We start from the raw sequence: 115,616 nt of genomic DNA on the forward strand, positions 1-115,616 counted from the left end.
AGCATCGAGCCTGGGCTCTCTGAAGCTGGGCTCTCTGCGGGGCGGGGGCGGGGGCGGGGGGGAGAGACAGGCAATAGCGGGGAACAGCCCTGGGGATCATGAAACAGAGAGGCTGGGGGTGCTCATGGGTCAGTGGCCCAGGGCTGGAGCTGGGGAGTCGAGGGAGGGCCTGTGTGGCAAGACCAAGCAGTGGTGAGGGAAGGAAGTGTGTAGCTGTGGGGAGGGCCAGGGGCCTGTGATGGGGGTGTCCCCCACACAGGCCTGAAGGGGTTAACGTGGGCATGAGAGGCCAGCTAAGGTACCTGGCAGCACCTGGGAGAGAGAGAAAGCCAGGCCTGATGGACACCAGCTGGGGTGGGGGCAGGGGGTGACCGTAAAGCCAGGAAGTTTGCAGCAGAAAGAGGATGTTGGCAGCCAGGCTCTGGGGCTAGACGAGGTAGGAAGCGGCCCAGAGCAACAGGAGCAGACCCTGGCTGCCTGCTAAGGTTCCCTGGGATGGGTGGGCCGGAGGGCCAAAGCCTCAAACTGCCCTGCTAGCCTGAGGGAGACGGCTGACATGCGAGGGGGAACTGAGGCATGGATAACGTGATGCCAGGCTGGCTAAGTGACCACGTTACAGGCTAGGCTCTCCGCTGCTTGGAGCTGGCGTTGCACCTGAACGGAGTGGGTGTAAAAATGCCACCAAACTGGAATCCTCCCGTCGCTCCCATCCGCTGTGGTGACTTCCACGCCCCTCATGCGTGCCAAGTGCCACCACTCCCCCGCAGAGCAAGACACGCACCTGCGAGAGGAAGGATGGGTGGGCGGCGGGTTCAAGTCCTGGTTCTATCACCAGCTCCTTGGGTGACCTTGGGCAAGTCACCTGGGCCTAAGCGTTGTGAAGGATGCAGCCCCCACAATGGAGGCCAGGTGGGCCGGGCTCTTCCACAGACCTAGCCCCCTTGCAGATGCCGAGTGTTAGAAAACCTTGTTGGGGGGGAGCCCTGGCCCTGGTCCTCCAGCTGTCAAGGGAATCTTGCTAGTGACTTCAGCGGAGTTAAGATTTCCCCTCCGTGCCCCGTTGGCACACGTGGGGTAAAGAAACACCCTTTGTCTGTCGTGCCTGTGCAGAGGGGGGGTTCTTTGGGCGGCGCCCCCATCGCTACCCTCCTCCTAACAAATAACTGGGGCTGCCACTTCCTGAAGCTCACGGAGCTGCTGCTTTGTTACCACGGCTCGTTGCCCTTGGTAGGAAGCCAAGCCTGGCGGGCTGGCGACACTCTCAAGGCAAAGGAGCACATGGAAATTCTGCCTGCCTGTTTCCAGCGAGCCCCAGGTACCAGCAGCTCGTGTTCCCGGGCGTGCTTCAAAGAGCCCACTGTGTGCTTAGCTTGAGCCCTTATCAACACCCAGGCCTGGCCGGGGCATGACCAGAACCTGGCACTTCTTGGGCTATGACAGGGCAGGAGAGTCTCAGCTCTTCCCTTTCTAATTCCAGGCAAACCAACAGCCGTGGGAAGCCGCTGCCCCCAAAGGAGACGTCTAGGGGGCATTTCACCAACGGAACTCAGAGCATTTCACGAGCACTGTCACTAACCCTTCACATGCTCCCCCTGGAAGGGGGTGGGGCTCAGTTATTAACCCTTTTCTACAGATAGAGACGGTGAGGCACAGAAGTGAAGGGACTGGGCACGGCTGCCAGCTGAGGCAGGAACCCAGGTGTCCTGATTAGGTGCCTAAACAAATGAGTGTTTGTACACTTTGTACAGTGCACTGGCCCCTCCAGCCCACTGCCGTCTGCTAACCAGGGCTTTGCTTTATGCAGGAAGGCGACAGAAACGGTTTGTTAAAAGCCCCACTCTGGGTCCCTGGAGATGCTGCTTCCTTGGGATCCTTCGCCCGGCATCCACGTGCGACCCGGTTCCCAGAGGCTCCCTGGTAACTAACAGTTGCTCCCCCCTGGGGGTATGTGTGGAGCTAAATCCACTGGCACTAAATCCCGTCCCAGCCTCTCTACATCACAAGGTCTGCAACAGCTGCGGTGCTCGGATTTCTGCAGCCATCTTGAAATGCTCTGAGCTGCACAGACCAGCCTCTTCCAACCTCATTTGCACTTGCTCACTTTCCTGGGTGAGGTGCTTGTCACTCACTTGCCGCTCACTAATTAGGGCTGCATGGCGATTGCTGGGGGGGGCTCTGCCAGGGCCCTGCACCTTGTGCAGCCACTCACCCCTGGGCAAAGGGTGCGAATTGCTGCCAAAGCCGGAGGGGAGCGCTCTGCGGTACGGGGCTGTGACCTGTGCGAGGGGCAGCTCTGCACCTCCCCGGAGGTAGTGACTCGAGGTGCTCTGCCCACAGAGGAAACAAGCATCCAAAGGCCCCGGGGGGGCGGGGGGGGGGGGGGGCTGCAGGTGCGGGAGACCTGGATTCTCTTCCTGACGCGGAGCGGCTGGCTGACCTCAGACAGGTCACTTAGGGTCAGACTTTTAAAGGTTTTTAGGCCCCGGCCCCCACTGAAATCAGCATTTCCACCCTTCCTTTAAACTAGGGATGTCAGCCCTTCCTGCCCTGTGGCCCCAGGAGCGCCTGCATTCTGGGTCTGTCCAGCGCCTTGCGCCCCGGGTCCTACGATAATTCATGGGGACCTACAGCAAGGAGCCCCTGCTCCTGGTGGAGGCTCTCGGTGCTGCTGCGATACTGTCTCCCAGGCAGGGGGACCTCTCTGGAGTCCCGCAGCTGGCGGGGGGGTGCTGGGCAGACGCCCCGAGACACGATGGGGTTCGAGGGCAGCAGCGACCGGTGCTGACTAAGCGGGAGTGACTGGATGCCAGAGCCACCGGTGAACTGTAGGGGGCACTCAGGAGAAGGCGCGTGGGAAGCAGCAACGTTCCCGCGAGCTCACGCCCGGCCTCCTTTGCCTATTTCAGGGACAAGCGCTAAACAGCCACAGGCCGGAGCCGGGGGCCAGAGGAGTGTGAATTCAATTACCCTCCAACAGCCATGCACCAGGCTGGGGCTGGCACTGCCCCGGAGCCAGCACGTTCCAAGCAGGGCTACTCAGCAATGCCCTGGTTGCTGCTGACGATATATTTAGCCTTGACCTGGCTATAAATTAATTTGTATACGGCAACTTTAACAAATAAAGCAGCTGCAGGGCAGAGCGAGGGAGAGGAGTCAGGGAGCCCGCTGCTCCTGGCATAAGAGGGGGACGAGTGTCCTTTTCCCGTACATGCTGTGCTGGAACAAAGACCTGCTCCCACCCTGAGCCAGAAAGGCTGGCAATACAGGGCTATGCATGGAGATTTGCTCAATCTCACATAAATCAGGAGCGGCTTGGATCCTCTTGCACCAAAAAAGCACAGGCCTCGAGCTTAAGGAGAATCCCTATGTGCTGGTAGCAGTATAGGCCTTATGACACACAGCAGGGTAGCCTAACTCCATCCAGCAGACAGTGGTTGCCAGTTCATTGCACTGTTACCTCCGAAATGGGCTCTACATGGGGAACTGACCCAGTAGTGAATTGCTCACTTGCAATAGAAGCCCACGAGCAGCCCATGCAGTGACCTAGAGCAGGGAGACAGTCCACCTTATCCAGCACTCGATTTGTACTGAAAGAGGTCCCGGGGCTCAGCCCTGGCCTGGTCATGCCACTTGGCTCGCTGAGGGGTACCAGAGCGACCCTGCAGGAGCTCGCTGGTGCTGGGTCTCGGGTGGCCCCCGGGGAATGACAGAGCCTGAATCTTGCTGACCTCACCCTGCAGTAAAAATAGCCCCATGCTGGCGAGACACTGCTCAAGGAGAGCCAGGTCCAGGTTGGAAATAGACCAGAGCGGCCTGGTGTGAAGGGAGGCTGCGGGGGTCGCAGGGGCCAAAACCGGCTTCCTTAGGCGAGTTCAAAATAGGGGGTGCCGGAAAATGTTTTCTGCATGTAACGAAAATCATGTCTGCCCCCACACATACCCTGCATCTGTCTGTCTGTCTGTCCCCGACTCCCCACACATACCCTGTGTCCATATGTCTGTCTGTCCCCACACATACCCTGTGTCTGTCCCCACACATATCCTGCGTCTGTCTGTCCCTGACCCCTGCGACAGGGTCAGGGCCAGATTCTGATCTCAGCTCCCTGGGGCTGAATCCGGAGTCACCCCTGATCACGACTCGGTCAGGGCCAGATTCTGATCTCAGCTATACCCAGAGCAATCCATGTGTCTGTCCGGAATAACTGCACTGAATCCAGTGCAGCTGGGAGCAGGCTCTTGCCTGCAGCCTGATCTCCTGCAACCGCTGCTCTTGCAAAACCCATTGCTCAGTCACCCCTGCCATGGTCCCTGCACGGCAGCTGCTGTTTACCCTCAGCTCTGCTGTCTGCCTCTGGGGCTGGGTTCATGACCCATCTCTCCCCTCACTGCCCAGCTCAGGCCTTGGCATGCTCTGCCCTGTACACCTGAATCCGAGCACCGCTTTTCCCTGGTGTGACGAAGTGGGACTGTTCTTAATGTGTTCTCTGAATATTGTGGGGGTGCCTCAGTTTCCCCTATGCAGTTCTTAAGTATCTAGGGGGTGGGGTAAGGGTGTATGATTGTTGTAGAGCCCTAGAGGGCAGGTGTGTGCAGGGGTCTGGACACAGAGAATGGCCGACACCCTGTTTCCTGGCACCTGATGGCCTGGGCCTTCCCCCCTGCAAGGTGAGAGCTAAAGGGTTGGAGAACAAAGGAATCAGGTGACCTCCCGGCCCGGGAAAGGGACAAAGCCCAGAGGAGGAGGGGCTGGAGGGAGTTTCAGTTTGGGCTAGCTGGGGATGTGGAGTGAAGGGCAGACGTGGTTGTCTGGCTCACTGCCCCCCAAAATGGACCCGGCTGAGGGTCCTGTTCTCTGCACCTACAAGCTCTGTGTTAGACCATGTTCCTGTCGTGTAATAAACCTCTGTTTTACTGGCTGGCTGAGAGTCATGTCTGCCTGCGGAGTTGGGGGGCAGGACCCTCTGGCCCCCCCAGGACCCCGCCTGGGCGGACTCGCTGTGGGAAGCGCACGGAGGGGCAGAGGAGGCTGAATGCTCCGAGGTCAGACCCAGGAAGGTGGAAGCTGGGTGAGCTTCGTGTCCTGAAGACAGTCTGCTCCTAGAGAGGAGACCTCACCAGAGTCCTGCCTGGCTTCGTAGGGAGCAGATCCAGAGCATCGCCTGGGGACTCCGTGACACCTGGACAGGCTGGGAGAGCTGCTGCGGCTCCCCTGAAATCAGCGGGGTTTGCATGCCAGATCAGCCCTTGCTGGCGTCTCACTCACGCCAGCTCACTGCCCGCCTCTGGCTGGGCCCTTTAACATCAGTGTCTGGGGCCTGCCTCCAGCAGGAGCTGGGCAGGGCCAGGGGACTGTGGCCCGGCTGCAGGGCTGCTGGCTGCAAGGTGCAGGGTGGGCAGGGCAGTGTCTATCACCATGCCGCGTTTGCAAGGCCTCACGTCCAAGCCTGGCAGCATCTGGCCAGTGGCTGCGCAGCCCCCAGTCCCTGGCCCCAAGGCAGCAAAGAGATTCGGCCCCACTGATGTCCAGGGGTTTAGGTACCGATTGGGCTAGAGGGGAACTGAGGGGGTCACAACATTGGGGCCCCAGTACAGGCCGTGGGGTGGGGTCTCAGCACTGTGCAAGGCCGGCTGCTCACTGCGGGCTATCGGCCCTCGCCCCTCTGTTTCTCCAGGATTCGATTTGTAGGGGAGGGAGCCTGGGAAATTGGCCCTTGTTACCCCCACGTGATCTGAAATACCAGCTCTCCGCGTACGCGTCTGCACACCGGCGCTCACTGGCGTCGTGCTTCCTCCGTCCACGCTCTGCGTTGCAAAGGGCTATTCACCACGGGCTGTCCCCAGTCGGCCAGGGCTTATGACTCACCCTGTGCTCCCAAGGGCCTGATCCTGCACCTGCAGCTCACGGCCATTGCGGCAGGGCTGGGCCCTTGGCTTGCAGCCCAGGGTCAGTGGTAGCCAGGGACTGGCTGCGCCTCAAGTGTCCGGACAGAGGCAGGTCATGTTTAACTGATGCAATCAACAGTTCGGTATTTTGGTCCGTGCTCCTGACACTATAATCAATCACTGCTGCCCCGGGGACCAGGGCTCCAGGCTGTGGCAGGCATGCGTGAGGCCAGGACAGCTGTAGCCCGGGTTGGTACCTTTGGAAAAAGCTTTCAGAAGTAAATCTGAGCCGCTCTTATCCGGCCCTGCTGCAACCTGCCGAACGTCTCAATGCTGCATGAGAGACGTTTTCCTCCGCTCTGCGGCTTGGTAGCTGTATTGCGTCTCCTGAGAGCAGGGCTGCGCCTTGCAGAACTGCGGCCACAGCAGGACTGGCACAGGGTAACGATGCACCTGGACAGAGCCCCGCTGGGCAAGGTGCTGCCCAGACCATGCTGAGAGCTGCTGGGCCCCGCGGAGCTCGCGAGCCACAGGGCTGGAGAAAAGGACTCAGACCCATTTTACAAACCCAGGGCACACAGGGAGTCTGTGGTAGAGGTGGGAAGTGAATTGAGACCTCCAGGGCTTTTGCCCACAAGTGAAAAAGCTGCCAGACCTTCTCCAGCATGTGTGACTGTCGCCCCCCAGTGGTGGCCGCCCAGGGAGGGTGGGAGCTCTGGCACTGGGTGGTGCTAGACAAGGATCAGGGCCTGTTGTGCTCGGGACTGTGCCAATCAGTAACACAAACAGGAAGCTTGGGATGTCGGTAATGGGCTATGCCCAGGGAGCTGGCATCAGGGGATCTGCGTTCCAGGCCCAGCTCTGACAACGTCTCATTCTGTGACCTTAGCCGACTCTTTTAAAGTCGCCATGTGCCTTGGTATCCCCGTCTCTGAAATGGGGCTAATACTGATCCACTTCAGGGGGAATAACCCGCTACCCACTTGTGACGGGGGCGTGCAAGATGGGGGGGCTGTGAAACTGTTCAGTATTTTTGTCGTGGCAGGGAGGGTGGCGGAAAAATAGCAAATAGGGGGGTCTGGAAAATTGCCCAAGGGAGATGGGTAGGTGAATGCACTAAACCTGCTCTGGTGGTGATGGGGGCGAGCGAGTCCAGTTCTCTGCCTTCAGTGAGCCAGCAGCAAAGCCTCCCTCGGGGCTAGCAGCCGGCACGTCGGCCCACTCGCTGGCAGCTCCACGCTGGGGGGCCTGTCCTGGACTTTCCTTCAGCCCAGCGCAGGGCCTGTCCCCTTCCCAGCCGGGGCAGTGCTCCCTGCTGCGATGGCACCCGAATTCCTTTGGCCTTGGCAGCGCCCCAGTGAAATCCATCCCCTGGCACGCTTGTTAAACCCGGGCTCTCCTCACCCCAGGGCTATTTATACAGGCCAGCATTCTTCCTGGGGCTCTCAGTCCCTCCTGGCAGGCCCAACGTCGGCATTTCTAACGAAAAGAATCCAACAGCCCAGCTTCCAACGCCCATCCCTGCCTCTGCACCGCCCCAGGCCTGGGCAGCCACGGACACTGGCCCCCTCTGAAGGCCTGTGGCTGGGTGAGGGGGGGGAACCGGGCCGTAGGGCTGCACGGTCGTCCCAGCTACGAGATGAGCGCACCCGGCCTCTCCATTGGACAACCCCCCACCCACCCAGCCACCAGCGTCAAAGCGCCGGGTGCTGAGCTCATGGCGTTGAGCTCTTGCACCTGCCAGGGGCTGGCGGAGCTGGATGCCTGGTCGTTGTCAGTGTCTCTGCTCGGGGTGGAGGAAACGGCTCAGCTGTAGTGAACGCAAAGAGAGCCTGATGCTGGCCACAGCCAGACCCCATGGCTCTTCTAGGTCCCCAGCACACTGAGCCCCACTTTTCCATTGCCCTGCATCAGGTGCCGTTATCTGGGCCCGTGCAAACTGGCAGCAGCTCACACCCACCCTGCACTAGTGTAAATGATCCAAGGGGCGCAGCAGGGCAACCGAGAATCAGACTCCGGGTCCCCTAACGCCTGGTGTGGACTGTGCCGCATTGGAAAGGCCAGCTGGCTACACTGCCCCTGCAGGGGCCCCATCTCCGATCTTACAGGCATCCCATCCTGTGGGCCCAGGCTGCTCTCTGACCCCTTGGGAGCTGTGTCCAAAGCTCGCTCATATATACTCCAGCCAAGTTCTTCCTCTCTGCAACAGCGCCCTCGGCAGCTTGCAGGAGGTGCTCGTGCTCTAAGAACATAACTCTGCAAGCAACCGCCCTTTGAAACTGGCTCCTTCCACTGAATGATCTTAACGCTCTTGAGAAATACCATCCAGTTATTCCTGGTCCTGTGGGGAAACTGAGGCACACAGCGTGGCAAATCGATTTGCCATAGGTCCTACAAGTCCCTGGGCAAGGCAGAAGGAGAATGCTCCTGGCTCCAGTTCTCCCTGTGCTAATGAGTGGGCCCCACTCCCAGTCCTGGGCCTAGAACCCAGGTCTGACTCCCAGGCTGCGGTTTATCCACAGGCTCAACCTTCTTCCTCAGTGTAAAAAATAAAAATAAAAAGTGACCCCAGTGTAAGGACACGGTAGCAGGGGAGGAAGGGCGAGTCTGGAGCCCGCACCCAACCATGACGTCCCTTCCCCGGATCACACCCTCAGACAGAGCTTCACCGCGGGATGGGAGGGCTCCCGTCGGAATGACCGCTCTGACGGGCAGCCCGGAGCTCAGCGCCAGGAATAGCACCACGTATAAACAGCCCAGCAGGACAGCGATAGCATACGCTCTTGCCGGTCCTATTTGCCCAACAGAGCAAGTGAGAGATGACACCCAGTTTGAGGCGGACCGGGGAGAATATTTGACACGATACCAGGGCTGTCCCGGCTCAGACACACAGCGCCTCTCTCCCCCTGCACTGTGCTCGGGGGAGAGAGAATAGACTCAGCAAAGGCCTGACCCCAGGCAAAGCTCCCACTGGTTTCAGTAGGACTCTTGCTTGAGTGAGGCCTGCACAATCCAGCCCCAGGTAGAAAGAAACTTGAGTCCCTCCTCCTCCTAAGGGCAGCTTTGTAAAAGCCTGGTTTGGATGCAAATGTAGGAGTTTGCACCGCAAGTAAGAACCCCTTCTGTAGTGTTTAAATCATGTGTAAGCCTGCTAGGGGTGCTCTCTGTGTTGTTGAAGCCCCAGAGCAGCAGCGTGTGGGGTTGGGTGTGACAGGTTTAGTGAGCCTGGTGGCTTGGGATCGACTGTGGCAGTGGGCTTTCTTCACGGCGTTGTTTAAAGAGCAAAAGACAGAACATCTCCCTCTAAAAATTAAGCTACCTTGTATTTTTGCAAACAGTTTGTGCTTTATTTCCTTGGAGCGGGTGGGTCGTCTGAGGCCCTGTATAAATAATGTTCAGGGTTGCTAATGCTGGCAATATTTGGTGTATTTCCTACAGCCCCAGGTCCTGGACTCATGGGATTCTCAGCTAGGGTTGCCAAATTTCTAATTGCACAAAACCAAACACCCTAGACCCTCCCCTTCTCCGAGACCCCAACCCCTTCCCCAGGTTTGCAGAGAAAAAGCAGGGCATGTGACCCAGGTAGAGTTGCCAACCCTCCAGGATTGTCTCGGGGTCTCCAGGAATTCATGCATCCGATGACGTGAGCTGTATCTCATGAAAGCTTATGCTCAGATAAATGTGTTAGTCTCTGAGGTGCCACAAGTCCTCCTGTTCTTTTTGCGGATATAGACTAACACGGCTGCGACTCTGAAACCGGGAATGAAAGATTATGTCATGTGAGGAAACCTCCAGGAACACACAGCTCGAGTCCCCAGTGCGGATACCGGGAGCCAAAGGAGCAGAAACCCAGCATTGTTCTCAAAACCTCCTGCTCTCCAGACCAAACTGGGGAATGTCTGAGTCTGACCCAGGCCTGTGAGGGAGGCTGCAGCGCTAGCCCGGTGCAAACCATGTTGACACCCCCCAGCTCACGCAGGGCTGGGGGAGAAACCCACGTGGAGGGGCTGGGCTCTGCACACCTTTGCAGCTGCAGTAACGCCGCCCTGGGAGTCCGCCAAGCCAGGGGGAAGCCGAGAGCCAACGCTGCCTCCCGCCCGAGGAAGTGGGGCGCTCTTTGGTGGGGCTTTCTTTCGGAACGAACCAAGTCAGAGTTGGAGAGGGGGGGATTCTTTAACACGTTTGTTTTGTTTGGGGCGTTCGAAAACAAAAAAGAAACAAAAACAAATGCTGTATTCCCACTCTTTCAAGTGATTGTGCGTAGAAAAGAGGGGGCTTGGTGGGGATTCAGAGAAAGACCGATGGTTTGCCCCCCCTATGGCAGATGGTCTGTTCCACGCTCCCCGTTCCCTGGGATGGGACGTTCCAAGGTCTCGCCTCCCCCCTGTGCCGGGCGGGGATGGTTCATTCCGGGCGAAGGCGGGGCCGCGGCCAGCTTTGGAGGCAGGTGAGTCGGGGGGAGGCAGGTCCCCCCCCCCCGGTCCCCCAGCTGCCCCCCCGCTGCGGCCGGGCCCCCCCGTCTACCCCCCCGGACCGGCCGCTCCCCTCCCCCCGTCTCCCGCCCCCCCACTCTGGCCCCCCTTTGCCCCCCCGCTGCGGCCGGCCCCCCCCCCATCTCCCGCCCCCCCCCCGCTCCGGCCGGGCCCCCCCCCAATCTCCCGCCCCCCCCCGCTGCGGCCGGGCCCCCCCGTCTCCCGCCCCCCACTCTGGCCCCCCCTTGCCCCCCCCCGCTGCGGCCGGGCCCCCCCCAAACTCCCACCCCCCCCGCTGCGGCCGGGCCCCCCCCCCGCTCCGGCCGGGCCCCCCCCATCTCCCGCCCCCCCCCCGCTCCGGCCGGGCCCCCCCCTTTTCCCGCCCCCCCCGCTCCGGCCGGGCCCCCCCCTTTTCCCGCCCCCCCCGCTCCGGCCGGGGCCCTGTGATATAGTCGCCTCCTGGGGGAAGCCAGGGCCCGGACGCCTGGGTTCGCGGGGCTCCCCCTCCTGAGCAGGAGTCGGCGTCCGTGCGTTGCTCCGGCTGGCCTGCAGCGGGGGGGAGGGTCCCGTGGCGACACTGGGAGGAGATGGGGGGGGTGTTTCCCCCCGTGACGTGGGAGCGCCCCGAAGTGGTCACGCTGCCCGTCTCAGCCCCGCCCGGCCGCCCCAGGATCTCCGAGCGCTGGGTAGACGCCGCTGGACTCATCCTCCCGGTCTGTACCAGCCTGTCGTGGGGTGGGGAAACTGAGGCACGCACGGGCGAAGGGCCGTCTCCCTGGTGTCATAAGCCAGGGAGCAAACCTAGCAATATTCCGGTGTGGATCCCTGACCTGTAGCAGAGGAGCGAGCCGGGGGGGAGGGGTTTTCTTCGCGGCTCCTGGCCCAGTTCTCTCTCCTCCTTCCCGGGTCAACACACTCCTGACCTGCTCTGCATTACAGCTGTGCCTGAGACCTCGCCAGGGCCTAACTCGCCATTCCTGTCCGCACCCATCCCAGCGGAGTCCGCTGGACACCCGCGGGCCGCCCCGTCTGTCTAGCGCACCTCGCTTGGCTCTCCCCCAGCTAGCGGATTGCTCATCAGCTGTCACCGCTGCTGGAGAGGGGACGCAGCGTCCTGTAACCCTGACGTAAAGACTCCTTCTCTTGCTAATGCAGGCACGGGGCGTTTTTTTAAAAGGCTTCGGTCTGGCTCTGCGTGTCGTCGCCAGTCTGTGGACACCTCATCAGCTGGTTGTTAAAACCGACTTTCCTGGTACTAGCTGAGCCCTCACGAAAGCTCATGCTCAAATAAATTGGTTAGTCTCTAAGGTGCCACAAGTCCTCCTTTTCTTTTTGCGGATACAGACTAACACGGCTGCTACTCTGAAACCTGTTAATGAAATCGTCTTTCTGGGAGGGGCGGTAACACGGAATATTGTTTGATCTGGAGTACCCAGGGCCTCTCAAATCTCCTCCCCCCATTTTTTAAATAAGAGAAGGGTGTTTGTGTCACCTTAAATCAGAATCGCTAGAGGGCAGTCTCTGCTGTCATTACAGACAGACTTCTTTTACATGCATGGTTGTGAGCCTGATTGCTTTGGCTTTCCACAGCAGAAATAGCCTCCCAATCCCCAGGTCCCCCGGAGGTTTAACGTCAAGCTGACACATGGCCGTCTGCAGACACATCTCTGTAGATCTCCGCAATGTTTTGCAAGACTTGGAAGATCCCCAGGTTGTTTCGGGTGGCACCCTGGGCATGTGAGACCAAAGGACGGGAACGGTTATTCGTTATCACGGTCCGTTGCCATTCATTTAGCCCCCTGACCTGCGGGGTTATAATACTTTCTACAAAAAAGAAGTATTCCCCCACGGTAAAAATATTCTTTACGAGAATAACCGCAAAAATACGTGTTCAAGCAGCCATCCCGAGGCAGTGTGTTGTAGTGGTTAGAGCAAGGGCTCAATTTATTCAGAGCTTTTCTCCTTTCTTGCTATGTGAGCCTGAGTACGTCACATCCCTGTGCCTCAGTTACCCTCATCCCCATTTCACACGTGGGGACATTGCCTAGCACACAGTGGGGTTGGGAGGCTTAGTTCATGGTTGCAGAGCGTGCCGAGATCCTCTGATGAAAGGTGCAAGTTCCAACGAAAGGGGAAAATGTAGTATTCCCTCTCTCAAGTGTCAGCCTGTGCTGTGCACTGTCTGGCTGGGGGCAAGGAAGGGTGAGGGTTACCCGCACATTGCAGAGCAGTGAGCTGAGGAACAGGGAGGCCGGGCCTTGCCCCTGGCCACCAAGCAAGTCTGTGGCTGAGTCCGGAATGGAACTCAGATCACGTGATTCCTGGGGCCCTGCTTGCACCAACAATTGACACACCCTGCTTGTGAGCAAATGACTGCCCCGGCTGTTCTGCTCTGGTGACAGTCAGTGGCACGGCTTTGCCTGGACGCCTGGACATCTCGACAGAGCCCTGCCGTGCTGGGGCAGCACGCTGAGAACTGTTCCTGCCCAGAAGAGTTCGCTCTCTCCATATGGGCAGGAGAACAGGAGGGTTCTTCTCTCCATTCACAGCCGGGGAAGTGGGGCACGGGGAGGCAAAGTGACTTGACCAAGGTCCCACAGTCGGTGGCAGAGCTGAGAACTTGATCCCAGATTTCCCAAGTCCCAGGCCAATGCCATAACCCCAGTCCCACCCTCCTCTCTGCTTCTGTGGTCTGTCCCACAGTCACACCGTGCTGGCTTGTTGCTTGGTTACAGGGAGAGTTCTGCTTTGCCGTCCCCAGCTGGAAACACCGTGCCCGCGGGCGCAGACTGCCATGAACTGTCGCGCTGAGGTGCTGGAGGTGTCGGTGGAAGGCCGCCAGATCGAGGAGGCCATGCTTGCCGTGCTCCACACCATCCTCCTCCACCGCAGCACCGGCAAGTTCCACTACAAGAAGGAGGGGACCTACTCCATCGGGACGGTGGGGACGCAGGACGTCGACTGCGACTTCATTGACTTCACCTACGCCAGGGTCTCCTCCGAGGAGCTGGACCGAGCGCTGAGAAAGGCCGTTGGGGAATTCAAGGTAAAGAGCTTGGAGCCAGTCACCTTGGCTGACTTCTCAGAGGATGTGTGGACCAGAAATCCCAGCAGGGGTTGGTGGAGCTGCAAGCCCTTAGCCCCGCTATGAAGCGGGCCCAGGGCATTGAAAGCAAGGTACTCCGCATAAGAGGTCTTGACCTTAACCTCCCAGGATGCGTCTTCACTGCACGGTTAACCTAGGCTCTCCCCCAGGGTTTTAACCCAGCCGTCTGCTATCCACCCAGAAGAGCCTCTGCCACAGGTCTGGAGATGTTTTAAGCCTGGGCCAGCTGACCCAGCTGGGAGCGTGGGTGAGAGCCCTAGCTGGAACCTGCTTATTCTGCAGTAAGGATGCAGGCTGAATAGTTCGAGTGCTGATAGTCCTCCAGCGCCCTTCCCACATTTCCACCCCAAAGGACAGACAAGGTCTCCCTCACTTGGCCTGGGAAGGAATCCTAGAGTCTCAGCACAGGGAACCCTGGGATATGTCCCCGGGCCCCCTGGGCGAGTGCAGAACCAGTGAGGACACAGAAACGGAAAAAGGGATTGCAGTGGGGCCACTCGCTCCTCGACTAGGCTAACTCTCAGGTGCCAATCACGCAGGTGAACTCTGTAATGAAAACACGTCCTCAGTGCATTGCATTCTTCCTCTGTAAATCAGCTAACCCCAGCAATGAGTGGGTGTGACGGGTGTGGTGAGGCTAAGTGCTTGGAAATTCTCCAGGGAAAAGACACTTAAGTGCAAAGTCATCTGGGGTAGGAAAATACTCCATTGCAAGGGGCTGGGAATGAACCCAGCATCCTGCACTTTGGGGCTACACAGCCTCCTTCATAGAGAGCATCATAGGCGTCATCAGAGTGGAAAGGAGAATTTTGTAGTTACATGTAAAGAGAGGCAATGGCTCTGTGGATGGAGATCTGGATAAATTGACTCCTCCAAGCCATAGAGAGTTAATGGCAGGAGACCTGAGGCCCCGGCAGTTCAGCATCCTGTGGTCCTAGTACCATTTGGAGAGGCACATCTCTGCATGGTGTTAAGGCTCTCTCTGTGTGTCGCCTTGCCCGACACACTCAATGCTTACTGCGAATAATGCACCCAGCTCAAAGCTCGTGGTGTGTAATGCAACGGGGCCTAGATACTGTCCATCTCCTAATGCCTATTCAGTGTGATTTGTGCCCCAGCTAATTTAGAGGCTATATTGGGGATGGTCAGATTGTGACAGGGTTTCTGTGGAATTAAATCCAAGACATATGTTGCGGTGAATTTTAACGAGGGAGATTTAGGGAACAAATCATCCCTTGAGTTTTCTGCGTTATGAACCACAGTGTCCTAAATCCTGCTGAAAAGGTCATGGGAAGCAGTAATATCTGGGTTGTGGAGAGACTGGATGTCAACTCAAACCATCACTGTTCAAATACTTTATCATCTATAGAGTGTCCGGTATGACAGCCCCATCCTAGATTTCCAGCCCTAGGAACTTACAATCCTCCTTAATAATCAAGGGAAAGTGATGAAGGTTGCAAAGCACAAAATTTAAACTTCCCTTTATGTTTTCTGCTCCTGGACTGCCCCGGCTTAGCAATTCTGGAGTCATTGCCATAGGCAGCTGGCAGCTGGGATGAGCCGGGGGTTTGGGAATTCGCAAACTGCAGGGTGCCCATCCAACAAGGAGCTGTGTTCCTTTTCCCAGGCGTGTCTAGTCCACGGGAGCGACTGCACCTCTCAAACCCCCTTTAAAAGTGTTTCCACATTTTGTTTCTTGTGCCCTGGTTGATTTGGCCTGGTTTTATGATGGACGTGCCACCAGCAGCCACTTGTTTCCAGTGCTTTGCTTGCCGTAATTTGCAGTGATGAGGTCAGTCATCAGCTTTGCAGTTCGATTTCATGTTCTATAAAATCACGTTAGCTCTGGACAAGGCTGCTAACGGTTAGACTGCTCAGCGTAATGACTTTATGTGGCTGGGCTTCCGAGAGAGAAATCTCAGACTGCTGAAAATGGACGGTGTCTCCAGACCCTGAAGAGCAGCACTCCAATAAATGGGAACGGCTTCTGGACAGCAGCAGTTTCAGGTGCTGAGCTCTGTTCTGCCAGGCGAAGGAGTGGAGGGCGCGTGGCTCAGCCCGCAGCTCTGAACATTTGACTAAGACAAAAGATATTTGGCTTATGTCCATGATCTGGGATCATGTCACGTGGTTTAATGGACCCTCACGGAAGGTTAGTTACTCTGTTTTACAGCTGGGGGATCTGAGGACCAGGAGAGGATGTGACCTGTCAAAGTCACATAATTAGCGATACAGCCAGGAATGAAATCCAGCGGTTCTGCTGCCCAGTCCCCTGCTCTAGCCAGGAAGTTTCCTTACTGGGGAAAGTTACGGACATTTTACCAGATACTTCCTTAGCTTTCTCCACCAGACAGTTCCAGGGGGTTTCATGTTTGTAAGATGTAGCGGCTGCTTTTGGCACTGCTGTGCTGGCCTCGTGAGTTTTACCTGCTTTTATTGTCTGTGGAAGAGCCCTCCTGCTTTTTAGGATTGGCATCTTTTTGAGGTACTGCTATTCTGGGTTCTCCAGACCAAATGTACACCTGGCAGAATTGAGTCAAGTGGAGCTGCCGCGAGGGTGAAACTAGCTCTGGGTCTGAACTTCCTCCTCTGTGATGACAGGGAGGAATGGCCTAGGCCTAGTGGTCAGGAGCTGGCCTGCAACTTGGGAGACCTGGGCTCAGATCCCTGCTCTGCCACAGAGCATGTGTGACCATGGGCAAGTCACTTAGCCTCGCTGTGCCTCAGTTTCCCATCTGGACTGTCCTGCCATAGATGGCTGTTGGGAGGGGGGTACATGAGGTGTTCAGACACAGGTGACGTGGCCAACTGAGTAGCAGAAATAGCTAGAGCTGATACTTGCATATCACTGGTGTTTGCCGGGGCTCTGTCCGTGCTAAGCGGGGTCCGTCACAGCTCAGGGCAACTGCAGCTGTATTTCCATTGTCAGTCTTGGATGGAGGCCCTTCTGAGCCGGGTATTTCCAGGCTGCCTTCACTGTATTATTCCCAGCAGAGAGACTGCCCACACCTGCTGACTTTCTTTGCAGAGATGGTTAACGGTGTGACTGCTACAGGGTAAGGAAAAAGGCACTACAAAGAAATCACATTCTACACACACGCTGACAAGCTTACCAGACATCACCCCAACTCTCACATGGGCTCTGGCAGGGGCAGTCCTTCCACACCCCACCAAGGAGTTTCCTTTGTAGTCATGAGTTCATCACAGCTTCAGCTGAGAACAGGCCCCCTCTGCCCTTTATACATTGCATCCTCCTCACCCCCCAGGTTTTTCCTAGGAAATCCACTTTACACGCATTGTCTCAAAGTCCTTAGAAGTTCCCAACATCTCCATTAACCAAGTCCCTAGGAAAGTTACACTCAACCCTATAACAACACACAAACCATTGCATTTTGAATACAGTGGGCCCCAAAGGATTAAACCTAATTCCGTATGATTTAACTTAAACTGTATTGAATTATCTTAATTCCATAGGGGTTTGTCCAGGACAGAGCCGGGGACTGTCTGTCGCGCCTTGGCCAGATGGCCGTTGCCCCAGTGTCCCTAAGCCCCTTGACCTTGGCTGTGCCTGGTGCTCTCTCCGCAGGACGCCCTCCGATACTCAGGCAGCGACGGCATCGGGCAGATCTCCCTGGAGTTCTACCAGAAGAAGAAGTCACGCTGGCCCTTCTCGGACGAGTGTATCCCCTGGGAGGTGTGGACCATCAAGGTCAACGTGGTGAACCTGGCCAACGAGCAGGAGCGGCAGATCTGCCGGGAGAAGGTGGGGGAGAAACTGTGCGAGAAGATTATCAACATTGTGGAGGTGATGAACAGGCACGAGTACCTGCCCAAAATGCCCACCCAGTCGGAGGTGGACAACGTCTTCGACACAGGCCTGAAGGACGTGCAACCCTACCTCTACAAGATCTCCTACCAGATCACTGACTCCCTCGGTTCCTCCGTCACCACCACCATGCGGCGGCTCATCAAAGACACGCTGGCACTGTAGGGCCTGGGGGCAGGGGGCTTGCACCTTTCTGCTCCCTGTCACACAGGATGACCCAGGGTGTCCTGGCAAGTAGAATCGTCTCAGAGCACAGTCCCAGCGGGTGTTTGCCCGGGCAGGCCTCTCTGCTTAGACCCCTCCCATCCATCTGTACATTTCCGACGGAAGCTTTCTGCAGGCTGGACTTGGGCTGGCCCTTAATTGTGAATCTCCCTATGTGGGGGTCACCTGGGGCTGCGAACTGAAATGACAGCAAAACTGCTCCTTGTGCCAGGTGGCCTATATTGCAGCTGGCCTGTCAGCTCCCCTCCCCCGGTCTCCCTTTCCTCCCTCAGATCCCTCCTGAAGCCCCAGTTCCCTTATGGACCCTCGTCCCTGCACTGCCTGGCACTGGGACTGCTGCTGCCTTGTTTCATCTGAGTGGGATTGTGAATTCCTGGACAGGGCCCCTCCTCTTTCTCCCCCATCTGTTTGGAGAGGGGCTTTGCACAGGCTCAAGCAATAGAGCAGTAACCTCTGGCTGTTGGGCGAGTCAGGGATTGTATTTCTCTGCCTTTAACACTGTCTTGTTGTAACAGTGGGGAAAGAATTGCCCTCAGCAGAGCAGCTGTGACCCCCCACAGCCATGGTTAGAACAGCAGTCAGGAGTCTCTGTGGGTGCCCATGAGGCAAGGCCCATCTCTGCCTCTCCCTCCGTCTGGGAAAGGGGGAGAATGCTGCCGGTGGTCGAAGAGTGCACAGGGTAAGCAGATGGTCTTTGCTAAGCTTCATAAAGCCCCTTCCCGAAAATACAGGGGCGCAGCTGGGCACTTGCCCAGCCACTAAAACCCATATTCTCTAGTCAGTCACCTTAAACCAAGTCCACGTCTGACGTGCGGCCACTGTGGTGAGAGTGGCTGCTGTGGAGAGAGGCTGGGCTGGCCGGAGACGTGAGTGCCGCGAAAGAGTGGCAGTTGCTTCCTGTTCCTGCCGGCTCTGTCCCCACACAACGCGTCGTCAGAGGGGCCGGTAGCTACGTCTACTTGGGCACACAGGAGCTAGTGCTTGTGTGTGTTGTCCAGCGACCTCACTGCACTGCCGTCACCTTGAAAACACCCCCTTCGTTCTTCCTGGCTGCTAAAAGAAAACTGAGCAGCCAGGAGCTCTGTGCAAAGCGGGGTGAGATCTCCAAACCCCGTCTCTTCAACACACTTACACCCCCGTCCCCACTTCCTCTCTCCTGGAGACTGACGCCCACATGTTTGTTACAGACACCCTGTGTTTAGAAACTGACCTGTCTGTGTTCCGTGGATCTCGTACTCTGGGCGTAATAAACACTGGCCTGGGCCTTCTCTTTGTTCCTTCTCTTGGATTGTCGAGAGTGTCTCCCCCCCGCTCAAGTAGCGTCACCTCGATCAGATCCAGGCTTTGCTGACTGCCTGGGTGCATCCCAGCAGTAAAGCCCAGTCCTTGGTGCGCGAGCGCTTCTGCTCCAGAGGCGGAGATGAGCGTGTGGGTTTCTCTGAGTCTACTAATAAACTGGTTTCACATCAGAGCTCTCTGTGTGCTCCCGTGTTCTTACCAAGGGGCTGCGTGAGTCGTATGGGGCCCGGTGAAGTGAGAACAGTTGCCGGGTGAAGGGCAGAGGAATGGGGAAAACCCGATGCTGATGGGAGGGCTCAGGGCCACGGTCCCCTCCAGAACGCTCAGGTCCCATGGGGACATCGACAGCCAGATTCTTCAAAGAGCCCTGGGCCCAATCCTTGAGAATTCTGGCCTGCGTGTGGGCCCCTTCCCTGGGCCAGATCATTCCTGAGGGGGAAACAGGTTTCCCAAGTTCCTCTGCTTGACCAGCCGGGCTAACAGGATGCGGTGTCTCTTGCAGCCGTACCGCAGGTTGGGATCCAGCCTGGGCTGGTCGTCCCCAGGTGGTAGCCAGCCACGATGGCTCCTCAGCCTGCTCTCAGACGATTGCGGCAGGTCTCGGGTCAGCTCCTGGAGGATGTTTAAATCCCACTCCCACAGCCCTAGCAATGGGACTCAATGGACCCAGAGTCTGGCAGTCGCTCGTGTTTGGCTGCCTTAGGAGCCCCACCTGGGGCCTGGTTTTCTGGCTTGCTGAGCACCCACCAGGGAGGCCAATGGGAGCTGTGGGTGCTCAGCACCTGTGGGAGAAGTTGGACAAAAAGGTGAAATCTCCCTTATCGGGGGCTGCTGTTGAGAATTCTGGCTTTAAATTCTTCTCTGCTGCCACAGCAGGGACACAAGAGGTGGCTCTGGGCCAGTCTGTGCCCAAGAGCTCTGGTCTCCAGAGGGGCCATGTAACCCGAGACCCCACGTTCAGACAGCCTGCCGGTTAGGGGGGATGCACAGTGTGCACTAAAAGCAGCAGGTCTCCATGAGGGGGCCACTGACCTGTAGGTTCGTGCTTCTCCACGGCACAGGGTAAAGGGAGACCAAAGGGCAAGGAAGCTAATACCGCAGTACTGGCGGCTGGACTTCAGCGAGCCAGCAGTGGGCTAGTCAAACGCCACACGGGGTTGAGAAGCGATTTCTTAGCCTGGTAAGCAATTGCTTCTTGGAAAGCACCTGGTGCAGCTATTTGTGAGGGTTTGAAGTCACCTGCAGGTGGGTCACAAAGTCGTGGTGTGGAAGCAAGATCCGGGAGCCCAGCGATGCTGGGGAGGAAGTGGGCCGAGCCCAGGACCTGTGGCACTTCGGGAATTTCAGCTCAGGATCTGCCCTTTAGGATCAACATGGAGGCTACTGCAGCCCGCAGCAGCGGCCCGAACAGAAAAATGCAGCCGTGCGGGGCCTGGCCACAGCAGCTGTTGGACGAGCCCAGCCCTGCTAGCTAATCCTTCGGGGTGGGAAGTGATGGGTACTTGGTCCAGCTGATGCTGCGGCAGGGAGAGGGATTTACTCTGTTGGGATTGGGTCAGGGTAGGAGGATTAACAAGCTGCCTGATGAAAAACGCTCTGGCTCCTTAATTACCGTGGGGCGCGGGGGGTGAGTCCAAGCTGCACAAGGATGTCTCCAACTTCGCCAGCGCTGCTGACAGCTGCGGCCCTGGGGCACGTCACATCAGAGCCAAACTTAAATAAGGGCTGAAAAGTTTTCTCTTCCAACATTTCTGCTTGAAGCTCAGTGCTTGGCCAAGTTCCACGCACTCCGGTTCAGCCACGTTTCGGCTACCTGTGTGCAAAAAGAAACAACCGTAATCGCTTCCTGGTAATGGGGAAAGGGACCCCCCTCCCTCCCTCCTCTGGCTCCACTCACCGGCCTCCCAAAGGAGTGAAACTTCCCGTCTCTGGTCAGAGGGGGACGCATGGACCAGAACAGGACAACGGTTGGCGCAAAGGTGGCACTGGGGGGTTGATCAGGCCCTGCTCCAGGATGCACCTGCGGAGTATTTACCTGGTTTGTTCAGATGGTGCCTGGCTGAGCAGGGGGCCCGTTGGGGTAGGGGCGGTATAAACAGACTAGGAGCCTATGTCATGATCTTTAGGAGCAGGAGGAGCTGCTGAGGGTGAAATCTGGGCCTCTTTGAAGGTGGGGAGCTTTGCTGTCGACTCATGGGAGCCAGGATTTCATCTCCTGCGGCTGCACCCCATGTGGTGAACCCTCGGCTCTGGTGTCACCAAAGGACCAGCTCGAGGGCCCAGCGAGGAGCCGGCTCTCCAGCTCAGCCCAGATTCCCCGGGGTTTCCCCAGGAATGTGGAGGTGCACTGCCCCTGGGGTGCAGGGTGTCTGGTTCCCAGAAGGAGCACTGGGGGGCTGTTCCCCCAGAGTGGAGGGGTTTCCCCAGGGATATGGGGGGTGCAGGGTCTCTGGTTCCCTGGAGGAGCATGGGGTGGGGGCTGTCTCCCCGGGGGGGGGGAGGGGTTTCCCCAGGGATATGGGGGGAGCAGGGTCTCTGGTTCCCTGGAGGAGCATGGGGGGGGCTGTCTCCCGGGGGGAGGGGTTTCCCCGGGGATATGGGGGGAGCAGGGTCTCTGGTTCCCTGGAGGAGCATGGGGGTGGGGGCTGTCTCCCCGGGGGGGGAGGGGTTTCCCCGGGGATATCCAGGGAGCAGGGTGTCTGGTTCCCTGGAGGAGCATGGGGTGGGGGCTGTCTCCCCGGGGGGGGAGGGGTTTCCCCGGGGATATGGGGGGAGCAGGGTGTCTGGTTCCCTGGAGGAGCATGGGATGGGGGCTGTCTCCCCGGGGGGAGGGGTTTCCCCGGGGATATCCAGGGAGCAGGGTCTCTGGCTCCCTGGAGGAGCATGGGGTGGGGGCTGTCCCCCCGGCGGGGGAGGGGTTTCCCCGGGGATATGGGGGGAGCAGAGTCTCTGGCTCCCGCTGCAGGGAGATGCGTTGTTCCGAGCCGTGGGGCTGGAGAAACAATCCTTTCCTGACATCACTTAAACCCTCCCCGCCCGTCACTGCCCTGCAGCCACAGCCCTGCTCCGGCGCGGGCAGCGCGGCGAGCTCCTGGCCGGGAGGCGCAGACGGGGCAGCTGCGGGGATTTGCCCCGGGTGCGGCGGGCACCGGGTGCGCTTTGCCAGAGCCCCCCCCACGCTGCGGGGCCCTCGCCTCTCCCGGGCGGAGACATGAACAGCAGCGCCCCGAGCCCCAGCCGCGCCCCGCGGGCCGCCGCCCCGACGCTGGACGCGCTCCTGGGCGCCTGCTGCGCCGCGGGGAGCGGGGGCGCGGGGGGCGAGCCGCGGGGCCGCTCCATGGCGCAGGTCGCGGTGCTCTGCGTCCTCTGCCTCACCGTCCTCTTCGGCGTCTTCTTCCTGGGCTGCAACCTGCTGCTCAAGTCGGGGAGTCTGGTCAGCCAGGCGGGGAGGGACCGGAGCCCCGCCAAGGAGCTGGAAGCGGGGCTGGGCACCTAGGGGGCCCGCCCCGGCCCCTTCCGCAGCCGCCAGCGGAGCTGGAGCCTGGAGCCTCGGCGGCAGGTGCCGGGGGTGTCTGGAGGGTACCGGGACACATTTGAGGGGAGGGCTGGAAATCCAGGCCCCCCCTTTTCTCCTCTCCCTGCTCGGCCGGGCCCCCGGCCCTAGCAGGGGCGAGCGCCCTCGCCCGAAGCTGGCCCTTCCCCTCCCTGGACGTCGGTCTGCGAAGCTCGCCGGGCGCTTTCCGAGCCGCGCCCGGGAGGACAAACGAGCTCCCGGAGGCTCCAGGCAGCCCTCGCTGGGTGATGGTGTCACCGGGACCGTTCAACGCGCCGCGGACCGAACCGGCTCCGGCTCCTGCCCCGCGAGACTCCTTCTGCCCCAGCCGCAGACCAAGACAAACCGCAGCCGGAGCCTGGAAACCCGCCGCGCCTGCCGAGGGCCGCGCTGCTGCCGGGGGCCGCACATCGCGGCTCGTTCCTCGCCTAAAATGGACAGAGCCAGGTGGCTGCGGCTCCCAGGCCGGCGGCGGCGGCTCGCGGGGAACTGAGTGTGAACGGCTTGGGCTCCAGGCCCGGGGTCCTTGTCCCTCCCTCCGCTGGTCCGTTCAAAATCGGTATTAAACTACATGGAAACTCGCTTCAGTCCCGAATTCATTTCCCGCGGAGCCACCCGCGGCGAGGCCGGCTCAGACCTGCCCCGACGAGCTCGGTGCGTGGGTTAGGCCAAGCTGCGGAGCGCGGCGGAGACAGGCCGGGGGAAGGGGGCAGGTTTCCCCATATGCCCCGGGGTAACCGCGGAGCGAGGGGGCTCCTGGGGACAGGCCAGCTGGGTCAGTTCACTCGCGTTCAGCGGCGGGTCCTCGCCCGTCTGGCCGCTGTGAGTCTGGGGCCGCGTCCCTCCGCCGCGTGCGGGGTTCGGGTCCCAGAAGCGCCGAGAGAAGCTTCCAGTCTCCCCCTTTCCTTGTGAGCGCCCGGGGCTGTTTCTGTCCCGCGGCAAGAACAGGCGGGCTTGCGGCACCTTGGAGACTAAGCCGTGTATCTGGGCCCAGGCTTCCCCGGCTGCAGCCCGCGGCACCGGCTGCTGCAGCTCCCGCAGGCTTAGTCTCGAGGGCGGCTCCTCTGGTCCCTGCGTTCCTCCTCCTGTTCACCCTGGGAACGCCAGGCCCCTGCCCCGGGACAGCCCAGGAGTGGAGCCGATGCCTCCGCTGGGGGGAGTTGCCCTGAGCTCTGCAGGTGGCGCCGGAGCGACACCAGATTGACACCACTTGAGGCTCTGACCCTCAAAGGTTGGGCCTAAACTCGTGTCCCTCTCGTCAGATCTGTCTGGCGCTGCACAGTGCGTCTCAGCCCCTGTGCGAGGTGCGGCCGGGCCGGGCAGGTTGTAAAGGTCCCTGTGACCGGCTGGCGGGACAGGCACTGCTGGGGAGCAGCCAAGGAGCCTGCCCCAGGCTGGCACTGGCTTGGCACTGGGATCGGACGCCCTCTCCTGTGTGTGTGTGGGGGGGGGAGAGACCTTTACAAATCCCCCCTTCTCCCGCGCTCCGCGGGTCTCCTCGGAACTCAGGGCGGGAGACTTCGGCTGGAGGTTTCCCCAGACTTACGGTTTCGCCAAGAGTGAGAGCTGATTTGGGCATTATAAGGTGCAATCAGCAAAAAGTCCAGACCAGTCATAAACATAGGTGGTGCTTTCCAAGGGCCCTTTCACAAAGCTGGAAACAATTATGAGCCAAATCAGCTGGGAGGAAGAATTTTTAATCAGAAAAAACTGAAAGATAATTGGGAATCATTTAAGAACACCTTACCGACTCCCCGAAAGCCACAACTGAGGAAGAAGGCTGTGCTGGTTAAAAAACCAATGTGGTTTGGAGGGGAAGTGGAGGCAGATATATATATATATCAAATGGAAGAAAGGGGAAGTTGATAGTAATTATTAAAAATCACAAATTAGGAACTGTAGAAAATTTAAAAATTGATAAGGGAAGCTAAAGGACAGAAGGTGAACTCTATGGCCAGCAGCGTTAAGGACAATAAGGAGTTTTTAAAATAAATTAGGAACAAAAAGAATCCTGACAATGGGATTGGTTCATTACTAGATGGAAATGGTAAAATTATACATCTAGGAGCAAAGAACACAGGCCAGATTTGCTGGATGAGGAACTATCCTAGGAAGCAGAGACTCTGAAAAAGATAGGTTTCAGAGTAGCAGCTGTGCTAGTCTGTATTCACAAAAAGAAAAGGAGTACTTGTGGCACCTTAGAGACTAACCAATTTATCTGAGCATAAGCTTTCACGAGCTACAGCTCACTTCATCAGATCCAGTGATCTCGCGAAATCTTATGCTCCAATAAATTGGTTAGTCTCTAAGGTGCCACAAGTCCTCCTGTTCTTTCTGAAAAAGATGTGGGGGTCGTGGTGGATAATCCACTGGACATGAGCTCCCAGTGCAGCGCTGTGGCCAAACGAGTTAATGCCACCCTGGGACGCCTAAACAGGGGACTCGCAAGTAGGAGCAGGGAAATTATTTTACCTCTGTATGTGGCACTGGTTCAACTACTGCTGGAGTCCTGTGTCCAGTTCTGGGGCCCCCAGTTCAAGAAGGACGTTGATAAAGGGCTCAGAGAAGAGTCACAAGATTGATTCAAGGATTTGAAAACGTGCTTTATAGTGATGGACTCAAATAGCTGCGTCTGTTTCGCTTAACAAAGAGTTCAGAGGTGACTTGATCACAGTCTGTAAGTATTTGCCTGGGGAACAAATATTTAATCAGGGGCTCTTCAGTCTAGCAGAGGAAGGTTGAACCCGATCCAGTGGCTGGAAGCGGAAGCTAGGCACATTCAGACTGGACATAAGGTGGACATTTTTCACATTGAGAGTAATTTACCACTGATGTCATTTCCCAGGGCTCGTGGCAGATTCTCCATCACTGGCCATTTCAAAACCAGGGTATGATTTTTTTTACAAGCTCTGCTCTAGGGATTATTGTGGGGCAGGTTTCGGGCTGTGCTTTGCGGGAGGTCCTCCTGGATGATCACAATGGTCTCCTCTGGTGTGGAATCTGTGAATTAGCAGCTGGAAATTAAAGGATTCAGGATCCATTTTCACCTCCCCCACCCTCCAAGATGTTCGGGGGTCTCAAGGTGCTGCATAGATGTGGGGCAGCTCAGTGCCAATAGCCTTATACTCCAGGAGGGGAACTAAGGCACAGCTTGGCCTAAAACTCTGAGCTAGTGTGAAAGGCAGGAGCCCTGACTCCCAGCCCTGCGCTCTGACTGCTACCCTACATTGTCACTGGCGGTTAGGATTTATCTGTGGCTGTGCTCTTAAGAGGGATGGTCCCTGCCCCATGGACCTGGCGCTGTAAGGACAGACGAGTGGCAGAGGTCAGGAGAATAACAAGCAGTGAAATCAGCTCCCTGATTCCTCCAGAAAGCAGCTGATGCTTCAAGCAGGAGCTGGGAGCTAATCCCAGTAATTCTGATTTCAAAGGGTGCTTCCCCTCTCGTTTCAAGGGATTAGTCTGGGGGGATGATCCCTGAGTGAAAAGTGACCGAGTTATGACTGGCTTCTGCTGGGAGCCAGAATGAAGCGCCATCCACAGGGAAGCCTGGATCTCCTTGTGCAGAAAGCCCAGAGCCATGAGCCTATTTCTGGGCTGACCACGGTCATGTCACTTAATCCTCCTGTACATCTGCCTCATCCCTGTCTACAGAACAAAGCTAACAGCCCTGACCTGCCTGCCAGGTGACTGTGAGGGTTGGGTTTGTTAACACGCCCGTGTGAAGGCTGGGCTGGGCTTGCCAGGACACTTGTTGAAATATCCACTGTATTAGTGTGTTACTTTCTACTTAGCAGAAATCCTACCTCTAACAGGGCAGATAACTCGCTTTAATGCATCTCTCGGCTACAGCCAATAACAGTGCTGGAGTCTGTAATGAGTTTTATAATACGCGTGGTCCCGGGTATTGCAAAGATGCTGGACAGGGCTTTCCTTTTATTGCGTACATAAGAAGCAAAGATAAAGAGGCCCCCTGCCCCGTCAATCCCCGAGGATATTTCTCTGGCTGTTAGCTCCTGGGTGTAGCAGATGCTTAAATCTCTGCCCGTTAAACATGGGGGACTCAACGTGCCGATGTGACGCAGCAGGGAGGGGGGAGCGTTGACCTGGGAATGTGGCAGGGGAGTTTCACTGGGGATGGGAGACCTGAGAGCCTGTCACCTGAGCCGGGAGGGGGAGGTGACACCTCTGCCCGGGAATGTGGACAGAGGCTGCAGGAGGGAGCCGGCTGGGGGGGTTTAGTTTCAGTTTGGGGCTGGGTGGTGGAACGCCGGGAACCCCAGGGCTGGGGTCTAAGCTCCCTGCTCCCCAGAAGGACTTGACTGAGGGGTCCTGGTGGTACCCACAAGCTCTGGTTTAGACTGTGTTCCTATTGTCCAATAAACCTTCCGCTTTACTGTCTGGCTGAGAGTCTCAGTGAATCCCAGGAAGAGGGGTGCAGGGCCTGGACTCCCCCACATTCGGTGACAGCCTGCCAGACAAATCCTGTCCCTTTTAAAGGCCTGATTCTGGAAGGGCAGGAGCCAAGTGCTTGTCACCTAGTGGGATTGGGCCCCAATGGCCGAGGCACTGTCCTGTTAGGGAAGATATGTGTCTAGTAGTTAAAGCAGCAAACTCGGGGCCAGGACTCCTGGGTTCTATTCCTCTCAGGTAGGGGAGAGGGGTCTAGTGGTTAGAGCAGGGGGGGCTGGGAGCCAGGACTCCTGGGTTCTATTTCTGGATCTGTGCGACCTTGGTAAGTGGCTTCCCCTCTGTCTCTCTGTTTACCATCCCTGTGAAATGGGTGTAATACTGGCTCTCCCAGAGGTGCTGCAGGGGCTGACTCCCGGCTGTTTGCAGTGTGCGCTGAGAGTGTTATACCAACAAAATAAAAACCAGCAGGATCTTACTAAAAGGGGAAAAGGCAAAATGCCACATTTATTGTGAATACAGAACGAATCCTAGTAAGCAGTTAGTTATAGCGATAATATTCCATTCAATTTCGTATTTATTCTCACATTTATTCACACACACACACACACACACACACACACACACACACACGGGTTCTGCAGGGTTGTTATCATAGTTACAAGCCTTAGAGTTGCTCATGCCAAGCCACTGGCCAGGTGGCCTGAACATGAGGAGGGAGCAGGGCCTTGTCAGATGCTCATCTGATGCTCCTGGAAGTTGGTTTACAGAATCAGACCCCAAAGTTCTCACTTTCTAGAAAGAAAAGGAGTACTTGTGGCACCTTAGAGACTAACTAGAGTCCATTTTTATAGGAATTTCTTCCTAGGCCAGTCTATGGAATTGCTTCATCATGCTGTTGCTGAATCAATCAGCGGATGGCACATTCCTGACGGCTCCGTGCTGCCAGATGTGATCTTGTCCTTTGGGTCTCCCATCCTTGAGGCTGTTGGGTGGATTCCAGTCTGCCCTCCGGGGGTCCTCTGGTTATTTCCACTTGACGCCTTCTTCAGCTGATGGACACTGGATTCTTAGGCTGGCACCTCCCTGATCATTCAGTTATTATCCACACCAAGCATCCATCCACATACATCCTCTCTCTATTTGAATCACAATTGTTAACAAAGCAAGATGAATACAACAAAAGGGCGGGGAGTCTCTGGGAGCTGTTTCTATTGTTACAGAGTATTGCTTTGAGTCTCTCTCTGTGTGAATTGCTTTGAGAACAGACTCTGTCTTAGAATGTACTAACGCAATTAGCAGCTTGCAAGTTTCACACATAGAGGGAGAGAAACAGTACCAAAAACCAAGAGACCTCTTCATTAGTAATACCCTGGAATTTAAACTATGGGGAATCAAACTCATTTGTGATTTTAACACAGAACTTCTTTAATATGATCCAACATAATCCTTGAAGGGGCAGAGCTGTGGGAGCGCCAGGGGTCGTCAAGCACAGCACCAGCTGCTGCTCATGGCTCCTGCTCTCTCTCCCTCCGCACTGGGATTGCGCTCTGTGGAGAAGGTACGTTCTGTGCTGGGCAATCAGCAGCCCCAGCCATTAGCAGGTGACCTTGACCACGGCCTGCCGCACTTTCCCTTGCAGGGCATCAGACAGGGCCCTGCCCAGCACTGAGCGCCACACACATCCCCGGCTCGGGCGTTAAGCCCTGCAGAGCCAGGGAGGGACAGTCCTTTGGCCAGCGCAGACCAGATGCTTCTGGAGCAAGTTGTGGGGTGGATTGTTCCAGCATGCAGCAGGGAGGGCTGTGTGTCAACAACACAGGGGGCCTGAGCCGGTGGCCTGGCTGAGCTCAATGGAGCCGTGCCAGTTTACACCAGCAGGGATCTGTCTGATACATTTTTCTCACCTCCTGCACCACACGGGCCAGAGCACCTCAGCCAGCAGCTCCTGTGTCCAGCCCTTGCTGCTAAGCTGCCCACTCCGCTGGCGCCAGCCTGGGCTGTGCCCCAAAGGGAGACCGAAGAGCAGAGAGACTCAAGTCCCTCTCCAGGCCATGCCCCAGCTGTATCCAGGCGGCACCGTCCCTACTAACCTGCCATGGAGCCAGCAGGGGTAAATCCTGCCCTGCCCCGTGGCTCTGCTCTGGCCATGCTCCCTGGTCTGGGGAGGGACACTGGGTCCCCTGGAGCCGTGGCCAGCAGCAGCGTGGAAGGGTCCTGGGGAGCTGAGCTCTGCCCATGTGGGAAGGGGGGTGTGCAGCCTGGCCGCGCTGGTCACTCTCTGGGGGGCGCCGCTCAGACAAGGAATTAGAGGGACCTGACTGTGGGGGCTCCACGGGGCTCTTGGGGAGCCCAGGGCAATACTGCTCCCCTTCTCCCCCATGCATCCCATCCCCACAGCTGCGGCTCCCCCTCGGGGCTAGTGGGGTTAGTTTGCTGATGGTTGTGAGCCGTTCTGAGGAGGAAGGGCCACGTGTGAAGCGAGTTTGCTGGGTCTCAGCCCAGTTCTCACACTACGTTGCCCTCACACCTCGCTGCTGGTCTCGGCAGACAGGCCAGGACTCTCGGGCTCCCCTCTCCCAGTGTGGGGCGAGGGGAAAGCCTTCTGCTGCATTTGAGGGGACCAGGATTGGGCCCCCTAGTGACTGCTCAGCATAGGGGGCCCGGCGATGGCCCCATGGCCCAGCAGCCCTCGTGGCTGGGGAGTTTCGTCCCCCCATACACAGCCAGCCCGGGAGCAGACACCCATTTCCTCGCCTGTTTTATCTGCTCCTTGTGTTAAATCCTGCGATGGTGGCAGCGTTAGGGAGGGAACAAGCCCTTGCTGTAGCCGCCTCCTGACGGCACAGGGAGAGCAGAGGGCCCTCCCTGGACGCAGGCTTGGGCCTAGGTGCAGCCGTCAGCTGTTCCTGGGCACCGTGGTTCTGCTGCTGACCCCCCCCATAACCTGGTAGGTGCACATGTGGGGGGGCCAGACCCCCAGCCGGCGGCAATCGGCTGTAGCTTCATTGGAGTCAATGGGGCCAGACCCCTGGCTGTGTCAGTCGGCTGTCATTCCATGAACACCCACAGCACTGCACTGATTTACAGCAGCTGAGGCGGCGAGCCTGGGCTGTTGGTTCCCACTCCCTGCACGGCTCCGGATGGGGCTGACTAAAGTCCAGTTGCAGGGTCTCAGCAGGCTCTGGCCCCATCTGCCTTGTTCGGTCATTCTGTAGCCACCTGCTCATAGCCCCTCGCATCCTGGTGGCTTCCACAGCCTCCTGGGGCCAGGGCCGGGGCTGTCCTTGGATGGAGGGACCTGCAGGGAGCAGCGGGGAATGAGCTGATGGATCATTAGGCCACACTCTCCTGTAGGGGGCGCTGTGCACCTGTCTCTCAGGTGACGCCTAATCAGACTCAAAGCCAGGACAGGTCCCAAGGCAGGAGGTTGTGGGTGTCTTGGCCCAGCTCCGGCTCGAGCCAGTTACAGTCTGTTCCTGAGGCTCCGTCTGTGACGAAGTGGGACTGTTCTTAATGGTTCCTCTGAATAGTGTGGGGGTGCCTCAGTTTCCCCTGTGCAGTTCTTAAGTCTCTAGGAGGTGGGATAAGGATGTATGATCGTTGCAGAGCCCTAGAGGGCAGGTGTGTGCAGGGGTCTGGACGCAGAGAATGGCCGACACCCTGTTTCCTGGCCACTGATGGCCTGGGCCCTTCCCCCCTGCAAGGTGAGAGCTAAAGGGTTGGAGAACAAAGGAATCCGGTGACCTCCTGGCCGGGGAAAGGGACAAAGCCCAGAGGAGGAGGGGCTGGAGGGAGTTTCAGTTTGGGGCTGGCTGGGACATGGAGTGAAGTGCAGACGTGGTTGTCTGGCTCACTGCCCCCCAAAATGGACCCAGCTGAGGGGTCCGGTTCTCTGCACCTACAAGCTCTGTGCTAGGTCATGTCCCTGTCGTCTAATAAACCTTCTGTTTTACTGGCTGGCTGAGAGTCCCGTCTGACTGCGGAGTTGGGGGGCAGGACCCTCTGGCTTCCCCAGGACCCTGCCTGGGCGGACTCGCTGTGAGAAGCGCACGGAGGGGCAGAGGAGGCTGAATGCTCCGAGGTCAGACCCAGGAAGGTGGCAGCCGGGGGAGCTGTGTGTCCTGCAGACAGGCTGCTCCCGGAGAGGAGACTCCCCAGAGTCCTGCCTGGCTTCATGGGGAGCAGTTCCCGAGCATCGCCCGGGGACCCCGTGACACTGTCCGCTTCCTGTCCCAAACTGCGCAGGGTGTTGCTCTGCAGGTGTTAACCAGCCGCCACACCTGCCCCAGAGCCACCGGCAGGCCCGGGCCGGCAGAGCAATCCTGGTGCAGTGCAGCGGGCAGCGCCACGCCCCGCCGACGCCATGGTTCCATGTCACTGCGGGGTGATCGCTTTACTCCCGGCTGACTCTGACGAAAGGCAGGTCAGGATCGGGCCCAGTAGGTCTGATTTGGAAATGTAGCTTCCTGCACTGGACGGTCACAGCCGGCTGGTCCCCTCACTGGGTTTGAAACCAGCAACAAGAAGCCAGCACCGCAGGGGGAACCAAGGTCACAATCTGCCCCAGTCCCATTCCTAAATGCCTGATGGCGAAGTCTGAAAGCAGAGGCTGAGAGAGGCTCTAAATGTGATCACATGGAAAGGCAAGTGGTCCTGCTGGAAAATAATCCTCTGCCGTTTTAATGCCTGCCTGTCAAAACCCGTCTTAGGGGCTGTGACCCACAAAGCCAGTGCCTGGAAGGGGGCTGCGGAGAAGCTGGATTCTGATGCATGCAGGGAGCTTTCTCTGCATGTGCGTCAGGGCTCCTGTGCGCTGCTCCCGGCTCTGAAACCCACCAGACACCGAGTGCAGGGCGGCCAGCCAGGACGTGCATCTGCATTGGCTGGATCCAGCCCAGGTGAGGAGAGAAAGAGACAGATTCTGCTCTCAGCTCCCCTGGGGGAAATCCAGAGTCACCCCACTGCAGTGGGGTCAGGACCAGATTGTCTCAAGAGATGCCAGTGTAATACTGGAGTAACTCCACTGACGCCAAAGGACTTGCTGTGGATCGATGCCATCGCTGCAGAGACAGACTCTGGCCCCAGTTGAGCCCCACGGTTAGGCCTTTCCCAGAGGAGAAGGCGTTCGTGTGAGTGTGCCCCCTTCTGGCCACGCCCCTCCCACCAGGATTCTGTCCCAGCGACTCCAGCGGGCCAGTCATAGGAGCAGGAGCAGGCCTGACGTATTTCTTTGCACGCAGCGACATGTCGATATTGGCCCCTCTTGGCCTCAGTACCACTAAATCACCAGACCTGATTGGTGCCAGGGGGCAGTGCCCAGGGTTAGAACTCGGTGCGTGGTGGGCTGTGCGGGACGCTCCAGCTCTGTGCCCTGAGGGAGCCGGGCAGCCCCGCTGGGTCACAGTGACCTGGGTGCGCGTGAGTGCGCTGGAGGGCAGGGCCCTTCATTTCTGCACAGACTGCAATAATCCCCCCCGCCGCCTCCTCCCCGTATCCACACGCACCACAGGGGCGAAGCCACGGCCACCCTGGCAGGCAGCATCTCTTAATGTTGATAAATGCAAAGTAACGCACCTTGGAAAACATCATCCCAACTACACATACACAACGATGGGGTCTAAATGAGCTGTTACCACTCAAGAAAGAGATCTTGGAGTCACTGTGGATAGTTCTCTGAAAACATCCCCTCAGTGAGCAGTGGCAGTCAAAAAAGCGATAGATAATAAGACAGAAAATTTTGTATTGCCTCTATATAAATCCATGTACGCCCACATCTTGAATACTGCGTGCAAATGTTGTCGCCCCATCTCAAAGAAGATATACTGGAATTGGAAAAGGTTCAGAAAAGGGCAACAAAAATGATGAGGGGTATAGAACGGCTTCCGTATGAGGAGAGATTGATAAGAGTGGGACCTTTCAGCGTGAAAAAGAGATGACTAAGGGGTATATGATAGAGGTCAATAAAACCATGAGTGGTATAGAGAAAGTAAATAAGGAAGTGTTATTTACTCCTTCTCATAATACAAGAACAAGGGGCCACCAAATGAAATTAATAGGCAGCAGGTTTTAAACAAAGTATTATTTATTATTATTTAAAAGAAAGTATTTTTTCACGCAATGCACTGTTAACTTCTGGAACTCCTTGCCAGAGGGTGTTGTGAAGGCCAATACTATAATGGGGTTCAAAAGGGAGCTAGATGGATTCATGGAGGCTAGGTCCATCAATGGCTATTAGCCAGGATGGGCAGAAATGGTGGCCCTAGCCTCTGTTTGCCAGAAGCTGGGATTGGGTGACAGGGCATGGACCACTTGATGATAATTTGTCTGTTCATTCCCTTTGGGGCAGCTGGCATTGGCCACTTTCGGTAGACAGGATACTGGCTTGATGGACCTTTGGTCTGACCCAGTATGGCCGCTCTTATAGTCTTATGGGCCAGTTCCTCAGCTGGTGTGCCACCAGCATAGCGCCATGATGCTAGCCCCGGCTTGCTGGGGGAAGGTCGCAGTGTCTCTCTGTTCCCCACCAAGCTGGGAGTGGCTATAAAGTGCTTGGCGAGCCTGCGAAGGGCGGGGCAGGATGCAAGCCATGGTGCTGGTCTAGGGCACCCAGGGCTAGTGCCTACCCCCCACGGAAGTCGGGAGGCTCAGTGGCCAGTCTGGTTGTGGGGTGTCACGAAGTCCCCGGGCGATGCTCTGGAACTGCTCCCCATGAAACCAGGCAGGACTCTGGGGGAGTCTCCTCTTTGGGAGCAGCCTGTCTGCAGGACACACAGCTCCCCCGGCTCCACCTTCCTGGGTCTGACCTCGGAGCATTCAGCATCCTCTGCCCCTCCGGGGGCTTCCCACAGCGAGTCCACCCAGGCAGGGTCCTGGGGAAGCCAGAGGGTCCTGCCCCCCAACTCCGCAGTCAGACGGGACTCTCAGCCAGCCAGTAAAACAGAAGGTTTATTAGACGACAGGAACATGGTCTAACACAGAGCTTGTAGATGCAGAGAACGGGACCCCTCAGCTGGGTCCATTTTGGGGGGCAGTGAGCCAGACAACCACATCTGCCCTTCACTCCATGTCCCCAGCCAGCCCCAAACTCCCTCCCCCTCCAGCCCCTCCTCCTCTGGGCTTTGTCTCTGTCCCGGGCCAAGAGGTCACTGGATTCCTTTGTTCTCCAACCCTTTAGCTCTCACCTGGCAGGGGGGAAGGGCCCAGGCCACCAGTTACCAGGAGACAGAGGGTCGGCCATTTATGTACCCTGGCCCTTTGCTCTGCAACAATTACACCCCCTTATCCCACCACCTAGAGACTTAAGAAATGCCTAGGGAAAACTGAGGCACCCCTCCAGTATTCAGAGGAAACATTAAGAACAGTCCCGCTTCGTCACACGGGGATGGAGCACAAGGCCTCAGACCAGGTAATGGTGGGGAAGTTCTGCTAGCCCCATTTCCCAGATGGGGGAGTGGAGATGCAGACACTTGCCTAAGGTCAGGCAGCCACTTAGTGGCAGAGAAAGGAAGAGAACCCAGGAGTCCTGACTCCCAGACCTCTGCTCTAGCACTACCAATGCTGTGAAGGCTTTCATGACAGTGAGCTAGCTGCCCCCTAATTTACACACTCATAGAGTGGGGAGAATCTGTCCATCCTCATATACCCCTGGCTGGCTCTCTCTCCTACACCCCAGCTCTCTCTCTCATACACATCATCTATCTATCCATCCATCCATCCCCACACACCCCCTCTGTCTGTCTGTCCCCTACACCCCCTATCTATCCATCCATCCATCCTCATACATCCCGTTTCTGTCTGTCCCCTACACCCCCTATCTATCTATCCATCCATCCCCATACACCCCCTCTATCTATCTATCTATCCATCCCCACACATCCCCTCTGTCTGTCTCCTACACCCCCTATCTATCCACTCATCCATCACCACACATCCCCTCTGTCTGTCTGTCCCCTACACCCCCATCTATCCATCCATCCATCCTCATACATCCCCTCTGTCTGTCTGTCCCCTACACCCTCTATCTACCCATCCCCAGACACCCCCTCTTTCTGTCTATCTATCTTCACACAGGGACTACTCTGAATAGTTGCACTGAATCAGCTGTAGGATCGGGTCCTGAGCTGGCTATCTGGGGCCTTCGCTGTTCTAGGGATTTGGGGCTGAGGAGGGTGGGCTTGGGGCTAGTCTCCTAAACGTGGTGGGAAGTAGCTGGCCACGGGCCGTACGCTGGTCTCACTGGAGTGGAGGCTGAGGGGTAGGAATGGGAGGAGAATCGGGTGCTGGGTGTCTATTTTAGAACCTTAATTTGGGCCAGAGGAAGCGCTGAGGGGAGGTTTGGCCCCGGTGCCACCCAGAAGCTTTATAGTCCTGGGGGTGGATTCGTTCCCTTTTCTGTGACTTTCACAAGCGTGGCCCGTTCTGTGCCCACTGCAGGGCCTGGGAGCCGAGCCTGCGCTTCATCAAGTGGCCCCTCATCGTGTGTCTTCAGTGCTCGGCAGCCGTGGGGGCAGCAGGTTGGGTCAGAGGCACAGAGCTCCGGGGGGAGACGGGCTGGGGGGCACTGGCTGTGCCAAGCGGGCAGAGTCCGATGGGCATCGGATCCACGGGGGCAGCTAAAGGGCCTGCAAGGGTGGATGGGAGCACTGGGGAAGGAGCTGAGGGGCGGGGAAGGTCCAGGGGCTTTTGTCTGCAAGAGGCGACCCCTCTCGCCCCATCTGCTGCTCGGCCCTGCCCGGGGTGCCAGGCCCAACCCAGCCTGCCCGGTCCCTGGCCCCCCGGGAACTGCTCCCCCCCCCGCCCGGCCCGAGCCCCCCCCCCCCCCCCGGTCCCTGGTCCCCCCGGGAACTGCTCCCCTCCCCCGGTCCCTGGCCCTGGCTCTGTCTGAAGGGGATTCAGGTGCCACCTTTTTTGCTGGCAGTTTGGGGCCCTAAACGAGCTGGGTTTCTCGGCTGCCCCCACGGAGGGGGCGTGAAGGGCTCTGCAGCTCGGGGGGCTCTGAAAAGCCCTGGTGGCCCCAGGGCGGTGGAGGGGCCCGTGGAGTCCCAGCGCTGCGGGGCCAGGAGCCGGCGGGATCCAGCTGGCACAGGCCTGGGGGGCGCTGGAGACAGTGAGGCGCGCAGGAGGGACGGAGGGGAATCTGCCCAAGGACACGCACCGGGTCAGGGCCACAACAGGGAACAGAACCCAGGAGTCCGGGCTCCCAGCGCTAACCACTAGCCCCCACTGCCCCCCTCCCCAGCTGGGAACAGAACCCAGGAGTCCGGGCTCCCAGCCCCCCCCCGCTCTAACCACCAGCCCCCACTGCCCCCCCCAGCCGGGCACCGAACCCAGGAGTCCGGGCTCCCAGCCCCCCCCCCCACTCTAACCACCAGCCCCCACTGCCCCCCCCCCCCAAGCTGGGAACAGAACCCAGGAGTCCAGGCTCCCAGCCCCCCCCGCTCTAACCACTAGCCCCCCCCCCAGCCGGGAACAGAACCCAGGAGTCCGGGCTCCCAGCCCCCCCCGCTCTAACCACCAGCCCCCACTGCCCCCCCCCCGCCGGGAACAGAACCCAGGAGTCCGGGCTCCCAGCCCCCCCCCCGCTCTAACCACCAGCCCCCACTGCCCCCCCCCGCCGGGAACAGAACCCAGGAGTCCGGGCTCCCAGCCCCCCCCCGCTCTAACCACCAGCCCCCACTGCCCCCCCCCGCCGGGCACCGAACCCAGGAGTCCGGGCCGGGGCCCGCAGGCCGGCCCGGCAGCGAAGGGGTGCCGCCCTGGCCCCGCCCCCCGCCCGGCCCGCCAATGGCAGCGCCGCTTACTGCCGGGTGGGCGCGCGGGCCCAGCTGACCGCGGCTCCGGCATGGTAACGTCCCGCTTTGTGCCCCGGCCCCCCCCGGGAACTGCCCCCCCCGCCCGGCCCCAGCCCCGGGAACTGCCCCCCCCCGAGCCCCCCCCCGGCACTGCCTCCCCCCGCCCGAGCCCCCCTCCGGCACTGCCCCGCCCCCCCGAGCCCCCCCCCGGCACTGCCCCGCCCGCCCGGCCCCAGCCCCGGGAACTGCCCCCCCGGCACTGCCCCGCCCCCCCGAGCCCCCCCCGGCACTGCCCCCCCCGCCCGGCCCCAGCCCCGGGAACTGCCCCCCCGGCACTGCCCCCCCCCGCCCGAGCCCCCCCCGCCCGGCCCCAGCCCCGGGAACTGCCCCCCCCGGCACTGCCCCGCCCCCCCGAGCCGCCCCCCCCCCGCCCGGCCCCAGCCCCGGGAACTGCCCCCCACCGACCCCCCCCCCGGCACTGCCCCCCCGCATGGGCTCAGCTCCTCTCCAGCCCAGCCCCCCCCCCACGCACGGGCTGAGCCCCCCGGGGCTGGCAGCTGGGGGTGCCCCGGGACTGGGGCTTCTCCCTGCGCAGGAGCAGTGGGCCCCACACGCTGCCCCTGGGTCTGTGCCTGCCAGGCTGGGGGGCGGGGAGGTAAAAGGGGGGGCAGGGTTGTCCCCCTGCCTTGATACAGACCCCCCCGCCCCCTCCACACACACGCCTCCAGACCCCCTCCCCCACCCAGCCAGTGACCCCTGCCGGGGGCATATGTGATACGGGGCCGGCAGCTCGGGGCCGTGCCCGGCGCTGGGCAAAGGGCAGCCAATGTCCTCCAAATGAATCATGGACAGCCAGCCCCACCCGCCAGGCCCCGCCCCACCGGGCCTCAGCCTGCCCCGGGGTCCCCCGCCCCACCGGGCCTCAGCCTGCCCCGGGGTCCCCCGCCCCACCGGGCCTCAGCCTGCCCCGGGGTCCCCCGCCCCACCGGGCCTCAGCCTGCCCCGGGGTCCCGCGCCCCACCGGGCCTCAGCCTGCCCCGGGGTCCCGCGCCCCACCGGGCCTCAGCCTGCCCCGGGGTCCCCCGCCCCACCGGGCCTCAGCCTGCCCCGGGGTCCCCCGCCCCACCGGGCCTCAGCCTGCCCTGGGGTCCTGCGCCAGGCCCCATCCAACAGCCCTCAGCCTGGCCCCAGGCTCCCCCACCCATGCCCAGAAGGAGCATCCCTGGGCCTCTCCAGTGGGGCAGCCCCCAGCAGGTGGGTGAGCAGCCATTTGTGGCCAAGGGGAGAGGGGTCATGATATGACACCTGTCCAGTGAGAGCTGAGACACCCAACTCGTTACACACAGGGTCCGTCAGCAATTACGCGCCATTGCTACCGGCCTGGATCAACCTCAGCCCAGGGAGCCGCGGACCAGGCTCTGCATTCTGCCGGGGAGCGCGGTGTTCTGAAAATAAAGATTGATCCGTCCCCATATGCACCCTCCATATATCTATCCCATACACACCTTCTGTCCATCTATTCCATACACCCCCTCTATCCATCCAGCCCCATACGCACCCTCCATCCAGCCCCATACACACTATCTGTTCCATATGCACCCTCTATCCATCCGCATACGCACCTTGTATCCATCCCCATACGCACACTCTATCCAGCCATCTACCTATCCCCATACGCTTCTTCCCTCCATCCAGCTAGCCAGCCATCCCCATACACACTATCCATCTATCCCATACGTACACTGCATCCATCCATCCCCGTACACATACGCCATCAATCCATCTACTAATCCCCATACACACCCCCATCCATCCATCCATCCATCCCCATACACACTGTCTATTCCATATGCAGCCTCTATCCATCCATCCCCATTCGCACTCTCTATGCATCTATCCCCATACACATTATCTACCCATCTATCACATATGCACCCTCCATCCATCCATCCCCTATGCAACCTTTATCCATCTATCCATCCCCATACTCATCTCCTGTCTGTCTATCCGTCCATCCCCATACATAGCTTCTGTCCATCCATCTCAGGGAAGATGCCGCTTCTCTTTAGTCTCTGCTTCCCTGTCCTTTGCTTCACTTGTTTTCTGGTGTCTATTTTAATTAAAATAAGATACAATTTAGTGTCTGCATGAGGACCCCCATGTAAGATACTGCACAGCACTCCAGGCAGGGCTGGGCATGGAACCCAGGAGTCCTGACTCCCAGCCCCTCCTGCTCTCACCACAAGACCATCCTTTCTTACCAGCTGTTTCCTACATTTACTTTTCTCTCTTGCTGTTGACAGTCGGCTCCGGACTCCAGCAGCGGCCCTGCAGGGCAGCCGGCCCCGTATCCCACTGCCCCTCCGATGATGCCTCCACCCTTTGTAAGTTACCTGTTCCTGGCGCCGCTTAGTAACCAAACCAGCATGACCCACCCGTCCCAGAGCGCAGCGCAAAGGGGGAAGGAATTGCTGGCCTGGCCGTGTGGGATGACTGTGCAAAGTGCAGTACACTGGCTGTGTGTGCGTGTGTGTGCGTGTGCATATGAGCATGTCTGCGTGTATGTGTATACATGTGCGCACATGTGTGTGTTGGTGTATGTGTGTGCACGAACATGGGCGTGTGCATGTGGGTGTGTGTGGGTGCGGGTGCGCGGGTGGGTGTGGGTGTGCACATGTGTGTGTGGGTGTGCGTGCGCACTCATTGCTCTGCGTTAGCTCAGACGGGGCAGTCTGTGCCGCATTCGCGGGTGAGGGGAGCTGCCGTGGTGCGAAGCCCCCGTGCGGACGTGCTGCGGCGGCGACAAGGAGGCACCCTGAGTGAGCTGCGCCAGTGGCTGCAGTGGGGAGCGGGGGGGGGGTGTCCCTGGCTGGCCAGGGCCAGTCCCTTCAGCAGGGGGCTGCCGTGGGGCCGGGCTGAGCAGCAACATGCAGCCTGTGTCTCTTCTTGTTCCTAGATGCCTCCTCCTGGAATCCCCCCTCCTTTCCCGCCCCTGGGACTCCCTCCTATCGGGCAGAGACCGCCAGCGATGCCCCCCATGCCCCCCGGCATGATGCCGCCTCTGCTCCCACCCATGGCAGGGCCCCCACCCATAGGACAGGTAAAGGCACTCCCTTCGTCTCTTTGTCTGAGCCCAGGGCCCCCCTGGAGCCTCCGCTCCAGGTGGAATGTCAGTGCAGGACCATGGCGTCGCACACGTGGGACCCATCGTCTGGGAAGCAGGGGCCAGTTGGTTGCGGGGAGGGGGGATTGGGAGCCAGGACTCCTAGGTTCTGTTCCCAGCTCTGGGAGGGAAACGGTGTCTGCTGGGGTAGAGCGGGGGAGGCTGGGAGCCAGGACTCCTGGGTTCTATCCCAGCACTGGTCTCATGGGCCTACGGCTGCAGGTCAGTCCCTCTCCCAGGCTGGGGGAAGTGGGGAAAGTGGCTGAGCAGTGTAACTCGGGGGAGGGGGCCGGGCTCTGGTGAGGCTGGATGGGCCAGGGGCTCTCTGCAGCCAAAAGTTTCCTGTTAAACCTCGATGATAAAGATGTTGGGAAAAGCCCCATGTGGATGTAGGTTCTGTGGCCCCATGTCCCTGTGGCCCCGATCCTGTGATTGGAGCCACGCTGTCGGTGTTCCATGGACACTGGTGGGGATCACAGGGTGGGGTTCTGAGCCAGAGGGTCCAGCCATTTCCCCAGCTCCATTGGCCCCGTGCCTGCCGGCTGATGTGCCAGGCTGCCATGTCACTTTTCTGTCCCCTAGATGCCACCCATGGTGCCTCCCATGATGCCAGGGATGCTGATGCCGGGGGTGCCAGCTGGTCCTGTTCCTGGAGTGGTGAGCATCCCTGGAACCTTCCGCTTTTCCAGCCAGCCATGCCCAGGCTCTCCAGACAGGCCCAGCGGCAGAGGCTGCCCGGGCTGACATGAGGGTGGAACGTAGAGGGGTCTCAATGCCCAGATCCTGCCCCTCTCCACGGGGGCCCCACTGCCCAATACTTGTTTCCAGAACAGAGCTCAGCATTAAAATGAAATGCCACCCTCGGGTGAGGGCGGGGGGGCCAGGACTCCTGGGTTCTTTTTCCAGTTCTGCTACTGACTTGCTCACTGCAGCATTGGATCACTCAGTGGCTGGCCTCATGACTCAGTTTCCCCGTCGCAGGAGGGGCTGGCTCTGAGCTCCCTGGGGTCGTTTGCAGAGGGATTCAGGGGGCCCTGGGTGGGGGAGTCTGGTGATGGGTTGGGTCCGAGCCGCAGCCCCCAGGCTCACGGCCCCATTTCTCTTTTGGCAGGCGGCTCCTGGGACAGACCCAATTGGCGGTGAGTCCCAGGGTCCATCGCAGGGGGGTGGTCCATGGGGGAGCTGATGGCCGGTCCATCCTATCAGGGGAGGGGGGAGCTGTCTGGAGGCTTAGGGAGGAGGGTGAAATATTTCTGCATCCCAGGGGAGCACCTGGGAGTCATGCCCGATCCTGAGGGGGCCTGATCCTGTGCATGATGCAGGGTGCCCAGCCCTGCCAGTCTCTCTTAGGGATCTGTAACCCCCACTCTGACAGCAGCACCTGACAGCCCCCCCACCCCCAACCATCCCAGTAACATACAGTTCTTGTTTTCCAGCTACTCCAGCCCAGCCAGCTCCCACGGTGAGTAGCCTCCCCCGCATCAATGCTCAGCAACGCTGCCGTACAGGCTCCCCCCATCCCTAAGGAGCGTTCATACCAGCCTCTTAACCCCCGTGAATAGCAGGGGGCTGCGGGTCGGGATTCAGGGGCACTGGCAGAGCTAGGGGGAGCCCAGGGCTGGGCTAGCAGGGGGCTGTGGTCGGGATTGAGGGGCACTCGCAGAGCTCAGGAGTTGATTCTTGTCACTCTTGTGACCATTAGCTCCCGAATCCCATGGTGCCCCCCATCCAGCAGAGCCTGATGGGCAGCGGCTCCCCCGCGCAGGATGTCCCCCGCAAGGTACTGTGTCCCGTCCCTTCCCGGTGGCTCTGGGGGGGGTCGCTGGCCAGTGACGCGGCCCTCGCGGCTGGGGTGTGTGTCAAAAGCGGCAGAAGCACCCTAACAGTGGGGGCCCTGGCCGCCTGCCCTCCTCCCCCCCGTTCCGGTGCCCCTGGTGTGTGTGCTCCCAGCCAGATCCCAGTTTAACCCCTGCGGGAGGAGCTGGAGACAACAGCCAGGGAAAGCCAAACAAGCCCCGTCCATCTGCTAAGGGCCTGATCCTGCCACCAGGGGGCGCCGCAGGTCGCGGCGTGTCGCCCCCCCGCCCCTTGCTCCAGTGGGGTGAGTGGGGAAACTCCAGCATTTCCACCACCCCGGAGCGTGGCTCGGCGGGCCCAATCCTGACCCGACTGGCCTCATCTGGAGTTTTGCTGCTGGTTGCGGTGGGAGCAGGATCAGGCCCAGTGCTGTGCAGGGAGGAGGCCGGGGCAGGGGCCCTGGTGGGCTGCATGGCCCTGGGGGGCAGGGTCCCTGCTGAGCTGTGTGGCCTTGGGAGGGCAGCTGGGAGGAGGACGGGGGGTCGGGGCTGGGTGGACCTGATCCTGCTCTTGCTTGCGGTGCCCAGAAGCCCCCATGGAGTGAGCACAGGGCCCCTGACGGGCGCGTTTACTACTACAACTGCCACTCCAAGCAGTCCACCTGGGAGAAGCCAGACGCGCTGAAGTCCAAGGCAGAGGTGAGTTCCTTCAGAGCCCTTCACCCAGCCCTGAGATGCAGCCACCTCTGGGGTGGGGCGCAGCAGCTGAGTGACAGCTGCACAGCCATGCTAGAGAGCAGCTGGAAATGTGCGTGTGTGGCCAGGAGTAGATTAGGGGGACAGAATATAACATGAGGATTTAGACCTCAGCTCTTGTGAGCCAGTGGCCTGCTCCCCTCCCCGGGCTGGCATAGAACCCAGGAGTCCTGCATCCATTAGAACCACTGGTCAGTTTCCTCCCCATAGCCCTCCATTGGCATCGGCCCCGTGGCTCAAGGTGCCCTGCTCTCTCCCTCCGCAGCTGCTGCTGTCCCAGTGTCCCTGGAGGGAGTACAAGTCGGACACGGGCAAGTCTTACTACTACAACTCCCAGAGCAAGGAGTCGCGCTGGACCAAGCCCCGGGACCTGGACGAGCTGGAGGGTAAAGGGGGCGGGAGCCCAGGGAGCTGGGGACCAGGGCAACCACACCCTTGGGAGCATAGGCAGACTCCCCCGTGCCCCAGGCTGATGCTCCTGTCTGGGCTGCAGAGTAACCCCCATGTGGGCCGGGCTGGGGGTGCAGCCAGTGCCCCCTGGGTCTCTGTGCCCCAGCCTGTGAGTGGTCCCAGAGCCCCCAGTGATCACCCCTGCCACGAGGGCAGGCCTCTGCGCCTGGGCTTCCGGACTCCAGCCCTCCCGCGCCTCCCCTGAGCTCTGCCCAGGAGTCCCATCTCACTAGACTGCTGCTCTGAGATCTCGGGGACCCGTTCAGAACAGGGGGTTGTTAGCCAGCAGGGCACAGCCCCCGTGTCCTGGGCGTGGCACGGGGAGGCAGAGGAGAAGCTGAAGTTGAGGCTGGCCAGTGCCAGGCTCCACCAGCTGGCTGCTGTGGATCTGCCATTCTCACTCTGCTCCTATCTCTTGGTCCTGGGGGAGCCTGTGTCTCGGAGCCCAGCGCTTGGCCCAGCCTCTGGCACCTCTCAGGCGCTCGCCCTGCTGAGCCCTCGCGGCCCTGCCCAGCTCCTGGCATTAGGCTCAGCCCCTGGGGCTCCCGGTGCCTGGACAGATCCTGTGTCGAGGCAGGTCGGTTGCAACTAATCCTTCGCTGGCCAGTCGGACCAGCCACGTGCCCCAGACCTCAGGCCTGCTTTGTCCCGGGAGCACCTTTAACCCTCTGCACCCGCCGGGCACAGAGGCAGAGCTCCTCGCAGTGACACGTCCCCATGTTGGCCACCGGGCGCCACCCACCGGGCACCGAGTAACGGCCGGGCTCTTTGTTTCCCTCCTTGCAGCGCTCATCGAGGAGGAGGAGGCTGGGTGAGTGGCTGGCGTCTGCCCCTGGGGCTTGGACCCATTAGCTCTGACCCAGGGCGGTAAGAGCAGGGCGCCGGCACCCCCGGGGGCCAGAGGGGGCCAGGGCCCTCAGGAACGGGGACCCTTGGGGGCAAGAGCCCTCAGGAACACCCCCTAGGGGCCAGAGGAGCAGGGCCCTCAGGAACGGGGGCTGGGGGGGGTGCACTCAGAAACGGGGCCCCCTAGGGCCAGAGAGGGGGGTACCCTCCAGAAGGCCATGGGTTTTGAGGGCAGGTACCTCCCTTGCTGGGGTGATGTGGGGACGGCAGAGCAGAGACCTCCCCCCTGGCATGGGGCCTACAGGGGCCACCCTGCCCCTCATGGGTGATGGGCCCCACTGAGCCATGAGCCCAGGGGACTGGCCCTCAGGACCCTGCGTGGGCCTCTGTGTCTCGCTAGACCCAGGCTCCGGCCTTCTCTGCTCTTCCAGGAAACATCAGGAGACGCCGTCAGGCGCCTCTAGCCCCAGCCTGTCCTCAGCCGCCACGACGGACACGGAGGCCCCGGGTGGGGAGGAGCAGGAGACGTCTGTGCTGGGGAGTGTGGCCGAAGGCCCAGAGGAAGTGGCCCTGCAGCAGGAGGAAGTGACCAGCAGGTGACGGCGACCTCGGCTGGGAGGCTACAAGCAGGGACCCCCCCCACATATCGGGGGCGTTTGCTCTCCTCGGAGACTGCGCGCAGGAGCCAGTTAGCACCAGCAGGGCTGGCAACCGTGCGCCCGCCCACCTGGGCGCCGGGCACACCCAGCTCGCAGGGGATACCCTGGGCAGGAGCTGGGCCCCGTGGTGTCAGGCTCTGCTCCAGAGTGTGGAACGGAGACAACAGACGCAGGCTGGGAGAGATGATCCTGTCGGGGAGCGACGGGGCCCCCGGGCCTTCCCCCGGGATCCCCCCTGTCGGGGAGCGACGGGGCCCCCGGGATCCCCCGTGTCGGGGAGCGACGGGGCCCCCGGGCCTTCCCCCGGGATCCCCCCTGTCGGGGAGCGACGGGGCCCCCGGGCCTTCCCCCAGGATCCCCCCTGTCGGGGAGCGACGGGGCCCCCGGCCCTTCCCCTGAGGGAATTCTGCCTAGATCCACACCCCCCCACCAGGACCCTGTTTCTCTATCCTGACCTCATGCCCCATAGCCCTCCCTCCTCCACCCCCTGAGTGTTGCTGAGCCAAGCGGGATGCCCCCCTCCAGCCCAGCCTGTGCCCCTCTTCCACTCTGCCTGCGGCTCCCTGGTGTATGGCCCCTGGCATTTCATGCCGTGACCCCAGTGTGTTTGTGTCCCTGGCGCAGTGGTGACCCCGGCCGGCGGGAGGAGGAGGACGGGGGGGCCGGGGAGAGGTGCGCCTGCAGCTGGAGCACTAAGGATGAGGCCAAGCTGGCCTTTAAGGAGCTGCTGAAGGACAAGGTACCAGAGCAGGGAGCCAGGGCGGGGGGCTGGCCAGGGCAGGGGGCCTGTTTGTGGGGGGCTGGGGCTGGCCAGGAGGCTGGGGCTGGCCAGGGCCGGAGGCCTGTTTGTGGGGGGCTGGGGCTGGCCAGGAGGCTGGGGCTGGCCAGGGCCAGGGGCCTGTTTGTGGGGAGCTGGGGCTGGCCAGGGCCGGAGGCCTGTTTGTGGGGGGCTGGGGCTGGCCAGGAGGCTGGGGCTGGCCAGGGCCAGGGGCCTGTTTGTGGGGGGCTGGGGCTGGCCAGGGCCGGGGGCCTGTTTGCGGGGGGTTGGGGCTGGCCAGGGCCGGAGGCCTGTTTGTGGGGAGCTGGGGCTGGCCAGGGCCGGAGGCCTGTTTGTGGGGGGCTGGGGCTGGCCAGGAGGCTGGGGCTGGCCAGGGCCAGGGGCCTGTTTGCGGGGGGCTGGGGCTGGCCAGGGCCGGGGGCCTGTTTGCGGGGGGTTGGGGCTGGCCAGGGCCGGAGGCCTGTTTGTGGGGAGCTGGGGCTGGCCAGGGCCGGAGGCCTGTTTGTGGGGGGCTGGGGCTGGCCAGGAGGCTGGGGCTGGCCAGGGCCAGGGGCCTGTTTGCGGGGGGCTGGGGCTGGCCAGGGCCGGAGGCCTGTTTGTGGGGGGCTGGGGCTGGCACGGTCCCAGCTGAGTCCCAGCGTTTGGTGTCAGGGCGTCCCCTCCAACACGTCGTGGGAGCTGGCCATGAAGATGATTGTGGACGATCCACGGTACAGGTAGGGACCAGCCCCACCACCGGCACCACCCCCCTTCCACGCTGGGTGCTTAGAGAAATGCAGTCCCCTGCAGGGAGTACCCGCCCCAACCAGCGCTCCCACCCCGCTCCCCACAGCGCCCCCTGGGAGAGGCCGGGACTGTAGTACCCGGGAGCCCCCTCCCCAGCCAGCGCCCACTCCCCACAGCACCCCCGTTTCTGCCCTCGTTGCTGGCCCGTCCACAGCAGCCAGTGAGGGCCTCTAACCCAGCCCAGCCCGTCCGGTGTGTGCCCAGTGCCCTGCCCAAGCTGAGCGAGAAGAAGCAGGCCTTCAATGCCTACAAGGCCCAGCGGGAGAAGGAGGAGAAGGAGGAGGCTCGGCTGAGGGCCAAGGAGGCCAAGGAGGAGCTGCAGCGTTTCCTGGAGCAGCACGAGCGGATGAGCTCCATTACCCGCTACAGGTGTGGGCGGGCGCCGGGGGGAGAGGGGCCGGGCAGGGCGGCTGGGAGGCTGTGCGGGGAGAACGGCCTGTTGAGGGGGAACCCTGTGTTTATGGGACCTGGCCTTGGGATGCTGGATGGAGGATCCCAGAGCAGGTGGAAGGTTAGGGGAGCACGCACACAGACAGCTATTAATATTCACGATCCAACCAACCCCTGCGTGCCTCCCCTCGCCAAGCCAGGGAAAGAACCCAGGAGTCCTGGTTCCCAGCCCCCCTGCTCTAACCCACTAGACCCCACTCCCCTCGTGCCGCCGGGGAGAGAATCCAGGAGTCCTGGCGCCCCTTGCTTTAGCCACAGACCACCCTTCCCTGGCAGTTGACATGTGCGAGTCCGCTGTGGGCTGTTCTGCAGGGTCTGTGGCTGGCACGCGGGTGGGGAGGGAGGGAGTGGGGCTGAGAGCAGGTTCCGGGGTCCCCAGTTAGAAGGCATGGGGGAGGTGAGTGTCACTGGCGGGGGGGCCCAGCAGGGCTGGGCTCTCGCCAGGGAGGCTGTTCCAGAGATGACTGAGGGAAGCAATCTTCGGGGTGGTGGGGAAGCCCTGGGGCATCTCCCCAGCCCAGAGGGGCAGTTTCAAAGCAGCTGGAGGAGCCCCTGCTAACGTCAGAAATCACCAACTGCGTCAGTCCTTCCAGGCATCTCCGTCACCTCTGCCCCTGAGGCTGCAGGAGCTGGGCCACGCCCTGCCCCGCTGGTTGTGCTCTGGCTCCGTCCCCATGGGGAGAAGCGTTTCACTGCGTGTCCTCACCGAGCCTGGGTGCGCAGTGAGAGCCAGGCCCAGTAACTGCCCACCCCGGCCGTTCCCTTCCCAGGAAAGCTGAGCAGATGTTCGGGGAGCAGGAGGTTTGGGCTGTGGTCCCTGAGCGCGACCGCAAGGAGATCTACGATGACGTGCTCTTCTTCCTGGCCAAGAAGGAGAAGGTAACGGCGGGTCCCAGCTATGGCACAGGGCAGTGATGGGCCGGTGTGACCCTGCCCGGTGTCAGTGCAGAGCACTTGGCTGTCACGCTCCAGAACGGTGACGGGCCGGTGTGACCCTGCCTGGCGTCAGCATGGAGCCCAGGCTGTCCCAGGCCGGTGTCAGGGCCGGTGTGACCCTGCCCGGTGTCAGTGCAGAGCACGTGGGTGTCACGCTCCAGAACGGTGATGGGCCAGTGTGATCCTGCCTGGTGTCAGTGCAGAGCACGTGGCTGTCACGCTCCAGAACGGTGACAGGCCAGTGTGACCCTGCCCGGTGTCAGTGCAGAGCACGTGGCTGTCACGCTCCAGAACGGTGACGGGCCGGTGTGACCCTGCCTGGCGTCAGCATGGAGCCCACGCTGTCCCAGGCCGGTGTCAGGGCCGGTGTGACCCTGCCCGGTGTCAGTGCAGAGCACATGGGTGTCACGCTCCAGAACGGTGATGGGCCGGTGTGATCCTGCCTGGTGTCAGTGCAGAGCACGTGGCTGTCACGCTCCAGAACGGTGACGGGCCGGTGTGACCCTGCCCGGCGTCAGCATGGAGCCCACACTGTCCCAGGCCGGTGTCAGGGCCGGTGTGACCCTGCCCGGTGTCAGTGCAGAGCACTTGGCTGTCACGCTCCAGAACGGTGACGGGCCGGTGTGACCCTGCCTGGTGTTGGCACGGAGCCCAGGCTGTCCCAGAATGGTGTCAGGGCCAGTGTGATCCTGCCTGGTGTCAGCATGGAGCCCAGGCTGTCCCAGGCCGGTGTCAGGGCCGGTGTGACCCTGCCCGGTGTCAGTGCAGAGCACTTGGCTGTCACGCTCCAGAACGGTGACGGGCCGGTGTGATCCTGCCTGGTGTTGGCACGGAGCCCAGGCTGTCCCAGAATGGTGTCAGGGCCAGTGTGATCCCTGCCTGGCGTCAGCACAGAGCCCAGACTGTCTCATAACAGTGTCGGGGCCCATGTGACCCTGCCTGGCATTGGTGCTGCGCACCCGGCCATCACGCTCCATCCTGATTAAAAACGAATGCTGCACAAAACCCATGTGGCACATACTGATTGGCGTCTAAACTGGCTTGCGACTCGATCCCCGGGCACCAGTGTAAACGGAATCCTCGTCATGCCCCCACGGGGCCCAGGGCTTTGCAGTGGCTTTGTCAGCCATCTGGGAGAGTGTATAAAATCTGTAAAGGAAACGTTCACAGCTGACAGCCGAGTGGGCGGAGAAGGACATAGTGGTTCAACTGAGTAATTGGCTGCATCGTAACCTGGGCACGTCCAGTGGTTTGGCACAGCCAAAGGTCACATCTCTAGGAGCCGGGAGGGAGGACAGGGCACTGCCTCCTGGCAAGCCGTGACTCCCAAAGGGACAGGGTCCGTATGGGCAGCAGCTGAGCAGGAGCATGCTGTGGCTGAGAGGGCGAAGCGATGGGTGGATGTCTGAGCAAGAAGACGAAGGGAGATGGTGTCACCTCTGTATGCAGCACTGGTGAGACTGGATACTGTGTCCGCGCTTCCCAGTGGGGGCTGACAAATGGGGAAGGGCTCAGAGAAGAGTCACAAGAAGAGATGTGGAAAACCTGCCTGACAGTGAGAGAGCCAAGACCCTCAGTCAGCTTAGTGTATCCCAGAGACGGCTAAGCAGTGACTTGCTCTCTGTAGGAACGTACGTGGGGAGCTGTCTGAGAGCTCTGGGCTCCTACGAAGGCAGAACAAGACCCAGGGGCTGGGGCAGACTGGAAACAGGGCACAATTTTTTGACAGGCTGGGGGATTAACCATGGAACAACTCACCCAGGCGTGGGGGGTCACTCGGGAGTCTGTAAATGGAATATTGTGGCTCAGCCCCTAGCTCTGGGCTGGATGAGGGGCCTAGGGCGTGATTCTCTGGCCCGGCTTATGCAGCTGGCCAGCGTTTCTCAGTCTCTTCAGGTCAAGAACCCCTTATTCAACGTCAAAATGTTCCCCACCCCCTTACATTTACTATGGAGGCATGGGTGCTGCTGGCGCTCAGCCTGTGCGATGGATGGGGTGGGGCGGGTCCTGCTTCGAAGGGGACAGAGCACTGGAGGGGGAGCGAGATTTCCTTTGCTTTCGGCTGTAATCGCATTTTCAGCACCTTGTGGCCCCCCAGGGCCCGGCCTGCCGCTGGCCTGGATGATGAGAGCAGTGCTGCTGGCTGACCCAGCCCGGCTCAGGGGGAGTGTCACCCACTGGGGAGGGGGCCATGGCCACCGGCGCTATTGGCTTGCACTGCTGTAGCTGCTGCGGGGGAGGCCGTGCGGGGCCGTTGCAGCGGGCGGGAGGGAGGCCGTGCGGGGCCCTTGCAGCGGGCGGGTGGGCAGGCGGCCATGCGGGGCCCTTGCAGTGGGCGGGCGGGAGGCCGTGCGGGGCCCTTGCAGCGGGCGGGGAGGCCGTGCGGGGCCCTTGCAGTGGGTGGGAGGGAGGCCGTGCGGGGCCCTTGCAGCGGGCGGGTGGGCAGGCGGCCATGCGGGGCCCTTGCAGCGGGCGGGCGGGAGGCCGTGCGGGGCCCTTGCAGCGGGCGGGCGGGAGGCCGTGCGGGGCCCTTGCAGCGGGCGGGTGGGCAGGCGGCCATGCGGGGCCCTTGCAGTGGGCGGGCGGGAGGCCGTGCGGGGCCCTTGCAGCGGGCGGGAGGCCGGCCGTGCGGGGCCCTTGCAGCGGGCGGGCGGGAGGCCGTGCGGGGCCGTTGCAGCGGGCGGGAGGGAGGCCGTGCGGGGCCCTTGCAGCGGGCGGGTGGGCAGGCGGCCATGCGGGGCCCTTGCAGTGGGCGGGCGGGAGGCCGTGCGGGGCCCTTGCAGCGGGCGGGAGGCCGTGCGGGGCCCTTGCAGTGGGTGGGAGGGAGGCCGTGCGGGGCCCTTGCAGCGGGCGGGTGGGCAGGCGGCCATGCGGGGCCCTTGCAGCGGCGGGCGGGAGGCCGTGCGGGGCCCTTGCAGCGGGCGGGAGGCCGGCCGTGCGGGGCCCTTGCAGCGGGCGGGCGGGAGGCCGTGCGGGGCCCTTGCAGCGGGCGGGCGGGAGGCCGTGCGGGGCCCTTGCAGCGGGCGGGCGGGCGGGAGGCCGTGCGGGGCCCTTGCAGCGGGCGGGGCGGGCGGGAGGCCGTGCGGGGCCCTTGCAGCGGGCGGGCGGGCGGGAGGCCGTGCGGGGCCCTTGCAGCGGGCGGGCGGGCGGGAGGCCGGTGGGGCCCTTGCAGCGGGCGGGCGGGCTGGCGGCCGTGCGGGGCCCTTGCAGCGGGCGGGAGGCTGGTGGGGCCCTTGCAGCGGGCGGGAGGCCGGTGGGGCCCTTGCAGCGGGCGGGCGGCCGTGCGGGCGGGGCCCTTGCAGTGGGCGGGCGGGCTGGCGGCCGTGCGGGGCCCTTGCAGTGGGCGGGCGGCCGTGCGGGCGGGGCCCTTGCAGCGGGCGGGCGGCCGTGCGGGCGGAGCCCTTGCAGTGGGCGGGCGGGCGGCCGCGTGTCCCAGGCTGGGTCCCTGCGACGGGGGCGTCTGACGCGGCCCGTCTCCTCCGCGCAGGAACACGCCAAGCAGCTGCGCAAGCGGAACGTCCAGGCCCTGAAGAACATCCTGGACAGCATGAGCAACGTCAGCTTCCAGACCACCTGGTCCGAGGCCCAGCAGTACCTGATGGACAACCCCACCTTCGCCGAGGACCAGGACCTGCAGAGTGAGGGCAGCCCCGTGCCTCCCCCCGCCCCAGGTTAAATGGTACAGGCCAGCCATGCCCCCACCCCACCCCACCCCACCCTAAGATAAATGGTACAGGCCAGCCATTGACCCCCCCCCACCTCAAGATAAATGGTACAGGCCAGCCATTGACCCCCCTACCTCAAGATAAATGGTACAGGCCAGCCATTGACCCCCCCCCCCCCCACCTCAAGATAAATGGTATAGGCCAGCCATGCCCCCACCCCACCCCACCCCAAGATAAATGGTACAGGCCAGCCGATGACCCCCCCCCCGCCTCAAGATAAATGGTACAGGCCAGCCACACCCTTTTGCCCAGGAAGGTGCCATCTGGTTGCACACATCTCCCTAGTCTCAGGGGCCCCTTTCAATAGATGTGCTCGAAGGACCAGTCCTGTCTCCCCAAGATGGTACATTCCAAGGGGATTGAGAGTCAGGACTTCTGCACCCCATTGTCTAACCATTACACCATCTGCCCCCCTCTCAGCAACACTGATAGAACCCAGGAGTCCTGGTGCCCAGCCTCCCCCGCTCTTTGCTCTAACCCACCAGACCTCACTGCCCACCCAGAGCCTGGGTAGGACTCAGGTGTCCTGGGTCTCTCCTACTCTAACCCACTGGACCCCCTCCCCTTCCAAAGCCAGCAGTAGAACCCAGGAGTCCTGGTGCCCAGCCCTCCCGCTCTAACCCACCGGACTTCATTGCCCACCAGAGCTGGGGTAGACCCCAGGAGTCTTGGCCACCAGACCTGCCTGTTGTAACTCACTGGGCCCCTCTCCTTCTTGGGCCAGGGGTAGAACCCAGGAATCCTGGCCCCAGCACCCCACCCTAACCCACTGGGTCCCCCTCCCCTTCCAGAGCCAGGGGTAGAAACCTGCCCCCCCTGCTCTAACCCACTGAACCTCCCGTCCCTCCCAGAGCCAGGGCTAGAGCCAGAGGCCTTGCTCCCAGCCCCTGCTCTGTAACCATGGGACATCCGTCAAGACGAGGGACAAAGGGTTGTTATTGTATCCCACCAGCTCCCCCTCCATGGTCCCATGCTAGCCCAGCTCCTTCCTGCCCTACCCGACCTGGTGCCATCTCTCCCCCCTCAACCCCCCTGCGCCTCTTGCAGACATGGACAAGGAGGATGCCCTGATCTGCTTCGAGGAGCACATCCGCACGCTGGAGAAGGAGGAGGAGGAGGAAAAGGAGAAGACGAGGCTGCGTGAGAGACGCCAGCAGCGTAAGAACAGAGAAGCCTTCCAGGTATCTGTGCCCTGAGGTCTGGAAGAGGTGGGGGTGCCCTAGCGGCGGGTGAGGGCTCTGGGCCTGGGCTCAGCAGAGCAAGGCGGCCTGTAGGTGTAGCTGGAGGCTACCTGCCACTTTGGGGGACATCAAGGACTCGGCAGAAGCATGGATGGCCTGGGAGGGGGACAGGGTGCTGGGCTGGGAGGAGGGTGTATCTGGAGAGAGCTCGGTGTCTGGTCACTATTAGCCGAACCCCTCCCATGCCCAGGGCAGGACAGGTCATTGCACATCAGCAGGGTTTAAAGAGCTCAGTGGTTGACCCCTGGTTACTGGAATGCCTGCTCCTGTAGTTGTTCCAGCCGTTCTGGTTTGGGCAGCGTCTCCCCTTCCCGTCCTCCTTCCCCGCCACCTGGCTCTGTCCGCGAGGGCCACGGGGTCAGGAGCCTGGACAGGAGAGCAGAATGCGACTGTTCTGTGCTGCAGGGAGCCAGGACGCCTGGGTTCTATTCCTGGCTCCACCCCAGGCTGGGTGGGTCGCTCAGGGCTCAGTGCTGAAGCTTGGAAGTCAGAGGGAGTTTGGGATTGTGGCTGCAGCTGGAGGTGGATCAGTCCCTTCCCCTCCCTGTGCCCGAGTGAACAACATTGACCCAGCTCCCGGGGCGCTAAGGGAGGGACTAAGGGGCCCTTAGAGCTCGTTCCCCAGGTGGCCGCCAGGGGGCGCCCTGCAGTGCGCAGAGCACCTGGCCGCCTGCGTGCGGGCAGCAGGGTCAGAGCAGGGGCCCAGGGAGGGGCTCCGGGACCTTTGTAGCCCAGACCCATCTACCCTTCAGGTCTGTACGTACAGTGTAGGCCGACCTAGCCGCATGGCTCAGGGCAGTGGAAAATGCCTGCCCTGAGAGACGTAGTAAGGCCGACTGACCCCCTGGGGCAGGCAGTGCTAGGCCAGCTGGAGAACTCGTCCCTTGACCTAGTTACCGCCTCGTGAGGGGGCAGATTTACGGTAGCGCCAGCCCCCTCTGCCCTGGCTGTAGCAAGTGTCTGCTCGGCAGCACGACAGGGGCCCGGCTGCAGCGCTTGGAGCCCACCCAGCGCCTCGCCCAAGGTCCCCAAGGCAGCCGGAGGCAGAGCAGGACTAGAACCCAGGTCTCCTGAGTCCCAGCCTCCCTCTCGACTCCTGTCCTCGTTCGCCACATTCCTGCCGTGACCCAGCCCCGCTGCCCGCAGATAACCATCCGCCAGTGACCCCCTGCCGCGGGCAGCTGAACCCCCCTTCGGGCAGAGCGACCTTCTCTGCAGGAGAGCGTCTGGGAGGATCCAGCTGGTACCCCAGCCTGGGTGCCCTGGACTGGCCATCCAGGGAGTGGCCAGCAGGGGGCAGCAGCTACTTAAGACCCTTTCCTAAGGCAAAGCCACCCAGGTTGTCACCAGCTGATGCTGCGGTTGGCTCTGCGTTTGGGTCACGATCACGGGTGACGACGCTGCTGGGCCGTGGCCCGGTGCTCGTTCTCTCTCCATGGCGGGGCAGACGGGCCGTGGCCCGGTGCTCGTTCTCTCTCCAGTGGCGGGGCAGACGGGCCGTGGCCCGGTGCTCGTTCTCTCTGTGGCTGTGCAGACAGGCCATGTCCCGGTGCTCTCTCTCTCCGTGGCCTGGCTCTCTGCAGAGAGAATTGGAATTGGAAAAGGTTCCGAAAAGGGCAGCAAAAATGATTAGAGGTATGAGTAGGGCTGCCATATGAGGAGAGATTAATAAGACTGTGACTTTTCAGCTTGGAAAAGAGACAACTAAGTGGGGATATGCTAGAGGTCTATAAAACCATGACTAGGGGGGAGTAAAGTGGTATTTACTCCTTCTCATTACACAAGAACTGGGGGTAACCATATGACATTAATAGGCAGCAGGTTTAAAACGAACCAAAGGAAGTATTTCTTCACAAAACGCAGTCAACAGGGTTCTAAAAAGACCTAGATAAGTTCATGGAGTCTAGGTCCATCAATGGCTATTAGCCAGGCTGGGCAGGGATGGTGGCCCTAGCCTCCGTCTGCCAGAGCTGGGAATGGGCGACGGGGATGGATCACTTGGTGATTCCCTGTTCTGTTCATTCCCTCGGGGGCCCCTGGCACTGGCCGCTGTCTGCACACAGGAGACTGGGCTAGATGGACCTTGGGTCTGACCCAGTCTGACAGTCCTGATGTTCTGTTTCACAGTGCAGAGGGGTCGTGTGATCCATGCCGCTCCCCCTGCTGTTTGGAGGGGCCACGGGGGGCGGGGCTCAGGTGTGCTCGGGGGAGGGGCTGATCTCCAAGTTCTCTCTCGCTCTATCGTAGAATAACAGGCTGCTTCTTGCCCAGGCCTTTCTGGATGAGCTGCACGACAAGGGGCAGCTGCACTCCATGTCCACCTGGATGGAGCTGTACCCGGCGCTCAGCGCCGACACCCGCTTCGCCAACATGCTGGGCCAGCCCGGTAAGGAGCGGCGTGGCCGCGGGGGGCGGGGGGCGAGGGACCATGGGGGAGAGCCGGAGCCTGGCGCGGAGCCCCAGGGGGGGTGCGTGTTAAAGGACCAGCCGTGACTGCAACAGGAGCCCAAAAGAGGTGGAGCTCCTGTTCCCGGGTAGAGCCGGGGGGGCCCAGCGGGGTGGGTTCCTGGGGGATGGGTGGCGTTGCCCCTCCCCCCCATTACAGCCGGGAAAGCGCAGAGCAGAGAAGGGACTCACCCGAGGGGCAGAGGCTGTGATGCCGAAGCAGAGCTGAGGGGTCTGAGCACCAGGCGTCCCTGGGTTCCAATCCCTCCCCCGGCCGGGTCCCCTTCCTGCACCGCCCCGCTGGGGCTTAATGAGCTGCCCGGGCCTCATCTGACAGTGTTCAGTGAGGCGCATCAAGTGCTTAGTGAGGGGACTGGAGAATAGACTAGGTGTAAGAGGGGGGGCTGGGAGCCAGGACTCCTGGGTTCTGTGCCCTGCTCTGGGAGGGGAGTCGTGTCTAGTGGTTAGAGCAGGGGCTGGGAACCAGGAGTCCTGGGTTCTGTTGCCCACTCGTGATGTGACTGCCCTGTGCAATGACCTGCCTGCCTGAGGCGGGATGTTAATTAAGGAGCATAGTGTGCTGGGGGCTTCTCTGGAGCCCGGCGGCCCCCCCATCCTGGTGCCATGCTGGGTGTCCTGGCAGGGCCTGTAATGCCGCCCCCTCTGCTCAGGCTCCACCCCCCTGGACTTGTTTAAATTCTACGTGGAGGATCTCAAGGCTCGTTTCCATGACGAGAAGAAGATCATCAAGGACATCTTAAAGGTGAGGGCATGCAGCTGCCTCTGCCCGTGGGGTGTGGGGTCCTGTCTGACCAGCTTCCCCAGCCCCTGATTGTCCTGCTGTGTGGAGGGGGCCTTGGCCTGGCACGGCCCCTCTGCCCGGCCTCACGTGCCCAGCTTGCCAGGCTCCTGTCCTCTCTGCAGGTGCGTTACACCTTGCGGCTGAAGTGTGAAGCCAGTGCCCCCAGCCGTAGGTTGGGGAGAGCTAACCCAGGCATCCGGGCCGCAGTCCAGCTCTGCTCATTTCATCGTCTCTCTAAAACTCCCATGCTTTGCAGTGGATGTGGGCCTGTTCTTTGCATCCCGTCCTAAACAGCTGCCATGCCCCACCCCAGAGATGGCTGCATTTCAGGGCTAGGGAGAAGCAAACTCTCTCTGTGTACCACACTGTATGTGCAGGGGGACGGGGACTCCCCCGTGACCTCCTGCCCTCGCCCTGTTCTGGGCACAGCCACTGCTGGCCCTGGGGACGGGGATGGGACATGGGTGACACTGCCTCTGTCCTGGCAGGATCGCGGCTTCGGCGTGGAGGTGAACACGACCTTCGAGGACTTCGCCCACGTGATCAGCTTTGACAAGAGGGCAGCCACGCTGGACGCAGGCAACATCAAGCTCACCTTTAACAGCGTATGTGGGGCGGGACGGGGCGGGGCGGGGCTGAGCTGGGCCTGGCCCCCACCCTGTGGCGTTAACCCCTTGGTGTCTGCCCCACAGCTGCTGGAGAAGGCTGAGGCGCGGGAGCGGGAGCGGGAGAAGGAGGAAGTGCGCAAGCTGCGCCGCCGGGAAGCAGCCTTCAAGAGCATGCTGAAGCAGGCGGCCCCGCCCCTGGAGCCTGGCTCCTCCTGGGACGAGGTATGGGGGGGACCCGATCCCCTCCATCACCTGGACCCCGGGCAACATCACTCGCCAGGCCGGCCCCTCACCCCGGCGTCGCCCCCTGGCTCCAGCCCCTCCTCACCCCGGCGTCACTCCCTGGCTCCAGTCCCTCCCCCCACCGTCACTCACCAGGCCGGCCCCTCACCCCAGCGTCACTCCCTAGCTCCAGCCCCTCACCCCGGCGTCATTCGCCAGGCTGGCCCCTCACCCCAGCGTCACTCCCTGGCTCTAGCCCCTCCTCACCCCGGCGTCACCCCCCCAGGCAGAGCCCCTCACCCTGGCGTCACCCCCCCAGGCTGTCCTGCAGGGCAGTGCTGGTGTGAGCTGTCCCCATCTACTGTGCATGGCTCCTCCTCCCTCCTCCCCTCCCAGTGGACACAGGGAACTTCGTGCCAATTCTTTGGCTCCATGGCTGAGGTTAGAGATTGAAGGAGTCACCAAAGAGCCCGGTGACAGCCTGGAGCCCCCGCCATGCTGTGTGGTCTGGCCCCCAGGGCAGGGGGTGGCCGTGCCTTGAGGCTGTGCCGTGGGCGGAGGGGTGGCCGTGCCGTGCCGTGCCGTGGGGCAGAGGGTGGCCGTGCCGTGCCGTGGGGCAGAGGGTGGCCGTGCCGTGCCGTGGGCAGAGGGGTGGCCGTGCCGTGGGGCAGGGGATGGCCGTGCCATGCCGTGGGGCAGGGGGTGGCCGTGCCGTGGGCAGAGAGGTGGCCGTGCCGTGGGGCAGAGGGTGGCCGTGCCATGCCGTGGGGCAGAGGGTGACCGTGCCGTGCCGTGGGCAGAGAAGTGGCCGTGCCGTGGGGCAGGGGGTGGCCGTGCCATGTGCTTTGCCACAGGGGAGGGCCCGGGCTGTCCCCCAGCTCCCTGTCTCGGCAGGTGCGGGAGCGTTTCGTCAGTGACCTGGCCTTCGAGCAGATCACGCTGGAGTCAGAGCGGATCCGGCTCTTCAGGGAGTTCCTCCAGGTGGTGGAGGTGAGGAGGGGGCAGGGCCTGGCCCCAGCCGGGTGCGGGGACCACAGGGCCATGCTCTGGCTGGCAAAAGGGTCCGGGGCCGTGTGGAGGGGGTGGGGCTGTGGCCCGGGACAGGGGGAGGGGCTCTGGGGCCCTGGGTGGAGGGGGTGGGGCTGTGCCCCAGGGGGCTCTGGGTCCCATGTGGAAGGGATGGCAGCTCTTGGGCTACCTGCTGTCTCCTTTCCACCTCACTGTGCCCTGAGTGACCCCTGCCCCATGGGGCCATGCCGGGCGGGGCCTGTGGGGCTGGGAGCTGACGGGCTGTGGGTCTGTGCCCCACAGAACGAGTGCCAGCACTACCATGCCAAGGCCAAGAAACACACCAAGAGAGGCAGGAAGCACCATCGGAAGCGCTCGCAGTCGGTGAGACCTGGGGCCAGGACCGGGGGGCCGGGCAGCTGGAAGCAGGGCAAGGCCTGGGCTTGTGTGTGCTGGGGTCACCCAGAGACAGGCCTGAGGGTGGGGTGCCAGGGCTGCAGCCCAGATATCCCCAGGGAGGAGCTGGGCCTGGAGTCCTGAGAGGTGTGGATGCCCATTGGTGCTGGTGGATGGGTGGGGGCAGGGGGTTTAGGGCCTGGGGGGCCTTGGAGCCCTGCTCAGAGGGGTTGGTTGGGGTGAGGAGGGCCAGCCTGGGTCATGTTAACCCCCCTCCCCTCCCCACCAGGGCTCAGAGTCGGAGCTGGAGCCCCATCACCAGCGAGCCCAGAAGAGGAAGAAGCGGAATCACTCGGAGTCCGGCTCGGAGCTCTCCTCCTCACCCGACTCAGGTGGGAGATGGGGCTGCCCTCGGCAGGGGGAGGGACTGAGCCCGTGCCCTGCCCCATGGCACCCGGGCACGGCTGGGCCCCGCGCTCTGGTGCCCCTTGGCCGCGCCTGCCTGACGCCCCCTCTGCCCGCAGATCTCAGCTCCCGCAAGTCCAGAAAGCAGAAGAAGAAAAGCAAGAAGAAGAGGCACAAATCGGTGAGTGCAGCGCGGGCGGGGAGGGCGCTGGTGGAATCCCCCTGCCTCCCACGGCCCAGTCAGTCGCTGCTTCGCCCCCCACCCTGAGCCCCTGCCCTGTGTTACAGAACAGCCCCCAGAGCGAGAGCGAGCGAGGGAAGGAGAAAGGCGGGAAGGGGAAGGGGAAGGAGCCGGAGGGGCGACGGCGCTCCCCCCAGCGCAGCTTCAAAAGGGAGAAGGTAAGTGGGGGGCAGGGGAGGTGGAAGTGCTGGCTTTGGGGGGCAGGGGACAGCGTCAGATGACGGGTCGGGGTAGGAGGGTCTAGAGGCAGATGGGGGCCAGGATGGCGGTTGCAGGGCAGGTTGTGGGGCAGGTAGGGGGAAGGGACACCGGCTGTAGGGCAGGTTGTGGGGCAGGATGCTGGCTGTGGGGCAGGTAGGGGGAAGGGACACCGGCTGTAGGGCAGGTTGTGGGGCAGGATGGTGGCTGTGGGGCAGGTTGCGGGGCAGGCAGGGACGGGACGCCGGCTGTGGGGCAGGCAGGGGGGCGGGATGCCAGCTGTGGGGCAGGCAGGGGGGCGGGATGCCAGCTGTGGGGCAGGCAGGGGGGCGGGATGCCGGCTGTGGGGCAGGCAGGGGGGCGGGATGCCAGCTGTGGGGCAGGCAGGGAGGCAGGATGCCGGCTGTGGGGCAGGTTGTGGGGCAGGCAGGGGGGCAGCATGCCGGCTGTGGGGCAGGTAGGGGGAAGGGACACTGGCTGTAGGGCAGGTTGTGGGGCAGGATGCTGGCTGTGGGGCAGGTTGCGGGGCAGGCAGGGACGGGACGCCGGCTGTGGGGCGGGATGCCAGCTGTGGGGCAGGCAGGGGGGCAGGATGCCAGCTGTGGGGCAGGGACGCCGGCTGCGGGGCAGGTTGCGGGGCAGGCAGGGACGGGACGCCCGCTGTGGGGCAGGCAGGCTGCCCCCTGATCTCTCCCCGCCCCCACGCAGAGCGTCTGGGACACGTCGGACAGCGAGCCGAGCGAGGGCGAGCTGGAGAAGCGGCGTCGGACGCTGCTGCAGCAGCTGGACAATGATCCGTAGCCAGGTCTGCGGGACTCGCTGAGCTGGGGCCCCCGGGGCCCCCGCCGCCCCCTGCCCAGCCTGGGGCGAGGCTCTGGACAGTTTGGGGCGGGCGAGGGGCTGCCGCTCTTCCCCAGGACTGGGGGCGTCTGAGAGAGCGGGGGGGCCCCGCTCCGCCCAGGACTCCTTCCCCCCGTCCCTGTGGATCCCCCCGCGCCCGAGGACCCGGGGCTGCTGTGACCCCCTCCGCTTGGCCAGCCCCTCGGCGCTCAGAGGACCGGCCCCGGGACAGCTGCGCTTCGGAGGGCGGGGCCCTGGGCTGCGGAGGGGGAATGCGGCTCGGAGCTGGCTCTCGCGCGTCGGCCGGGGTTCCATGGATGCCCCTGGCGCCGAGGATGGTGGGCGCCCGGGACTCCCCACGGGGGCGCGTGCTGCTGTGTGGCCGGGACCCCGGGCCAGCAGCCGGTTCAGTGGTGTTGCTGGGGGGCGTAGCCCCTTTGGGCCGCTCGTACTCTGGGAATTAAAGGGTTTTTTAAATAATATTTATAAACGTGGCCTGGCCGCTGCCGTCTCCTGGTGCATTGCGCTTGGCCAGCCCGGCGTGGCCCAGCCCGAGGAGCTGACGGGGGTGGGCTCTGTCATGTGCCGGGGAACCGGCTGCAGCTCCCTGCCCCCGCGCCCCAGGGCCTCTGCTGAGCGCAGGCCCCATCACAAGGTGCTGAGCCCCCTCTGCTCTGTCAGCCCCTGGCGCCAGCTTGCCCCATTGCGGAGCTCCCTGGGGTTGGGGGCTGACACGGAGCCTCCCCCGGCGGAGAGCAGCTGGCAGGCTCGGCCTGTCGGTGCTGGGGTGGGCATGCAGGTGCCCACAGGATCGCTGCGAGCCCAGAGCTGTAGGGGCTGCCTGCTCGGCCCCAGGCCGTCGGGAGCCCAAGGAGCTGGGAAATGAGGCCCACGCTGGGAGATCAAACCTCCTTGCAGGGAGCAGACACCCGAGAGGAGGCAGGAGGCAGGCTCCAGTGGGCTCCAGCCCTGGGGCTTGTGCCAGCCCCGCGTGGGGCCCACACCGAGCGCAGAGGAGGGCACTTGGTACAGAAAACCCCAAACACGCCCTTGCTCTTGCCCCAAACAGGGAGGGCAGCTGGGCCACAGCAGCAATGGACGCCTCCCAGCTAGCCTTGGCTGCCCCTGCGTGTGCACAGGGCTTGGCTCATGGGGTGACTCACGGCTCGGCCTTGGGCCCCACCTGTGCACTGGGGGGACCAGCCTGCCCTGCTTCCCTCCTGGCTGGTTTCACCCACGAGTGTGGGGGAGCTGGGCCAGTCCTGGCGGCTGCAGCACCCGGCCTCCCAGCTGCACCCCCACACGGCGCGAGGGGAGGGTGGGGGTGCTGGGTAAGCTTCCCCAGCATCAATGCAGGCTGAGCGCATCTAGGTATAACCCGCATGGGCCCCGAGCCTGGGGCCGGGCGGATCCGTGGTCTCTCCAGGAGTTAGGAATGGGGCACAGCGGGCTGCATAAACAGTCAGTATATTTCACATGTACAAAAAGTCACAGCTAGCTACAGAGCGACAACGGCGACACTGTAAACAATCGGGCAGCCACGTGGGTGCCGTGGGGCGGGCAGCGGCCCCGCTGCAGCCACCGCCTGGGCCTTGGTCCCTTTCGTTCCAATAGTGTTCGTGCAGCCCCGGGCCTCGGGGCAGGAGCTGAATGCCCAGGGAGGGCGGGGGGTAAAGTGCTGGTCTGCTCTGAAAAATAACCGGGCCCAGGGTGGGAAGGGGCTGATTCCCCGGGCAGCTCCCTTAGGGGCTTCGGGACGGCCTCCCATCTCCTGGCGGCAGAGGAGGGCTAACACGCGGATTGGGCGCTCTTCCAGGCCGGGCACGGCTGTGACAGCGGGGGGAGCGTCTTTGGTTTAGTGGCTGCCGCAGCACGTGCTCCAAGGCCCACTACCACTGTTGCCAGCTTGTTTACACGCCCCCCCAAGCTGGAGCTGAACCTGGTTTGCCACTGCAGGGACATGTTCCCCTCCCAAAATCACTGACACCCCGAATGCTCAACTGATAGTGTTTGGTCAAGTGGCTGGACCGGGGCCCACTGGGGCATTTCGCTGACGTGACCCACCAAAGTGCAAGGGGCCCTGAGCCAGCCCTCCCCCTGCACTGGCTGTGGGCCGGGGTGTGGCAGTTCCCCCCACGAGACTCTCCTGGGGGTGGGGGGTCAGCGTTTGCCCAGGTCAGAGCAGAGAGGCACCAGGCGCGGCAGACCCCAGCGAGTGGAGCGGAGAAGGCCGATTGCAGCCGTTGCTTTGACAAGGAGACAGGCGCGAAGGCCGCGTGCAGGGCACGTCAGGGCCCACTGCACTTAGTATTTGGTCTGGAGAACACCACTGTTCGTCAGGGCAGGTCACACCAGGCCCCATCCCACCTTTAAGGACAGGCCTTGGGGCGCGGCAAGGAGGAGGCATCACGGCCGTCACCAGGGAGGCCGGGTTGGGGGAACCTCTGGGGCCGCTGGAGGCTCAGGCCCTAGCTTGGATGGTGTTACGCCGGCAGCGGGGGTGAGGCTCATTCAGGCCCCAATGGCAGTGGAAGGTGGTACCCAACCCCCTGCAGGATCCTGGCCTCCACCCCAGCTGGGACACGTCTGCCCTTGGAGGACACGGCCGGCCGGGCTGGCCGGCTTTTGGGTTTAGGAAAGGCCCCGTCTCCCAGTGGTTCCTGGCCCCGGACACAGCACATGGCCCGGGTCAGCCCTGGTGCCCTCCATGTGTTGCACAGGGCCAGCGATGGGAAATCGCCCCAGGGGAGGTGCAAGGGGCCCCGAGCCCGGTTCTGGTGTAGCCCCAGGTGAGGCTGGCGGTCAGGCCTTGGCTTTCCAGAGGGCGTTGTGCCTGGAGAAGGCCGGGGCAGCCACGCGGGGCCAGCAGCCGCCTACGCTGCCATGGGCTGGAGCGTTTCCAAGCGGCTGGGAACAAGGCAGGGAGGGGGCTGGTTGGTACCTGGGCCACAGCCTCCCTGCAGCGGCTGCGCTGGCTCGAGACCCGGTGGGGGTCGGTCTAACCCTGCCCCCCCCAGACTCGGGCCACAGGGGGGCCCACACCCAGGGTCACGGCCGCTGGAACCCGAGCGCCAGGGGTTGCTGCATCTGCCAGTGTCCTTCCAACGGTGCCGGTGCGGACGCCGGCCCCGACCGTGCCGAAGTGGAGCTTCCTTGCCCCAGAGGTGCAGGCCCTCGGCCCTCGCTAATACTGTCGCTCTAAGGCACTTCCCAAGGCACAGAGCCAGCCTCGCCCAAGGTCCCTTTGGTCCTTCAGTGCGGAGTTGGGGCAGGGGGCGGGAGGGGCAGGACAGAGGCCCCTGGGGTCCAGGCTCCGGCTGGCGGCGTTGGCCCGTCTGAGCGGCTGGGAGTGAAGGTCTGGTCGGGGGAGAGAGCGGGTGTTAGGAGGGGGGAATAGGGGCCATGGGCAGGCCAGGGCACCCATGCAGAAGCTACTCCTGAGAGGCGCCCAGCTCTGGGGAGTGACACTGCAGCCACCCACCCCTTCCATCTGGCAGCAGCGGCTGTTTGCTCCTGGCTGGTGGGACCAGTGACCCCCCAGCAGAGGCCCCAAACCTGCTTTGCGTGCCTGTGGAAAACCAGCCCCCTGGCTCACGCGCAGAGCCCCGGCTGGGCAGCTGCAGGCAGCACCCTGGGGTGGGACACCGAGCCAGGCCGCAGCCAGGGACCTTCGCCCGGCAGCCCTGGCCAAGCGGGGGGCGGGGGGGTCCCTTACCCTCTGCCCTGGCTGGGGTGCTAGAGGCAGATTGTTCTTGCTGCTATGGGGGGGGATAGAAACAAGGGGGCATCAGAGCCAAGCCACTGGCAGGGTGGAGTCCCCCCTCCGCACGGGCAGGACCATGCCTTGTTCCAGAGCGGGGATGCCCCGAAGGCCAGGGGAGGGAGAGGCCGTTTCCTGGGGGGCTGGCTTAGGGGTTTGGTCTCCTTGCTTTGGCATGTTAAGGGCTGCAATCCCATTTCACCCCCAACACAGAGCACGACTCCACCCCCCTCCCCAGAATGGCCTCACCCAGGCTGCCAGGTGCTGAGACTCGGCAAACTCACTCCACATGGAGGCAGCGGCAGGTGGGAGCAGACACTGAGCTGGATTCTGCAGCCCATCCCCCTGCCCCCAAACCCCGCCAGACCCCACAGCCAGCGTCGGTATCAGCACCGTCCTCCCAGAGCACAGCCGGTCCCCCCGGCGCCGCCGACCCTGCTCCATGCACTGGGGCAACGAGCTAGCGCATCACCGACCAGCAGAGACCGCTGCCTCGACCCCACGCACCCCCCATGCAGGCACCAAGCCCCCTTGGGGGCGGATTTAGTAAACTATTCTACTGCGTTAGCATGGAGGGCACATGCTCTGGGAGGGGACGGCATGCAGTGCCAGGGTGGGTGCCCCTCAGCAGGGGGTGGGCAGGCGGGCGAGGGGGGGGGAATGCAGGATGGGGTGCTCTGGCCGGGGCCGGGGCGTGGAAATGCAGTGCCAGGGTGGGTGCCCCTCAGCGGGGGGGTGGGCGGGCGAGGGGGGGGAATGCAGGATGGGGTGCTCTGGCCGGGGCTGGGGCGTGGAAATGCAGTGCCAGGGTGGGTGCCCCTCAGCAGGGGGTGTGGCGGGCGAGGGGGGGGAATGCAGGATGGGGTGCTCTGGCCGGGGCTGGGGCGTGGAAATGCAGCGCCAGGGCGGGCGCCCCTCAGCAGGGGGTGTGGCGGGCGAGGGGGGGATGTAGGATGGGGTGCTCTGGCCGGGTCCGGGGCGTGGAAATGCAGCGCCAGGGCGGGCGCCCCTCAGCAGGGGGTGTGGCGGGCGAGGGGGGGGAATGTAGGATGGGGTGCTCTGGCCGGGGCCGGGGCGTGGAAATGCAGCGCCAGGGCGGGCGCCCCTGAGCAGGGGGTGTGGCGGGTGAGGGCGGGGATGTAGGATGGGGTGCTCTGGCCGGGGCCGGGGCTGGGGCGTGGAGGTCCATGCAGCGCCAGGGTGGGTGCCCGTCAGCACAGGACGGGGACAGTGCATGCGGGACGGGGCGCTCCGTCCGGGGCCATGCACGGGGGCGATACCTTTGCAGGGCATTACAGCGCCCGGGGCTAACAGCTAGACTCGTCGTGGTGGGACGGGTCGCAGAAGAACCTAGAGCCCCGTTTGGCGGATCGGGCCGTGAAGGGGACGCTCTTCAGCACTGCAGACGTTTGACAGAGACACGCGTCAAAGCCCGCACGGCCGACCCCCCCGGCCCCCCCGCCCCCAGGGAGCAGCCAGCCGGGGCCGAGGCTCAGCGAGCCCCTGGCAGCGCCACGGGCCACCCTGGCTGGCGTTGAGCAGAGACGGCTTCTGCCCCAAGCCAGCTTCCAGCCCACCAGACAGACGTGGCGCCGCGAGGGGCACCCAGCAGGGCAGGGGCAGGACCCAGGCGTCCTGAGTCCGGGCCCGGCGCCCCGTCCACTTGGCCACGCTGCCTCGGGGGCTCCCCCAGCCCCCGGGGGGGGACAGAGGGGGGGAGCGGGCACCTACCCGTGATGATGTCCTCGATGGTCCCGTCCTTGCCCTCGTAGACGGGCCGGTGCTCCTTGGCCTGGCGCCGGCGCAGCTCCGCGATCAGCTCCTGCTCCTGCCACTTGTTCCTCTGCAACGGACACTGGGTGGGGGCAGGGCTGGGGAGAGCCCCCCCTGCCCCCCCCCAGGCAGACCCCACCCGGCCCGTACCCCCCACACCGCCTTCCCCCGGGGGCAGACCCCCGCCCGGCCTGTACCCACCCCCAGGGCAGATCCCGCCTGGCTTGTACCCCCTGCCCCCGGGGGCAGACCCCGCCTGTAATCCCCCCACTGCTTCAGGCAGATCCATCCCGCCCCCCCCCCTCCCCCCATCACCTCCTCAGGCAGGGCAGATCCTGCCCCGCCCAACCCCCACCCTTCCAGGAGTGCAGGATGGGAGCAGTGCTGAGAGGGACAGAGCAGCGTCACCCGGGGGTGCATGTGTCCCGTCCCTGCATCCCCCCCATGGAAGAGAGCACGATTCATGGATTTTCCCCCACCCCCCCTGCAGCTATGTCCCCCCTTCCTGGGAGCGGCCTTTGGCTTTGTCCCTATGCCGCCGGGCTCGGCGACAGGTGAAGTGCCATAGGGATTGGGGGGGGGGAAGCTCCGGGCCGCCCCCGCCGTACCAGCACCCCCCTCCCTACCTTCTCCAGCTTCTTGGCCTCCTGGGCCAGCATCTTCTCCCGCAACACCTCCTCCTGCTTCTTCCGCTGCTCGTTCTCCTGCTCCGCGTCCTGCCGGCACAACGGGGGCGGGGGGTGTGAACGGCACCGACCGGGTCGGCACGCCAGACCGCGGCCCGGCTGATGCCAGGTCCGTCAGGGCGGGAGGGCTCGCGGCGTGGGGGGGAAGAGGCGGAGGGAAGGGTCAGCAGGGAAGGCAGGAATCGCTCAGCCGCAGCCCAGCGGGACAGGCGGGGGTCTTCGGGATGCCGCAGGGCGGGGCAGCCGGGCTGGGGTCCAGGAGCAGCAGGGGTGGCCGGGGAGGTGCCAAGATCCAAGCCGCCCGAGAGCTCACAGGAAGTGCCGGGACCGCGCCCCTAGCGGACGGGGCAGCCGTTTCCCGTGCGGGACAATGGCAGGAAGGGGCCTGCTCCTGCGGGCTGAACCCAGCCCCAGGACACAGAGCGGGGGGGGCCTCCTGCGGTGGGGGGGGCGCCGGCTCTGCAGGGGTTTGACGAAGCGGGACTGTTCTTAATGTTTCCTCTGAATAGTGTGGGAGTGCCTCAGTTTCCCCTAGGCAGTTCTTAAGTATCTAGGTGGTGGGATGAGGGTGTATGATCATTGCAGAGCCCTAGAGGGCAGGTGTGTGCAGGGGTTTTTGGACACAGAGAATGGCCAACACCCTGTTTCCTGGCCACTGATGGCCTGGGCCCTTCCCCCCTGCCAGGTGAGAGCTAAAGGGCTGGAGAACAAAGGAATCCAGTGACCTCCTGGCCCGGGACAGGGACAAAGCCCAGAGGAGGAGGGGCTGGAGGGAGTTTCAGTTTGGGCTGGCTGGGACATGGAGTGAAGGGCAGACGTGGTTGTCTGGCTCACTGCCCCCCCTAATGGACCCGGCTGCGGGGTCCTGTTCTCTGCACCTACAAGCTCTGGTTTAGACCATGTTCCTGTCGTCTAATAAACCTTCTGTGTTACTGACTGGCTGAGAGTCATGTCTGACTGCGGAGTTGGGGGGCAGGACCCTCTGGCTTCCCCAGGACCCCGCCTGGGCGGACTCGCTGTGGGAAGCGCACGGAGGGGCAGAGGATGCTGAATGCTCCGAGGTCAGGCCCAGGAAGGTGGAAGCCGGGTGAGCTGTGTGTCCTGCAGACAGGCTGCTCCCAGAGAGGAGACTTCCCCAGAGTCCTGCCTGGCCTCGTAGGGAGCAGTTCCCGAGCATCGCCCGGGGACGCCGTTACAGGGGGGCTCCTCTCACCTTGTAGGAGCGGATGAAGCGGACGAAGACGGGGAAGAACACGGAGGGGGGCATCGTCTTGGGGCTCTCGCCAAAGTAGCGCACGACCATGTTGTAGGCGTCCTGCCAAACAGGAAGCGGATGATGCTGGATCGTAGCAAACTCCACGCGCCCCCCCAGCCCCCCAGGTGCATCGCTACGCAGCCAGATGGCGGGAATGTCAAATGCTGTGGCGTGCAAAATACTACCCGGCCCCATGCGGACATGCACGCAGTTCTGGTGCACAGCGTGTGTGCACAGCGCACACCCGGCCACACGCTGGACGTGAGCGCAGTACCGGTGCACAGCGCGTGTGCACAGCGCACACCCAGCCACACGCTGGACGTGAGCGCAGTACCGGTGCACAGCGCGTGTGCACAGCGCACACCCGGCCACACGCTGGACGTGAGCGCAGTACCGGTGCACAGCGCGTGTGCACAGCGCACACCCAGCCACACGCTGGACGTGAGCGCAGTACCGGTGCACAGCGTGTGTGCATAGCGCACACCCGGCCACACGCTGGCACGCAGGTCTGCACCAAGAGATTTCTTAGCGCCTGGTTTTTAGTCACCGCAAGTCCCACGACTCAAGCGACAGGCCCAAGGCGCGAGACGCTGCTCGCCCTGGGCCCTACTTCAGCCTGGGGCCCTCAGCTCGCAGGGTGCTTGTGGGGGCCAGAGGAGGCGTCGGAGGGGGAACCCCATGGCTGGGCTGCCCCGCTACAATCCCAGCCCTGCAAGGGAAAGGAGACTGGGACCCTGGCAGGATGCTCGGCCCTGCCGCGTTGGGCCAGCCGCCGGCGAGCGCACCGAAGGCTTGGTGCCCCCGGTGCCCCGGCCCTCACCTCCGCCGTCCTGGCGTCCTTCTGCAGCTTCTCCAGCCGGCCCTCGCTGGCGCCCAGGAAGTTGCGCAGGACGCTGTTGTCGTGAATGCTGCACTCGCGCCGGATCAGGTCCATGCCGCGCCCCAGCTCCTTCACGTCCAGCAGCACGTTCTCCAGGGACACTGCGGGGAGGCGGGGGTCAGCTGAGGGAACCCCCGACGGGCGAGACCCAGGCCAAGGGACCATCCCCCCTCTCGGGGACATGCTGCTGACCCGGGCCGGGCGTCCAGCTAACGGGGCCAGGATCCATAGCAGGGTGGGGTGCAGCCCCCCAGGTGGACGAAGGTCCCAGCTCTGACGGGGCCTCAGACAGGGCCGAGAAGGGCTCGGCGGCCGGGGAAGGGAGCGATTTAGCCCTCGGGAAAGCCACACGTCCCCCTTGATCGGGCCGTGGCAGCTGCAGCCGCTGGAGCATTCCGGGCCCGGTGGGGGCGGCCAGGGCTGGGCCAGGCCGGCGGGAAGCGGGGCAAGCGGGAGAGAGCCATGGGGGGCTGGCTCCAGGGTCCAGGGATGGAGCCCCGAGGCTCCACAGCCATTGTGGGGGGCAGGGGCCGCTGCTCTACCTGCTGCTGCCTTCTCCACGAAGTGCAGCTCCTGCCAGAAGGTGGCCAAGTCCGGGTACTTCTCCCGCACGGTCAGCGCGATGAAGTGCAGCAGTGTCAGCTTCCGGTCGGTCGACTTGGTGTCCAGCAGCTTCGGGGAGGGGAGCAGAGCGAGAGGGGGGGTCAGGGCTGCGGCGGGGGGGGCACCAGGCCTCGTATACGCACGTGGAAGTAGCTGCACGAATGGGCACCTTGTGTACAAAGCGTGAGCGCACGAGGGCGCGTGCGCAAATTAGCGTGCCCCGGCGTGCGTGCGTGGGCTTGCAAGCGGGTGTGCAAGCGGGTGTGCACGGCCCAGCCACCTCGCCACACGGGTGGCCCGAAGGCTCCTTACCAGGTCCAGACTCTGCAGCCGGAAGCCGTAGACACAGCCGCGCCTGCTGCTGTTCATGTAATTGCCGAGGGCCAGGACGATCTGCAGAGGGGCCCGCGGAGCAGGGTCAGAGACACAAAACCAGCCGCCGGCCGGAGCCTGCAGGCAGCCCACGCCCCCCCGCCTAGGCCCCCAACAGAGCCCCGCGTCCCTTCCCACCTCCCAGCCCGAGCGGCCTCCTGCCTCAGGCGTCACAGCTGCGAACGGGAAGCCAGGACTCGGGTTCTCTTCCCAACATGCCACGTGAGTCGCCCCCTGTGCCTCAGTCTCCCCATCTGTAAAATGGGGCTAAGCCCCCGGCTTCCTTCCCTGCTGCAGTCACCCAGCCGGGCTCCCACCTAGTGCCAGTGGCTCCTAGCCCAGCTCACTGCCCACGTTCTAGCCCCAGCGCCTGCTTGGGGCTCCCACCAGCCATCCCCCCAGACGAGGAGCAGCTGGGGGGCCGGGCAGCGCCAGGCTGCAGAGAGATGCCTAAATCCCCAGGGACCCCCCTCCCCGGCAGCCACACCTCTGTTTCCTGTTCTACCCGCTGAGCAGCCCTGGGACAGCGCCAGGAACACCCCGGTGCCCCCCGCTGCACAGAGCAGGGCCGGCCAGGCGCCAGGAAAACCCCCGAGCCCCCCCCTCCCCCCCCCCCAGCCACACAGAGCAGGGCCGGCCACGCACCACGAAAACCCCCGAGCCCCGAGCCCCCCCCCCCCACACACACACACAGAGCAGGGCCAGCCACGCGCCAGGAAAACCCCCGAGCCCCGAGACCCCCCCCCCACACACACACACAGAGCAGGGCTGGCCACGCACCACGAAAACCCCCGAGCCTCCCCCCTCCCCCCCCCACAGAGCAGGGCCGGCCAGGCGCCAGGAAAACCCCCGAGCGCCCCCCCTCCCCCCCCCACACACAGAGCAGGGCCGGCCAGGCGCCAGGAAAACCCCCGAGCGCCCCCCCCCTCCCCCCAGCCGCACAGAGCAGGGCTGGCCACGCGCCAGGAAAACCCCTGAGCCCCGAGCCCCCCCCCCCCCACACACACACAGAGCAGGGCTGGCCACGCGCCAGGAAAACCCCTGAGCCCCGAGCCCCCCCACACACACACACAGAGCGGGGCCGGCCAGGCGCACACTCACCTCCAGCACGTGCTTCAGCTTCTGAGACGCCTTGACGGAGGCCGAGGCAGCGATGACGGCGTTGAGTTGCTGGTGGGGGCAGGAGAGGGACCAAATCACCGAACGCCGTGTCCCCTACAGCCGAGCCGGCAACATCCCCCCCCCGCCCCCGCCCGGGGTGCGTGCGTCGGTCCCCCCCCGCCCCCGCCCGGGGTGCGTGCGTCCGTCCCCCCCCCCGCCCCCGCCCGGGGCGAGACAGGACACGGGGATCTGTGCAGGGGGCGGGGGGTGGGTGTCCCCCTCCTGCCCCCCCCGGGGTGAGATCTGTGCGGAGGGGGCTGGAAGGCCTCAGCCCAGCTGCACCCCCCACCCCAGGTCTTTGGGGCCGGGCCGGGGGGGGGAGCACTTGCCCTTAGCTGCATCCCAGGGGGCTGGAGCGAGCGGAGGGTTAACCGGCCCCCAGGACGAAGGGGCGTCACTGATGAGCCCAGCCCCTGGCCCTCCCATCCCTCGCCGTGGCGGGGCGAGGCCTCGGACCCCCCAGCCAGGTGCCCGGGCTCGGGGCTGGGGCCGCGCGGGGGCGGGGCGGGGCCCGTACCGGCGTCAGCATCTGCAGGTTCTCGTGGAAGTTGCCCAGGAAGGCCATGATGGCCATGCGCTGCGCCAGGCGCTCCACCTTGCTGAAGTGCAGCATGAACCGGTCCTCGTCCGCCAGCTCCTCCAGCGGCTTGCGCTCCTTCTCGTACTGCCGCAGCAGCTTCACCTCCGCCTCGGTCGGCAGCACCCGCGCCAGGCACTCCACGAAGTCCACCGGCAGCGTCTGCAGGTCGAACCTGCCGGCCCGGCGGGACCCGTCACAGCGTGCGGGGGCAGCCCCCGCTGGGCCTCGGCCTGGGGCCGCGGCTCCGAGGCCGGCAGGGGAGCCGGCTGCGGGCGGCCATTTACCCTCCCAGTACCCGCGGCAAGGCGGCCTGCTCGCCCCCGCCGCCGGGGTCTGACTGGGCCCCTCCCTCCCCCGGGCTGAGGGGGGGCAGTGGGTCGCCTTGTGCACGGACGTGCGAGGCTCCTGCAAAGCACTGGAGCCAGGGGAGGGGACTCCAGCCCCCCGTGTTCCCAGAGGCCGAGCTCCGGCTGGGGGCACAAAGCAGGGGCTCCCCCGCCCCGCCCCGCCCGGGGGCACCTACATGTGGATGGCTCTGCAGATCTCCTCGGCGCTGCGGCCCGCCTTGCGCAGCGTGATGGCCAGGTTCTTGGCCCGGTTGGCCTCCAGCAGCGTCACCTTGCTGGCCGCCTTGTGCGAGGCCTTGCTCTTGGCGCAGACCAGCTCCACGGCGGGGCCCTGAGCTTTGGTTTTGAAGAGCTCCTCGAACTTGTCCAGGTCCAGGTCCTGGCGGGGAGAGGAGAGCGCGTCCCCCGGTGCCAGGCTGGGCACCCGAACCGGGAACAGCACTGCCGCACCGGCCGCGCGAGCTGCCAACTCGGCTGGGGGACCCCGCCCAGGAGCTCCCTGGGGGTCCCTGCAGAATGGGGGGCAGCACCCCAGTTAGGGACCGCCCGCCGCCATCCCCGGGGGCTCCAAGGACGGGACCCCCTGCCGCCATTGCCGGGGGCCCCACGGACGGGACCCCCACTAGGGACCGCCCGCCGCCATCCCCAGGGGCCCCACAGATGGGACCCCCTGCTGCCATTGCCAGAGGCCCCACGGACGGGACCCCCACTAGGGACCACCTGCCGCCATCGCCAGGGGCTCCACGGACAGGACCCCCTGACACCACTGCCGGGGGCCCCACGGACGGGACCCCCTCTAGGGACCCCCTGCCGCCATCCCCAAGGGCCCCACGGACGGGACCTCCTGCCACCACTGCCGGGGGCCCCACGGACAGGATCCCCGCTAGGGACCACCTGCTGCCATCCCCAGGGGCCCCACGGACGGGACCCCCTGCTGCCATTGTTGGGGGCCCCACAGATGGGACCCCCACTAAGGACCGCCCACCGCCATCCCCGGGTGCCCCATGGATGGGACCCCCACTAGGGACTGCCCACCACAATTGCCTGGGGCCCCACGGACGGGACCCCCGCTAGGTTGCCTAGGAAGGACAGGAGGGGCGGGGGGATGGACCCCATTGGGAATCCCACATCGCACTGGGAATGAGCCAGCCGCAGCCCCAGTGCACCGCTGCCCCCAGGCCGGCAGCTGCCCCTGCGCCGTGAGCTCCGCTCCCCCTCCCAGCGGGACGAGGCCCCCGGACCTGCCCCCACCTGCAGGATCCTCTCGTCGTCCAGCTCACTGAAGACGGTGCCGCTGATCTGGTTGGGTTTCAGGGCCGTCCAGTTAAAGACGGGCAGGCGGAACTTGGTCTTGATGGGCTTCTTTATCCGGATGGCTGGGGACAGGGAGGGCGTGAAACCGCCTCGCTCGCAGCGAGCCCCCAGGGAGCCCCCCAGCCTGGGCAGGGAGGGCCGGAGAGAGGGGCACGGCCCCGGGCGATGCCCCCAGCCGCCCCGTGCAGCCGGCCACAGACCTGGGCTGGAAGGACCTGCCCACAATCGACGAATCCCAGGACACCGGGGCCCCTTAGCCCCCCGCCCCAAGGGTCAGCGCCCCCAGGCCAAGCCGCTTCTCGCCGAGCTGGGCACCCGCCGGCTGAATGGGGCAACGGGGGGGACCCAGACGCAGGGGGCGCCTCAAGAGCAGGCAGCAGCAGGGGCAGCCCCGGGGGTCCTCGAGGTCCCTCTGCCCCGGGCGGGCACCCCAAGGCCCTCACCGGTTCCAAGCCTGCAAACCCAGCGGCTGGGCGGGGCGGCGGGAATTTGGAGGGAAATTTTCCCGCAACCACAGCCCAGGCCTTGGACATGAGGGGCAGTTCCAGGGAGACCCCCCCCCCCCCGCCTGCCCCACGGGAAACACCCACACACACCCTACGGGGGATTCTCCCCCCCGCCCCACGGGAGACACCCCCACACCCCCTATGGGGGATTCTCCCCACCTGCCCCACGAGAGACCCCCTCCCTGGCCTGCCCCACAGGAGACACCCCCATACACCCTACGGGGGATTCTCCCCCCCTGCCTGCCCCATGGGAGACACCCCCACACACCCCACGGGAGATTCTCCCCACCTGCCCCACGAGAGACCCCCTCCCTGGCCTGCCCCACGGGAGACACCCCCACACACCCCAAGGGGGATTCTCCCCCCCTGGCCCACGAGAGACCCCCTCCCTGCCTGTACCACGGGAACCCCCCCCCCACAGAGGATCCTCCCACCTGCCCCATGGGACACCCCCCCCCACTGGCCCCAGGGCCAGCACTCCTCAGGCGCCATGCCCTAACAGGGACGCTTCCTACCTGACAACCCCACGGTGAGGATGACGGAGGGCGAGGACCCAGGCAGTGGGGGCGCAGGGGGGCACCTGTCTGTGGGGAGAGAGGGAGAGTCTGAGGCGCTGGCTCCTGGGGGGACACCTGGCCCCAATCCCCAGGCATGGGCCGAGCTTACCTGGCAGTGGCGGGGCCGGCGGGGGCACAGGGGGCGGGGGCGGCGGGGGCGGGGGGGCTGCCTCCACAGGAGGCAAGACCGGGAGGCGGAGGTCGCAGTCGGGGATGTCCCCTTCGCCCCCCAGGGGCGGCAGCGGGTCACCCCCCGGCTCCCCGGGCTGGCGGGAGCCGCAATGGCGCCGGAAAGCCTCCTCCTTCTCCTTGACGATCCTGCGCAGCGTGTGCACCTGGTGAGTCGCGCTCTCGAAGGTCTCCTGTCCCGGCAGACGGGGGCGGTTAGGGCTGCGTCCCCCCCCACGAGCCAGATCCCGGCCCCCACGTCCGGAGCGGGCCTGAGCCGCTGGCCCACGGGCTGCACCCAGCGGACGGAGCCCGGGGCCCCGGCTCCCAGAGCTCGGCACACGGCCGGGAACGCGGCCCTCGGCTATGGAAAGGGGCCGCGCCGAGGGATATTCCCGCAGAGCACGCTCAGTAGCAACCAGGCTCCCGCCAGCCCCCCAGGCAGGGAGACCCCCGGCTCCCCAGCCCACAGGCGGACAGGGGCATGCTGGGAACGGGGCGGGGACGGGAGCACCCTTGGCTCATGGCAGACGAAAGGCTCACGGCCCCATTGCTGAGCTGCTCAGCCGGGGGGCAGGCGGGTTCCCTGGCCCGATCCCTGCCCCACACCTTGACCAGCTCCAGCTCTTTCTCTCGCTGTAACAGCTGCTTCTCCAGTTCCGCCACGCGCATCACGTTCTCGTTCTCCAGGTCCAGCAGCTTCTCCGTCAACTGCCGAGAGAGCAGGAGGCTGCTGTTACCGGGGGCCCAGGGCGCCGTACTCCCCGGCTGCCGGCTCTGCAGCAGGTTCGGACGCAGCCCCCACCCCCAGCACAATCAGAAGCGAGGCCCCCTCGCCCCCTCCCGCCCCACGGCAGGAGAACTCCTGGGAATCTGCCCCCCCGCGCCCGGGACACTCCTGGGGGAAGTCTGACGTTCCCAGACCCCCAGGGAAGAACCTCTGCAGAATCCCCTCAAGGGTGAGGGCCAAGAGCACCTCACAGCCCGGCCCCGACCCCCGGTGCCGGTTCCAGCCAGACCCATCCGCCCAGGCAGTCCGCAGATGTGAACGCCGCTCCGGTGGCTCGTGGGAGTTGGAGCCCCCGGTGCAGCCAGCACCCTGCTGGGAGACGGCACGGAGGCCTGGTGGGGTGCAGAGCCCCGGGTGGGGCCGGACCCCGCGTGGCCTGGTGGGGACCCAGCCCCTGGTGCAGACGGGCCGAGACGCCTACGTGGGATACGTGCTCCTCCAGCTCCTCCACTTTCTCCAGCGCCACGTTCTTGGTCTCCGCATCCTCCAGCAGCCCCCCCACGTCGAAGACGTTGTCCAGGTAGGCCTGGATCTGCACCTGCAGCTTCTCGCTCTCCGTGTGCCGCGACTTCTGCAGAGGAGGGGAACCCAGCGTCAGGGCAACAGGACACCGTCTGCCCACCCGCCTCCCCTTCCCAGGGGGCACCGGCCCCCCGTAGCGCACCCACTTCTCCCCAGCGGCATGATCCCCTGCCGCAGCTTTCCTCCCGCACCACCCCTGGTGCTGTCGCCCACCCCCGTGTCACAGAGAGGGAAACTGAGGCGCGGTGAGGCTGGAGAGGGAGGGCGGCTGCCCTGCATGAACCTCGGGGAGTCACTTCCCCTCTCTCCGGGCCTAAGGACCCTTCCTCTCCGCATTTGCCTGGAGATTAAAACCCATCTTAACCCATCTTAACCCATCTTAACCCATCCCTGACTACTGGGGGCAGGGGCAGGCTTGGGGCACAGATCCCCCCCCACCTCTGCCTATTGTGCCTCGCTCTAAAGCGGCCGGTGCTGGGCCCCAGAGGGGCTGATGCAGCCTGGCCACGTGTCCGTCTCCTCCCCTGACACTGAGCTGCAGCCCCTGAGGCGACCGCGATGCACCTGACGGAGGAGAATCTGGGGTCTCGGTGCTCCCCGGCTCTACCTGCAGGAACTCCTCCAGGCCCAGCTTGGTGAATTCGTACTGCAGGTGCACCCGGAAATTCATGTCCTCCACCGAGTGCACCACGATGTTGATGAACTGCATGCAGGCCACCTGCAAGGGAGAGGGGGCGTCACCGCAGGGAACGCGGGGGCAAGACACCCACACCAGCCGGCCGGCCTTTGGTGGGGGGAGGTCACGGGGTCTGGGATCCAGGCACCAGCCGGCCGGCCTTCGGGGCAGGAGTCATGGGGCCGGGAGCCAGGCCTGCCTGACATGGGCAGCTGTTCTCCAGTGACTCGGCTGCCAGGCACTTCCTAGAGGCCCCCTGGGAGGGCAGCGCCGGCCCCGCTCTCCCCAGGTCGGGGACTGCTCACCATGAAATCGATGCTGCTGTCCTCGTTCCGGAAGTAGTCCATGAGCTTCTCAAAGCGGTGCGTCTCTTTGCAGACCTGCAAGGCGCCCACAGAGGGGTTATCGCCTGGCCCACCCTGATGGCACCCCCGCATGCGCACAGCTCTCCCTAGGCCCTTGTGCCCATCCCCCCGGCATCGGGGCATGGTCTGCTCTTCTGTCTGATTAACCCTGGGATCCCTCCGTCCTGCAGCTCCCGGGGCAGCTGCTGTTTGCTGGAACGGGCTGGACAGAGCATCCCTGGGCGCCCCTAGAGATGGGGCTGCCCATCCCCGACAGCCAGGCTGGGTCACCCAGGCCAAGAGCTGGCCCCAGTCTCTGCCCCCACAATGCCCATCCCAGCCCCTGGAGCTCATGGGGCGTGTGCGGGGAACGGCGCCCCCCTGTGGCAGGGCCGGGCTCACCTCTTTGAAGTTGTCGAAGGCAGCGAGAATGATTTCGTGGCCTCCCCTCACCAGGCAGACAGCCGCCAGCAGCTCCAGCACCAGGGCCTTGGTCCTAGGGGACGACCAACGGGCTGAGTGACTCACCCACCACCCAGAAGCCCTGCCCTGCCAGGGCAGAGCCCAGCCACGATCCTGCCGGCCTGACAGCAGCAGAGTCTGCGCCGGGGACGCCTCTGTCTGCCTGGGCTGACCCTCGGGCTGGGGACAGGGGCTGGGGGACGGTCCCAAAGAGCCCAGGCAGGTGCCAGGTTCCCTGCCACCCTGACCTGGCAGGGGTCAGGGAGTCCAGTGTCTGCCAGCTGCTGTGGGCACCGTCCCCCAGGACCTGGACTGAGACCCATCAAACTCATTTCACACTCCGGCCACCCAGCTGCTGCTAAGGGCCTGTCGCTACCAGCCGGGGCTGGATTGGAGCCCAGGAGCTTTCGGCTACGGTCTGTAATCCCCGCGCTCCCCCCCGGCCCAGCCCTGCACAGCTCCTCGCTGAGACAGGCCCAGGAAGGGGACCCAGCGGAGATCCAGGGAGGGGACCCCGATCTGCTGCCTCTCTGCCTCACCTGGGGTTCTTGTTATGCAGGCTGAGCGCGATCTCATTGACGGCGTGGGGATGGGACATCACCAGGTTGAATCCGTACTGGGGAGGGAGGGAAAGGCAGAGAGCGGGGTGTTAGCAACAGCAGGATGGCCAGGAACGGGGGTCGGGGGCAGGCAGGGTACACAGCCCCGACACACAAACACAGCCCCTTTGCTTCCCAGCAGCTCGGGACAGGGTTTCGTCCGGAGCAGCCCGTGGGCCCTCACCAGCTGTCTGTGCCCGCCCCGCTTGCTTGGAGATGGGGAATTTTATAGGAGAGAAAAAAATCAACAAGTTCACATTTTTTGCACCAGGGGAATCTCAAATCCAGGTGCTACCTGCTGCCCAGTCCCAAATTCGGTCACAGCCAGGCCGGGCAGGAGAGGGTGCCGGAGTCTGGGAGGGCTACGCACCCTCCTGCTTCAGGACCGCAGCGGTGACTGGGGGTCAGGAGGGGAGGTGATCCCACTGCCCCCCTGCAGGGATTCCTGCCCCTCGTCTTGGGGGCAGGTCCAAGGGCTCGACACAGCCCGAGGGCAGGGGCAGTAGCCACTGAGGTGGAAGCACCATGTCCCCCCATCGCCCCCGAGCCTGTGGTAAGTGTCGGGCGCCGGGTACCTGGTAGTTCATGATGGCCCGCAGGCACATGATGCAGACGTGGACGTCGTCCTTCTGGCTCACCAGCCGCGAGTTCTTCAACGCCTTCCTGCTGGGCAAGGTGCTGCAGCTGGCAGAGACAGGGCAGGCTGCGGTCAGCGAGCCCTGGCATGGGCTGCCTTGCGACCTCCGAGCCGGACGCCCCCAGAGCACGCTAGCTCACGAGACCGGACGCCGGGGCTGAAACCCGACCGAGCGTCTCTGAGCCACTGCCCCGCCTCCCCCAGCCCCGGAGCTGCACCTCGGGCCAGCCTCGGCCCTGCACGCTTTGCACGCTCCTCGGAGCGCACGGGGAGGGGCCTGCCCAGGCCTGGCCCCGGCGGAGTAACAGGCCCCGGCCCCTTCCCCAGCTGCGGGCACTGCAGCACCAGCTGTGTCAACCCCACTGGTTCTAACCCCCGGCCGGGTGGGGCCCACGTGGCCAGCGAGCCTGAGCCCCACGGGCCACGCCGGGCAGGGAGGAGTCTGTGTCCTTCAGCTCCCTCCCCAGATCCCGGCCACACCCACCCTGCCTTGCTGCCCGGCAGGGCAGCCCCCCTCAGACGCAGTCCCAGAGGAGCCAATCCTACCAGCCCGAGGGGAGGGCGCCTCACCCGTCCCGTCCCACGGCAGCACCTGCAGCCTCCTGCCGAGACCCAGGGAGCTCACCGTCTCGACAGGGGGCGGAGGGGAAACTGAGCCACAGAGCCGGGAAGGGACCGGCCCAAGTCACGCAGCAGGTCGGTGGCTGGGCTGGGAACAGAACCCAGGTGTCCTGTGTCCCAGCCCAATGTCCTGTCCACTAGGCCACACCCTCGCCTGTCCCGTTCCCCCACCGCTGCACCACAGAGACGCCCCCTGCCAACAGGCCCCAGCCCCTGGCTCTGAGCGGTAACGGGGCCATCTCCAGGCTCCGGGGGCAGCAGGGCCAAGGGAAGCTCCCGGAGCCCCATGGGAGGCGCCCAGCCCGCGGGGACGATGTGGGGTGCCACACGGAGCAGGCAGGGCAAGGCACACAGAGGGGGAGGGACAGGGCAGCAGGAAGGGCACTTGCTGGTCACACGGGTAGTGCAGGGTCCATGGAGGGGCAGGACACACTGGGGGGCCGCAGGGCAGATTGGGGGGCGGGGGTGAGCACAGAGGTCTGCCGGTGCCAGAGGGGCTGGGAGCGAGGCAGAGACGCGCCGAGCAGGGGGGATCCCGCAGGAAATATGGATGAGGGCGCAGAGCAAGAGGGAGGCAGTCGGGGGGCCGGTAGGTGGAAAAACGAAAGGGGGAGAAGAGAAAGAGACGCGCATGCCCACATGTGCAAACACCCAGATGCACACGCATGCACACATCGACACACGTGAATGAACACCCAGGATGCACACTCCACTTACACACACACACACACACACACACACCCCCATCTGTGCAATGTCCACACCCACGCGCGTGCACCCCCACCCACGTCCATGCAGCTGAGCAGAGCGGAAAGGCAGAGCGTGGGGGCAGCCCAGGGGGGTCGTGCCCTGCAGGCCGTGGGGCCTGGAGCCGGCGGGTACTTACCCAGCGAGAGGTGGGGCAGGCACAGCCAGAGGACAGAGAGAGAGAGCACAGGCCAGAGAGACGGGCAGGCAGAGCGAGAGGGAGACGGGCCCTGGAAGCAGAGAGAGGAGGGTGCGTTACTGACCCCCCGGGGCAGGACACGGGGCTGGCAGCAGAGAAGGGGACAGGCCGGCCCCGGGGAAGCAAGAAGGGGGCGCATGTCTTGGAGGGTGGCGGGGGGGGGCACAGATGGTGCGTAGCGTAGAGCAGAGCAGGCAGATGCAGAGTGCGGGGGCAGCGTGGACCCGGGGGGAGGGGGGGGGAGTCACGTGCAATAGGGCAGAGCAGAGGGGGGTGTATCAGGCAGGCGGGTACATTCCATGGGGAGGGGGGTATCATAGTGCAGAGTCGGGGGAGGGGGTGATATACCGCAGGGCGCAGAGGGTATGTGTGTAGGTACCATAGGGCAGAGGGGGAGGGGAGTATACGTACCAAAGGGCAGAGGTGGGGGTACATACTGTAGGGCGGGGAGGGGCGTATACGTACCATAGGGCAGGGGAGGGGTACATACCATAGGGCAGAGGGGGGTACATACTGTAGGGTGGGGGAGGGTTACACACCATAGGCTGCATACCGTAGGGCACGGGGGAGGGGCCATAGGGCAGAGGTGGGGGTACATACTGTTGGATGGGGGAGGGTACATACCATAGGGCAGGGGAGGGGTGTGACGAAGCGGGACTGTTCTTAATGTTTCCTCTGAATAGTGTGGGGGTGACTCAGTTTCCCCTGTGCAGTTCTTAAGTCTCTAGGGGGTGGGATAAGGGTGTATGATCATTGCAGAGCCCTAGAGGGCAGGTGTGTGCAGGGGTCTGGACACAGAGAATGGCCGACACCCTGTTTCCTGGCCACTGGTGGCCTGGGCCCTTCCACCCTGCAAGGTGAGAGCTAAAGGGTTGGAGAACAAAGGAATCCGGTGACCTCCTGGCCCAGGAAAGGGACAAAGCCCAGAGGAGGAGGGGCTGGAGGGGGAGTCAGTTTGGGGCTGGCTGGGGACATGGAGTGAAGGGCAGACGTGGTTGTCTGACTTACTGTCCCCCAAAATGGACCCGGCTGAGGGGTCCTGTTCTCTGCACCTGCAAGCTCTGTGTTAGACCATGTTCCTGTCGTCTAATAAACCTTCTGTTTTACTGGCTGGCTGAGAGTCCCGTCTGACTGCGGAGTTGGGGGGCAGGACCCTCTGGCTTCCCCAGGACCCCGCCTGGGCGGACTCGCTGGGGGAAGTGCACGGAGGGGCAGAGGATGCTGAATGCTCCGAGGTCAGACCCAGGAAGGTGGAAGCTGGGTGAGCTGTGTGTCCTGCAGACAGGCTGCTCCCAGAGAGGAGACTTCCCCAGAGTCCTGACTGGCTTCATAGGGAGCAGTTCCAGAGCATCGCCCAGGGACTCCGTGACAGCTGGTGGCAGCGGTGGGATGTAGTGCACCCCGCAGATGGTGTTTCCTGCAATAAGTGACTGGGGAGCAGTAAAACGAAGGGGGATTGACGAGGACCAGGCGTGCTGAAGGCTCAGAGAGGAGCGGTTTTGGGGGGCAATTAACCCCTGGGAGTGTGTGACCAGCGAGAAGGACTGTGCAGTAATGGGGTCCACCTGGGGACTGCGGTGAGCAGTCTCAGGGCGGAGGAGCCTGCGGCTTGGCCCTGGGAGAGAGAAGGGCTTTTGCAGCAACAGGGTTCCCCTGGGGATTGCAGCGAGCAGTCCAAGGGGCAGAGGAGTCTGCAGCTCGACCCTGGCAAAGAGGTGGTGACCTCGAGAAGGGCTGGCACACTAGGGGTTCTCCCTGGAAACCGTGGGGAGCTGAGAGCACACAGGCCTGTGAGTCCACAACAACTTGGGAAGAGCGGAGTGACGGCCTGTCACCGTCTCCTGAAGAAGGACATTGTAACCCTGTGCAAAAAGAGAGGGTTGAGCATTGGAAAGTTCACCAAAGCACAGTTAATCGTGCAGCTGGAGGAGGATGACCGCTCTAAGGGACAGATTCCTGACCCAAATGGGGCTATAGCAGGATCTGGGAGCAGCTGGAGTGGGAGCCAGGCATCGCCAAGACTCCTGTCCCTGACCAGACGAGGGTCTTCACGATCGGGTTCCCCATCCGGGGATCGGAGACGGACGGGATTGGAGCTGAGTCCGAGAGAGCAAGAGGACTGTGAGAGACAGCGAGAGCCCGAGAAAGAGCTGCAGAAGCAGCAGCAGCATGAACTGGCGGTGGTGGAGCGGAGAGGCCTAGGGGACCCCCCAGGGGTGAGTGGGGATAGACCCCGGGGGGCCAGTTCCGCAGGGAACCTCAAGACTAAATTGCTGCACCTGGTTAAGGGAGGGGGGGGATGTGGATGCCCTCCTCACTGCCTTTGAGCAGGCTGGCGATTTGAACCAGGGGGACCCTGTGGAAAAGTCCCAGTGTCTAGCTCCCTTGCTGGGTCCCAAGGCCACAGACTCCATCAGCCAGATGGGTGGGGAGGTGGACAGGCTCCCACTCCTGGTCCCAAACTATATCTGTGTGGTGCTTCCTGGGGCCAGGCCCCTCGGACCCCCAGTGGGAGCGGGAGGTGATGGTCAATGGGGAGACATTCCTGGGGTGGCGAGATCCTGGGACAGAGAGAACTGTTGTCAGGCCCTGGGTGGTGCAGCCTCAGATGCTGAGGGGCTGTGTGAGCTGGGTGAGGGTCCCAGGGACGAAGCCCCTCGCCCTGCCTATGGCCCAGATCCCTGTGCAAACCAAAGAGGGGTCAGGCTGGCTGGTTGTTGGGGTTCTCCAGGATATCAGCTGCAAGACCCTGTTGTGGGGTGACTGTCTCTTTGGGACAGGATCCAGGCCCTGCTCCTGTAACGGCCAAGGATTTGCAAAAAGAAAAGGAGTACCTGTGGCACCTTAGAGACTAACCAATTTATTTGAGCATAAATTGGTTAGTCTCTAAGGTGCCACAAGTACTCCTTTTCTTTTTGCGAATACAGACTAACACGGCTGTTACTCTGAAACCGGCCAAGGGTTTGAATTTGAATCCCGGGAACCAATCGGCGGAGAGGGAAATGGTCAGTGAAAATGCAGATGACCTGGCTGGCAGCGGGGAGGAGCTGCTAGGCTTGGGCTACCTGCCTGCCTGTAACCAGACCCCTGGGGCTGGGTGGGACAGAGAGATGCTCCCCGCCTCCTTGCACACCGGAGAGGGGGCTCATGCTGGCTCTGATGCAGTGAGGAAAGCAGCAAGCTCGCTGCCTACCCCCACTGGGACAGCAAGGACAGCGCTGAGCAGTGGGAGCTGAGACTCCAGCTGAGGGTGGGGAGACACAGGCAGGGCAGGTTATCTGTTGGGAGTGGCAAGGTGCTTGGTAAGGAAAGTTTGGATGAGCCTAGGCAGCCTTGTGAGCTGATGGCTGTGTCTAGTCAGCAGCGTGGGAAGGCAAGGAGAGGGGAAGATGAGTGTCCCTGGACCTTACCTGTTACCTGGCTGGAGAATTGTGACAGGGAAGGAAATGTGCCTGCGTCTGTCAGGGGTATTGACTTCTCTATGGAGGAAGCTACCCTGGTCTCCAAGCAGTTGTCTGTGACCAGCCTTGTGTGCTGGGACAAGGGGAAAGAGATCCCAAGCTGGGTGTCTGGGAAAGGACAAAGTGTGTCCGGCTCTGTGGAGCAGACAGAAGGGGCCTTTCAGCCTGTGATGGTTGAGGGTCATGCAGTTGTCTCAGAGTTGGTTCTGGATTCAGCTAAAGCCCAGGAAGGGAAGGGTCCTAAGTTTGTGTCTGCTCGGGAGAATAGCCCTGTAACTAGGTCGCATCCAGTTAGGGTCTATGTAAAATCCCAGAGACCAGACAATTCTGGTGCTTGTATTTTGCCTGTTGCTAGTGTGTGGCTGGGAAAGGGTGGAGCAACTCTGTCTAATCAGGGTGAGATCCTAGCCAGGGCACAAGGAGAGCATGAAGATGATGTGCTTGTGTTACCTACTGAGGGTGTGGAAACCGGCAGCAAGAAGGAAAAGATTCCTGAACCTGTGTGTGGCAAAGGGAAGGAGAATGCTTCTGACCTTTTATCTAGGAAGTCTGTAAATTTGCCTGAAAGGGGATTGTGTAGAAATCCGCCGGATGGGCCAGAGGTAATTCTGTATGTAAGCGAGACCCAGAAAGAGTCTGTTGTTGCTCAGGAAAGTGTTCCTTTAGAGCAAGCCCTAGGCAAAGAGGGTAAGGGCAGAATTTCTGCGAAGGGTGAATTGTTGCATAGAAAAGCCCCAGGGAAAGGAATCCTCATGGAGTCTTTGCAAGCAGTTTACTGCAACTGAAGGGTGTGAAAGTGATTTAATCAAGACAGGCTGTATTCGCAAAAAGAAAAGGAGGACTTGTGGCACCTTAGAGACTAACCAATTTATTTGAGCATGAGCTTTCGTGAGCTACAGCTCACTTCATCACGAAAGCTTATGCTCAAATAAATTGGTTAGTCTCTAAGGTGCCACAAGTCCTCCTTTTCTTTTAATCAAGACAGTTTCAGTTCCTAACAGCCAGAAATTTTGTGCTCTGAATGGATCCACTGACTTTCCTGTTGAAAGATCCAGTGTGGATAGCTTTGAGAAGGTCTCAGATGAAGTGAAAGCTGTTAAGAAAGTTAAACAGTCCTATAACCAAGTGGCTGTGTTTGGCCAGCTTGTTGGGGAGAAGCCCCAATCCCAGTTTGACCCCCTGGGGTTTTGGGGGTGGCCAAACGGCACGGGCCGCATAAACCTTCCCACATGCGGCATGCGAGTGCTATAGACCACCCTTGACCTAAGGGAGGGCGTGAAACTGGAAGGGCCTGGTGTAACTCCCACCAAGGAACGGGAGAGATGCTGGGGCATCCATGAGAACGTTGGTGGGTTCGAACTTCCCCAGGTCACCGGCTAAAGTGACCCCGCTCAGTTCGGTCTCGAAGGAGGGAGAGATGTGACGAAGTGGGACTGTTCTTAATGTTTCCCCTGAATATTGTGGGGGTGCCTCAGTGTCCCCTAGGCAGTTCTTAAGTATCTAGGGGGTGGGGTAAGGGTGTATGATCATTGCAGAGCCCTAGAGGGCAGGTGTGTGCAGGGGTCTGGACACAGAGAATGGACGACACCCTGTTTCCTGGCAACTGATGGCCTGGGCCCTTCCCCCCTGCCAGGTGAGAGCTAAAGGGCTGGAGAACAAAGGAATCCGGTGACCTCCTGGCCCGGAAAGGGACAAAGCCCAGAGGCTGGAGGGGGAGGCAGGTTGGGTCTGGCTGGGGACGAGGAGTGAAGGGCAGACGTGGTTGTCTGGCTCACTGCCCCCCAGAATGGACCCGGCTGAGGGGTCCTGTTCTCTGCACCTGCAAGCTCTGTTTTAGACCATGTTCCTGTCGTCTAATAAACCTTCTGTTTTACTGGCTGGCTGAGAGTCACGTCTGACTGCGGAGTTGGGGGGCAGGACTCTCTGGCTTCCCCAGGACCCCGCCTGGGCGGAGTCGCTGTGGGAAGCGCAGGGAGGGGCAGAGGATGCTGAATGCTCCGAGGTCAGACCCAGGAAGGTGGAAGCTGTGTGAGCTGTGTGTCCTGCAGACAGGCTGCTCCCAGAGAGGAGACTCCCCAGAGTCCTGCCTGGCTTCCTGGGGAGCAGTTCCAGAGCATCGCCCGGGGACCCCGTAACAAGGGGTACATACCGCAGGGCGGGGGAGGGGTACACACCATAGGCTGGGGGAGGGGTGCATACCGTAGGGCAGGGGGGAGGGGAGTATACATACCATAGGGCAGAGGTGGGGGTACATACCGCAGGGCGGGGGAGGGTACATACCACAGGGTGGGGGAGGGGCATACATGTGCCATAGGGCAGAGGTGCGGGTACATACCGTTGGGTGGGGGAGGGGTACACACCGCAGGGCGGTGGAGGGGTACACACCATAGGCTGGGGGAGGGGTGCATACCGTAGGGCGGGGGGAGGGGCGTACACGTGCCGTAGGGCAGAGGGGGGTACATACCGCAGGGCGGGGGAGGGTACGTACCGTAGGGTGGGGGAGGGGTACACACCATAGGCTGGGGGAGGGGTGCATACCGTAGGGCCGGGGGAGGGGCGTAGACGTGCCGCAGGGCAGAGGGGGTACATACCGCAGGGCGGGGGAGGGTACGTACCGTAGGGCGGACGGGCGCGCAGAGCGGGCGAGGCTGGTGGCGAAGGGGGCAGACAGGGTTATGGGGTGCTGCAGATCCTCGATGGATCTGCTCCAGGATTTCAGCTTTTCTAGCGCGCCGTCCTCACCGCTTTCCAGACCCTCACAATCAAACCTGGGCGGGAGAGGGACACACACGCGGAGGCTTCATGGCAAGCGGCGGAGCAGGGACACCCCGGCCGGCCCGGCTGCCGAAGCTGGGGGTGCGGGGATGGGACTTGCGCGCGCTAGCGAGGGCTGCAAGCGCACACCGACGCGTCAGCAGCAGGGCAGGCGTAGCGGCTCGAGCGCGCTCCTGCTCGCAGCAAGCGCCCCGGCACCAGGGCAGAAATTCAGGTCTCCTCCAGGGGCTCCTGGTTTCAAACACCTTCCCCGGAGCAGCCAGCCACCCCCACCCCCAAGGCTCGCAGCAGCCGGATCTGTGTCAGGAGCCCGGCAAACATCACGGCCTTGTACGCCCGGTGCAGAGCTTGACACGGAGAGCCCGGCCGTTCGAACGCTCGTCTCCGCCCAGCGAGCGACCAGCTCAGCCACGCCCTGGCACACGTGTGCAGGCAACTTGCACCGGCAGGGTTTGCATGTTAAAATGACGGGGGAAATCACACGGCCAGGGCACGGAATGGCCAACAGTGGGAGGCGAGAGGGTCACAAGGACAATGGAGACGCTCCTCACCCCCGTATTAGCAACAAGTGGTGCTGGGTGCAGGACACTTTGGCCCTATTCCGCCTGCCCTTCGCCGCCGCAGCCAGGGCCCGGAGAAGGGAGAGCGGGCGCGCCCACTCCCCTGCCTCGAACACATGCACAAGAGGACGTCTGAAAGGGGCAGCAGCAAAAAGATAAAAGGAAATGCTCTTTCACACCTGGCGCCGTTGGACTGTGGAACTCACCGCCACAGGCAGTCGTTAAGGGCAGGAGTGTATCAAGATTCAGTCTCCTGCTTTGGGGCCCTGGCCAATCTCTAACTCTTAGGGTCAGGATGACACCTCCATGGGGGGCAGATTAGCCCATTTCTGCCGGCCACGGGGGTCTCACACCTTCCCCTGAAGCACGTGGGCCAGTTGGCCCTGGGCTCTGAGCCAGTCGGGGAATTGCCACGTTCCCAAGACGAGGGAGAATGGGGGCCAGTGGTTGGGCTAGCTGGGATCACGTGGCCTCTACTTGGGAAGACGCTGCACCGTTCAAGAGACCCAGCCTGTGCAGACCGAGCCGGCCGGCACAGGCCGATAGCCGACGGGGCGCCTGCAAACCCGGACCTCACCTGCTCTGCCCGGGGGGGCGAGGAGTCTCAGCTGCCCCCACTTACATCACAGCACACTGCGCGGCACTTACATCACGGCACACTGCGCGAAGGAGAGATACTCCACCAAGACGTCCAGGCCTTTGTTCTCGTCATTGAGAAACTCCCGAACCCACCTGCAGAGCGGAGCAGAGAGAGAGTCACCCCAGGGGTCCGCGAGCTGCAGCGGTGCCTAGCGCCCATGCCGGCCTCCTGCCTCGGGACGAATTTCAGCCACGGTCTGGAGCCCCGCACCAGGCGAGAAGTCAGCGGCGCCGTGCCAGGCCAGGAGACCCGAGCTGGGAGGTGTCCTGGGCTGGAAAAGGGACAGGTCCTTGGGGCAGGGACCTTGGGGGCCACTGACACCACCCGGCACCGAGTGATCACACCCAACCCACACCCCAGAGCCAGGGGGAATCAACACCGTGACGCTACCGGGTTGCCAGGACGATAGAGGGTCCATTGACGTCAGCGGGTCTGCGTACGCTGTGGAGTGCGGAGAACAGAAATCAGGGTCTCGCGTCCCCTTTTCCTTCCCGCCCGGGGCACAGCGTGACCTGGCCACGCAGGCGCAGCCGTCCCCCGGGCCCCGATTCTCCGCGGTACCTCGGTGACACGCCACCGACACCAGCCATCACTCCCGATCTACCCCAGCCGGGGGCCCACACGCTGGCAGGGACCCTATGGCTGGATTTAGGCCCCCGCCCGGTGGGATTTTCAGATGCAGCTGCGGGCAGCAGCAGCAGCAGGGGCCAAGGCCCCTGTGAAAAGCCGGCCCTTGGTTAGCTTTGTCCTGGGGCAGTTTCCGCTCACGGGCTGAGAGCCCGGCAGAGCCGAGGAATTCAGGGTTAAGCCGCCCTGGGCCCACCCTGCTACAGGCACCCGCTGCGGCCTGTAGATTGCAGCCCCTCCAGGCACCCCCAGCCGCCTGGCTCTTATCTGGCAGGGCCAGAGCTTGTGGCTCCGCTCTGGGTTGCGCTGGAAAGTGGCTTCCCCACCCCTGCGCCCCCAAAAACGCTCGCAGCCAATTTCTCCTCCCCTGGCTCAGGGGTTCCTGGGCCAGGAGCTGCATGCTGGGAACCCTGCCCGGTGCACACATCCTGGCCGTGCCCGCAATCTGCGTGTGCGTTACCTGACGGGGAGCACGGGCAGGGCTCTTTGGGCAGGGCACGGCCGGCACACGTGTTATTCAGCTGTGGGCTCACGCTTCTGCATTACTGGGGCGGGGCATGTTAGTCGGGTGAATCCACACGTGTTATTCGATCAGGGCACATGCCTGGGTGTTAGTCGGGGGGTGTGCACATGTGTGTCACTGGGGGGCGTGCAGGCACATGTCATGGGGGTTCACACACACACACGTGACTGGGGGGTGCACGCACACGTGTGACTAGGGGGTGCACACACACATGTGACATTGGGGGCGGGGGGGTGATGTTTTCCAAAGTGTGGTGCTGGGGGCGGTGGGATCTGGCCCACGTCAGACCCCGGCACTGCCTTGGAGCCATTTCCCCTGTGGGGGGAGGGGGCAGGCGAGCCCGCCCATTTCCTGCCTGTCTGCGCTCCAGCGACTCGCCCCCGGCTCGTTTCCTGTCTGAGGCCACGCTGCTATTTTAGGGCTCTCAGGGGGCTAAAGGGCACCTGGGCTGGCGAAGACGAACCCAGCCGCGGCTGCAGGCTGGGGAGGGGACCCCACGTGGACCCTGAGTGGGCGCATGTCCTGGCAGTAGCACGTGTCAGCTTGTGTGTGTGCGAGCGTGCACACGTGTCTGTGCGCGAAAGGCCATGTGTGTGCACGTTTGTGCACACGTGTGAGCGTGCACAGGCAGGGAATGTCTGGACCGCCCTTCTGCATCAAACCTTCCTTCTGCCCCTGGCCTCAGCAGGCCCAGTGCCGGCCCCCAGGAGAGACGGGCAGGCAGCCTCCTCCGCACCCACTGGGCCCCTCTCTTCCACCCCCATGGCGGGTCCTGCTCCCACCTGCTGCCCATGGTGACCTGGGTTCACCTCTGTAGGGGACTCCAGCACCTCTGGTGAACCCAACCCCCTTGCTATATGGATGACACAGGAACTGAGGGGCTCAGAGCAGGGGCCCATCTAGCCTGGTATCCCAGCTCTGGCAGGGGCCAGCACCCGCTGCTTCCAAGGAAGGGGCAAGAAATACTGCAGCAGGGAGTCCTAGGGAGCGGAGAGACTGGACAACGTACGAATTTCCGTCTCGTGGAAGGGCTGTGTGGAATCCAGCGGGGTTTCCATGGCTGATGGCATGAACCCTCCAGAGCTGACCACACAGGAGATCCAGGTTTCTCCAACCCCTCAACAGAAACTCCCCAAAGCAGAACAAAAACCCCAGGGTGCCGATGCCTTTAAAACCCTGAGGCTGCATGGCTCAGGGGAGACTCACAGGGCCACAGAGGAAGAGACGGGGACACTGGGAGAGGGCTGGAGGGGGTTTAGCTGCAGAAGGACCAGCCTAGGTCAAAGCGAGCTGACCTGGAGAAAGAGGCTCCATGGTTAAGAGAACAAGCCATCGCTGCTGCAGCAGCAGGACCCTGGCTGCCCCCAGAGGGCTATGACCCCAGATCAAAGAACACTCTGGAGAGCTGGGGAAACTGAGGCAGGGAACTGCAGGCAGGCTTTATTATTTTTGTCTCGATCTCTGTATTTCTCTTGCTGTTCAGTAATGAGCAATGGTGTCAGGATCGTGCGTGTTCTGTGTTATACCTCCCACGTGCCCTTGTAGCGTTAACTGTGGGCCCAGAGCGCCGTGTGAAGGAGTGCTGGGAGAGGGTGTGTTCAAGCTGTGGGGGGACGGGGCAGTTGGAGTGCGGGGTCTGAGCTCTCTGGAGAGGGTGCTCAACAGAGGCCACGTGCCTTGGGACCCCAAGCCAGGGGCAGGGCCTAGGCTCAGTCTAGACTCCCGCGGCTTAAAGCCCATGGCCCAGCGCTTGGGGGTGGCCGGGGGGCTCAGCTGGACCTGGGACAGGGTGTTCAGAGGGACCCATGGCCTCACCCCCACGGTGACCGTCCCACCAGCACCCTGTGGCCCCTGTTTCCTGTCTCCCCCCACCCCGCCCAGCCAGGGAGCTGCTGACTCTGTGGCCCTCCCTCCCCAGTGCAGGATGTCAGCTCCGGCCTGAGCATCCGCTGGAAGGAGCGCCTGGCTGCGGCGAGCCCGCAGGCCTGGCCAAGGACAGGAACAATCCCAGTTCCTGTGCCAGCTGGTATTTCCCCTCCAGCTGCAGCTGGGCCCGCACGGGTGGAGACGCACCGTCCGCTGTTCAGACGCGGCCCGGGGAACGCTCTGCATGGCCACAGCAGTGAGGGCGGCGTCAGACGGGGCGCGGTCGGGGGGGGAAGACGCCTGAGGGCAGCGTTGTACCCCGGCCCGCCCAGGCCCAAGGGAAGCGAGGCCGCAGGGCCGGACAAGCCTGCGGGGTCACTGCCTGCACCCCTCCCTGCGGCACGTACATCAATGTATTGGCCAAACCGAGCCTCAAAGAGCCAGGGGACAGGCTTATGACTATGGGGTCAGAGCACAGTGCTGGGAGCCCTGGGTTCGAATCCCAGCTCTGCCGTGGGCCGGCTGAAGGACTTGGGCCAGTCTATTCCTCTCCCTGGGCCTGTCTCCCCATCCATCCTGACACTGAAAGCTTCTGGGAGCAGGGTCTGTCTCTTGCTGAGTGTGTGCACAGCACCAGGCAGCACAGGACCCTGACCTCTAACCCCACCAACCCCGCTCCTCTTTGGGAGCTGGTTCTGGTCCGACAGACACGATGAGCCTGGATCTGTCCCAGAGCGCCCTGTGCTTCCCTGCACTCACCCCCAGCCCTGGCACGAGCCAGCAAACCCCCTCGTCATTGGCACACCAGGGCTGGGGAGCAGCTGGCTTGGGCAGCCAGGCTCCATATTTATTCCTGTTCTTTGCTTCAGCCTCTGGTCGCCCCCCGCAGCCCCTTCCCTTCCTTTCACTCTTACTCTCTGCCGCTTTCCCACCAGCGTATCCTACTTAACCCACCAGGATCCACAGCGCCCTCCTCGTCCCCTGTAACCACCCTCATCGAGTGCTCTTCACCCGGGAGATCGGAGCCATGGGCACAGGAAGGAGAAATAGAATTCTGCCCATTTTACAGAGGGGGGAACTGAGGCACAGAGCGGGGCAGTGACCTATCCCTAACCATTACCCAAACCCTACCCTAGCCAGCCAGTGGCAGCCACAGCAACCGACCCCAGGTCCCCTGGCTCCCAGCCCGGTGCTCTACCCATCACGCCAGGCTGGCGCTAGCCCCGCCCTTCTGCTTGCCTGCATCTGCCAGCGAGCGCAGCAAATGGTTGCCCTCCCTCCGAGGGAAACCGACAGCACCGGCCTCCAGCACCAGGAGAAACGCTTATTGATTTGCTGAGCGGTTTGCCCCAGAGCTGCGTAGCAGCAGGTGGGTGTGGGGGACTGGGTTCTCGAGCCAGGCCTTGTCTACACGAGACGCAAGGCCTCGCAGATACACCCTGGGTTGGGAGCAATACTCGAGCTTCCAAGCACAGATGGCAGCAGCTGGTCTCTACAGCCAAGAAGTCTCACCGCAGACGGGGCTTGGGCACAGTCAGGGCCACCTGCGGGGAGACAAAAGGGGCGGTTGGCCCCAGGCCCCCCATACCGAGTGGCGTAGCAGCCTGGAGGGGCGGGTGGGCAGCGCTGCCATCCCGTACGCCAGGGATCTCATCTCGCCTGGCAGAGCGTGGTGCTGCCAGGCCAGAGAATTCCCCAGCAGGCAGCCTGGGGCATCCTGGCCATGGAGAAAAGGGTCTTGGCCGCTATGTAACGATGCCTGAGCTGTAACGAGGGGAGAGCCAGCCATGCAGAGCCGGAATCCAGAGCGCGAGGGACTTGGATGGGGCACGGAGCAGAGCCAAGCCTACCGCTCTGCTGGCTCCAGCTCCAGCCCGGCTGCTCGGTGGCACCTACCCGATGTGGTTGGTCCTCAAGGAGATCTCCAGCTCCCGCAGCACTTTGGTCGATTCCTGCACCCTCCGTCTGAACTTCTGACAACAGAGTCCCCCTGTTAGGAACTGCAACCAGCTCCGGGCCCCGAGCCCAGCTCTCCCTCCGCCCCTGGCAGAAACCACCTCCCCGCCTTGACCAGACCCAACAGCAACAGAGCCAGCACCGTGCGCTCTCTGGGGCTGGCATGGTCTGTTCTGCATTTGCAATACAGCCTGGGATGAATAGCTGGAGATCAGACAGCTCCGTTTTACCAGGGGGGCCCAGTTAGTCACGTGGGGACAGATTCTCCAGACTTTCCGTGCCAGATTTGCAGGGATTTACCACCCACAGACAGGGTCGCATCCCCACCCCACCCAGCAGCCCCCACGGCAGGACTGATGGAGGGGATGGGATGATGAGACTGCCAACAGAGACACAGAGCCGATCTGTGACTGCTCGCAGCAACATCCCCAACGGCCGGTGATGGGACTCTAGCTGGGGCGGGCTCTGAGTCCGACAGAGAATTCTCTCCCGGGGTCTGGCTGGTGGGTTTTGCCCACATGCTTGGGGACTAACTAATCACCAGATTTAGGGCTGTGAAGTAATTTTCCTCATGTCAGATTGGCAGAGACCCTGCGGGTTTTTTGCCTTCCTCTGCTACGTGGGGCACAGGGCACTTGCAGGTTTAGACCAGTGTAAATGGTGGATTCTCTGTAACATGAAGTCTCTGAACTCAGCCAGAGGTTCTGGGTCTATCACAGGAACGGGTGGGTGAGGTCCTGTGGCCTGCGACGTGTCAGAGCTCAGACTAGCTGACCACGATGCTCCCTTCTGGCCTCAGAGGCTACGAGATTTTCCAGAGCACTCAGTGCCCAAGGTTTGACAAGCTGGCCCCCTTTTTTGATCCCTAAATGCCGCATCGTCAACCCCAAGTGTCCGAGGATCACAAGCCTGCCCCAATAATCATGTGACCAGCTTATCAATGTTAAGGTTTCTTTTAAAAACAACAAACCCCAGAGTTTTTCCTGTGATTTGCCTTTTGGTTCGTGTGTCTGAGCTTCTCTCTGCAACCCCAGCAGCTAGAAACTTCCTGTGTTTTAAATGAAAGCCGAGATTCCCCCAACTTCACAGGACTCCAGGAGCTGGGGCTTTGGGAAATCCAGGAGAGCCAGCAACACTCTCACTGGAAACTGAGCTCCTTGGAAATTCAGGCATGAGCCAAAGATCTAATTCAGGACTCCTGGAGCGTCCCATCTCTCCACGTAATCGCAAGGTTTGGGTGGCTATTTCTGTAACCACAGACGGTTTGTTCTGGAGGAGGCGCTGCCCAGGGCGGGGGTCGCTCCGTGCTTGCCAGGCGCCCAGGGCGAGTCCAACGAGCACAGCTGCGGTCAGAGCTCAGCGTCGGCGCGACGTGCCCATGATGCCCCAACAAGCTCGCTCTCAGCCTGCGCTGCTGGGAAACCCTGGAGCTCCGAGAAACACCCCACGTGGCTGCTGAGCCCGAGCGGGGAGCCAGGACCCCAGAGCGGGCATCTCTTGCACAAGTGCTTCAGCACCCGCGAAGCATCCCTGGGTTTGGATTTGTAACAGGAGAGTCTCTATGGCCACAGCTCACGGCCGCCGTGCAAGCCCCCCAGCTCACGGCCGCCGTGCGAGCCCTTACCTTCCTAGTCATGCCGGGGTCCAGGAAGGTCTGCAGTTTCTGGATGTAGGTATGGGGAGGGTTCTTCACCTGGAACCTCTCCTGGAGGGGAGGAAAGAGCCTGTCTGCGGGTGTCAGAATGGAGAGGGAGTCGCGGGCATCCCCGGAGCAAACACTGCAAGGGCTGCGTGTGACTCTGACTCGCTGCTCCCATTAACCTCCCCCCTGGAGAACCCCGACGGCTTCTGTGGCCAGCCCTGAGCGACTCCTGCGTCCGCGCGGACCCAGCCACGGCGCTGTTCCCGGCCTTTCCCCTGCCGGGGAGCCCCAGCTCCCCACTGCTGCTGTCCCAGGTAAGCCCCTCCCCCAGCCTTCTGCCCACGCAGACCCCAGAGCTGGGCTTATGGCCCCGCCCGCCCCGGGCCCCGGCACCTGGTCGCAGATCAGGTCCCATTTCTTCTCGTTGTCGTACTGGCGCAGGAGCCGGGCTTTGTCAGGCGGGAGGTTCATGGAGCTCTGCAGAGAGGAGAGATGACAGTCGGCACTGGGGGGGCTGCTGGTGGCTGGATCCGAGCCACGCGCTCCCGCCCCGTCGGCGGGAAAGGCACGAGCCACACGCCCCGGCCCGGACGGCTAGGACTGGCCTGTTCACTCCCGCAGGCCTGAGCGGGAACCGAGGCAGCCGGGGCTGCCCCAGACCCACGGCCGACTGGGAGGGGATAGTGACAACGCGCACTGGGCTGGCGCCAATGCCCCCCAAGCCCCCGGCCAGCTCCAGGCCCCTGCCCACCCCGGGCTGGCTCCAGCAAAGCCCATCTGGAAGGCACTTAAATGAAGCAGGGCCGGGTTGAGCACCTGGCCCGTCTGGAGACGGGGGGCACCATGCCACTGCTGATCCAGAAGGCCGGAGGTCTTGATCACCTGGGGTCACTGCAGGGCCCATGCTGCTAAGCTGTGCTGCCGGCACAGATAGCCGGGTCCTGCTCCGGCTACCCCGGTACCCTCAGACGGGACACATCCTCAGTGGGGGCAAATCGGCTCCGCGCCCCTGAGACGCTTGTGGGACTTCACCCATATCCTCCAGCAGAGGATCTGGCCCCGCCCCCTTCTCCCCGTCATGCACCCCACATCTTCGGGGCAGAGCTGGGGCGAGAGCCCTGCCCCCTAGTGTGGCCTGCTCTCTCTGGATCTGCGGGGAAACGGGGGGACGTAGGTTCCCTTCCTCCCACCCCCGCGAGGTCTCATCCGTTGTGGTCAGGGAGCAGAGGGGAAGCAGGTCAGGGCCCGGCCTGGGCGAGGGTTTTAACCTGGGGGGGCGGGGGGGACAGCTCAGATTGCACGGCCCAGCTAAGACATGACTTCATCGCCTAATGCCTTTAGCACACGCAGCTCCTCCGCGCCGGCGAGATGGGAGCACGACCCCACCAGGACCCGCCGACCCTCACGCTGCCCCTTGTGCCGCCCACGCCTGCCGCGGGGGTTCAGTGTCCTGCCCCCCGCCCACCGAGCTGCACCATCGGCGAGCAGAGGGCCGACTACCTGCCAGATCCCGCGGCCCAGAGCCTCTGGCTGCATCCCGGCCTCCTTGGAAATTCAAGGCGGCTCCGGCCGCACAACGATCCTCTTGTTCTGGGGCGAGGCGCTCTAGCCTCAGTGTCTCCCAGCCACAGCGCTGGCAAGGCCACGAGGCCCACGGCATCCCTGGGCCATGCCCGACTGCCGTCCAATGGCTGTACCCTCAGAGGGGCCTGGCCTCCCCGGCGCCAGACAGGTTTACTCCTGGCTGTGACCTCGGGCCCTTCCCATCCTGCGTCGGCCTTGCCTGCTGAGATTGTAGGCGGCCTGGGGCAGAGACTGGTTCTCGTGCTGCGCCCGGGCAACGCCTGGCTCCCGGCCCTGATCTCAGCTGGGCATCCCAGCACTGCTGGAACGGTTCATTTCAACATGAGTGACGCTCCTCTCCCACCTCTCCAGCCCCTGCGCCACGCCCCAGAGGTGGGGCTGGCACCAGGGCTGGGCACGAGTGGGAGTCCAGGTACATCGACACCCAAATCGTCAGTGGCATCTTCATGCGTTGCTCACTGTCACAGCTGCGAGCACTAGTGCAAGCAGGGCACCTGCATTTGCTGCTGGGGTGTTCACACGCAAACACTCCTGCCCACGTGCCATTAGTCCCCCCAGGCTCTCCCCATTCGCTAGGCACAGGCCTGGCACTGGCTGCCTGCACGCTGGAGCAGCTTCTGCTGGGAGTGCTCGGAGCTGAGCAGACACGTTCCACGTTGGGCCTCCTTCCTGTGACTGTCGTCGCACGAAATCTCGCCGTATCACAGACGCATTGCGTCCGGTCTACACCAGCTTCCTCTCTGCGCTAACCACAGCCCGGCTCGCGCTTGAGCGCCGCTCTCAGCCACTTCCTGCGATGCTCTGCGCTGGAAGAGATGAGCCAAGCGGTGCGGGCACAGGAGGGGAGCCGGGGCTGCCACCACTTCCCAGCTCCAGCGAGGACTGCCAGCCGGCGGTACCGGGCTGCTCCGCCCCCGCTCGCTCAGCACAGCAGACGGGGAGGTTTCAGCCCCTGAACTAGGCCCAGCAGCCTGGGAGGGCAAAGGCCCCAGGACCCAGCACTGGCCCCACCAGCATGTGCCCTGGCCAGGTGCTCGGCACCCCACGCCGCGCTCAGCCCGACCCCTGGCCATTGCTTGTGGGACCTGGCTGGGAGCGCTCGGACAGTCAGTCCACAGCGTCTCCGGGACACGGCTGTTTGCCTGGCTGCCCGTCATCCTCAGCTCCCTCCGCGTTCTGTTCCTTCGAGGCAGGAGACCCAGCGCCCCAGTCCCACGCAGGCCTGGAGGGCGTGATGCTGGACGACGCGTGCCGGCGTCTAACCGAGGTCCTGGAAACCCTCCTTTGGGGGGGGCGGGATGCCGGGAGCATTCAGGTCTCTTCCCTTCTTCATCCCCTTTACCTGGGCACCTGTTTCTTCCGATCTGCCAGGTGGTGACGGACCAATGCCTCAGGGCCTGGCACCCACAGGACAGGGGCGAGGGGCAGCAGCCTTGTCCTGGAAGCAGGGGGGTCAATGCTGGCTGTGGGGCCAAGCAGCTCTGTGGGTTTCCTATGGAGGGTCCCAATTTGGCCCCCTCTTGATCCAAGCCTGCAGGAAACGCCACCCCAAGGCCCTGGAATACGGAGCTTCATCGTGAGGCCTTTGGGGCCAGATCCTCCCCCGGGCAGCGGGCCAGCCCCAGTCCTAGGAGCCAGTCGCCGGTGCCCCTTGTTCACGGCTGCCCTGGCCCGGCGGCATGCCCTCTGCACAGTGGAGAGAGAATTCTGCCTCCCCTCTGCTTTGTCCTCCCTCCGCTCCCTGGGTGTCTGGCTCGTTGCTGTGGCCTTAGAGCACGGAGGGGGCCCAGGGGCCAGATTCTCTCCCCCTTCCACCGCCAGACACCCAGGAACCCAGAGGGGAATTGGGCGCTGTCTCTCTAGGAACCGCGCTGAATGGCCACAGCGCTACGTAAAGGCCACCAGCCACCTTCCCGGCTGGCGGAAGACACTGCTGGGTCACTTCAGGCCACTGAAGAGCTGATGCCGCTAGGGTTCAGATCAGGACATCTTCCCAGCCCATCGACCCAGATACCACGGTGATGGGCAGGGGGGTGAGAACCAGAACAGCACAGACCAGAACTCCACACCCCATCTTGGTCACAAAGCCCATCTGTGACAGTCCCTGAGACGGTCCAGATCCCTCCTATGAGCGACAGACGTGACTCAATTTCCCCCCACTGACTGGGTCAGTTTCTCTCACTCCAGGGGTTTGACGGGAATTGTTTATCAGCCAGCCCCCACCTCTGCCAGGAAAGCTGCGTGGGACAGCCTCACACCATTCCCATCAGGGCCTTTGCCCTGTCACGGCAGGTCTTCCTCCTTGTAACTCCCACCTGCGAGTGCTGGCCGCCCCGAGTGCCAGGCAATGCCGGGGCTCCATGCTCGCGCTCCGGCCGTACCCACGCCAAGGCTGAGCCAGGAGACTGCAGTGCCACACGGCAGGATTAAAAGAGGCAAAGAGCTATGAACCCTCCTGCATCCCAGCATGAGCCACCCAGGCTGGGAACAGCTGCCGGCCGCCCCCTGAAATGCTCTCGTCTGGGGTTTCCTGCACCTGCCGCTGAGGTGGCTGGTGCTGGCGACCATCCCAGCCAGGAGCCCGGACCAGGCTGGATCCAGAGCCCCCCTGCCTAGCCTGTTCCGTCCCCGCCCGCCCGCATGACCAGCACAGAGGGACAGGACCAAGATCACACAAGGAGTCTGCGGCAGACCCAGGCCTCCCAACTCCCAATCCACCGTTTTAACCCCCGGGCCATGTTCCCTCCCACCCTGTCCGGACAGCCGGGGGCGCAGGGCTTGGACCCAGGCCAGGGGAGTTTTGCCGCTGATTTCCACAGCTGCAAGATCACACCCCGAGCGCCCCGTGGACAGAGAAACATGAAAGGGAAGAGGAGAGTGAGGCAGGCTCCTTCCTCCGGCCCCCCTCCAGGGCTTCTGCCCTTTTCACTGCCAGACAGCGGCTGCCCTGGGGGAGTTTTCCACACCGCCCCCCTGCATCGCCGCGTCACAGAAAGAAGAGGCAGCGCGGGGCGGAGGGGAAGCAGAAACCCAACTGAAAAATAACAGAGCTCATCTTGGCTTGTGTTCAGCTGCAGAGAGACAGCGTGCCGCGGCGGAGACAGAGCCCGCCTTGTGCAAAACTCCGCTGTCTGAGAGGTGAAAAGGGAACTTTAAAAACATCAGCTGACGCCCCCCCCGGGGGCCTGGATTGGGGGGGGCTTTGTTTCTAGCCCAGAGGACGAAAGGTGGTTTTCCCAACCCCAGAGCTCACTGACTCATGGGTCGTCCCTTAACACAAAGGCACATTCCCTCCCCCCAATCTGTGCCCCTGCCCGCAGCCTTGCTCAGCCCAGAGGAGGAGCTGGGGGAGGCTGAGCGGCCCGCAGGGGGGCATGGGGGAGGACACATGGCCAGATGAAACGGGACATTGTTCTGGCTCAAACAGCTCCCCCAAGCTCCCTTGCAAAGCAGCCAGAACTGGCTGTTTTCAGGGTGTCCCGGGAGAGAGGCCCCCCCACCCCCATGGCAGCATGATGCTGTCTCTGGGCCAGATCCTGCCCGGCCCCAAACGTCGCCCCAGGAGACGCTGAGCGGCATTCAGGGTCACAGCCCAAGTGACAGGAGCTGATGACTGGGAGGAGGGGGCGGAGGCAGCATGACCCCACTAAGCCCAGCCCTCCCACCCCCACAGATTCTCGCCGGTCAGAGCAGCGGAGGGGGGCAAAGCTCAGCTGGACACGTGCCCGATGGGGCCTGACTCTCGCGATGGCCCCACTACTCCTGGGCTGCGTGAGGTGTTCCTGAAAGCCCCAGCTCCAGGAGTCAGGTGATGGAGTCAGGAGTCAGCCCCCATTGAACCCATGCTGTGAATTTAAACCAGTGGTTTGGCTCCGATATTGCTTTGAGAGGCTGCTCTCTGGAGCTCCCCGAGTGTTTGGAAACCAACTGCAGTTAAACCAGTGTCACTTCCCTGGGCAGCCAGGCCTGGGGGCTAGTCCCTCCCAGGTGCGGAGAACGGCGGACAGCCGAGGTCCCTAACAGCCCCACCCAACCCCACGTTTGCTGGCGGCTTTACAATGGCCTGGTTTTTAAGCCCATCTTGTGGTTTCCCAGCTCAAGGCTGGTGAAGACCTGGACCTCCTGAGCCCCACCTGGGTGCCCCCCCCCCCCCGAGACCCAGCACCTCCCGTATCACCCTTGCTACTGGGCTTCGGTGCAGAGCCCCCGCCCCAGCATGGCAGCGGCTCCCAGGCAACGAGGCTGTTCCTAGTCAGAGCCCGTAGCAGGAGGCTGCTGGCCAGCGCTTAGCCCCAGGTGCTTCCTCTGCTGGGCGCAGCCTGCCCCAGGCGCTGCCAGGCCAAGTCCAGCCCTGGCTGTTCTCCCTGGTGAGGCTGCTCCAAGCCTCCACCAATCCAAGCTCAATCCACGCTCTGGAGCTAAAACGATCCCCAGGCAGAGTTTAGGAGACCCCCTTCGGCCAATCCAGGCTTCCAGCCCCGCCTTGCCCCCCAGCAGGGAAATGGCTGCAGGAAGGAGAAAGCCTCTTATCACACTGCCCAGCCTGCTCCCACTTCCAGGCTCCTCGGGGCCTCTCCACCCCTCAGGCTTGGGCCTGGCAGCCAGAGCCGAGCTGCCTGGGATGGAGGCGTGGTGGCTCCTGCCCCTCGGAGCACAGCTTTGCCCTAGGCCTGGACAGGAAACCGCAGGGAGGTCGGATCAAACACGGGTCTCGCTGCCCCAGGCCCCCCTAGCTGACCATTCCCACCTCCGGGGGCTGGGAGGGGACCCGGTCTGGCCAGCCCAGCGTCTCATCTCCAGCAGTGGCCAGCACCAGCTGCTTCGGACCGTGCAGGAGGCAGCTGGGGGCCGAGGGCCGCAGGAACGCCCCTGCTGACCCCCGCAGCTCGAGCCTGGCTTAGACGCTGAAGCACGACAGTTCACATCCCTTCCAAAACTCTTGCTGATTTTTAATCACCCTGGCTAGTCTCGTTAGCCAGAGAAACGCCTAATCCCTTTGTATAAACCCTGCTAAGATCTTGGTCTCCAGCCGCGTCTTGTGGAGTGGAGTTCCACAGGTTAAGTGCACACAGTGTTGGAGGGGAGGCGCAGCAGAAGGATCTCACTGGTTTCCTGGCACAGCCAGTGCCAGGAAGATACTCGGAGGCTGGAAGGAGCACAGAGACTAGCAAAAACAATGACTTGTAAGTGCAGGACAAGACAGCTAAATATGTCCAGGTGATGGCTGCGTGGTCTGGGGGCTGGGGTTTTCCATGACAATAACTCTCTGCAAATATTAGACAAGCGTGCACACCTAGGAGTGGGGTTACTTAGCGTGGACTGATGGGGTACGGACTGGGAAGAACAGGGGGATCAGTGGGAGTCCGGCCTCCCTATGAGCTGAGTTCAGAAACTAAGGAGCTGAGGGCCTTGTCCGAGGATCCCAAATGACCTGCGGTTCCTTATACGAAATCAGCACTTTTGCGTCCCTGGAACACATGGCCTGGGAGAAGCTTTCAGGGCTGCTGCCCGGCCGTGCTGCAGACAGAGCCACCATCCAGCAACGCCACCAAAAGGCAGCAAATTCAGGACGGAGGAAACATCTTCCCACAGCACAGAGCTAAACTGCGGAACTCCCTGACGTAGGGTGTCACCGAGGCCAAGAGTTCGAGGCAGACTGGACGGACGTCTCGATAAGAAGAACACGTGGAGTTCTAACGGTTAGCACGAACATGGGGTATCCTTCAGCAGGGAGTTCCACAGGTTAGTTACCCTCTGCATAGAAAAGCTGTCCCTTCTGTCCTGTATGCATGTGCCGCCGTCCAATAACGCCTGCTGGGATGGGGTAAATAGGGCTGACAAGAGCAGCCTGCAGCGTTTCATAGGCCTCTCTCTCAAGTTGGCTCCAGATTCTTACTGCGAGGCTGCTGCAGAGCTCGGGACAGAACCCAGGCGTCCTGACTCACTCTCTTGTGCCCTAGCTGCAGCTTTGCACGCCCCACTAGTGCAAACCCCCACAGCACAGGCCAGGGTCAAAGTCCTTCCTCAGGTCTGGACAATCCTGGAAACACTTTATCACCAGCCCACGCCCTCCTGCCGGACCTCTCCGCCACATGCCCAAGCAGCTGCTGGCCCAAGGGCAAGCGTTCAACCCACAGCACTGCACTGAAACTGCGAAGAACCAGCCTGGCTAGGCCCAGCTCGGGCACTCGGCTCAGCTCCCGCCCTCCCTAGTTCCAGGTCAACTCCTATTTTTATAACAAGCCCAACCGCAAATGACAGCGTCTGCGTTCTGCAAACCTACAACTAAGGAGGCAGGAGAGCGTTTTCCACCCGCCAACCAGCCCTGCTCCTTCCCCTGGGCTGGGCTGACGCCAGGAGCTGGGCTTAGCTAGCTGTCAGGACCAGGAGTTAAATCCATCCCCCGGCCCCTTTACTCTTCTTCCCTAAGTCACATCAAGAAGCCAAAACCTGCCTGCGTCCTGCTCGGGGGCTGTTTACTTCTCAGGGGAGCACAGGAAACAACCAGCAGACTTCCCCGCAGCCAGCTTCAAAGCCCCAGAGCAGACGGAGGCGCCTCTCTATTCTTTCCCCTTTGGCAATGGTCGCATCCCGGCGGATTTCACCTTAACACCATCCAGGCTGGCGGCTCCGGCCTGCAGGGGCCAGGCACCAGGGCCAGCCCCCTCCACTCTCTCACTCCTGAGAGCCGGGCCGAGGCCCAAGCGGGGAATCAGGGGCTCCATTTGGATCAGGGAGGCAGGGACCCGGCCGTTTGCCCCCGGCTGGGACCGATCCCGGGACTACAGTGTGAAACACGGCTAACGAGTCGGCGAAGGGAGATGACAGGACAACAAGCACTCCGTGAGAGGCAGGGATCCTCACCCCTCACCGCCCGTCCCGAGAGCCAGGCTAGGCACCTGGGCAGAGAAACCACTGGTCTTGCCGTGGGACTCATGCCATCTCTTAGGGCTGCTTTAGGGGCCTAAATACCTGCAACAACCCAGCCATTAGGGACGTGTGAAAGTCCCAGCCCCAAGTCAGTGTTCGGCCCACGAAGCCAGTACGGGGCTACTAGCCGTTTATCACTAACAGGAGCTGCAGGGGGCACGGCCCCTCGGAAAACCAGGCCCTTGGGTTAGGCTCCTAAGTGGAGCTGCAGTCACCTCCCCTGCAGACCCCAGCCTTAGCCCAAGCAGTGCCGCATCGAGTGGGGGGGGGGGGGCATGCGCTCGGAGGGGCAAAGCAGCCAGGTGGGCCTGAGGAAGAAAAGCCCAATACTCGAATGCTGAGCGGTGCGAAACTTGGGATCTCCTGCCTCTGTGCTCCCAGGGAACGCCAGTACCACGGGGCATTTTGCAGTTTCTTTACCCTCCCCCACGCCCCTGAAAAAAAAACCACAATCCAAAAGCAGTTGGGTTCTGTTTTTCCCCAGGAGCGGAAGATGCACTTGGAAAGCAGAGCCAGAGACACAGGGCCAGATTCTGCCCCCGGGCTAGCGCCCCGAGCTCCTTGGAGTGACCCCGGATCCGCAGCGGGGTCCGCAAGAGCAGAATCAGCCCTGGGGGCCAGCGCCGCAGGTCGTGAAGCTGCAGGCGAGAAGCCAGCCGAGCGGCTCTGTACTGAGCTCTCCCGCCGCGGTTACGGGTTATTTCGGATCACAGCCTCCAAAATCCTAGTTCCTTTCTCAAAGCTCCGGTCTGGGCTCTAAAGGACTCCAAGTCAGCACCAAGGTTTTGCTTCTTAAACCTCCAGGGTGCAAATCCAGTCAGGGGCACAAGTGTCCCCTGCACCCGCCCTTGCCCGGGCGCCCCAAACCTAGCCCGGAGGGACCCAGGGATAATGCACCGAGTCTGAGTCTCCGGCGGCCGGCCCCTTGTGGGTGAGAACACCACAAGGGCCCGACTGCATCAGGGACTGGGGCAGATGCAGCGGGGCAGATGCTGCGCATTGTTCCAGGCAAGGCCAGCTCTGGTGACCGTCGCCACGCGCCTGCGTTTTCCTGCTGCCGGGGTGCGTTTCCCTAATGCAGACAGGCCCCCAGCAGCGACGTTACCCACTTTGCCCACGGTGCGAGTTCACTCTCTCTCTGTGATTTGCACACTGCTGGGGAGGGGAACTGGCAGAGAGGTGGACCCAGAACAACAGGTCTAGTGCTCACTTCTGCATTGAGGCTCTCCTATGCCTAGAGCCAGGAGGGACGGGGCCGCGCCAATGGGCCTCAAAATAGGAGGTTAATTTTGTGCCAGTTACAAACAAAGCCCGTCCCTTTCATGCCAGCCTTGTTCCCCACCGGGCCGAGCTGCAAACAGGAAAGCATTTGAGGATCAAAGTTAACTAAACTCATCAGCATTGAAGCCAAGCGAAGCCAACTCCCAGGCTGCATCCTGCCTGGAATGGATTCCCACTGATCCATAATGACTGTACAGCAGCTCCTCCGTTGCTACATTCCCTCACTAATTACACACATTCCCCCACGAGCCCAGGGAAGTGGGTGGCAGATCCAAGACGTTAATGACAGGACGCCAGATTGAGGGGGAGGGGGAGGGGAGAGAGCTGGGCTGGGAGGCCAGCAGGCAGCCTGCAGCGCATGATGGGACCCTGCCAAGCTCCAGCTAAGCCGGAGCAGAGCAGACAAAGGACTTGGATGGGAGCTTGAAAGTGGCACTTAGACGCGGTCTAATCGCTTGTGCAGCGTTGCTGTGTGCTGTGAAACAGGTCCAGAGGTGGCTGCATTTCAGGGCTGGGCAAAGCCAGGCACTTCGTCCCTTGCAGGGGCTGAGTCGGGGGGCTGACAAGTTTACCGTGAATGGACTCTGAGGCATTTCAGCTACTGCCCCCCATCTCATAACTTGCAAAGCCCACTGGCTCTGGAGCTCAGGAGCTAAGGTGGCAATCTAGACAGCTGCTTGCAGAAGCTAAGAACCCGTGTTTTAGCATGTTTCAGAGGGAAGTTTTGCCATCGGTAACAGCTGGATTACATTAATAACAATTCTGCTCTTAGGCTGCCCTTTCCTTTTCATCAAATGAACTCAAAGTGCTTTACAAAGGTGAGTACCATTATTCCCCATTATGCAGGTGGGGAAACTGAGGCACAGAGCAGGGAAGGGACTCACCCAAGGTCATACATTAAGGTTCAGAACCCCAGAATCCTGACTCCCAGTCCTGCATCCTAACCACCAGTCCAGTTGCAGTTTTAGTGCAAAGTGCTTTACAAGACGGTTTATGGCAGGCGAAGGACTGTATATGTGAATGATAACTGGGAACTGTTTGAGAACGTTTCGCTAGATGCCCAGAAAACCACAAAGCAAGAAAGAAGTTACATTGATTATAAAACCAACCTGGCTTAGGGGGGAAGTGAAAGAAGCTATAAAAAAAGAATCGACACAATACAGAACACATGGGAAAAGGAGGAGTTGATAGCAGTGAATATAAATTAGATGCTAGGAATTATAGAAAATTGATAAGGGAAACAAAAGGACACATGGAGAACTCTGTGGACGGCCGAGTTAAGGAGAATAAGGAGTACATTAGGAACAAAAGAAATCCTAACAATGGTCCAGGTTCATGACTGGATGGCAATGGTAGAACTGCCACTAATAACGCAGAAAAGGCAGACGAGTTCTACAAATCTCTCTCTTCTCTGACTGGGGAAAAAGCCAGAAGACATGGTCATATCCAATGCTGCTGCTGCTGACGACGGACACTCTTTCCATTCCCACAGTAACTCAGGATTACGTTAAACAGCAGCTACTAAAGCTAAATATTTTCAAATCAGTAGAGCCAAAAAACTTGCATCCAAGAATTTTAAAAGAGCTGGCCAAAAGCTCTCTGGATCATTAATGCTCATTTTCAATAACTCCTGGAACACTGGGGAAGTCCCAGAACATTGGAAGAAAGGTTTATTTTAACAGGGTAAATGGGATGACTTGGGTAATTATAAGCCCGTCTGCCTGGCATCGATGCCAGGCAAAATAATGGAGCGGCTGATACGGGAGCTGAGTTAATAAAGAATTAAAGGACGGTCACGTCATTAACGCCAGTCAACATGGGTTTATGGCTTATATGGTTTATACCTGATTCTTTTAAATGAGGCTACAAGTTTGGCTGACAAATGCAATAGTGTTGCTTTCCTAGACTTTGATTTCTGGAAGACATTTGACTTGGCATCACATCATGTCACATCTTTATTAGAAAGCTAGAACAGAACAAACCCAACCCGGCAATCATGACCAGGATAAAAAGCTGGCTAACTGATCCATCTCCAAATGTCATCGTCAAAGAGGAACCAACCCCAAGGGGGTGAGTCTCTAGAGGGTCCCGCAGGGATCAGCTTTTCGCCCTCCGCTAGTTAACATTTTTATCAACGAGCTCAAAGAAACCATAAAATCCTCACGGATCAGATTTGCGGATGGCACAAAGATGGGAGGGGCGGTGAATAATGAAGAGGACGGGTCACCGAGACAGAGCCGTCTGGTTTGCTTGGTAAACTGGGCACAAGCAAACAATGTGCATTCCAATATGGCCAAATGTCAAGTCATCCACCCAGGAACACAGAACACCGGCCGAACATACGGGACGGGGACTCTATCCTGGCAGGCAGGGACTCTGAAATCGCCTAGGAAGGCAGGGGGGAAAATCAGCTGAACAGCAGGGGCTGGTCCTGCTTTGAGCAGGGGGCTGGACTTGATGACCTCCTGAAGCCTCTTCCAACCCGAATTTTCTATGATTCTGTGAGCTCCCAGTGGCCCGCCAAGGTGACCCTGGGGCGTCTCAACAAGGAAATCTAGCACAGGGGTCAGGCAGATTCGATTTCCTCTGCATTGGGCCTTGGTGGGACTCTCACACAACATGGTGCCCACAGTTCAAGAAGGATGTTGATAAATCGGAGCCAGAGAAGAGCCACGAGAAGGAGGAAAGGGTTAGAAAACACGCTGAGAAAGGCGAGGAGCTCCGTCTTTCCCGAGGACCCAAGAGAAGGTTGCGGGGAGACGGGCAGAGTCTGTGAGGAGCGAGGAGGGGAAGAGAAATGCAATAAGAGAGGGCTGGTCCGTCCAGTAGACAAAGGAACAAGATCCAGGGGCTGGACATTGAAGCTGGATGGCAATAAGGTGCTAATTGTGAACCGAGAGGGCAAATAACCTCCCAATTTACCAAGGCTGCTGGTGGCAAATGGCCTGGAGAGGCCAGGTGGCAAGGCCTGTTTTACCTGTCTTGGTCAACACTGAACGATGCTGGAAAAATTAATGCACCCCTGGGGGAAGTGATGGACACCTGGGGGGAGCGGCACAGTTGCCCTGGCTGGGGAGCTGGCTGTATTTTAAAGAATCCTTATTGAGGTTACAGGGACAAACCGTCCCGATGTGTAGAAAGAATAGTAAATATGGCAGGCGACCAGCTTGGCTTAACAGTGAAATCCTTGCTGATCTTAAATACAAAAAAGAAGCTTACAAGAAGTGGAAGATTGGACAAATGACCAGGGATGAGTATAAAAATATTGCTCGGGCATGCAGGAGTGAAATCAGGAAGGCCAAATCACACCTGGAGTTGCAGCTAGCAAGGGATGTTATGAGTAACAAGAAGGGTTTCTTCAGGTATGTTGGCAACAAGAAGAAAGTCAAGGAAAGCGTGGGCCCCTTACTGAATGAGGGAGACAACCGAGTGACAGAGGATGTGGAAAAAGCTAATGTACTCAATGCTTTTTTTGCCTCTATCTTCACGAACAAGGTCAGCTCCCAGACTACTGCACTGGGCAGCACAGCATGGGGAAGAGGTGACCAGCCCTCTGTGGAGAAAGAAGTGGTTCGGGACTATTTAGAAAAGCTGGACGAGCACAAGTCCATGGGGCCGGATGCGTTGCATCCGAGAGTGCTAAAGGAGTTGGTGGATGTGATTGCAGAGCCATTGGCCATTATCTTTGAAAACTCATGGCGATCGGGGGAAGTCCCAGGCGACTGGAAAAAGGCTAATGTAGTGCCCATCTTTAAAAAAGGGAAGAAGGAGGATCCTGGGAACTACAGGCCAGTCAGCCTCACCTCAGTCCCTGGAAAAACCATGGAGCAGGTCCTCAAGGAATCAATTCTGAAGCACTTAGAGGAGAGGAAAGTGAGCAGGAACAGTCAGCATGGATTCACCAAGGGCAAGTCATGCCTGACTAATCTAATTGCCTTCTATGATGAGATAACTGGATGTGTGGATGAAGGGAAAGCAGTGGACGTGTTGTTCCTTGACTTTAGCAAAGCTTTGGACACGGTCTCCCACAGTATTCTTGCCAGCAAGTTAAAGAAGTATGGGCTAGATGAATGCACTATAAGGTGGGTAGAAAGCTGGCTAGATTGTCGGGCTCAACGGGTAGTGATCAATGGCTCCATGTCTAGTTGGCAGCCCGTATCAAGTGGAGTGCCCCAAGGGTCGGTCCTGGGGCCGGTTTTGTTCAATATCTTCATAAATGATCTGGAGGATGGGGTGGATTGCACCCTCAGCAAGTTTGCAGATGACACTAAACTGGGAAGAGAGGTAGATACGCTGGAGGGTAGGGATAGGATACAGAGGGACCTAGACAAATTGGAGGATTGGGCCAAAAGAAATCTGATGAGGTTCAACAAGGACAAATGCAGAGTCCTGCACTTAGAACGGAAGAATCCAAGGCACCGCTACACACTAGGGACCGAATGGCTCGGCAGCAGTTCTGCAGAAAAGGACCTAGGGGTTTCAGTGGACGAGAAGCTGGATATGAGTCAACAGTGTGCCCTTGTTGCCAAGAAGGCCAATGGCATTTTGGGATGTATAAGTAGGGGCATTGCCAGCAGATCGAGGGACGTGATCGTTCCCCTCTATTCGACATTGGTGAGGCCTCATCTGGAGTACTGTGTCCAGTTTTGGGCCCCAAACTACAAGAAGGATGTGGAAAAATTGGAAAGAGTCCAGCGAAGGGCAACAAAAATGATTCGGGGACTGGAACACATGACTTATGAGGAGAGGCTGAGGGAACTGGGGATGTTTAGTCTGTGGAAGAGAAGAATGAGGGGGGATTTGATAGCTGCTTTCAACTACCTGAAAGGGGTTCGAAAGAGGATGGATCTAGACTATTCTCTGTGGTAGCAGATGACAGAACAAGGAGTAATGGTCTCAAGTTGCAGTGGAGGAGATTTAGGTTGGATATTAGGAAAAGCTTTTTCACTATGAGGGTGGTGAAACACTGGAATGCGTTACCTAGGGAGGTGGTGGAATCTCCTTCCCTAGAAGTTTTTAAGGTCAGGCTTGACAAAGCCCTGGCTGGGATGATTTAGTCGGGGATTGGTCCTGCTTTGAGCAGGGGGTTGGACTAGATGACCTCCTGAGGTCCCTTCCAACCCTGATATTCTATGATTCTATGATCACTGGGGAGACTGAGGCAGAGTCTGATACTGGTTTTGGGGGAGATCATCCAATGCCCTGCTAGCGCCCTCCCAAATGGGTCCTTAGGCACCCCCAGCCCTGCTGTGCCATGGTGACTGTCCCTATGGGGAAAGGGAGGCACAAACTGGCTCGCCCAAGTTCCCTGGCGAGCGCAGCTCGGTGAAATATGTTTCCTAAACAAAGTATTTTCCCTGGATGAAGCTTCTCCATTACCAGACGCTAATGCAACGTTCCTGAAACACCAGCCCTGAACCAACAAAGCTCCTGTCGGAGCCCACAGGGGTGACACCACTTGTCTTTCTGTCTCTGGAAGCTGGCATTCCCGTCGGGGGCGGGGGGGCAGAGCTCTGCGCCTATCCCTGCTACTCCTGGCTTTGCCGGGAGTCTGGGACTGTAGTTTCCTCTCGACGTCAGCTTCCGGTTCGGAGAGATGGGAAGAATGGAAGCCTTGCTGCCAAAATAAAGTTTCTCCCAGACGGGCCCTTTCCAAGCGCTGATCTTCACAAAGGCCTCTCCCACCTGACAAGCACAGGGCAGACCCAGCCGCTGTGGGGAGACACGTTCCCTTTTCCTGCCCCACGTACGGCACGCAACGTGCCCCAGGGATTGGGGACAGACAAGCTGCGACATCATCTCGGAGCGATGGTGTCTCTGCTGGGTGGGAAACGCGCCTGCCTGCCAAAGGCCAGGCCGGGGAAAGCTGGACTCTCCAACCGGACGTCCTGGCTGCTCCGAGTCCCAATTCTCAAACAAGAGACGGGGCAGCAGCTGGGCCCAGTGCATCAGATTCGCTTTCACAGCAAGAGGCACAAATGTCAGCGAGTCTGGGCCCACACCGCAGGGTTTATTGAAGGAACTGTGTCTTACCATGAACAGAAACTGTCTTGGGGTATTTTTGGTTAATTGCAATAATATGTAAATTGGCACCACTCCTGGATTTACAACACATGGGAATCTGGCCCTTCGCTGAGATCAAAACATGCCAGCCCCCGCCCACGGCCTTTGCACCCCACACTCTGCTGCAGTTTCCTCTCTCGCACAGTGTCTGACCAGCTCGCAGCTGGTGACGGGATTTGCTGCTGTGAGGCTGGGAAATTCCATTCTCCCATTTTACAGATGAGGAGCTGAGAACCAGGGGGTTGCAGCAAAGGAGTCTGGGTCTGAGCTGGGAATTGCACCCTGGTCCCGAGCCCCCGTGCGGTGCCCAGACTCTCCCCCGTCCCCCACAACCAGTTATATTCGTGCATGAGACGGAGAGAGCACGAATGAACGTTACACGGATGGGAACCAACGCAGGGGTCTATTTGCACCAGCGGAGCGGAGTTAAAAGAAAAAAAAAGTGTTTAGAAACAGCAAAAAAGTGACAAAAATCAATGAGATTTCTGTTCCTTGAGTTGTCATTATTAATGCCCCAAGGGAAGGGGGTTGTTTATAAAACAGGCTTTTTACCAGCACCCACCTTATATTAAAAAATCCCTCCGTTTCCACTGACAACTGGCAGGTCCACCGGCTGCTGCAGTTTGCCGCTGCTCTCCTTCCCGGTCCACTGACACCTATGGACCGGCTCCCACCAACACTGTGGGGTCTGGGGCAGGTGCAGAGGGCAGAGCCTGTCCCAGGAACTGCACAACCAGCCTCAGACGCACAAAACAGCCCCCCAGCTTGGCTCTGCACAAGACATGTCCCGGAATAGAGACGATGGCTTGAACCCCCCAGCACAGAGGCTGCCCTGCCTCTGTGGGGATGGGAGGAGATGCTCATCAAGCATTGTAAGGTGCTCAGATACTGCAGTCGTGAGGGCAGAAAAGGCCCCTGATAGACTGAGGTCACTGGACTAGGAGAGTTTCCACCCGCAGAGAACCTGGCCCCAAAGGCCGTTACACGTAGGGGGCACTGGGGCAGCCCCTGTGCGCCAGGAGGCGAACCTGGCATTGCTTCCCCACAATGGGGCTGGCCTGCAGGGGCCAGTCCTGTCCAGGGGGCGGGCAGGCCTGTGCCAAGGCAGCTAGACCCCCGGGGGATGCAGGCAGGGGGGACGCCTGCCCAAGCCGCACCCGGCTCGTGGCTTGCCATGGACATATTGGAAAGCCAAGCCCGGTTTGGGCCCAGGAGCCCGGAGGAAGCCCCTCCCAACTACAGCCCTCGCCACGTCTTTGTTACCCGCCCGGCCAATCGGGACCGGTCTCAGGGCACTGCCCTGTCCCACCAGCACTGAGCTGTGACCAGGCGGCTCCCACCCAAGCAAACCACACGGCTCGCCTGGGGCCGGCCAGCTGCCCACAGCCAGGCGGGCACCAGGGGCGTCAAAGGAGACAGCCCAATGGGCTCTGGGCACCCAAGTCCCTGGGGCGGCCCCTGGGGCCAAGGGGGAGCTGGACCCGGGCGCTACCCAGAACCCCTGTGGCGGCACTGCCTTGCCACAGGGAACGGTCACACGCAGCCGCTGGCCCAGCTTCCTGTGGCTCACGGGGCCCCTGCCAGTGGAGTTTCCGACGTGGTAGTTTCTGTGGTCGAAAAGCCCCAGCCCAAAACTCCGGGCAGCAAACTGGAAACTGGGGGCAGGATCCGGCGAGCAGGGAACGCCTCGAGCGCCAGGCTCTGCCCCAGGAGCGCGCAGACGGCGAGGGGAGGGGAGAGGGGTTCTCCCAGTGGGAAAAGCCCCTGGCTACCCAGAAGAGAAACCAGCAACGCAAACAGCAGCTCCCGCTCCTCGGCCCTGCAGCTCGGCCGAGGGCCCACCCCAGCAAGGCCCTAGCTTGTGAAGCAGGGTGACTGCGCTTACACCAGCGTCACCAAGAGCAGGACCTGGCCCTTCATTTCAAGGGAGCAGACGGACTCCCAGGGGCGCAGGGCCAGGTGCTCGGGGCCGGCACCACACACCCAGATGGTGCCACACACCTCGCACCGGATTTCTCACGCTCCGGACAGAGCGCAGCGCCCCAGAGGTTCGGAAAGAGGCGTTTCCTCCTGGCCATCGGCCTGCGACAGCCACTGCCCGCTTCTGTGCTCCCATGGGCGTCACCCGCTGTCTGCACCCACCTTCCGCGCCCCTGGCAGATGGCAAAGCACCCAGGAGAGAGCCAGGGGCCCCATTCTCCCCCAGCAGCCACAGGCCTGGGCCAAGGTGTTTGGAACGGAGAAGCACCCCTCCTTCTGCACGCCCCGCGACCAAGGCCAGTCCCACCCAGGGGCCACTGGACCAGCGGTGCCGCCCTGGGAGTGCCAACCCCGCGGGGTGCCTGGGAGGGGCTGACGGCACCCAGCGCAGCTCAGGAGCGGACCCCAAATGCCGCCTCCAGCACGTTAAAGACAAGCTAGGAGAGTAACGTGGGGGCACCAATATTCAGGTGTGGGGGGGATCCTGGACACCCCTCCCCCACCAATGCCCCGAGCGTCCCCCCACCGCAGGGCCGAGTTCCCCAACACACCGAGCCCCCCTCACCGAAGGGCCCAGGCCCAACACCCCACCCCACGCTGTTTTCCCACCTTACGAATTGTAAACCCCGCTCAGCCTTGGCCTGCTGCCCCCAGCCCCCCACCCTGAAGCCAGAAGCGCCCCCGCCTGCCCCAAGGCGCATGGGGATGCCCCCCCCAAACTGCAAAGCTGAGATCAGTTTCCCCAAATGCTCCACACACCCCCCACAAATAACCCGGGTGAGTGTCTTTGACCCCCCCCCCAGTTGTTACTTGGTGCCACCCCCGTCTAAAGGGCGGGGGGGGGGGGGGAAGCTCAGCCTGGGCTCTCCCCGCTTTCCTGCCTCTCCCGCAAAACCGCGGCAAACAATACCCAGGCAGAGGCGCGATCCCTGGGCGGAGGGTCCCGGGACACGTGGGGAGGCGGACGGGGGGGGGGGGGTAACCCGGCGAGGTGCAGGAGAAATGATGGGGGGGGTGACTCTGACGGTGGGGGGGGTCTGGAGCGGGTCTCAAGAGCTCGAGCGGGAGGGAGACAGAGACACGGGGGGGGGGGGTGTCTAGATCGGGAAGCAGGGACCGGAAGGGGGGATGGGGCTGTCGGGGGGGGGGGGAGAGCTAGAGACGTGGGGGGAGGGCACCCGGTGGGGCAGGACGTTGTGACCCAGCTGGGGTAGTGAGAAGGGAGGGAAGAATTAGGGGCATCTGGGAGGAGAGGAGAACCGGGGTGGGGGGGGGGAAGGGGTCCGAGGGTCCAGGATCGGGGGAGGGGCTTGGGGGCAGTAGATCTGGGGGGGGAGGTCCAGGGGGAGGGGATCGGGGATAGGTTTGGGGGCTCCGGGGACAGGAATGGGAGTGGGGGGGCACAGAGACGGGGTCCGGGGGAAGGGGTGGGAGGCGGGTCCGGGGGGGCACGGGGACGGGGTCCGGGGGAAGAGGAGAGAGGCGGGTTCGGGGGTGCAGTGGAGACTGGGGGAGAGGGGTGGGAGCCGGGTCCGGGGGGGGCACGGGGTCCGGGGGAAGGGGTGGGAGGCGGGTCCGGGGGGGGGGCACGGGGACGGGGTCCGGGGGAAGGGGTGGGAAGCGGGTCCGGGGGGGGCACGGGGACGGGGTCCGGGGGAAGGGGTGGGAGGCGGGTCCGGGGGGGGGGCACGGGGACGGGGTCCGGGGGAAGGGGTGGGAGGCGGGTCCGGGGGGGGGCACGGGGACGGGGTCCGGGGGAAGGGGTGGGAGGCGGGTCGGGGGGGGGGGGGCACGGGGACGGGGTCCGGGGGAAGGGGTGGGAGGCGGGGTCCGGGGGAAGGGGTGGGAGGCGGGGTCCGGGGGTGCAGGGGAGACTGGGGGAGAGAGGTGGGAGGCGGGTCCGGGGGGGGCACGGGGACGGGGTCCGGGGGAAGGGGTGGGAGGCGGGTCCGGGGGGGGGGCACGGGGACGGGGTCCGGGGGAAGGGGTGGGAGGCGGGGTCCGGGGGTGTAGGGGAGACTGGGGGAGAGGGGTGGGAGGCGCGTCCGGGGGGGGCACGGGGACGGGGTCCGGGGGAAGGGGTGGGAGGCGGGTCCGGGGGGGGGCACGGGGACGGGGTCCAGGGGTGGGGGGTCCCGGAGCCCGCTCTTACCAGCACCAGGGCGAACCTCTCCTCCAGCTCGCAGGGCTCCGGCATCGGCATCTTCCCCGGCTGCAGCAGCCCGGACCCCCCCAGGGGGGCTCCGCCCGGGCCCCGGGGCAGCGGCTCCCCGTCCGCGCTCTCCACGTTCCCCATCCCCGGCCCGGGCGGCGGGGGAGCCTCAGCCCTTCGCGTCCGGCGGCCGCGGCTGCCTCCCCGGCACCGCCCCCGACCCCGCCCAGCGCCCCAGCAGCCACTCCGCGCCCGGCGCCGCCCCGGGCAGATGTGCCCGCGTCGCCCAGATGTGCCCTCCCCCCTTGCCCCACCCCCTCCAGATGTGCCCCCGCTAGCCCCCTATTGCCCAGCTGTGCCCCAAACCCCCAACCCAGACGTGCTGCCCCCTGTAACCCCCCCCACAAATGTCTCCACCGCTCAGCCCTGCCCCCCCCGCCCCTTCCCAGATGTGTCGTCTCCTATAACCACCTACCCGGACGCGCTGGCCCCCCAGCCCCCCGTGGGCTGCTCCCCGCCGCGTTCTGGCCCCAAGACCCTCCGTAGGCGCGCCCCTAGATCTCACTCTGTGCCCAGATGGGGCGACCCCCTCCCCCATCAGGCTTCTCCCAGCCAGGGATCTCAAAGCGCTTTACAAGCAAACATCAGAGGAGTAGCCCGCCCCTTCTCCAGCCTGGGAAACTCGGCCCCGGGAGCAGAAGCATGACTTGTCCCAAGGAACACAGCAGCCCCGGGTTAGAGCCGGGAATAGAACCCAGGAGTCCTGACTCCCAGTCCGCCCCCTCCCCCCAACTACTGCTAGGCCGCACGCCCCTCCGAGCTGGGACCAGAACCCAGGCGTCCGGCCCCTTTCACCCAGCCGCTGCCGGAGGATCCCCTGTGCCTGCTAGGAAGGGAGAGGCCGCCCCCTGCTGGAGCATGCAGGGAGAGACACACCGAACGGGGCGCAGAGTTGTCCGGACAGAGCTGGAGCCAGGCGGTCCCCATAAGCTGGGGCCGGGGGGAGCTGCAGAGCACCATGGGGAGGGGAGGGGCTCTCAACATCACAACAGCTATACTGGGTCCGACCCAAGGTCCATCCAGCCCAGTGTCCCGTCTTCCGACAGCGGCCAGTGCCAGGGGCCCACGAGGGAATGAACAGAACAGGGAATCACCAGGTGATCCGTCCCCATAGCACATTCCCAGCTTCCAGCAAAGAGAGGCTAGGGACATCATCCCTGCCCATCCTGGCTAATAGCTATTGATGGACCTAGCCTCCATAAATTTATCTGGTTCTTTTTTTGAACCCTGTTATAGTCTTGGCCTTCACAACATCCTCTGGCAAGGAGTTCCACAGGTTGAATGTGCGTTGTGTGAAAAAAATACTTCCTTTGGTTTTAAACCTGCTGCCTACTAATGTCATATGGTGACCCCTAGCTCTTGTGTTACGAGAAGGAGTAAATACCACTTACTTATTTATTTCAGAGTAGCAGCCGTGTTAGTCTGTATTTGCAAAAAGAAAAGGAGGACTTGTGGCACCTTAGAGACTAACAAATTTATTTGAACATAAGCTTTCGTGAGCTACAGCTCACTTCATCTCACGAAAGCTTATGCTCAAATAAATTTGTTAGTCTCTAAGGTGCCACAAGTCCTCCTTTTCCTTATTTATGTTCTCCACACCAGTCATGATTTTATACACCTCTATCATATCCCCCCTTAGTCGTCTCTTTTCCAAGTTAAAAAGTCCCACTCTTATTAATCTCTTCTCATAGGGAAGCTGTTCCATGCCCCTCATCATTTGTTGCCCTTTTCCAGTTCCAGTATATCTTTTTTGAGATGTGTCGACTACATCTGCATGCAGCATTCAAGATCTGGGAGTACCATGGCTCTGTGGATGAGGGGAAAGCAGTGGATGTGTTGTTCCTTGACTTTAGCAAAGCTTTTGACTCGATATCCCACGGTATTCTTGCCAGCAAGTTAAAGAAGTCTGGGCTGGATGAATGGACTATAAGGTGGATAGAAAGCTGGCTAGATTGTCGGGCTCAACGGGCAGTGATTAATGGCTCCATGTCTAGTTGGCAGCCGGTATCAAGCGGAGTGCCCCAAAGGTCAGTCCTCGGGCCAGTTTTGTTCAATATCTTCATTAATGATCTGGAGGATGGTGTGGATTGCACCCTCAGCAAGTTTGCGGATGACACTAAACCGGGAGGAGAGGTAGATATGCTGGAGGGTAGGGATAGGATACAGAGGGACCTAGACAAATTAGAGGATTGGGCCAAAAGAAATCTGATGAGGTTCAATAAGGATAAGTGCAGGGTCCTGCACTTAGGATGGAAGAATCCAATGCACCGCTACAGACTAGGGACCGAATGGCTCGGCAGCAGTTCTGCAGGAAAGGACCTGGGGATTATAGTGGATGAGAAGCTGGATATGAATCAACAGTGTGCCCTTGTTGCCAAGAAGGCCAATGGCATTTTGGGCTGTATAAGTAGGGGCATTGCCAGCAGATCGAGGGACGTGATCGTTCCCCTCTATTCGACATTGGTGAGGCCTCATCTGGAGTACTGTGTCCAGGTTTGGGCCCCACACTACAAGAAGGACATGGAAAAATTGGAAAACATCCAGCGGATGGCAACAAAAATGATTCGGGGACTGGAACACATGACTTATGAGGAGAGGCTGAGGGAACTGGGATTGTTTAGTCTGCGGAAGAGAAGAAT

At 62.2% G+C, this 115,616-nt stretch overlaps 3 protein-coding genes across 22 annotated transcripts; 2 read left to right on the forward strand and 1 right to left on the reverse strand.

Moving 5' to 3' along the window:
* Positions 1 to 10,180: 10,180 nt before the first annotated feature.
* ATG101 (autophagy related 101) lies at positions 10,181 to 18,982 on the forward strand. 6 transcript variants are annotated; one of them, XM_007064704.4, is made up of 3 exons: positions 10,181 to 10,329; positions 13,090 to 13,400; positions 17,047 to 18,982. In XM_007064704.4, exons 1-3 carry the CDS (start codon positions 10,200 to 10,202, stop codon positions 17,449 to 17,451), a joined length of 846 nt encoding a protein of 281 aa, XP_007064766.2. In that variant the 5' UTR covers positions 10,181 to 10,199; the 3' UTR covers positions 17,452 to 18,982. The 6 variants fall into 6 exon arrangements, with proteins under 6 accessions (XP_007064766.2, XP_027682895.3, XP_043388819.1 ...); XM_027827094.3 differs by having other exon boundaries at positions 10,200 to 10,329; positions 13,116 to 13,400; XM_043532884.1 differs by lacking the exon at positions 10,181 to 10,329 and adding an exon at positions 10,811 to 10,881.
* Positions 18,983 to 36,552: 17,570 nt separating this feature from the next.
* PRPF40B (pre-mRNA processing factor 40 homolog B) lies at positions 36,553 to 59,800 on the forward strand. 6 transcript variants are annotated; one of them, XM_037884036.2, is made up of 27 exons: positions 36,553 to 36,620; positions 38,871 to 38,951; positions 39,524 to 39,667; positions 40,313 to 40,387; positions 40,842 to 40,869; positions 41,167 to 41,192; positions 41,433 to 41,510; positions 42,115 to 42,225; positions 42,548 to 42,668; positions 43,519 to 43,543; positions 44,010 to 44,174; positions 44,862 to 44,976; positions 45,667 to 45,731; positions 46,006 to 46,170; positions 47,022 to 47,130; positions 50,675 to 50,825; positions 51,960 to 52,093; positions 54,425 to 54,539; positions 55,270 to 55,361; positions 55,889 to 56,005; positions 56,093 to 56,230; positions 57,125 to 57,220; positions 57,542 to 57,622; positions 57,924 to 58,026; positions 58,159 to 58,220; positions 58,328 to 58,438; positions 59,187 to 59,800. In XM_037884036.2, the coding sequence occupies exons 1-27, from the start codon at positions 36,618 to 36,620 to the stop codon at positions 59,277 to 59,279; spliced, it is 2,604 nt and encodes an 867-aa protein (XP_037739964.1). In that variant the 5' UTR covers positions 36,553 to 36,617; the 3' UTR covers positions 59,280 to 59,800. The 6 variants fall into 6 exon arrangements, with proteins under 6 accessions (XP_037739964.1, XP_037739960.1, XP_037739961.1 ...); XM_037884032.2 differs by having other exon boundaries at positions 36,575 to 36,620; positions 50,675 to 50,858; positions 54,401 to 54,539; XM_037884033.2 differs by having other exon boundaries at positions 36,581 to 36,620; positions 50,675 to 50,858.
* Positions 59,801 to 60,769: 969 nt separating this feature from the next.
* FMNL3 (formin like 3) lies at positions 60,770 to 113,124 on the reverse strand. Of its 10 annotated transcripts, XR_006286670.1 has the most exons (28): positions 112,918 to 113,124; positions 93,321 to 93,404; positions 92,910 to 92,990; positions 91,226 to 91,302; positions 86,322 to 86,405; positions 84,954 to 85,106; positions 77,249 to 77,357; positions 76,614 to 76,690; positions 76,015 to 76,108; positions 75,574 to 75,648; positions 75,200 to 75,310; positions 74,492 to 74,641; positions 73,890 to 73,991; positions 73,222 to 73,474; positions 73,071 to 73,139; positions 71,987 to 72,111; positions 70,912 to 71,114; positions 70,326 to 70,560; positions 69,749 to 69,817; positions 68,588 to 68,668; positions 68,215 to 68,344; positions 67,613 to 67,773; positions 66,751 to 66,852; positions 65,478 to 65,567; positions 64,810 to 64,921; positions 64,359 to 64,477; positions 63,034 to 63,087; positions 62,541 to 62,675 (listed from the first exon to the last, which is right to left on the reverse strand). XR_006286670.1 is itself a non-coding variant. In XM_037883879.2 (27 exons), exons 1-26 carry the CDS (start codon positions 113,059 to 113,061, stop codon positions 64,386 to 64,388), a joined length of 3,063 nt encoding a protein of 1,020 aa, XP_037739807.1. In that variant the 5' UTR covers positions 113,062 to 113,124; the 3' UTR covers positions 62,540 to 62,675; positions 64,359 to 64,385. The 10 variants fall into 10 exon arrangements, 9 of the variants coding, with proteins under 9 accessions (XP_037739804.1, XP_037739808.1, XP_043388642.1 ...); XM_037883879.2 differs by lacking the exon at positions 63,034 to 63,087 and having other exon boundaries at positions 62,540 to 62,675; XM_037883876.2 differs by lacking the exons at positions 63,034 to 63,087; positions 64,359 to 64,477 and having other exon boundaries at positions 60,770 to 62,675.
* Positions 113,125 to 115,616: the final 2,492 nt, after the last annotated feature.

The sequence above is a fragment of the Chelonia mydas genome, chromosome 20 (assembly GCF_015237465.2).
Source record: "Chelonia mydas isolate rCheMyd1 chromosome 20, rCheMyd1.pri.v2, whole genome shotgun sequence".
Taxonomy (NCBI): Eukaryota; Metazoa; Chordata; order Testudines; family Cheloniidae; genus Chelonia; species Chelonia mydas.

Coding starts and splice junctions, on each gene's coding strand:
- PRPF40B (XM_037884032.2), top strand. Junction 38,952..39,523: donor CGATGATGCCTCCACCCTTT/GTAAGTTACCTG, acceptor TCTTGTTCCTAG/ATGCCTCCTCCTGGAATCCC. Junction 41,193..41,432: donor CAGCCCAGCCAGCTCCCACG/GTGAGTAGCCTC, acceptor TGTGACCATTAG/CTCCCGAATCCCATGGTGCC.
- ATG101 (XM_007064704.4), top strand. CDS start 10,200: ATGGCAGATGGTCTGTTCCACGCTCCCCGTTCCCTGGGATGGGACGTT. Junction 10,330..13,089: donor GCGGCCAGCTTTGGAGGCAG/GTGAGTCGGGGG, acceptor GCTTGGTTACAG/GGAGAGTTCTGCTTTGCCGT. Junction 13,401..17,046: donor AGGCCGTTGGGGAATTCAAG/GTAAAGAGCTTG, acceptor CTCTCTCCGCAG/GACGCCCTCCGATACTCAGG.
- FMNL3 (XM_037883876.2), bottom strand. CDS start 113,061: ATGGGGAACGTGGAGAGCGCGGACGGGGAGCCGCTGCCCCGGGGCCCG. Junction 76,109..76,613: donor CTGCATAACAAGAACCCCAG/GTGAGGCAGAGA, acceptor GTCGTCCCCTAG/GACCAAGGCCCTGGTGCTGG. Junction 73,992..74,491: donor TGGAGGAGCACGTATCCCAC/GTAGGCGTCTCG, acceptor CTCTCTCGGCAG/TTGACGGAGAAGCTGCTGGA.